This window comes from Scyliorhinus canicula, unplaced genomic scaffold (assembly GCF_902713615.1).
Source record: "Scyliorhinus canicula unplaced genomic scaffold, sScyCan1.1, whole genome shotgun sequence".
NCBI classification, from domain to species: Eukaryota; Metazoa; Chordata; class Chondrichthyes; order Carcharhiniformes; family Scyliorhinidae; genus Scyliorhinus; species Scyliorhinus canicula.
The window spans coordinates 156773-300951 of NW_024055668.1; the positions used below are offsets into that span (position 1 = coordinate 156773).

Below are 144179 nucleotides of genomic sequence, written 5' to 3' on the forward strand. Positions count from 1 at the left end.
GTTCGAGGTGAGCTACTGGCATGGGTTGAGGATTGGCTGTCTGACAGAAGGCAGAGAGTTGGGATAAAAGGTTCTTTTTCGTAATTGCAGCCGGTGACCAGCGGTGTCCCACAGGGTTCAGTGTTGGGGCCGCAGCTTTTCACCATATATATTAATGATCTGGATGAAGGGACTGGGGGCATTCTAGCGAAGTTTGCCGATGATACAAAGTTAGGTGATCAGGCAGGTAGTGCTGAGGAAGTGGGGAGGCTGCAGAAGGATCTAGACAGTTTGGGAGAGTGGTGCAGGAAATGGCTGATGCAATTCAACGTGAGAAAATGTGAGGTCTTGCACTTTGGAAAAAAGAATCCAAGCATAGACTACTTTCTAAACGGTGAGAAAATTCATAATGCCAAAGTACAAAGGGATCTGGGAGTCCTAGTCGAGGATTCCCTAAAGGTAAACATGCAGGTTGAATCTATGATTAAGAAAGCGAATGCAATGTTGTCATTTATCTCAAGAGGGTTGGAATATAAAAGCAGCGATGTGCTACTGAGCCATTATAAGGCTCTGGTTAGGCCCCATTTGGAGTACTGTGTCCAGTTTTGGGCCCCACATCTCAGGAAGGACATACTGGCACTGGAGCGTGTCCAGCGGAGATTCACACGGATGATCCCTGGAATGGCGGGTCTAACATATGATGAACGGCTGAGGATCCTGGGATTGTATTCATTGGAGTTTAGAAGGTTAAGGGGAGATCTAATAGAAACTTACAAGATCATACATGGCTTAGAAAGGGTGGACGCAAATAAACTGTTTCCGTTAGGCGAGGAGACGAGGACCCGTGGGCACAGCCTTAGAATTAGAGGGGGTAAATTCAGAACAGAAATGCGGAGACATTTCTTCAGCCAGAGAGTGGTGGGCCTGTGGAATTCATTGCCGCAGAGTGCAGTGGAGGCCGGGGCGCTAAATGGGTTCAAGGCAGAGATAGATAAATTCTTGATGTCACGAGGAATTAAGGGCTACGGGGAGAATGCTGGTAGGTGGAGTTGAAATGCCCATCAGCCATGATTGAATGGCGGAGTGACTCGATGGGCCGAATGGCATTACTTCCACTCCTATGTCTTATGGTCTTATGGTCTTAAGACAATGTGTTGGCCCTCAGGACAATCTCAACAAAACTTGGATACTCCGACCCGCCAGCCTGTTTTCCGGCGGTGTGCGTCCCCCGGCAGCGGGGTTCTCCATCCCGCCAGCCTGTTTTCCGGCAGTGCGCCCCCGGCAGCGGGATTCTCCATCCCGCCAGCCTCTTTTCCGGCGGTGCGCCTCCCGGCAGCGGGATTCTCCATCCCGTCAGCCTGTTTTCCGGTGATGTGGACCCCCGGCAGAGGGATTCTCTGTCCCGCCAGCCTGTTTTCCGGCGGTGTGCGTCCCTCGGCAGCGGGATTCTCCATCCCGTCAGCCTGTTTTCCGGTGATGTGGCCCCCCCGGCAGAGGGATTCTCTGTCCCGCCAGCCTGTTTTCCGGCGGTGTGCGTCCCTCGGCAGCGGGATTCTCCGTCCCGTCAGCCTGTTTTCCGGTGATGTGGCCCCCCCGGCAGTGGGATTCTCCGTCCCGCCAGCCTGTTTTCCAGCGGTGTGCGTCCCTCGGCAGCGGGATTCTCCGTCCCGCCAGCCTGTTTTCCAGCGGTGTGCACCTACCCCGGCAGCGGGATTCTGTTTTCCGGCGGTTCCGGCAGCGGGATTCTCCGTCCCGCCAGCCTGTTTTCTGGCTGCGTGCTCCCCCCGGCAGCGAGATTCTCCCTCCCGCCAGCCTGTTTTCCAGCCCGCCCGCAGTGGGATTCTCCGTCCCGCCAGCCTGTTTTCCGGCGGTGTGTGCCCCCCGGCAGCGGGATTCTCCGTCCCGCCAGCCTGTTTCCCGGCGGTGTGTGCCCCCAGGCAGCGGGATTCTCCATCCCGCCAGCCGGTTTCCCGGCGGTGCACCCCCGGCAGCGGGATTCTCCGTCCCGCCAGCCTGTATTCTGGCGGTGCACCCTCGGCAGCGGGATTCTCAGTCCCGCCAGCCTGTTTCCCGGCGGTGTGTGCCCCCAGGCAGCGGGATTCTCCATCCTGCCAGCCTGTTTCCCGGCGGTGCACCCCCGGCAGCGGGATTCTCCGTCCCGCCAGCCTGTATTCTGGCGGTGCACACCCGGCAGCGGGATTCTCCGTCCCGCCAGCCTGTATTCTGGCGGTGCACCCCCGGCAGCGGGATTCTCCGTCCCGCCAGCCTGTTTCCCGGCGGTGCACCCCCGGCAGCGGGATTCTCCGTCCCGCCAGCCTGTTTCCCGGCGGTGCACCCCCGGCAGCGGGATTCTCCGTCCCGCCAGCCTGTATTCTGGCGGTGCACCCCCGGCAGCGGGATTCTCCGTCCCGCCAGCCTGTTTCCTGGCGGTGCACCCCCGGCAGCGAGATTATCCATCCCGCCAGCCTGTTATCCGGTGGTGTGCCCCCCCCCCCCCCCGGCAGTGGGATTCTCCGTCCCGCCAGCCTGTTTTCCGACGGTGTACGCCCCCCCGGCAGTGGGATTCTCCATTTGCACAGTTGTTCAATGGGTGCCCCGCGGCGCCATTGTGACCACCCCCAGACCGTCGGGAAACCCGCGGGTGTGAGTGCGCTGCCGGTGAAGCGGAGGATCCACCGATGGAGAATCCAGCACAGGAACTTTGAAAAGGGACATGTTGCAGTGACTGATATTGTCTCCAAATCCCGGAGCACACTCAGCCCCCTCCCCACCTCTGGGGTTGGGTCTCTCTGGGGTTGGGTGATATCTGGAGTTTGGGGATATCTGGGGTTGGGTGATATCTGGGGATGGGTCTCTCTGGGGTTGGGTCTCTCTGGGGTTGGGTGACCTCTGTGGTTGGGTCTCTCTGGGGTTGGGTCTCTCTGGGGTTCGGTCTCTCTGGGTTTGGGTGATCTCTGGGGTTGGGTGATATCTGGGGTTGGGTGATCTCTGGGGATTGGTGATCACTGGGCTTGCGTGATCTCTGGGGTTGGGTGATCTCTGGGGTTGGCTGATATCTGGGGTTGGGTCTCTCTGGGGTTGGGTGATCTCTGGGGTTGGGTGATGTCTGGGGGTGGGTGGTATCTAGGGATGTGTGATATCTGGTGTTGGGTCACTCTGGGGTTGGGTGATATCTGGGGTTAGGCCTCTCTGGGGCAGGGGGATATCTGGCGTTGGTTAAGATCTGTGGGTGGATGATCTCTTGGGTTGGGTCTCTCTGAGGCAGGGTGATATCCGGCATTGGGTGATATCTGGGGTTGGGAGATCTCTGGGGTTGGGTGATATCTGGGGTTGGGAGATCTCTGGGGGTGGGTCTCTCTGGGGTTGGGTGATTTCTGTGGTTGTGTCTCTCTGGGGTTGTGTCTCTCTGGGGTAGAGTGATATCTGGGGCTGGGTGATATCTTGGGTTGGGTGATATCTGTGGTTGGGAGATCTCTGGGGTTGTGTCTCTCTGGGGTTGGGTGATATCTGGTGTTGGGTCTCTCTGGGGTTGGATCTCTCTGGGGTTGAGTGTCTGGTGTTGGGTGATATCTGGGGTTAGGAGATCTCTGGGGTTGTGTCTCTCTGGGGTTGGGTGATATCTGGTGTTGGGTCTCTCTGGGGTTGGGTCTCTCTGGGGTTGAGTGTCTGGTGTTGGGTGATATCTGGGGTTGGGAGATCTCGGGGGGGCATGGGTGATATCTGGGGTTTGGTATCTCTGGGGTTGAGTGTCTGGTGTTGGGTGATATCTGGGGTTGGGAGATCTCGGGGGGGCATGGGTGATATCTGGGGTTTGGTCTCTCTGGGGTGGGTGATATCTGGTGTTGGGTCTCTCTGGGGTTGGGTCTCTCTGGGGTTGAGTGTCTGGTGTTGGGTGATATCTGGGGTTGGGAGATCTCGGGGGGGGCATGGGTGATATCTGGGGTTTGGTCTCTCTGGGGTGGGTGATATCTGGGGTTGGGTCTCTCTGTGTCTGGGTGATATCTGGTGTTGGGTCTCTCTGGGTCTGGGTGATATCTGGGGTTGGGTGATATCTGGGGTTGGGTCTCTCTGGGTCTGGGTGATATCTGGGGTTTGGTCTCTCTGGGTCTGGGTGATATCTGGGGTTGGGTGATATCTGGGGTTGGGTGATGTCTGGGGTTGGGTCTCTCTGGGTCTGGGTGATGTCTGTGGTTGGGTCTCTCTGGGTCTGGGTGATATCTGGTGTTGGGTCTCTCTGGGGTCGGATGAATCTGGGGCTGGGTGATATCCGGGGTTGGGTGATCTGGGGGGGGGGGTGGGAGATATCTGGGGTTGGGTCTCGCTGGGGCTGGATGATATCTGGGGTTGGGTCTCGCTGGGGCTGGGTAATATCTGCGGTTGGGTGATATCTGGAGTTTGGTCTCTCTGGGGCTGGGTGACCTCTGGGGTTGGGTCTCGCTGGGGCTGGGTGATATCTGGGGTTGGGTCTCTCTGGGGTTGGACGATGTCTGGGGTTGGGTCTCGCTTGGCTGGGTGTAATCTGTGGTTGGGTCTCTCTGGGTTTGGGAGATGTCTGGGGTTGGGTTCGCTGGGGATGGGTGATATCTGAGGTTGGGTCTTTCTGGGGTCGGGTGATATCTGGGGCTGGGTGATATCCGGGGTTTGGTGATCTCGGGTGGGGGGGGGGGTGGGTGATATCTGGGGTTGGGTCTCGCTGGGGCTGGGTAATATCTGGGGTTGGGTGATATCTGGAGTTGGGTCTGTGGGGTTGGGAGATCTCTGGCGCTGGGTGATCTCTGGGGTTGGGTAATATCGGGGTTTGGGTGATATCGGGGTGGAGGTGATATCGGGGTGAGGTGATATCGGGGAGGGGGTGATATCGGGGAGGAGGTGATAGAACGATACAGCGCAGTACTGGCTCTTCGGTGTTGCACCGACATGGAAAAAACTAAAGGCCATCTAACCTACACTATGCCCTTATCATCCATATGCTTATCCAATAAACTTTTAAATGCCCTCAATGTTGGCGAGTTCACTACTGTTGCAGATAGGGCATTCCACGGCCTCACCACTCTTTGTGTAGAAAACCCACCTCTGACCTCTGTCCTATATCTATTACCCCTCAATTTAAGGCTAGTCTCCTCGTGCTAGCCACCTCCATCCGCGGGAGAAGACTCTCGCTGTCCACCCTATCTAATACTCTGATCATTTTGTACGCCTCTATTAAGTCACCTCTTAACCTTTTTATCTCTAACGAAAACAACCTCAAGTCCATCAGCCTTTCCTCATAAGATTTTCCCTAAATACCAGGCAACATCCTGGTAAATCTCCTCTGCACCCGTTCCAAAGCTTCCACGTCCTTCCTATAATGAGGCGACCAGAACCGTACGCAATACTCCAAATGCGGCCGAACTAGAGTTTTGTAGAACTGCAACATGACCTCATGGCTCCGGAAGTCAATCCCTCTACCAAAAAAGGCCAACACACCATAGGCCTACTTCACAACCCTATCAATCTGGGTGGCAACTTTCAGGGACCTATATACATGGACACCGAGATCCCTCTGCTCATCCACACTACCAAGAATTTTACCATTAGCCAAATATTCCGCATTCCTGTTATTCTTTCCAAAGTGAATCACCTCACACTTATCCACAGTAAACTCCACTTGCCACCTCTCAGCCCAGCTCTGCAGCTTATCTATGACCCTCTGTAACCTGCAACATCCTTCCGCACTGTCTGCAACTCCACCGACTTTAGTGTCGTCTGCAAATTTACTCACCCACTCTTCTGCGCCCTCCTCTAGGTCATTTATAAAAATGACAAACAGCAACGGCCCCAGAACAGATCCTTGTGGTACGCCACTCGTAACTGAACTTCATTCTGAACATTTCCCATCAACCACCACTCTCTGTCTTCTTTCAACTAGCCAATTTCTGATCCACATCTCTAAATCACCCTCAATCCCCAGCCTCCGTATTTTCTGCAATAGCTGACCTTGGGGAACCTTATCAAACGCTTTACTGAAATCCATATGCACCACATCATCTGCTCTACCCTCGTCTACCTGTTCAGTCACCTTCTCAAAGAACTGGATAATGTTTGTGAGCCATGACCTACCCTTCGCAAAACCATGCTGACTATCCCGAAATCATATTATTCCTATCTAGATGATTATAAATCGTATCTTTTATAATCTTCTCCAAGACTTTACCCACCACAGACGTTAGGCTCACCGGCCAATAGTTACCGGGGTTATCTCTACTCCCCTTCTTGAACAAAGGGACCACATTTGCTACACTCCAGTCCTCTGGAACAATTCCTGTAGCCAATGATGACCTAAAAATCAAAGCCAAAGGCTCAGCAATCTCTTCCCTGGCTTCCCAGAGAATCCTAGGATAAATCATATCAGGCCCCGGGGACTTATCTATTTTCACCTTGTCCGGAATTGCCAACACTTCTTCCCTACGCACCTCAATGCCATCTATTCTTATAGCCTGGGTCTCAGCATTCTCCTCCACAATATTATCTTTTTCCTGAGTGAAAACTGACGAAAAGTATTCATTTAGTATCTCGCTTATCTCCTCAGCCACCACACACAACTTCCAACCCTGTCCTTGACTGGCCCTACTCTTACTCTAGTCATTCTTTTATTCCTGACATACCTATAGAAAGCTTTTGGGTTTTCCTTGATCCTACCTGCCAAAGACATTTCATGTCCCCTCCTTGCTCGTCTTAGCTCTCTCTTTATATCCTTCCTCGCTTCCCTGCAACTATCAAGCGCCCCAACTGAAACTTCACGCTTCATCTTCACATAGGCCTCCTTTTTCCTCTTAACAAGAGATTCCACTTCTTTGGTAAACCACGGTTCCCTCGCTCTACCCTTTCCTCCCTGTCTGACTGGTTCGTACTGATCAAGAACACGCAATAGCTGTTCCTTGAACAAGCTCCACATATCCAGTGTGCCCAACCCTTGCAGCCTACTTCTCCAACCTACAGATCCTAAGTCATGTCTAATGGCATCATAATTTCCCTTCCCCCAGCTATAACGCTTGCCCTGCGGGCTATACTTATCCCTTTCCATCACTAATGTAAAGGTCACCGAATTGTGGTCACTGTCTCCAAAGTGTTCACCTACCTCCATATCTAACACCTGGCCTGGTTCATTATCCAAAACCAAATCCAATGTGGCCTCTCCTCTTGTTGGCCTGTCAACATATTGTGTCAGAAAACCCTCCTGCACTCATTGTACAAGGAACGACCCATCCAATGTACTCGTACGATATATTTTCCAGTCAATATTAGGAAAGTTAAAGTCTCCCATAACAACTACCCTGTTACATTCGCTCTTTTCCAGAATCATCTTCGCCATCCTTTCCTCTACATCTCTAGAACTATTAGGTGGCCTATAGAAAACACCCAGAAGTGTGGCCTCTCCTTTCCTGTTTCTAACCTCAGCCCATACTACCTCGGAAGAAGAGTCCCCATCTTGCATCCTTTCTGCCACCGTAATACTGTGCTTGACTATCAGCGCCACACCTCCCCCTCTTTTGCCCCCTTCTCTGACCTTACTAAAACACCTAATCCCCGGAACCTGCAACAACCATTCCTGTCCCTTCTCTATCCATGTCTCTGAAATGGCCACAACATCGAAGTCCCAGGTACCAACCCATGCTGCCAGTTCCCCTACCTTATTTCGTATACTCCTGGCATTGAAATAGACACACTTCAAACCACCGACCTGAACACTGGCGCCCTCCTGCGAAGTCAAATCTGGGCTCCTGACCTCTCTGCTCTCAATCTCCCGTACCCCAAAACCACAATACAGGTTCCCATGCCCCTGCTGAATTTGTTTAACCCCCCCCCCCCAAGAGTACTAACAAATCTCCCCCCAGGATATTAATGCCCCTTAGGTTCAGATGTAGACCATCCTGTCTATAGAGGTCCCACCTTCCCAAGAAGGAGCCCCAGTTATCCAGAAATTTGAATCCCTCCCGCCTGCACCATCCCTGTAGCCACATGTTTAATTGCTCTCTCTCCCTATTCCTCATCTCACTATCACGTGTCACGGGCAACAACCCAGAGATAACAACTCTGTTTGTTCTCACTCTGAGCTTCCATTCTAGCTCCCTAAAGGCCTGCCTGACATCCTTGTCCCCTTTCCTATCTATGTCGTTAGTGCCAATGTGGACTACGACTTGGGGCTGCACCCCTTCCCCCATAAGGACCCGAAAAACACGAACCGAGACATCACTTACCCTTGCACCTGGGAGGCAACATACCAAACGTGAGTCTCTCTCGTTCCCACAAAATCTCCTATCTGTGCCCCTGACTATTGAGTCCCTAATTACTAATGCTCTGCTCCTCTCCCCCCTTCCCTTCTGAGCAACAGGGACAGACTCCGTGCTAGAGTCCCGTACCTCATGGCTTACCCCTGGTATGTCGTCCCCCCCACAAGTATCCAAAACTGTATACTTGTTACTCAGGGGAACGACCGCAGGGGGTCCCTGCACTGCTGCTTCTTCCCAGTCCCTCTTACAGTTACCCATCTATCTCCAGTCTTTGGTGGAACTACTTCCCTGAAGCTCCTATCTATGACCACCTCTGCCTCCCGAATGATCCGAAGTTCATCCAACTCCAGCTCCAGTACCATAACTCGGTCATGTAGGAGCTGGAGCTGACTGCACTTCCCGCAGGTAAAATCAGCAGGGACACTAACGGCATCTCTCACCTCAAACATCCTGCAGGAGGAACATTGCACTGCCTTCCCTGCCATCCCACTTAATTTCAACCAAGTTCTGGTAAACAAATATAAAATAAATAAAAAATAATAATATAATATAGCACTTACCTGCCCACACCAATGGGTCTTATTATTGGGTTAGAGTGCGGTATTGTGTGAAGCAAATAATGGCATGATGGGAAAACTAGTCAAGTCTTCTTGGTACAATTGAATTTAACCTAAGACACAGATACAAAATACACAGATACAGCCGAGGTCAACATGACCTGAGAACTGGGTGACTCTGAAATTCTAAGATAAGGCTTGTTCGTCATGAACCTAGAAACAGTCTCAATAAATACCAAGCTGAAAAGCTGTCTCTTCCTGTTCGTAAACAAATCCCTTTCTTGAAACAAAGACAAGATAATGATATGAAACTCCATTCCCCTAAAGGTCAGCAAGGTGACGCAATTGTAACGATTATTACTTATGTTTTACTTTCGATTAAATTCCTGACCAAGTTGTATTCATGTTATCTTGATCCTATAATGTATAAAAATCGCCTTATTCTTCTTTAACATCGCAGACTTGGGACGGACTCAGCAGTTTGTACTGACTGCCTTCCGACTTCAAAAGTGTCAGCCATTACTGCTAGCAGTCAGTTCTAATTCGTAAATAAAGTTAAGTTTTGCTTACCTAATGAATACGGTTTCAATTTCTCTATCACAGTCAAGAAGAGGGGAAAATATTGAATACGACAAGAGGAGGAGGGCGGGTGGGAGACACTATACGTGTAGTGTCTCGGGTTCCCTCTCCACCAGAATTTATTGGCCCGGAGAAAATCCTTCTCAGAAGTCCGCGGGTCATACTTCCGGTTCCCGCCTTATATTATCTTTGCTCCCTCTGGCACCCCGCCGCTCTCCCGCTCTCAATGTTTCCCCTCGCGCTCTTTCACTGACTCACCGCCGCTCTCCTCGCGCTCTTTTCTCCTGTGTCCCTCTGAGCTCCCGCTGCTTTATGGGCTGATATCGGGGGTGGGGATGATATCGGGGGTTGGGATGATATCGGGGTGGGGGGTCATATCGGGGAGGGGGTGATATCGGGGAGGGGGTGATATCCGGGGTGGGGGTGATATCGGGGAGGGGGCGATATCGGGGTGGGGGTGATATCGGGGGGGGGGGGTGATATCGGGGAGAGGTTGCGGGCTGTGATGCGGTTTCTATGGTGACACTACCACCCCGAAGTCCCCCAATGGGGCCAATGGGCAGCAGAAGCCGTCACGGCGCCTGCGCAACATCCATCCCAGCATCCCCTGCGTGTCAGCGGCGGCCATCTTGTGTTGCCAGGGGAGACCCGGCCGCCATCTTGTGTTGCCAGGGGAGACCCGGAGGCCATCTTGTGTCGCCAGGGGAAAACCGGCGGCCATCTTGTGTCGCCAGGGGAGACTCGGCCGCCATCTTGATTTGCCAGTGTATACCCGGCCGCCATCTTGTGTCGCCAGGGGAGACCCGGCTGCCATCTTGTGTTGACAGGGGAGACCAGGCGGCCATGGGGGAGTGACACCCAGCTGATCGGCCATGGGGGGGGGGGGGGGGTGATACCCAGCTGATCGGCCATGGGGGGAGTCACACCCAGCTGATAGGTCATGGGGGAGTCACACCCATCTGATCGGTCATGGGGGGAGTCACACCCAGCTGATCGGCCATGGGGGGAGTCACATCCAGCTGATCGGCCATGGGGGGAGTCACACCCTGCTGATCGGCCATGGGGGGGAGTCACACCCAGCTGATCGGCCATAGGGGGTGTCACACCCAGTTGATCGGCAATGGGGGGAGTCTCACACAGCTGCTCGGCCATGGGGGGAGTCACACCCACCCACCGACAGTTCCTGCTGGTAATGCAGAATGGAAAATCAGGGTGAGTCTGGCTGGGGATGGTCAGTGTGACCGGCAGTGAGAGGAGAGAGATGCCGTGTGGGTGGGGGGCTTATCTCTCAGCATGGAATGAATGGAACTAAAGGGAAATGTCAGCACCTTCTTCAACTGCTGCCTGAACTGAGTCTGTGTGACGGCGTAAATGGCGGTGTTTGTGCAGCAGCTCAGGAGCTGCAGCATGAAGCCCAATTCCAGAACATAATAATCTAACCATACAGAGGAATACTCCAGATAGAACATCCTGTACCATATAGAATAAAACATGAACGTTGACCATAAGAGGATGAAATTGGCGGAGTTAATAAACAGTAAAATGATGGATTTCCTCCGACTCTCCATCTCTGGGTCTCTGGGACTCTCCCCACTGCTGTGAGCCCGGAGTCTCCTGCGGGCCCTGCTGCTCACCACAATGTGTCTGACGGTGAGAACATTGAGCAGCAGAATCAGGGCAAATGGAACAGCCGGGGTTAGAATGTGGTGGAGGAACTCGATTGTTCCCCAGACCGGAGAGTACAGAACAGCCTCTGTGACATCACAAAACCAGGGGGCGTTCCCCAGCCAATACTGACCGGTCATCATAAACCCCCAGGAAATGTCCTTCAGACAGCGCAGCACAGTCACTGTTCCCAGAACCACAGCCGCCCTTTTCTCGCTGCAATGTTTACTTTTCAGCTTCGGGCGACAAATGGCCACAAATCGATCAAAGGTGAAAGTGACGGTGAACCAGACAGAACAGTCAGTGCCTACATAAAGCAGGACGGCGTGGATATTACACACGGGGATGGACCGCAGGAAATAAAACTGTCCCTTAAAAACAATGGGAATGTGTCTAAATATCAGATCGAGAATAACGACCAGTAGATCCCCCACTGCCATGGCCACCAGGTAACAAGTCACACATTTGGACAGCCCACAGTTTCTTCTCTTCAGGATCACAATTGTGATGAGGTTCACTGTGAGGAAGGGAAATAAACAATGAAATTATACATCAGCCTGGGAAAGACTTTACAAGTATGGTCCACGTGGTGTTGATGAATGCAAATAAATATATACTTAAACAGACACTCACATATACAGAGACAGTAATACATTCACACTCACACAGACACTAACACACTCACTCACACACAGACACTAACACACACACAGACACGAACACACACACAGACACGAAACACACAGACACTAACACACAAACACTAACACACACACAGACACTAACACACAACCAGGCACTAACACAGACACTAACACACACACACAGGCACTAACACACACACAGACACTAACACTCAGACACTAATACACAGACACTAACACACACAGACACACACACACAGACACTAACACAGAGACACGAACACTCACACACACACTAACACACACAGACACTAACACACACAGACACTAACACACACACAGTCATTAACACACAGACACTAACACACACACAAACACTAACACACACAGACACTAACACACGCACATACACTAACACACAGACACTAACACACACATACACTAACACACACACAGACACTAACACACAGACACTAAGACACATACACTAACACACAGACACTAACACACAAACAGATACTAACACACACACACACTAACACACAGACTCTAACACCCACACACTAATACACACACAGACACTAACACACACACTAACAAACAAACAGACACTAACACACGCACACACACTAGCACACAGACTCTAACACACAGACATTAACACACACACAGACACTAACACACACACACACACTAACACACCCACTAACACACACACACAGACACTAACACACACACAGACACTAAAACACAGACACTAACACAAACACAGACACTTTCACACACAAACACTAACACACAGACACTAACACACCCACATACACTAACACAGACCCAGACACTTACACAGACACTAACACACACACACAGACACTTACACAAACACAGACACTTACACACACAAACACTAACACACAGACACTAACAAACACAGACACTAACACACACCCAGACACTAACACAGACACGAACACACACAAACACACACACACACACTAACACACTCACAGACACTAACATACACATAGCCACTAACTCACAGACACTAACACCCACACACACAAACACACAAAGAGACACTAACACACACACAGACACTAACATACACACAGACACTAAAACACAGACACTAACACTCACACACACACTAACACACAAACAGACAATAACACACACACAGACACTAACACACAGGCACTAACACAGACACTGACACACACATACACTAACACACACAGACACTAACACACAGCCATTAAGTCACAGACACTAACACAGATATTAACACACACAGACAGTAACACACACACACACTAACACACACACAGACACTAACACGCACACAGACACTAAAACACAGACATTAACACAAACACAGACGCTTTCACACACAAACACTAACACACAGACACAAACACACCCACATACACTAACACACGCCCAGACACTTACACAGACACTAACACAGACACTAACACACACACAGACACTGACACACACACACACACAGACACTAACACACGCACAGACACTAACACACAGAAACTAACACACACATACACTAACACACACATAGACACTAACACACAAACAGACACTAACACACACACACACAAACACACAGACTCTAACACACAGACACTAACGCACAAACAGACACTAACACATACACACTAACACACACACACTCACTAACACACACACAGACACTAACACACACACAGACACTAAAACACAGACAGTAAAACACACACACAGACACTTACAGACACAAACACTAACACACAGACACTTACACACATACAGACACTAACACACACCCAGACACTAACACAGACACTAACACACACACAGACACTAACACACACACAGACACTAACATACACACAGACACTAACACACACACAGACATTAACACACAGACACTAACACTCACACAAACACTAACTCACACAAACACACTAACACACACAGACACTTACACACACACACTAACACACACACAGACACTAACACACAGACACTAACACACACATACACTAACACACACAGACACTAACAACAGACACAGACACTAACACACAGACACTAACACACACATACACTAACACACACAGACACTAACAACAGACAGTAACACCAACACAAACACACACACAGACACTAACACACACACATACACTAACACACGCACAGACATTAACACACAGACACTAACACACATACAGATACTAACACTCACACATACTCTAACACACACACAGACACTATCACACAGACACTAACACACAGACACTAACACACAAACAGTAACACACACAGACACTGACACACACACAGATACTAACACACAGACACTAACACACACACACTAACACAGTCTCTAACACACAGACACTAACACACACAGACACTACCACACACACACACTAACACACACAGACACTAACACACAGACACTAACACACACAGACACTAACACAAACACATAGACACTAACACACGCACAGACACTAACAAACAGACACTAACACACAGACACTAACACACACACAGACACTAACACACACACACTAACACACACACAGACACTAACACACACACAGACACTAAAACACAGACACTAACACACACACAGACACTAACGCACACAAACACTAACACACATACACTAACACACACAGACACTAACACAGACACTAACACACACAGACACTAACACACACACAGACACTTACGCACACAAACACTAACACATATACACTAACACACACACAGACACTATTACACACACAGACACTAATACACAAACAGACACTAACACACACACACACACTAACACACAGACTCTAACACACACACTAATACACACACAGACACTAAAACACACACACTAACACACAAACAGACACTAACCCACGCACACATACACTAGCACACAGACTCTAACACACAGACATTAACACACACACAGACACTAAAACACAGACACTAACACAAACACACACACAGACACTAACACACACACAGACACTAACACAAGCACAGACATTAACACACAGACACTAACACACATACAGATACTAACACTCACACATACTCTAACACACACACACAGACACTACCACACAGACACTAACACACATACACTAACACACAAACAGTAACACACACACAGACACTGACACACACACAGATACTAACACATAGACACTAACACACACACACTAACACAGTCTCTAACACACAGACACTAACACACACAGGCACCAACACACACACAGTAACACACACTCAGACACTAACACACAGACACTAACACACACAGACACTAACACAAACACACAGACACTATCACACGCACAGACACTAACAAACAGACACTAACACACAGACACTAACACACACACAGACACTAACACACACAGACACTAACACACACACACTAACACACACACAGACACTACAACACAGACACTAACACACACACAGACACTTACGCGCACAAACACTAACACACATACACTAACACACACACAGACACTAACACAGACACTAGCACACACAGACACTAACACACACACAGACACTAACACACGCACATACACTAACACACAGACACTAACACACACATACACTAACACACACACACAGACACTAAAACACAGACACTAACACACACACAGACACTTACGCACACAAATACTAACACACATACGCTAACACACACACAGACACTAACACAGACACTAACACACACAGGCACTATCACACACACAGACACTAATACACAAAGAGACACTAACACACACACACACTAACACACAGACTCTAACACACACACGCAGTAATACACACACAGACACTAACACACACACACTAACCCACAAACAGACACTAACACACCCACACACACACTAGCACACAGACTCTAACACACAGACATTAACACACACACAGACACTAACACACACACAGACACTAAAACACAGACACAGACACTTTCACACACAAACACTAACACACAGACACTAACACACCCACATACACTAACACACACCCAGACACTTACACAGACACTAACACACACACAGACACTAACACAAACACAGACACTTACACACACAAACACTAACACACAGACACTAACAAACACAGACACAAACACGCACCCAGATACTAACACAGACACGAACACACACACACACACACACACACAAACACACACACACACACTAACACACACAGACACTAACATACACATAGCCACTAACTCACAGACACTAACACCCACACACACTAACACACAAACAGACACTAACACACAAACAGACACTTACATACACACACACACTAAAACACAGACACTAACACTCACACACACACTAACACGCAAACAGACACTAACACGCACACAGGCACTAACATACACACAGACACTAACACACAGACACTAACACAGACACTGACACACACATACACTAACACACACAGACACTAACACACAGCCACTAAGACACAGACACTAACACAGACACTGACACACACACACTAACACACACACAGACACTAACACACACACACTAACACACACACTAACACACACACAGACACTAACACGCACACAGACACTAAAACACAGACACTAACACAAACACAGACACTTTCACACACAATCACTAACACACAGACACTAATACACAAACAGACACTAACACACACACAAACACACATACTCTAACACACAGACACTAACACACACACAGACACTAACACACACTAACACACACACACACACACTAACACACACACATACACTAACACACACACACATACACTAAAACACAGACAGTAAAACAAACACACAGACACTTACAGACACAAACACTAACACGCAGGCAGTAACACACTTACAGACACTAACACACCCAGACTCTAACACAGACACTAACACACACACATACACTAACACACACACAGACACTAACACACACACAGACATTAACACACAGACACTAACACTCACACAAACACTAACACACACGCATACTAACACACACAAACACACTAACACACACACAGACCCTGACGCACACACAGACACTAACACACAGAAACTAACACACAGACACTAACACACACAGACACTAACAGAAACACACAGACACTGACACAGGCACTAACACACAGACACTAACACACAGACACTAACACACAGACACTAACACACACACAGACACAAACACACAAACATACTCTAACACACACACACCAACACACAGACTCTAACACACAGACACTAACACACACAGACACTAACACACACAGACACTAACACACACACACACACTAACGCACACACACTAACGCACACACAGACACTAACACACACACAGACACTAAAACACAGACACTAACACACACACTGACACTTACACACACAAACACTAACACACATACACTAACACAAACACAGACACTAACACACACACAGACACTAACACAGACACTAACACACACAGACACTAACACACACAGACACTAACACGCACACAGACACTAACACACAGATACTAACACACACATACACTAACACACACACAGACACTAACAACAGACACTAACACACACAGTAACACCAACACTAACACACACACAGACACTAACACACACACAGACACTAACACACGCACAGACACTAACACACAGACACTAACACACACACAGATACTAACACTCACACATACTCTAACACACACACAGACTCTAACACACAGACACTAACACACATACACTAACACACAGACAGTAACACACACACAGACACTGACACACACAAATACTAACACACAGACACTAACACACACACTAACACAGACTTTAACACACAGACACTAACACGCATAGACACTAACACACACACTAACACAATGACAGACACTTTTTCACGCACAGACACTAATACACAGACACTAACACACTCACAGACACTAACACTCACACATACACTAACACACACAGACACTAACACACATACACTAACACACAGACACTAACACACATACACTAACACACACACAGACACTGACACACACACAGACACTAACACACATACACTAACAAACACACACACTGACACACAGACTCTAACACACAGACACTAACACACACACACACACTAACACACAGACTCTAACACAAAGACACTGACACACACAGACACGAACACACACACGCATACAGAAACAGTATCACACTCAAACATACACTAACACACACAGACAGTAATTCACTCACACACAAAGACACTAATACACACTCACAAACACATTAATGAAAATGAAATGAAAATTGCTTATTGTCACGAGTAGGCTTCAATGAAGTTACTGTGAAAATCCTTTAGTCGCTACATTCCGGCGCCTGTTCGGGGAGGCTTGTACGGGACACACTCACACAAATAGACACTATCTCACACATACTGACACAGATACACTCACAGAAACAGAGACACTTATACACATACTCAAAGACACACATACACAAATACAAAAACTTACTGACACACACAGGCACTAATACACACTCACACACACACACACACAGACACTAATATGCACACTCACAGACACCCACAGGCACTGATACATACACTCACACAAAGCGACACAAATATACACACAGATACATTTATTCATGCACTCACACACGGACACTAGAGCACAGCTCACGGACATACAGAGACACGAACGAATACATACACTCACACACACACTAATAGAGACACTGACAGACACAGACACTAATACACTCACACACGCAGACACAGACACTAATGCGCACATTCTCTCACACACAGACACTCACAGAGACACTAATACACACACTAAATGACACACAGACTGTAATACACACACTCACAGACACACCTAGATACACATATGCCCACAATCACAGACACACAGAAACAGTAATTCACACTCTCACAGACACACACAGACACAAATATACACACCCACAGACCCATGAAGACTGTAATTCAACAGTCACACACAGGCACGAATGCGCACACTCACAGACACACATAGACTCTAATACGCACACTCACACAAACAGACAAGAATCCACATACTCACAGACACACAAACAGACTAATGCACACACAGACACACAGAGACACTGTCATGTGAGAGAACCTTTAAGAAAGGGGTGTTTATAAATGGGTGTGTATATAAATATCTGTAGTGAAGAAACTTACAGAAATGTGTGTTAATTATTGCAGTGATGTCAGAGCTGGGCTGTCTGTCAGCGTTTTACTTTCGTTTTAGGCTGTTTGCTGCAGGGTGTGTTTTAGATGTGTTTTCAGTGTTTGAGCGGCCAGACAGAGCACTTGTACTGTTGATCTCCCTGCCATGAAAAAACTATCTCTTAATGATTTGGTGAATTCAGAATTATAAATGTTCTCAGTAGTGAATGTAAACAGAATGTGCCTCTGTTAAAAAGTGTTTCTAAAGTCTTCTGGGTGTTAAAAGGACAGCTTCCGGATTACTCAGTGTTGTATTCTTTGGGAGTTGAATTTGAATTAATTGTTGCTAAGTTGTTCACAGTATGTTTTAAAAAGGTTAACTAGAGTTCATGGAATAAACATTGTTTTGCTTTGAACAATTCTTTTCCATTTCTGCTGTGCCACACCTGTAGAGTGGGCCGTGTTCTTCCCAGTCCACAATCTATTAAACGTTGTGGGTCAGGGGAACTCCATGAGACACTTTGGGGTTCTCTAAACACTGGCCCATCACAACACTAATAGACACACTCACAGGCACACAGAGACACTAATGCACACACTCACAGACACACACAGACACTAATGCACACACTCACAGGCACATAGAGACACTAATACAAACACTCACAGACACACAGAGAGACTAATAAACACACTCACAGACACACAGAGACAGTAATACACACACTCACAGATACACAGAGACACTAATACACACAGTTGCAGACACACAGATACACTAACAGACACTCACAGAGACACTAATACACCATCACAGACACACAGAGATACTAATACACACTCATAGACATGCACAGACACTAATGCACATACACAAACACAGAGACAGCAGTACACACTCAACGACACAGATACACTAATACACACACCCACAGACACACAGAGGCACTAATACACACACCCACAGAAACACAGAAACACGAACACACACTCACAGACACACTAATACACACACTCACAGAAACAGAGACACTAATACACACACTCACAGACACACAGAGACACTAATACACACACCAACAGGCACAGAGAGACACTAATACACACACTCACAGACACACAGATACACTAACACACACTCACAGACACACTAATACGCACACTCACAGACACAAAACACTAATACACACACTCACAGACACACACAGACAGTAATGCACACACTCACACACACAGATAGTAATGCACACACTCACAGACACACACAGACAGTAATGCACACGTTCACGGGCACACACAGACACTAATGCACACACTCACAGACACACACATGCGGTAACGCACACACTCACAGACTCACACATACAGCAATACACACACTTACACACACAGAGAGACACTAATACATACTCCCACAGACACAGAGAGACACTAACATACACTCACAGACACACAGAGACTGTAATACACACACTCACAGACACACAGATACAGTAATACACACACTCACACACATGCAGAGACACTAACACAAACACAAAGACACAGAGACAAAGGTACACACACTCACAGACACACACATGCACTAACACACACTCACAGAGAGACAGAGACATTAACACACACTCACAGACACACAGATACACTAATACACACAATCACAGACACACACAGGCACTAACACATACTCACAGACACACAGAGACACTAAAACACACACTCACAGACACACAGAGACACAAATACACACACTCACAGACACACAGATACACCAATACACGCACTCACAGACACACACAGGCACCAACACACACTCACAGACACACACAGACACTAACACACACTCACAGACACACATGCACTAACACACACTTACAGACACACAGAGACACTAATACACACTCATAGACACACACAGACACTAACTTACACATTCACAGACACATAGAGACACAAATACAGACACTCACAGACACACAGAAACACCAATACACGCACTCACAGACACACACAGACACTAACACACACTCACAGACACACATGCACTAACACACACACTCACAGTCACACAGAGACACTAATACACACACTCAGAGACACACTCAAACACTAATACACACACTGACAGACACACAGAGACACTAATACACACTCAGACTCGCTGAGATACTAATACACACACATACACTAACACACACATACAGAAAGAGTAACACACTCAAACATACACGAACACACACAGACAGTAACTCACTCACACACAAAGGCACTAATACACACTCACAAAGACACTAATACACCCACTCACACAAATAGACACTAACTCACACTCACTGACACAGACACCCTAATGCAAACACTCACAGAAACATGGACACTAATACACAAACTCACAGACACACACAGGCACTAACACACACTCACAGACAGACAGAGGCACTAACACACACTCACAGACACAAATGCACTAACACACACACTCACAGACAAACAGAGACACTAATACACACACGCACAGAAACACACCGACACTTAGTCACACTCACAGACACACGTGTACTAACACACACACTCACAGACACACACAGACACTAATACACACACTGAGAGACACACAGATACACTACCATACACACTCACAGACACACAGAGACACAAATATACACACGCACAGACACACAGATACAACAATACAAGCACTCACAGACACACTCAGACACTAACACACACTCACGGACACACATGCACTAACACACACACTCACAGCACACAGAGACACTAATGCACACACTCACAGACACACAGAGACACTAATACACACTCAGACTCGCAGAGACACTAAGACACACACAGACACTAACACACACTCACAGACACACATGCACTAACACACACTCACAGACACACAGAGACTCAAATACACACACTCACTGACACACAGATACACAGAGACTCAAATACACACACTCACAGACACACAGATACACCAATACACGCACTCACAGACACACACAGACACCAACACACACTCACAGACACACACAGACACTAACACACACTCACAGACACACATGCACTAACACACACTTACAGACACACATAGACACTAATACACACTCATAGACACACACAGACACTAACTTACACATTCACAGACACACAGAGACACAAATACACACACTCACAGACACACAGATACACCAATACACGCACTCACAGACACACACAGACACTAACACACACTCACAGACACACATGCACTAACACACACACTCACAGTCACACAGAGACACTAATACACACACTCAGAGACACACTCAAACACTAATACACACACTCACAGACACACAGAGACACTAATACACACTACACAGACACACAGAGACACTAATACACACACTCACAGACACACAGAGACACTAATACACACACTCACACAGACACACAGAGACACTAGTACACACACTCACAGACACACAGAGACACTAATACACACACTCACAGACACAACAGAGACACTAATACACACACTCACAGACACACAGAACACTAATACACACACTCACAGACACACAGAGACACTAATACACACACTCACAGACACACAGAGACACTAATACACACACTCACAGACACACAGAGACACTAATACACACCTCACAGACACACAGAGACACTAATACACACACTCACAGACACACAGAGACACTAATACACACACTCACAGACACACAGAGACACTAATACACACACTCCAGACACACAGAACACTAATACACACACTCACAGACACACAGAGACACTAATACACACACTCACAGACACACAGAGACACTAATACACACACTCAGAGACACACAGATACACTACCATACACACTCACAGACACACAGAGACACAAATATACACACGCACAGACACACAGATACAACAATACACGCACTCACAGACACACTCAGACACTAACACACACTCACGGACACACATGCACTAACACACACACTCACAGCACACAGAGACACTAATACACACACTCACAGACACACAGAGACACTAATACACACTCAGACTCGCAGAGACACTAAGACACACACAGACACTAACACACACTCACAGACACACATGCACTAACACACACTCACAGACACACAGAGACTCAAATACACACACTCACTGACACACAGATACACAGAGACTCAAATACACACACTCACAGACACACAGATACACCAATACACGCACTCACAGACACACACAGACACCAACACACACTCACAGACACACACAGACACTAACACACACTCACAGACACACATGCACTAACACACACTTACAGACACACATAGACACTAATACACACTCATAGACACACACAGACACTAACTTACACATTCACAGACACATAGAGACACAAATACAGACACTCACAGACACACAGAAACACCAATACACGCACTCACAGACACACACAGACACTAACACACACTCACAGACACACATGCACTAACACACACACTCACAGACACACAGAGACACTAATACACACACTCAGAGACACACTCAAACACTAATACACACACTGACAGACACACAGAGACACTAATACACACTCAGACTCGCTGAGACACTAATACACACACATACACTAACACACACATACAGAAAGAGTAACACACTCAAACATACACGAACACACACAGACAATAACTCACTCACACACAAAGGCACTAATACACACTCACAAAGACACTAATACACCCACTCACACAAATAGACACTAACTCACACTCACTGACACAGACACCCTAATGCAAACACTCACAGAAACATGGACACTAATACACAAACTCACAGACACACACAGGCACTAACACACACTCACAGACAGACAGAGGCACTAACACACACTCACAGACACAAATGCACTGACACACACACTCACAGACAAACAGAGACACTAATACACACACGCACAGAAACACACCGACACTTAGTCACATTCACAGACACACGTGTACTAACACACACACTCACAGACACACAGAGACACTAATACACACACTGAGAGACACACAGATACACTAACACACACACTCACAGACACACAGAGACACAAATATACACACGCACAGACACACAGATACAACAATACAAGCACTCACAGACACACTCAGACACTAACACACTCACGGACACACATGCACTAACACACACACTCACAGCACACAGAGACACTAATGCACACACTCACAGACACACAGAGACACTAATACACACTCAGACTCGCAGAGACACTAAGACACACACAGACACTAACACACACTCACAGACACACATGCACTAACACACACTCACAGACACACAGAGACACTAATGCACACACTCATAGACACACACAGACACTAACACACACACTCACAGACACATAGAAAAACAAATACAGACACCCACAGACACACAGAAACACCAATACACGCACTCACAGACACACACAGACACTAACACACACTCACAGACACACATGCACTAACACACACACTCACAGTCACACAGAGACACTAATACACACACTCAGAGACACAATCAAACACTAATACACACACTGACAGTCACACAGAGACACTAATACACACTCAGACTCGCTGAGACACTAATACACACACATACACTAACACACACATACAGAAAGAGTAACACACTCAAACATACACGAACACACACAGACAGTAACTCACTCACACACAAAGGCACTAATACACACTCACAAAGACTCTAATACACCCACTCACACAAATAGACACTACCTCACACTCACTGACACAGACACCCTAATGCAAACACTCACAGAAACATGGACACTAATACACAAACTCACAGACAAACACAGGCACTAACACACACTCACAGACAGACAGAGACACTAACACACACTCACAGACACAAATGCACTAACACACACACTCACAGACAAACAGAGACACTAATACACACACGCACAGAAACACACCGACACTTAGTCACACTCACAGACACACGTGTACTAACACACACACTCACAGACACACAGAGACACTAATACACACACTGAGAGACACACAGATACACTAACACACACACTCACAGACGCACAGAGACACAAATATACACACGCACAGACACACAGATACAACAATACACGCACTCACAGACACACTCAGACACTAACACACACTCACGGACACACATGCACTAACACACACACACAGCACACAGAGACACTAATGCACACAGTCACAGACACACAGAGACACTAATACACACTCAGACTCGCAGAGACACTAAGACACACACAGACGCTCACACACACACATACAGAAACTGTAACACACTCAAACATACACTAACACACACATACAGTAATACACTAATACACCCACTCACAGAAATAGACACTAACTCACACTCACTGACACAGAAACACTAATGCAAACACTCACAGAAACAGGGACACTAAAACACACACTCAGACACACATACACAAATACAATCACTCACTGACACACACAGGCACTAATACACACACTCACACACACTCATACACACAGACACTAATATATACACTCAGAGACACCTACAGGGACTAATACACACACTCACACACAGCGACACGAATATACACACTCACAGACACACATAGACACTAAAACACAAATCAGACACAGATACAGTTGTCCCCTTGTTCAAGAAGGGGACTAGAGACAACCCTGGTAATAATAGACCTGTGAGCCTTACTTCGGTTGTGGGTAAAATGTTGGAAAAATTTATAAGAGATAGGTTTATATTCATCTTGAAAATAACAAGTTGATTAGCGATAGTCAACACGGTTTTGTGAAGGGTAGGTCATGCCTCACAAACCTTATTGAGTTTTTTGAGAAGGTGACCAAACAGGTGGATGAGGGTAAAGCGGTTGATGTGGTGTATATGGACTTCAGTAATGCGTTTGATAAGGTTCCCCACGGTAGGCTATTGCAGAAAATAAGGAATTATGGGATTGAAGGTGATTTAGCGGTTTCGATCAGTAATTGGCTAGCTGAAACAAGACAGAGGGTGGTGGTTGATGGCAAATGTTCATCCTGGAGTTCAGTTACTAGTGGTGTACCGCAAGGATCTATTTTGGGAACACTGCTCTTTGTCATTTTATAAATGACCTGGAAGAGGGTGTAGAAGGATGGGTTAGTAAATTTGCAGATGACACGAAGGTCGGTGGAGTTGTGGACAGTGCTGAAGTATGTTATAGGATACAGAGGGACATAGATAAGCTGCAGAGCTGGGCTGAGAGGTGGCAGATGGAGTTTAATGCGGAAAAGTGTGAGGTGGTAAACTTTGGAAGGAGTAACAGGAATGCAGAGTACTGAGCTAATGGCAAGATTCTTGGTAGTGTAGATGAACAGAGAGATCTTGGCATCCAGGTACATAAATCCCTGAAAGTTGCCACCCAGATTGATAGGGCTGTTAAGAAGGCATATGGTGGCTAGCCTTTATCAGTAGGGGGATTGAGTTTCGGAGCCACGAGGTCATGCTGCAGCTGTACAAAACTCTGGTGCGGCCGCACCTGGAGTACTGCGTGCAGTTCTGGTCACCGCATTATAGGAAGGATGTGGAAGCTTTGGAAAGGGTTCAGAGGAGATTTACTAGGATGTTGCCTGGTATGGAGGGAAGGGCTTACGAGGAAAAGCTCAGGGACTTGAGGTTGTTTTCGTTCGAGAAGAGAAGGGGCTGGTTTAGCTCACTAAGGGGCTGGTTTAGCTCACTGGGCTACATCGCTGGCTTTTAAAGCAGACCAAGCAGGCCAGCAGCACGGTTCGATTCCCGTACAAGCCTCCCCGGGCAGGCGCCGGAATGTGGCGACTAGGGGCTTTTCACAGTAACTTCATTGAAGGCTACTTGTGACAATAAGCGATTTTCATTTTTTTCATTTCAAAAAGGCTGAGAGGTGACTTAATAGAGACATATGAGATAGTCAGAGGGTTAGATAGGGTGGACTGTGAGAGTCTCTTTCCTCGGATGGTGATGACCAACACGAGGGGACACAGCTTTAAATTGAGGGGTGGTAGATATAGGACACATGTCCGATGCAGTTTCTTTACTCAGAGTGTAGTAGGGGTGTGGAACGCCCTGCCTGCAACAGTAGTAGAGTCGCCAACTTTAAGGGCATTTGAGTGGTCACTGGATTGACATATGGATAAAAATGGAATAGTGTAGGTCAGATAGGCTTCAGATGGTTTCACAGGTCGGCGCAACATCGAGGGCCGAAGGGCCCGCACTGCGCTGTGATGTTCTATGTTCCATGTTCTATACACTAATATACACACAGATACATTCATTCACGCACTCACACACAGAGACACGAGTGCACAGCTCACAGACAGACAGAGACACGAATACATACACTCACACACAGACTAATAGAGGCACTGACAGACACAGACACTAATACACTCACACACATAGACACAGACACTAATGCACACATTCTCACACACAGACAATCACAGAGACACTAATATACACACTGAGTCACACGCAGACTATAATACACACACTCACATCACACATAGATACAGGAATGCACACTCACACACACACAGACACTATTCCACACTCTGACTCACACACAGACTCTAATACACACACTCACAGACACACATAGATACACGAATGCACACGCTCACACACACAGACATTAAGTCACACTCTCACAGACACACACAGACACAAATATACACACCCACAGACACATTTAGTCTGTAATTCAACACTCACACACAACACAAATGCACACACTCATATCACACACACACTCTAATGCGCACACTCACAAAAACATAGCGACGCTAATGCACACACTCACACACACAGACACGAATGCACATACTCACAGACACGCAGACAGACTAATGCACACACTCACAGACAAACGGAGACTAAAAATACGCACACTCACAGACGCACAGAGACACTAATACTCACATTCACACGCACACAGAGACACTAATACACACACTTTCAGACACACAGACAGACTAATGCGCACACTCACAGACACACGGAGACTCTAATGCACACACAGACACACAGAGACACTGCCATGTGATAGAACCTTTAAGAAATGAGTGTTTATAAATGGGTGTGTATATAAATATCTGTAGTGAAGAACCTTACAGAAATGAATGTTTATTACTGCAGTGATGTCAGAGCTGGGCTGTCTGTCAGCTTTTTACTTTCGTTTTAGGCTGTTTGCTGCAGGGTGTGTTTTAGATTTGTTTTCAGTGTTGGAGCTGCCAGACAGAGCAGGTGTACTGTTGATATCGCTGCCATTAAAAAACCATCTCTGGATGATTTGGTGAATTCAGAATTATAAATGTTCTCAGTAGTGAATGTAAACAGAATGTGCCTCTGTTAAAAGGTGTTTCTAAAGTCTTCTGGGTGTAAAAAGGACAGCTTCCGGATTACTCAGTGTTGTATTCTTTGGGAGTTGAATTTGAGTTAATGGTTGCTAAGTTGTTCACAGTATGTTTTAAAAGGGTTAACTTGAGTTCATGGAATAAACATTGTTTTGCTTTGAACAATTCTTTTCCATTTCTGCTGTACAACACCTGTAGAGTGGGCCATGTGCTCCCCAGTCCACAATCTATTAAACGTTCTGGGTCAGGGGATCTCCATGAGACACTTTGGGGTTCACTAAACATAGGTCCATCACAACACTAATAGACACACTCACAGGCACACAGAGACACAAATGCACACACTCACAGACACACAGAGACACTAATTCACACACTCACAGGCACATAGAGACACTAATACACACACTCACAGACACACAGAGACACTAATACACACACTCACAGACACACAGAGAGACTAACACACACACACTCACAGACACACAGATACATTAACAGACACTCACAGAGACACAGAGACACTAATACACCATCACAGACACGCAGAGACACTAACACACACTCATAGACTCGCAGAGACACTAATAAACACACTCACACAAACGCAGAGACAGTAGTACACATTCAACGACACAGATACACAAATTCACACACCCACAGACATAAAGAGACACTAATACACACCCCCACAGAAACAAAGATACATTAATACACATACCCACAGAAACACATAGACACTAAACACACACTCACAGACACAGAGACACTAATACACACACTCACAAACACACAGAGAGACTAATACATACACTCACAGACACACAGAGACACTAATCCAAAACCTCACAGACACACAGAGACACTAATACACACACTCGCTGACACACAGATACACTAACAGACACTCACAGAGACTCAGAGACACTAATACACCATCACAGACGTACAGATACACTAATACACACTCATAGACACACAGAGACACTAACACACACACTCACAGACACACAGAGACACTAATACACACACTGAGAGACACACAGATACACTAACACACACACTCACAGACGCACAGAGACACAAATATACACACGCACAGACACACAGATACAACAATACACGCACTCACAGACACACTCAGACACTAACACACATTCACGGACACACATGCACTAACACACACACACAGCACACAGAGACACTAATGCACACAGTCACAGACACACAGAGACACTAATACACACTCAGACTCGCAGAGACACTAAGACACACACAGACACTCACACACACACACATACAGAAACTGTAACACACTCAAACATACACTAACATACACATACAGTAATACACTAATACACCCACTCACAGAAATAGACACTAACTCACACTCACTGACACAGAAACACTAATGCAAACACTCACAGAAACAGGGACACTAAAACACACACTCAGACACACATACACAAATACAATCACTCACTGACACACACAGTCACTAATACACACACTCACACACACTCATACACACAGACACTAATATATACACTCAGAGACACCTACAGGGACTAATACACACACTCACACACAGCGACACGAATATACACACTCACAGACACACATAGACACTAAAACACACAATCAGACACAGATACAGTTGTCCCCTTGTTCAAGAAGGGGACTAGAGACAACCCTGGTAATAATAGACCTGTGAGCCTTACTTCGGTTGTGGGTAAAATGTTGGAAAAGTTTATAAGAGATAGGTTTATATTCATCTTGAAAATAACAAGTTGATTAGCGATACTCAACACGGTTTTGTGTAGGGTAGGTAATGCCTCACAAACCTTATTGATGACGATGGATGAGGGTAAAGCGGTTGATGTGGTGTATATGGATTTCAGTAATGCGTTTGATAAGGTTCCCCAACGGTAGGCTATTGCGGAAAATAAGGAAGTATGGGATTGAAGGTGATTTAGCGGATTGGATCAGTAATTGGCTAGCCGAAAGAAGACAGAGGGTGGTGGTTGATGGCAAATGTTCATCCTGGAGTTCAATTAGTAGTGGTGTTCTGCAAGGATCTGTATTGGGGACACTGCTGTTTGTCATTTTATAAATGACCTGGAAGAGGGTGTAGAAGGATGGGTTAGTAAATTTGCAGATGACACGAAGGTCGGTGGAGTTGTGGATAGTGCTGAAGGATGTTATAGGATACAGAGGGTCATAGATACGCTGCAGAGCTGGGCTGAGAGGTAGAAGATGGAGTTTAATGCGGAAAAGTGTGAGGTGGTTCACTTTGGAAGGAGTAACAGGAATGCAGAGTACTGGGCTAATGGCAAGATTCTTGGTAGTGCAGATGAACAGAGAGATCTCGGCATCCAGGTACATAAATCCCTGAAAGTTGCCACCCAGATTAATAGGGCTGTTAAGAAGGCATATGGTGGCTAGCCTTTATCAGTAGGGGGATTGAGTTTCGGAGCCACGAGGTCATGCTGCAGCTGTACAAAACTCTGGTGCGGCCGCACCTGGAGTACAGCGTGCAGTTCTGGTCACCGCATTATAGGAAGGATGTGGAAGCTTTGGAAAGGGTTCAGAGGAGATTTACTAGGATGTTGCCTGGTATGGAGGGAAGGGCTTACGAGGAAAAGCTCAGGGACTTGAGGTTGTTTTCGTTCGAGAAGAGAAGGGGCTGGTTTAGCTCACTAAGGGGCTGGTTTAGCTCACTGGGCTACATCGCTGGCTTTTAAAGCAGACCAAGCAGGCCAGCAGCACGGTTCGATTCCCGTACAAGCCTCCCCGGGCAGGCGCCGGAATGTGGCGACTAGGGGCTTTTCACAGTAACTTCATTGAAGGCTACTTGTGACAATAAGCGATTTTCATTTTTTTCATTTCAGAAGGCTGAGAGGTGACTTAATAGAGACATATGAGATAGTCAGAGGGTTAGATAGGGTGGACTGTGAGAGTCTCTTTCCTCGGATGGTGATGACCAACACGAGGGGACACAGCTTTAAATTGAGGGGTGGTAGATATAGGACACATGTCAGATGCAGTTTCTTTACTCAGAGTGTAGTAGGGGTGTGGAACGCCCTGCCTAAAACAGTAGTAGAGTCGCCAACTTTAAGGGCATTTGAGTGGTCACTGGATTGACATATGGATAAAAATGGAATAGTGTAGGTCAGATAGGCTTCAGATGGTTTCACAGGTCGGCGCAACATCGAGGGCCGAAGGGCCCGCACTGCGCTGTGATGTTCTATGTTCCATGTTCTATACACTAATATACACACAGATACATTCATTCACGCACTCACACACAGAGACACGAGTGCACAGCTCACAGACAGACAGAGACACGAATACATACACTCACACACAGACTAATAGAGGCACTGACAGACATAGACACTAATACACTCACACACACAGACACAGACACTAATGCACACATTCTCACACACAGACACTCACAGAGACACTGCTACACACACTGAGTCACACGCAGACTATAATACACACACTCACATCACACATAGATACAGGAATGCACACTCACACACACACAGACACTATTCCACACTCTGACTCACACACAGACTCTAATACACACACTCACAGACACACATAGATACACGAATGCACACGCTCACACACACAGACATTAAGTCACACTCTCACATACACACACAGACACAAATATACACACCCACAGACACATTTAGTCTGTAATTCAACACTCACACACAACACAAATGCACACACTCATATCACACACACACTCTAATGCGCACACTCACAAAAACATAGCGGCGCTAATGCACACACTCACACAGACACGAATGCACATACTCACAGACACGCAGACAGACTAATGCACACACTCACAGACAAACGGAGACTAAAAATACGCACACTCACAGACGCACAGAGACACTAATACTCACATTCACACGCACACAGAGACACTAATACACACACTTTCAGACACACAGACAGACTAATGCGCACACTCACAGACACACGGAGACTCTAATGCACACACAGACACACAGAGACACTGCCATGTGATAGAACCTTTAAGAAATGAGTGTTTATAAATGGCTGTGTATATAAATATCTGTAGTGAAGAACCTTACAGAAATGAATGTTTATTACTGCACTGATGTCAGATCTGGGCTGTCTGTCAGCGTTTTACTTTCGTTTTAGGCTGTTTGCTGCAGGGTGTGTTTTAGATTTGTTTTCAGTGTTGGAGCTGCCAGACAGAGCAGGTGTACTGTTGATATCGCTGCCATTAAAAAACCATCTCTGGATGATTTGGTGAATTCAGAATTATAAATGTTCTCAGTAGTGAATGTAAACAGAATGTGCCTCTGTTAAAAGGTGTTTCTAAAGTCTTCTGGGTGTAAAAAGGACAGCTTCCGGATTACTCAGTGTTGTATTCTTTGGGAGTTGAATTTGAATTAATGGTTGCTAAGTTGTTCACAGTATGTTTTAAAAGGGTTAACTTGAGTTCATGGAATAAACATTGTTTGCTTTGAACAATTCTTTTCCATTTCTGCTGTACAACACCTGTAGAGTGGGCCATGTGCTCCCCAGTCCACAATCTATTAAACGTTCTGGGTCAGGGGATCTCCATGAGACACTTTGGGGTTCACTAAACATAGGTCCATCACAACACTAATAGACACACTCACAGGCACACAGAGACACAAATGCACACACTCACAGACACACAGAGACACTAATTCACACACTCACAGGCACATAGAGACACTAATACACACACTCACAGACACACAGAGACACTAATACACACACTCACAGACACACAGAGAGACTAACACACACACACTCACAGACACACAGATACATTAACACACACTCACAGACACACAGATACACTAATACACAATCACAGACACGCAGAGACACTAACACACACTCATAGACTCGCAAGAGACACTAATAACAAACCTCACACAACACAGAGACAGTAGTACACATTCAACGACACAGATACACAAATTCACACACCCACAGACATAAAGAGACACTAATACACACCCCCCACAGAAAACAAAGATACACTACTACCCACACCCACAGAAACACATAGACACTAAACACCACTCACAGGACACAGAGACATAATACACACACTCACAAACACCAGAGAGACTAATACATACACTCACAGACACACAGAGACACTAATCCAAAACCTCACAGACACACAGAGACACTAATACACACACTCGCTGACACACAGATACACTAACAGACACTCACAGAGACTCAGAGACACTAATACACCATCACAGACGTACAGCTACACTAATACACACTCATAGACACACAGAGACACTAATACACACACTGACCGACACACAGAGACACACATACACACAGTCACAGACACACAGAGACACTAATACGCACTCACAGACACACAGAGACACTAATACACACTCACAGACACAACAAGACACTAATACACACACTCACAGACACACAGGGACACTAATACACACACTCACAGACACACAGAGACACTAATACACACACTCACAGACACACAGAGACACTAATACACACACTCACAGACACACAGAGACACTAATACACACACTCACAGACACACAGAGACACTAATACACACACTCACAGACACACAGAGACACTAATACACACACTCACAGACACACAGAGACACTAATACACACACTCACAGACACACAAGACATAATACACACACTCACAGACACACAGAGACACTAATACACACACTCACAGACACACAGACACTAATACACACACTCACAGACACAAGAGACACTAATACACACACTCACAGACACACAGAGACACTAATACACACACTCACAGACACACAGAGACACTAATACACACACTCACAGACACACAGAGACACTAATACACACACTCACAGACACACAGATACACAAATACAATCACTCACTGACACACACAGTCACTAATACACACACTCACACACACTCATACACACAGACACTAATATATACACTCAGAGACACCTACAGGCACTAATACACACACTCACACACAGCGACACGAATATACACACTCACAGACACACATAGACACTAAAACACACAATCAGACACAGATACAGTTGTCCCCTTGTTCAAGAAGGGGACTAGAGACAACCCTGGTAATAATAGACCTGTGAGCCTTACTTCGGTTGTGGGTAAAATGTTGGAAAAAGTTTATAAGAGATAGGTTTATATTCATCTTGAAAATAACAAGTTGATTAGCGATACTCAACACGGTTTTGTGTAGGGTAGGTAATGCCTCACAAACCTTATTGATGACGATGGATGAGGGTAAAGCGGTTGATGTGGTGTATATGGATTTCAGTAATGCGTTTGATAAGGTTCCCCAACGGTAGGCTATTGCGGAAAATAAGGAAGTATGGGATTGAAGGTGATTTAGCGGATTGGATCAGTAATTGGCTAGCCGAAAGAAGACAGAGGGTGGTGGTTGATGGCAAATGTTCATCCTGGAGTTCAATTAGTAGTGGTGTTCTGCAAGGATCTGTATTGGGGACACTGCTGTTTGTCATTTTATAAATGACCTGGAAGAGGGTGTAGAAGGATGGGTTAGTAAATTTGCAGATGACACGAAGGTCGGTGGAGTTGTGGATAGTGCTGAAGGATGTTATAGGATACAGAGGGTCATAGATACGCTGCAGAGCTGGGCTGAGAGGTAGAAGATGGAGTTTAATGCGGAAAAGTGTGAGGTGGTTCACTTTGGAAGGAGTAACAGGAATGCAGAGTACTGGGCTAATGGCAAGATTCTTGGTAGTGCAGATGAACAGAGAGATCTCGGCATCCAGGTACATAAATCCCTGAAAGTTGCCACCCAGATTAATAGGGCTGTTAAGAAGGCATATGGTGGCTAGCCTTTATCAGTAGGGGGATTGAGTTTCGGAGCCACGAGGTCATGCTGCAGCTGTACAAAACTCTGGTGCGGCCGCACCTGGAGTACTGCGTGCAGTTCTGGTCACCGCATTATAGGAAGGATGTGGAAGCTTTGGAAAGGGTTCAGAGGAGATTTACTAGGATGTTGCCTGGTATGGAGGGAAGGGCTTACGAGGAAAAGCTCAGGGACTTGAGGTTGTTTTCGTTCGAGAAGAGAAGGGGCTGGTTTAGCTCACTAAGGGGCTGGTTTAGCTCACTGGGCTACATCGCTGGCTTTTAAAGCAGACCAAGCAGGCCAGCAGCACGGTTCGATTCCCGTACAAGCCTCCCCGGGCAGGCGCCGGAATGTGGCGACTAGGGGCTTTTCACAGTAACTTCATTGAAGGCTACTTGTGACAATAAGCGATTTTCATTTTTTTCATTTCAGAAGGCTGAGAGGTGACTTAATAGAGACATATGAGATAGTCAGAGGGTTAGATAGGGTGGACTGTGAGAGTCTCTTTCCTCGGATGGTGATGACCAACACGAGGGGACACAGCTTTAAATTGAGGGGTGGTAGATATAGGACACATGTCAGATGCAGTTTCTTTACTCAGAGTGTAGTAGGGGTGTGGAACGCCCTGCCTGCAACAGTAGTAGAGTCGCCAACTTTAAGGGCATTTGAGTGGTAACTGGATAGACAAATGGATGAAAATGGAATAGTGTAGGTCAGATAGGCTTCAGATGGTTTCACAGGTCGGCGCAACATCGAGGGCCGAAGGGCCCGTAATGCTCTGTAGTGTTCTATGTTCTATGTTCTATACACTAATATACACACAGATACATTCATTTACGCACTCACACACAGAGACACGCATGCACAGCTCACAGACAGACAGAGACACGAATACATACTCTCACACACACACTAATAGAGACACTGATAGACACAGACACTAATACACTCACACACATAGACACAGACACTAATGCACACATTCTCACACACAGACAATCACAGAGACACTAATATACACACTGAGTCACACACAGACTATAATACACACACTCACAGACACACATAGATACAGGAATGCACACTCACACACACACAGACACTAATACACACTCTGACTCACACACAGACTCTAATACACACACTCACAGACACACATAGATACACGAATGCACACGCTCACACACACAGACATTAAGTCACACTCTCACAGACACACACAGACACAAATATACACACCCACAGACACATTTAGTCTGTAATTCAACACTCACACACAACACAAATGCACACACTCATATCACACACACACTCTAATGCGCACACTCACAAAAACATAGCGACGCTAATGCACACACTCACACACACAGACACGAATGCACATACTCACAGACACGCAGACAGACTAATGCACACACTCACAGACAAACGGAGACTAAAAATACGCACACTCACAGACGCACAGAGACACTAATACTCACATTCACACGCACACAGAGACACTAATACACACACTTTCAGACACACAGACAGACTAATGCGCACACTCACAGACACACGGAGACTCTAATGCACACACAGACACACAGAGACACTGCCATGTGAGAGAACCTTTAAGAAATGAGTGTTTATAAATGTGTGTGTATATAAATATCTGTAGTGAAGTACCTTACAGAAATGAATGTTTATTACTGCAGTGATGTCAGAGCTGGGCTGTCTGTCAGCTTTTTACTTTCGTTTTAGGCTGTTTGCTGCAGGGTGTGTTTTAGATTTGTTTTCAGTGTTGGAGCTGCCAGACAGAGCACGTGTACTGTTGATATCGCTGCCATTAAAAAACCATCTCTGGATGATTTGGTGAATTCAGAATTATAAATGTTCTCAGTAGTGAATGTAAACAGAATGTGCCTCTGTTAAAAGGTGTTTCTAAAGTCTTCTGGGTGTAAAAAGGACAGCTTCCGGATTACTCAGTGTTGTATTCTTTGGGAGTTGAATTTGAGTTAATGGTTGCTAAGTTGTTCACAGTATGTTTTAAAAGGGTTAACTTGAGTTCATGGAATAAACATTGTTTTGCTTTGAACAATTCTTTTCCATTTCTGCTGTACAACACCTGTAGAGTGGGCCATGTGCTCCCAGTCCACAATCTATTAAACGTTCTGGGTCAGGGGATCTCCATGAGACACTTTGGGGTTCACTAAACATAGGTCCATCACAACACTAATAGACACACTCACAGGCACACAGAGACACAAATGCACACACTCACAGACACACAGAGACACTAATTCACACACTCACAGGCACATAGAGACACTAATACACACACTCACAGACACACAGAGACACTAATACACACACTCACAGACACACAGAGAGACTAACACACACACACTCACAGACACACAGATACATTAACAGACACTCACAGAGACACAGAGACACTAATACACCATCACAGACACGCAGAGACACTAACACACACTCATAGACTCGCAGAGACACTAATACACACACTCACAGACACACAGAGACACTAATACACACACTCACAGACACACAGAGACACTAATACACACACTCACAGACACACAGAGACACTAATACACACACTCACAGACACACAGAGACACTAATACACACACTCACAGACACACAGAGACACTAATACACACACTCACAGACACACAGAGACACTAATACACACACTCACAGACACACAGAGACACTAATACACACTCACAGACACACAGAGACACTAATACACACACTCACAGACACACAGAGACACTAATACACACACTCACAGACACACAGAGACACTAATACACACACTCACAGACACACAGAGACACTAATACACACACTCACAGACACACAGAGACACTAATACACACACTCACAGACACACAGAGACACTAATACACACACTCACAGACACACAGAGACACTAATACACACACTCACAGACACACAGAGACACTAATACACACACTCACAGACACACAGAGACACTAATACACACGCACAGACACACAGATACAACAATACACGCACTCACAGACACACTCAGACACTAACACACATTCACGGACACACATGCACTAACACACACACACAGCACACAGAGACACTAATGCACACAGTCACAGACACACAGAGACACTAATACACACTCAGACTCGCAGAGACACTAAGACACACACAGACACTCACACACACACACATACAGAAACTGTAACACACTCAAACATACACTAACACACACATACAGTAATACACTAATACACCCACTCACAGAAATAGACACTAACTCACACTCACTGACACAGAAACACTAATGCAAACACTCACAGAAACAGGGACACTAAAACACACACTCAGACACACATACACAAATACAATCACTCACTGACACACACAGTCACTAATACACACACTCACACACACTCATACACACAGACACTAATATATACACTCAGAGACACCTACAGGGACTAATACACACACTCACACACAGCGACACGAATATACACACTCACAGACACACATAGACACTAAAACACACAATCAGACACAGATACAGTTGTCCCCTTGTTCAAGAAGGGGACTAGAGACACCCTGGTAATAATAGACCTGTGAGCCTTACTTCGGTTGTGGGTAAAATGTTGGAAAAGTTTATAAGAGATAGGTTTATATTCATCTTGAAAATAACAAGTTGATTAGCGATACTCAACACGGTTTTGTGTAGGGTAGGTAATGCCTCACAAACCTTATTGATGACGATGGATGAGGGTAAAGCGGTTGATGTGGTGTATATGGATTTCAGTAATGCGTTTGATAAGGTTCCCCAACGGTAGGCTATTGCGGAAAATAAGGAAGTATGGGATTGAAGGTGATTTAGCGGATTGGATCAGTAATTGGCTAGCCGAAAGAAGACAGAGGGTGGTGGTTGATGGCAAATGTTCATCCTGGAGTTCAATTAGTAGTGGTGTTCTGCAAGGATCTGTATTGGGGACACTGCTGTTTGTCATTTTATAAATGACCTGGAAGAGGGTGTAGAAGGATGGGTTAGTAAATTTGCAGATGACACGAAGGTCGGTGGAGTTGTGGATAGTGCTGAAGGATGTTATAGGATACAGAGGGTCATAGATACGCTGCAGAGCTGGGCTGAGAGGTAGAAGATGGAGTTTAATGCGGAAAAGTGTGAGGTGGTTCACTTTGGAAGGAGTAACAGGAATGCAGAGTACTGGGCTAATGGCAAGATTCTTGGTAGTGCAGATGAACAGAGAGATCTCGGCATCCAGGTACATAAATCCCTGAAAGTTGCCACCCAGATTAATAGGGCTGTTAAGAAGGCATATGGTGGCTAGCCTTTATCAGTAGGGGGATTGAGTTTCGGAGCCACGAGGTCATGCTGCAGCTGTACAAAACTCTGGTGCGGCCGCACCTGGAGTACAGCGTGCAGTTCTGGTCACCGCATTATAGGAAGGATGTGGAAGCTTTGGAAAGGGTTCAGAGGAGATTTACTAGGATGTTGCCTGGTATGGAGGGAAGGGCTTACGAGGAAAAGCTCAGGGACTTGAGGTTGTTTTCGTTCGAGAAGAGAAGGGGCTGGTTTAGCTCACTAAGGGGCTGGTTTAGCTCACTGGGCTACATCGCTGGCTTTTAAAGCAGACCAAGCAGGCCAGCAGCACGGTTCGATTCCCGTACAAGCCTCCCCGGGCAGGCGCCGGAATGTGGCGACTAGGGGCTTTTCACAGTAACTTCATTGAAGGCTACTTGTGACAATAAGCGATTTTCATTTTTTTCATTTCAGAAGGCTGAGAGGTGACTTAATAGAGACATATGAGATAGTCAGAGGGTTAGATAGGGTGGACTGTGAGAGTCTCTTTCCTCGGATGGTGATGACCAACACGAGGGGACACAGCTTTAAATTGAGGGGTGGTAGATATAGGACACATGTCAGATGCAGTTTCTTTACTCAGAGTGTAGTAGGGGTGTGGAACGCCCTGCCTAAAACAGTAGTAGAGTCGCCAACTTTAAGGGCATTTGAGTGGTCACTGGATTGACATATGGATAAAAATGGAATAGTGTAGGTCAGATAGGCTTCAGATGGTTTCACAGGTCGGCGCAACATCGAGGGCCGAAGGGCCCGCACTGCGCTGTGATGTTCTATGTTCCATGTTCTATACACTAATATACACACAGATACATTCATTCACGCACTCACACACAGAGACACGAGTGCACAGCTCACAGACAGACAGAGACACGAATACATACACTCACACACAGACTAATAGAGGCACTGACAGACATAGACACTAATACACTCACACACACAGACACAGACACTAATGCACACATTCTCACACACAGACACTCACAGAGACACTGCTACACACACTGAATCACACGCAGACTATAATACACACACTCACATCACACATAGATACAGGAATGCACACTCACACACACACAGACACTATTCCACACTCTGACTCACACACAGACTCTAATACACACACTCACAGACACACATAGATACACGAATGCACACGCTCACACACACAGACATTAAGTCACACTCTCACATACACACACAGACACAAATATACACACCCACAGACACATTTAGTCTGTAATTCAACACTCACACACAACACAAATGCACACACTCATATCACACACACACTCTAATGCGCACACTCACAAAAACATAGCGGCGCTAATGCACACACTCACACAGACACGAATGCACATACTCACAGACACGCAGACAGACTAATGCACACACTCACAGACAAACGGAGACTAAAAATACGCACACTCACAGACGCACAGAGACACTAATACTCACATTCACACGCACACAGAGACACTAATACACACACTTTCAGACACACAGACAGACTAATGCGCACACTCACAGACACACGGAGACTCTAATGCTCACACAGACACACAGAGACACTTTCATGTGAGAGAACCTTTAAGAAATGAGTGTTTATAAATGGATGTGTATATAAATATCTGTAGTGAAGTGCCTTACAGAAATGAATGTTTATTACTGCAGTGATGTCAGAGCTGGGCTGTCTGTCAGCTTTTTACTTTCGTTTTAGGCTGTTTGCTGCAGGGTGTGTTTTAGATTTGTTTTCAGTGTTGGAGCTGCCAGACAGAGCAGGTGTACTGTTGATATCGCTGCCATTAAAAAACCATCTCTGGATGATTTGGTGAATTCAGAATTATAAATGTTCTCAGTAGTGAATGTAAACAGAATGTGCCTCTGTTAAAAGGTGTTTCTAAAGTCTTCTGGGTGTAAAAAGGACAGCTTCCGGATTACTCAGTGTTGTATTCTTTGGGAGTTGAATTTGAATTAATGGTTGCTAAGTTGTTCACAGTATGTTTTAAAAGGGTTAACTTGAGTTCATGGAATAAACATTGTTTTGCTTTGAACAATTCTTTTCCATTTCTGCTGTACAACACCTGTAGAGTGGGCCATGTGCTCCCCAGTCCACAATCTATTAAACGTTCTGGGTCAGGGGATCTCCATGAGACACTTTGGGGTTCACTAAACATAGGTCCATCACAACACTAATAGACACACTCACAGGCACACAGAGACACAAATGCACACACTCACAGACACACAGAGACACTAATTCACACACTCACAGGCACATAGAGACACTAATACACACACTCACAGACACACAGAGACACTAATACACACACTCACAGACACACAGAGAGACTAACACACACACACTCACAGACACACAGATACATTAACAGACACTCACAGAGACACAGATACACTAATACACCATCACAGACACGCAGAGACACTAACACACACTCATAGACTCGCAGAGACACTAATAAACAAACTCACACAACACAGAGACAGTAGTACACATTCAACGACACAGATACACAAATTCACACACCCACAGACATAAAGAGACACTAATACACACCCCCACAGAAACAAAGATACACTAATACACACACCCACAGACACACAGAGACACTAATACACACACTCACAGACACACAGAGACACTAATACACACACTCACAGACACACAGAGACACTAATACACACTCAACAGACACACAGAGACACTAATACACACACTCACAGACACACAGAGACACTAATACACACACTCACAGACACACACAGACACTAATACACACACTCACAGACACACAGAGACACTAATACACACACTCACAGACACACAGAGACACTAATACACACACTCACAGACACACAGAGACACTAATACACACACTCACAGACACACAGAGACACTAATACACACACTCACAGACACACAGAGACACTAATACACACACTCACAGACACACAGAGACACTAATACACACACTCACAGACACACAGAGACACTAATACACACACTCACAGACACACAGAGACACTAATACACACACTCACAGACACACAGAGACACTAATACACACACTCACAGACACACAGAGACACTAATACACACTCACAGACACACAGAGACACTAATACACACACTCACAGACACACAGAGACACTAATACACACACACAGACACACAGATACACTAATACACACACTCACAGACACACAGAGACACTAATACACACACTCACAGACACACAGAGACACTAATCCACACTCACAGACACACAGAGACACTAATACACACTCACAGACACACGAGACACTAATACACACACTCACAGACACACAGAGACAACTAATACACACACTCACAGACACACAGAGACACTAATACACACACTCACAGACACACAGACACTAATACACACACTCACAGACACACATAGACACTAATACACACACTCACAGACACACAGAGACACACTAATACACACACTCACAGACACACAGAGACACTAATACACACACTCACAGACACACACAGACACTAATACACACACCACAGACACACAGAGACACTATACACACTCACAGACACACACAGACACTAATACACACACTCACAGACACACAGAGACACTAAAACACACAATCAGACACAGATACAGTTGTCCCCTTGTTCAAGAAGGGGACTAGAGACAACCCTGGTAATAATAGACCTGTGAGCCTTACTTCGGTTGTGGGTAAAATGTTGGAAAAGTTTATAAGAGATAGGTTTATATTCATCTTGAAAATAACAAGTTGATTAGCGATACTCAACACGGTTTTGTGTAGGGTAGGTAATGCCTCACAAACCTTATTGATGACGATGGATGAGGGTAAAGCGGTTGATGTGGTGTATATGGATTTCAGTAATGCGTTTGATAAGGTTCCCCAACGGTAGGCTATTGCGGAAAATAAGGAAGTATGGGATTGAAGGTGATTTAGCGGATTGGATCAGTAATTGGCTAGCCGAAAGAAGACAGAGGGTGGTGGTTGATGGCAAATGTTCATCCTGGAGTTCAATTAGTAGTGGTGTTCTGCAAGGATCTGTATTGGGGACACTGCTGTTTGTCATTTTATAAATGACCTGGAAGAGGGTGTAGAAGGATGGGTTAGTAAATTTGCAGATGACACGAAGGTCGGTGGAGTTGTGGATAGTGCTGAAGGATGTTATAGGATACAGAGGGTCATAGATACGCTGCAGAGCTGGGCTGAGAGGTAGAAGATGGAGTTTAATGCGGAAAAGTGTGAGGTGGTTCACTTTGGAAGGAGTAACAGGAATGCAGAGTACTGGGCTAATGGCAAGATTCTTGGTAGTGCAGATGAACAGAGAGATCTCGGCATCCAGGTACATAAATCCCTGAAAGTTGCCACCCAGATTAATAGGGCTGTTAAGAAGGCATATGGTGGCTAGCCTTTATCAGTAGGGGGATTGAGTTTCGGAGCCACGAGGTCATGCTGCAGCTGTACAAAACTCTGGTGCGGCCGCACCTGGAGTACTGCGTGCAGTTCTGGTCACCGCATTATAGGAAGGATGTGGAAGCTTTGGAAAGGGTTCAGAGGAGATTTACTAGGATGTTGCCTGGTATGGAGGGAAGGGCTTACGAGGAAAAGCTCAGGGACTTGAGGTTGTTTTCGTTCGAGAAGAGAAGGGGCTGGTTTAGCTCACTAAGGGGCTGGTTTAGCTCACTGGGCTACATCGCTGGCTTTTAAAGCAGACCAAGCAGGCCAGCAGCACGGTTCGATTCCCGTACAAGCCTCCCCGGGCAGGCGCCGGAATGTGGCGACTAGGGGCTTTTCACAGTAACTTCATTGAAGGCTACTTGTGACAATAAGCGATTTTCATTTTTTTCATTTCAGAAGGCTGAGAGGTGACTTAATAGAGACATATGAGATAGTCAGAGGGTTAGATAGGGTGGACTGTGAGAGTCTCTTTCCTCGGATGGTGATGACCAACACGAGGGGACACAGCTTTAAATTGAGGGGTGGTAGATATAGGACACATGTCAGATGCAGTTTCTTTACTCAGAGTGTAGTAGGGGTGTGGAACGCCCTGCCTGCAACAGTAGTAGAGTCGCCAACTTTAAGGGCATTTGAGTGGTCACTGGATTGACATATGGATAAAAATGGAATAGTGTAGGTCAGATAGGCTTCAGATGGTTTCACAGGTCGGCGCAACATCGAGGGCCGAAGGGCCCGCACTGCGCTGTGATGTTCTATGTTCCATGTTCTATACACTAATATACACACAGATACATTCATTCACGCACTCACACACAGAGACACGAGTGCACAGCTCACAGACAGACAGAGACACGAATACATACACTCACACACAGACTAATAGAGGCACTGACAGACATAGACACTAATACACTCACACACACAGACACAGACACTAATGCACACATTCTCACACACAGACACTCACAGAGACACTGCTACACACACTGAGTCACACGCAGACTATAATACACACACTCACATCACACATAGATACAGGAATGCACACTCACACACACACAGACACTATTCCACACTCTGACTCACACACAGACTCTAATACACACACTCACAGACACACATAGATACACGAATGCACACGCTCACACACACAGACATTAAGTCACACTCTCACAGACACACACAGACACAAATATACACACCCACAGACACATTTAGTCTGTAATTCAACACTCACACACAACACAAATGCACACACTCATATCACACACACACTCTAATGCGCACACTCACAAAAACATAGCGACGCTAATGCACACACTCACACACACAGACACGAATGCACATACTCACAGACACGCAGACAGACTAATGCACACACTCACAGACAAACGGAGACTAAAAATACGCACACTCACAGACGCACAGAGACACTAATACTCACATTCACACGCACACAGAGACACTAATACACACACTTTCAGACACACAGACAGACTAATGCGCACACTCACAGACACACGGAGACTCTAATGCACACACAGACACACAGAGACACTGCCATGTGATAGAACCTTTAAGAAATGAGTGTTTATAAATGGCTGTGTATATAAATATCTGTAGTGAAGAACCTTACAGAAATGAATGTTTATTACTGCACTGATGTCAGATCTGGGCTGTCTGTCAGCGTTTTACTTTCGTTTTAGGCTGTTTGCTGCAGGGTGTGTTTTAGATTTGTTTTCAGTGTTGGAGCTGCCAGACAGAGCAGGTGTACTGTTGATATCTCTGCCATGAAAAAACCATCTCTTGATGATTTGGTGAATTCAGAATTATAAATGTTCTCAGTAGTGAATGTAAACAGAATGTGCCTCTGTTAAAAGGTGTTTCTAAAGTCTTCTGGGTGTAAAAAGGACAGCTTCCGGATTACTCAGTGTTGTATTCTTTGGGAGTTGAATTTGAATTAATGGTTGCTAAGTTGTTCACAGTATGTTTTAAAAGGGTTAACTTGAGTTCATGGAATAAACATTGTTTTGCTTTGAACAATTCTTTTCCATTTCTGCTGTACAACACCTGTAGAGTGGGCCATGTGCTCCCCAGTCCACAATCTATTAAACGTTCTGGGTCAGGGGATCTCCATGAGACACTTTGGGGTTCACTAAACATAGGTCCATCACAACACTAATAGACACACTCACAGGCACACAGAGACACAAATGCACACACTCACAGACACACAGAGACACTAATTCACACACTCACAGGCACATAGAGACACTAATACACACACTCACAGACACACAGAGACACTAATACACACACTCACAGACACACAGAGAGACTAACACACACACACTCACAGACACACAGATACATTAACAGACACTCACAGAGACACAGAGACACTAATACACCATCACAGACACGCAGAGACACTAATAAACACACTCACACAACACAGAGACAGTAGTACACATTCAACGACACAGATACACAAATTCACACACCCACAGACATAAAGAGACACTAATACACACCCCCACAGAAACAAAGATACACTAATACACACACCCACAGAAACACATAGATACTAACACACACTCACAGACACAGAGACACTAATACACACACTCACAAACACACAGAGAGACTAATACATACACTCACAGACACACAGAGACACTAATCCAAAACCTCACAGACACACAGAGACACTAATACACACACTCGCTGACACACAGATACACTAACTGACACTCACAGAGACTCAGAGACACTAATACACCATCACAGACGTACAGATACACTAATACACACTCATAGACACACAGAGACACTAATACACACACTGACAGACACACAGAGACACAAATACACACAGTCACAGACACACAGAGACACTAATACGCATTCACAGTCACACAGAGACACTAATACACACAATCACAGACACACACAGACACTAATACACAGTCAGACTCGCTGAGACACTAATACACACACAGACACTAACACACACACATACAGAAACAGTAACACACTCAAACATACACTGACACACACAGACAGTAACACACTCACACATAAAGACACTAATACACACTCACAAAGACACTAGTACACCCACTCACACAAATAGGCACTAACCCACACTCACTGACACAGAAACACTAATGCAAACACTCACAGAGACAGGGACACTAAAACGCACACTCAGACACACAGACACAAATACAAACACTCACACACACATTCATACACAGACACTAATATATACATACAGGCACTAATACACACACTCACACAGCGACACGAATATACACACTCACAGACACACATGGACACTAAAGCACACAATCAGACACAGATACAGTTGTCCCCTTGTTCATGAAGGGGAGTAGAGACATCCCTGGTAATTTTAGACTTGTGAGCCTTACTTCGGTTGTGGGTAAAATGTTGGAAAAGATTATAAGAGATAGGTTTAGAATCATCTTGAAAAGAACAAGTTGATTAGCGATAGGCAACACGGTTTTGTGAAGGGTAGGTCATGCCTCACAAACTTTATTGAGATTTTTGAGAAGAAGACCAAACAGGTGGATGAGGGTAAAGCGGTTGATGTGGTGTGTATGGATTTCAGTAATGCGTTTGATAAGGTTCCCCACGGTAGGCTATTGCAGAAAATAAGGAAGTATGGAATTGAAGGTGATTTAGCGGTTTGGATCAGTAATTGGCTAGCTGAAAGAAAACAGAGGTGGTTGATGGAAAATGTTCGTCCTGAAGTTCAGTTACTAGTGGTGTACTGCAAGGATCTGTTTTGGGGACACTGCTGTTTGTCATTTTTATAAATGACCTGGAAGAGGGTGTAGAAGGATGGGTTAGTAAATTTGCAGATGACACGAAGGTCGGTGGTGCTGTGTATAGAGTTGAAGGATGTTATAGGTTACTGAGGGACATAGATAAGCTGCTGAGCTGGGGTGATATGTGGCAGATGGAGTTTAATGCGGAAAAGTGTAAGTTGGTTCACTTTGGAAGGAGTAACAGGAATGCAGAGTACTGGGCTAACGGCACGATTCTTGGTAGTGCAGATGAACAGAGAGATCTCGGCATCCAGGTACATAAATCCCTGAAAGTTGCCACCCAGGTTAATAGGGCTGTTAAGAAGGCATATGGTGTGCTAGCCTTTACAGTAGTGGGATTGTGTTTCGGAGCCACGAAGTCATGCTGCAGCTGTACAAAACTCTGGTACGTCTGCAACTGGAGTACTGCGTGCAGTTCTGGTCACCACGTTATAAGAAGGATGTGGAAGCTTTGGAAAGGGTTCAGAGGAGATTTACTAGAATGTTACCTGGTATGGAGGGAACATCTTACGAGGAAAGGCTCAGGTACTTGAGGTTGTTTTCTTTAGAGAGGAGAAGGCTGAGAGGTGACTTAATAGAGACAGATAAGATAGTCAGAGGGTTAGATAGACTGGACAGTGAGAGTCTCTTTCCTCGGATCGTGATGACCAACCCGAGGGGACATAGCTTTAAATTGAGGGGTGGTAGATATTGGACAAATATCAGAGGCAGTTTCTTTACTCAGAGAGTAGTAGGGGTGTGGAACGCCCTGCCTGCAACTGTAGTAGAGTCGCCAACTTTAAGAACATTTAAGTGGTCACTGGATAGACATATAGATGAAAATAGAATAGTGTAGGTCAGGTAGGCTTCAGATGGTTTCACAGGTCGGCGCAACATCGAGGGCCGAACGGCACAAACTGCGCTGTAATGTTCTATGTTCTATGTTCTATACACTAATATACACACAGATACATTTATTCACGCACTCACACACAGATACACGAGTGCACAGCTCACAGACAGACAGAGACACGAATACATACACTCACACACACTAATAGAGACACTGACAGGCACAGACACTAATGAACACATTCTCACACACAGACACTCACAGACACTAACACACACACTGAGTCACACACATACTATAATACACACACTCAGAGACACACATAGATACAGGAATGCACACACTCACACATACACGGAGACACTAATACACACTCTGAGTCACACACAGACTCTTATACACACAGCCACAGACACACATAGATACACGAATGCACACACTCACACACACAGAGACTCTAATTCACAGTCTCACAGACACACACAGACACAAATATACACATCCACAGACACATTTAGTCTGTAATTCAACACTTACAGGCAACACAAATGCACACACTCATAGACACACACAGACTCTAATGCGCACACTCACAGACACACGGGGACTCTAATACACACACTCACAGAAACATAGAGACACTAATACACACACTCACACACACAGACACGAATGCACATACTCACAGGCACGCAGACAGACTAATGCACACACTCACAGACACACAGAGACACTAACACACATACTCACAGACACACTGAGACTCTAATGCACACACTGACAGACACACGGAGACTCTAATGCACACACTCACAGACACACGGAGACTCTAATATACACACTCACACACACAGATACGAATAAACATACTCACAGACACGCAGACAGACTAATGCACACACTCACAGACACACAGAGACACTAATACATACACACTCGCAGACACACAGACACTAACACACACTCACAGACACAAAGAGACACTAATACACACACTCACAGACACACAGAGACACTAAAACAAAGTCACAGACACAGATACACACTAATACACACACTCACAGACACACAGAGACACTAATTCAAACACTCACAGCCACAGATACACTAATACACACACAGTCACACACTGAGGCAGTAGTACACACACTCCCAGACACACACAGACACTAATATACACACACTCTCACACACAGGGTTACTAATACACACACTCACAGACACACAGAGGCACTAATACACACACTCACAGCCACAGAGACACTAATACACACACTCACAGATACACAGATACATTAATACACACTCACAGCCACAAAGACACTAATACACACACAGTAACACACCGAAACAGTAATACACACACTCACAGACACATACAGACAATAATACACACACACACACACACACGCAAACCCTAGTACACACCCACATACACACACACGAAAAATGAAATTAAAATCGCGTATTGTCACAGGTAGGCTTCAAATGAAAAGTACCTAGTCGCCACATTCGTGGATGCTGTTACGGGAATTGAACCGTGCTGCTGGCCTGCCTTGGTCTGCTTTCAAAGCCAGCGATTTAGCCCTATGCTAAACAAGCCCCTAATACACAGTTACACACAGAGGCTATAATATGCACACTCACAGACACGCGGAGACTCCAAAGCACTCACTCACACACACACAGACTCTAATACACACAGTCACAGACATAGAAACACTAAGAAACGCACCCGCACTCGCAGATAGACAGTAATCCACACAAAGAGACACTTGTGCACACACTACCACACAGATATAGTAAAACACACACTCACAGACAAACAGATACACTAACATACGCACTCACAGACACAGCGACACTAATGCACACACTCACACACATAGACACTAATACACACACTCACAGACAGAGACACGAATACACACTCACACTCACACACAGAGACACTGATACACTCACTCACGGACACACACAGGCACTAATACACACACTCACAGAGATACAGTTACTAATACACACTCACACACAAAGGCACTAATGCACACACTCTCATACACACAGTCACCAATACACACTCACAGACAGACATATAAACTAGTACACACACGCACAGACAGTAACACACACACTGACAGACACACACACACAGACAGTAACACACACACTGACAGACATAAGAACATAAGAACTAGGAGCAGGAGTAGGCCATCTGGCCCCTCGAGCCTGCTCCGCCATTCAATTAGATCATGGCTGATCTTTTGTGGACTCAGCTCCACTTTCCGGCCCGAACACCATAACCCTTAATCCCTTTATTCTTCAAAAAACTATCTATCTTTACCTTAAAAACATGTAATGAAGGAGCCTCAACTGCTTCACTGGGCAAGGAATTCCATAGATTCACAACCCTTTGGGTGAAGAAGTTCCTCCTAAACTCAGTCCTAAATCTACTTCCCCTTATTTTGAGGCTATGCCCCCTAGTTCTGCTGTCACCCGCCAGTGGAAACAACCTGCCCGCATCTATCCTATCTATTCCCTTCATAATTTTAAATGTTTCTATAAGATCCCCCCTCATCCTTCTAAATTCCAACGAGTACAGTCCCAGTCTACTCAACCTCTCCTCATAATCCAACCCCTTCAGCTCTGGGATTAACCTAGTGAATCTCCTCTGCACACCCTCCAGCGCCAGTACGTCCTTTCTCAAGTAAGGAGACCAAAACTGAACACAATACTCCAGGTGTGGCCGCACTAACACCTTATACAATTGCAACATAACCTCCCTAGGCTTAAACTCCATCCCTCTAGCAATGAAGGACAAAATTCCATTTGCCTTCTTAATCACCTGTTGCACTTGTAAACCAACCTTCTGTGACTCATGCACTAGCACACCCAAGTCTCTCTGAACAGCGGCATGCTTTAATATTTTATCGTTTAAATAATAATCCCGTTTGCTGTTATTCCTACCAAAATGGATAACCTCACATTTGTCAACATTGTATTCCATCTGCCAGACCCGAGCCCATTCACTTAACCTATCCAAATCCCTCTGCAGACTTCCAGTATCCTCTGCACTTTTCGCTTTACCACTCATCTTAGTGTCATCTGCAAACTTGGACACATTGCCCTTGGTCCCCAACTCCAAATCATCAATGTAAATTGTGAACAATTGTGGGCCCAACACGGATCCCTGAGGGACACCACTAGCTACTGATTGCCAACCAGAGAAACACCCATTTATCCCAACTCTTTGCTTTCTATTAATTAACCAATCCTCTATCCATGCTACTACTTTACCCTTAATGCCATGCATCTTTATCTTATGCAGCAACCTTTTGTGTGGCACCTTGTCAAAGGCTTTCTGGAAATCCAGATATACCACATCCATCGGCTCCCCGTTATCTACTGCACTGGTAATGTCCTCAAAAAATTCCACTAAATTAGTTAGGCACGACCTGCCTTTAACGAACCCATGCTGCGTCTGCCCAATGGGACAATTTCTATCCAGATGCCTCGCAATTTCTTCCTTGATGATAGATTCCAGCATCTTCCCTATTACCGAAGTTAAACTCACTGGCCTATAATTTCCTGCTTTCTGCCTACCTCCTTTTTTAAACAGTGGCGTCACGTTTGCTAATTTCCAATCCACCGGGACCACCCCAGAGTCTAGTGAATTTCGGTAAATTATCACTAGTGCATCTGCAATTTCCCTAGCCATCTCTTTTAGCACTCTGGGATGCATTCCATCAGGGCCAGGAGACTTGTCTACCTTTAGCCCCATTAGCTTGCCCATCACTCCCTCCTTAGTGATAACAATCCTCTCAAGGTCCTCACCTGTCATAGCCTCATTTCTATCAGTCGCTGGCATGTTATTTGTGTCATCCACTGTGAAGACCGACCCAAAAAACCTGTTCAGTTCCTCAGCCATTTCCTCATTTCCCATTATTAAAACTCCCTTCTCATCCTCTAAAGGACCAATATTTACCTTAGCCACTCTTTTTTGTCTTATATATTTGTAAAAACTTTTACTGTCTGTTTTTATATTCTGAGCAAGTTTACTCTCATACTCTATCTTACTCTTCTTTATAGCTTTTTTAGTAGCTTTCTGTTGCCCCCTAAAGATTTCCCAGTCCTCTAATCTCCCAGCAATCTTTGCCACTTTATATGCTTTTTCCTTCAATTTGATACTCTCCCTTATTTCCTTAGATATCCACGGTCGATTTTCCCTCTTTCTTCCGCCCTTCCTTTTTGTTGGTATAAACCTTTGCTGAGCACTGTGAAAAATCGCTTGGAAGGTTCTCCACTGTTCCTCAACTGTTCCACCATAAAGTCTTAGCTCCCAGTCTACCTTAGCTAGTTCTTCTCTCATCCCCTTGTAATCTCCTTTGTTTAAACACAAAACACTAGTATTTGATTTTACTTTCTCACCCTCCATCTGTATTTTAAATTCCACCATATTGTGATCGCTCCTTCCGAGAGGATCCCTAACTATGAGATCATGAATCAATCCTGTTTCATTACACAGGACAAGATCTAGGACCGCTTGTTCCCTCGTAGGTTCCATTACATACTGTTCTAGGAAACTATCGCGGATACATTCTATAAACTCCTCCTCACGGTTGCCTTGACCGACCTGGTTAAACCAATCGACATGTAGATTAAAATCCCCAATGATAACTGCTGTACCATTTCTACATGCATCAGTTATTTCTTTGTTTATTGCCTGCCCCACCATCTCGTTACTATTTGGTGGCCGATAGACTACTCCTATCAGTGACTTTTTCGCCTTACTATTCCTGATTTCCACCCAAATGGATTCAACCTTATCCTCCATAGCACCGATGTCATCCATTACTATTGCCCGGATGTCATCCTTAAATAACAGAGCAACACCACCTCCCTTACCATCCACTCTGTCCTTCCGAATAGTTTGATACCCTCCGATATTTAACTCCCAGTCGTGACCATCCTTTAACCATGTTTCAGTAATGGCCACTAAATCATAGTCATTTACGATGATTTGTGCCACCAACTCATTTACTTTATTCCGAATACTACGAGCATTCAGGTAAAGTACACTTATGTTGGTTTTTTTACCTCTGTTTTGAATCTTAACATCTCCAGTTTTATTCCTTTTGTTATTTCTGGGCCTATTCACTGTGCTCCCCTCAGTCACTGTACCTTGTACTGTCGCCCTTTTAGATTTTTGACTATGTCTTCTCTGCCTTGCACTTTTCCCCTTACTTCCTTTTGTTTCTGTCCCTGTTTTACTACCTTCCAACTTCCAGCATTGGTTCCCATCCCCCTGCCACATTAGTTTAAACCCTCCCCAACAGCTCTAGAAAACACCCCCCCTAGGACATTGGTTCCAGTCCTGCCCAAGTGCAGACCGTCCGGTTTGTACTGGTCCCACCTCCCCCAGAACCGATCCCAATGCCCCAGGAATTTGAATCCCTCCCTCTTGCACCATCTCTCGAGCCACGCATTCATCCTATCTATCCTGACATTCCTACTCTGACTAGCTCGTGGCACTGGTAGCAATCCTGAGATTACTACCTTTGAGGTCCTACTTTTTAGTTTAACTCCTAACTCCCTGAATTCCGCTTGTAGGACCTCATCCCGTTTTTTACCTATATCGTTGGTGCCTATGTGCACCACGACAGCTGGCTGTTCACCCTCCCCCCCCCAGAATGTCCTGCAGCCGCTCCGAGACATCCTTGACCCTTGCACCAGGGAGGCAACATACCATCCTGGAGTCTCGATTGCGTCCACAGAACCGCCTGTCTATTCCCCTTACGATCGAGTCCCCTATCACTATAGCCCTGCCATTTTTCTTCCTGCCCTGCTGTGCAGCATAGCCAGCCACGGTGCCATGAACCTGGCTGCTGCTGCCTTCCCCTGGTGAGCCATCTTCCTCAACAGTATCCAAAGCGGTATATCTGTTTTGCAGGGAGATGACCGCAGGGGACACCTGCACTGCCTTCCTACTCTTGCTCTTTCTTTTGGTCACCCATTTTCTATCTCCCTCAGTAATCTTCACCTGCGGTGTGACCAACTCGCTAAACGTGCTATCCACGACCTCCTCAGCATCGCGGATGCTCCAAAGTGAGTCCATTCCCAGCTCCAGAGCCGTCAAGCGGTCTAACAAGAGCTGCAACTGAACACACTTCTTGCACGTGAAGGAGCCAGGGACAGTGGACGTGTCCCTGAGCTCCCACATCGCACACGAGGAGCATGACACGGGTCTGGGATCTCCTGCCATGTCTTAAACCCTTGGTAAACTTACACAACTACAATTTCAAAATAAAAATAAATAAATTAGACAATGAAAAGAAAAAGAGAGACTACTTACCAGTCACTTACCAGGGTTAAAAAGCACCTCCTCACACTCTGCACCGAATTACCTCACTGCACCAAATTACCAAGTTTAAATCTTTAAATCTCTCACTCTGTATGAGTCTCACTCCGGATGTGTCTCCTGGAAAAGTGCTCGCTTACTGTGTGCGCTCTCTGTCTGTCTTTTATACAGACCTCAGCTAACCGATGACTCAAAAAAAACCTTACCTTCAAAGAGAATAATACAATGTGCCAGACACACACATTGACAGTAATACACACACTCACAGTCACACACAGTCTCCAATACACACTCACAGACATACATATACACTAATACACACACTCACACACAGATACAGTAATACACACTCATAGACACACAGAGACAGTAATACACACACTCATAGACACAGACACGAAAGTGCATACTAACAGACACACAGAGACTCTAATACACACCCACACAGATACACAGAGACACTAACACAAATACTCATAGACACACAGTGACTCTAATGCACACATTCACACACACATACACGAATGCACATACTCACAGACACGCAGACAGACTCATGCACACACTCACAGACACACGGAGACTCTAATGCACACACTCACAGACACACAGAGACACTGTTATGTGAGAGAAGCTTTAAGAAATGAGTGTTTATAAATGGGTGTGTATATAAATATCTGTAGTGAAGTGCCTTACAGAAATGAATGTTTATTACTACAGTGATGACAGAGCTGGACTGTCTGTCAGCGTTTTTCTTTCGTTTTAGGCTGTTTGTTGCAGGGTGTGTTTTAGATTTGTTTTCAGTGTTGGAGCTGAAGCCAGACAGAGCAGGAGTACTGTTATTCTCCCTGCCATGAAAAAACTATCTCTTGATTATTTGGTGAATTCAGAAGTATAAATGTTCTCAGTAGTGAATGTAAACCTAATGTGTTTCTGTTAACAGGTGTTTCTAAAGTCTTCTGGGTGTTAAAAGGACAGCTTCCGGATACACAGACACAAAGAGACACTAACACACACTCACAGACACAAAGAGACACTAACACAAACTCACAGACACACAGAGACATTAATACACACAGACTCACAGACACACAGAGACACTAATACACACAGTCACAAAGAGACACTAATACACACACAGGCACACAGATACACTAATACACACTGAAAGACACACAGAGACATTAATATACACACTCACAGACACACATAGACACTAATACACACAGTCACAAAGAGACACTAATACACACACAGACACACAGAGACACTAATACACGCTCACAGACACAGAGACACTAACACACGCACTCACAGACACACTGAGACCCTAATACACACACTCACAGACACACAGAGACACTAATACTCACACTCAAAGAAATACAGAGACAAAAGCACACACTCACAGACAAAAAGAGTCACTAACACGCACTCACAGACACAGAGACACTACCACAAACTCGCAGACACAGAGACACTAATACACACACTCACTGACACACATAAACATTAATACACACACTTACAGCCACAGAGAAACTAATACACACACAGTCACACACTGAGACAGTAGTACACACACACAGACACACACAGACACTAATACACAGACTCGCTCACACACATGTTCATTAATACACACATTCATAGACACACATACCCTAATACACACTCACAGACACATACAGACAATAACACAGACACACACGCAAACACTAATACACAATCACAGACACATACACACACACGAAAAATGAATTGCAAATCGCTTATTGTCACAGGTTGGCTTCAAATGAAAAGTCCCTAGTCGCCACATTCCGGCGCCTGTTCGTGGATGTTGTTACGGGAATTGACACATGCTGCTGGCCTGCCTTGGTCTGATTTCTAATCCAGCGATTTATCCCAGTGCTAAACAAGATCCTAATACACAGTTACACACAGAGGCTATAATATGCACACTCACAAACACACGAAGACTCTAAAGCACTCACACACATACAGACTCTAATACACACAGTCAAGGGCAGCACGGTGGCTTAGTGGGTTAGCACTGCGGCCTCACGGCGCTGAGGTCCCAGGTTCGAATCCCGGCCCTGGGTCACTGTCCGTGTGGAGTTTGCACATTCTCCCCGTGTTTGCGTGGGTTTCGCCCCCACAACCCAAAGATGTGCAAGCTAGGTGGATTGGCCACTCAAAATTGCCCCTTAATTGGAAAAATGATTGGGTACACTAAATTTAAAAAAAAAAAAATACACACAGTCACAGAAATAGACACACAAAGAAACACACCCGCACACACAGGTAGACAGTAATACACACACAGAGACACTTGTGCACACACTCTCACACAAATACAGTAAAACACACACTCACAGACAGACATATACACTAATACACACACTCACACAAAAAGACTGTAATACACACACTCACAGACACACATACACAGTAATACAAACACACACAGACAGTGACACACACACTCACAGCCACACACAGACAGTAATACACACTCACAGGCACACACAGAGACAGTAATACAACACTCATCGACACACACAGACAGTAATAGACACGCTCAGACACAGACACGAATGCACATACTCACAGACACGATGGGGATGCGGTACATTGTGTACTGTCAGTGGTGAGTGGTGTGCTGGGTGCTGATGGTGACGTGGTAAATTTTGGAATATCAGTGTTGAGTGATGTGCTGGGTGCCTGATGGGGCTGTGGTACATTGTGTACTGTCAGTGGAGTATAGTGTGGTGGGTGCCTGATGGGGGTCTGGCACATTGTGTGTTAACCGTACTCGATGCTGTGGTGTGAAGAGGCAAAAGTTCTGCTCCTTTTTCACAAACAGTTTTATTTTATCCAATTGACTCTGCACAGAACTACACACATCACCCGATCCAGAGGCCACCTGAAGCCCTTTTAAATATCAGTGGCAATCATTGAACACTTAACATAAATGAGACAACTAATTGCAATGTCTCTAAACCCATTACTTAACATTGTATCCTGTCAGTGGTTTACGGTGTGCTGTGTGCCTGATGGGGGCGTGGGACATTGTATCCTGTCAGTGGTGTACAGTGTGCTGGATTCCTGCTAAGGGCGTGGTAAATTGTGTACTGTCAGTGGTGTGTGCTGTGTTGGGTGCCTGATGGGGCTGTGGTATATTGTGTACTTTAGAGTTGTGTGGTATGCTGTGTTTCTGATGGGGGTGTGGTACATTGTGTACTGTCAGAGGTGTGTGGTGTGCTGGTGCCTGATGGGGCCATGGTACATTGTGTACTGTCAGTTGTATGTGGTGTGCTGTGTGCCTGAATCGGATGTGGTATATTGTGTACTTTAGAGTTGTGTGGTGTGCTGTGTTTCTGATGGGGGTGTGATACATTGTGTACTGTCAGTGGTGTGTGATGTGCTGGGTGCCTGATGTGGCCATGCCACATTGTGTTCCTTCAGTGGTATGTGCTGTGCTGTGTGCCTGATGAGTGTCAGGTATATTGTTTTCACACAGAGGTGCGTGATGTGCTGGGTACCTGATGAGTGTGTGTGGTACAATGTGAACTCTCAGTGGGGTGTGGTGTGGTGTGTGCCTGATGGGGGTCAGGTACATTGTGTACCGTCAGAGGTGTGTGGTGTGCTGGGTGTCTGTTGGGGGTGAGGTACATTGAATACTGTCAGTGGTGTGTTGTGTGCTGGGTGCCTGACGTGGCTGTGGTACATATTGTACTGTCAGTGGTGTGTGGTGTACTGGTGCCTGATGGGGCTGAGGGACATGGTGTACTGTCAGTGGTGTGTGGTGTACTGGGGGCCAGACAGGGGACAGGCACATTATGTACGGTCAATGGCGTGTGGTGTCCTGGGTGTCTGATGGGGGTGTGGTGGTAAATTGTGTACTATCAGTGGTGCGTTGTGTACTGGGTGCTGATGGGGCTGTGGTAAATTTTGGAATATCAGTCTTGAGTGATGTGCTCGGTGCCTGATGGGGTTGTGGTACATTGTGTACTGTCAGTGTTGTGTGGTGTGCTGGGTGTCTGATGGGGCTGTGGTAGATTGTGTACAGTCAGTGGTGTGTGGTGTGCTCGGTGCCTGAAGGGGGTGTGGTACATTGTGTACTGTCAGTGTTGTGTGGTGTGCTGGGTACTTGATGGGGGTGTGGTACTTTATTTACTGTCAGTGGTCTGTCGTGTGCTGCGTGCCTGATGAGTTTGTGGTACATTCTGTACATTGCGTGATGTGTGTTGTGCTGGCTGTCTGATGGGGCTGTGGGACATTGTGTACTGTCAGTGGTGTGTGGTGTGCTGGGTGCCTGATGCGGGTGTTGTGCATTGTGTACTGTCAGTGGTGTGTGGTATGCTGGGTGTCTGATGGGGCGGTGGTACTTTCTGTACTCTCAGTTGTGTGTGGGGTGCTGGGTGCCTGATGGGCTCTGGTACATTGTGTCCTTTCAGTGGTGTGTGGTGTGCTGGGTGCCTGGTGGGGCACTGGTACATTGTCTACACTCAGTGGTGTGTGCTGTGCTGGGTGCCTGGTGGGGCTCTGGTACATTGTGTACTCTCAGTGGTGTGTGGTGTGCTGGGTGTCTGTTGCGTCTGTGGTACATTGTGTACTGTCAGTGGTTTGTGGTGAGCTGTGTGCCTGATGGGTGTCAGGTACATTGTTAACAGTCAGAGGTGTGTGGTGTCCTGGGTACCTGATGAGTGTGTGGTACATTGTGAACTCTCAGTGGTGTGTGGTGTGCTAGGTGCCTTATGGGGGTGAGGGAAATTGTGTACTGTCAGTGCTGTGTGGTGCACTGGGAGTCTGATGGGTTTGTGGTATATCGTGTACTGTCAGTGGTCTGTGGTGTGCTGGGTGTGTGATGGGTTTGTGGTATATTGTGTAGTGTCAGTGGTGTGTGGTGTGCTTGGAGCTTGATGGGACTGTGGTACATTGTGTACACTGTCTGGTGTGTGGTGTGCTGGGTGTCTGATGGGGCCATTGTATATCGTGTCCTGCCTGTGGTGTGTGGTGTGCTGTGTGCCTGATGGGCTGTGGTACATTGTGTACTGTCAGTGGTGTGTGGTGTGCTGAGTGCCTGATGGGTGTGTGGTTCATTGTGTACTGTCAGTGGTGTGTGGTGTGCTGGGTGCCTGATGGGGCTGTGGAAACTTCTGTACAGTCAGTGGTGTGTGGTGTGCTGTGTGCCTGATGAGTTTGTGGTAAATTCTGTACTTTACGTGGTGTGTGGTGTGCTGGGTGCCTGATGGGGGTGTTGTGCATTGTTTACTGTCAGTGGTGTGTGCTGTGCTGGGTGCCTGATGGGCTCTGGTACATTGTGTACTCTCAGTGGTGTTTGGTGTTCTGGGTTTCTGTTGCGGCTGTGGTACATTGTGTACTGTCAGTGGTGTGTGTTGAGCTGTGTACCTGATGTGTGTCAGGTACATTGTTTACAGTCAGAGGTGTGTGGTGCACTGGGTGTCTGATGGGTTTGTGGTTCATTGTGTACTGTCAGTGGTTTGTGGTGGGCTGGGTGCCTGATGGGGGTGTGGTACATTGTGTACTGTCAGTGGTGTGTGCTGTGCTGGGTGCCTGATGGGCTCTGGTACATTGTGTACTCTCAGTGGTGTTTGGTGTTCTGTGTTTCTGTTGCGGCTGTGGTACATTGTGTAGTGTCAGTGGTGTGTGGTGTGCTTGGCGCTTGATGGGACTGTGGTACATTGTGTACACTGTCTGGTGTGTGGTGTGCTGGGTGTCTGATGGGGCCATTGTTCGTTGTGTACACTCAGTGCTGTGTCGTGTGCTGTGTGCCTGATGGGGCTGTGGTACATTGTGTACTGTCAGTGGTGTGTGGTGTGCTTGTGCCTGATGGGACTGTGGTACATTGTGTACTGTCAGTGGTCTGTGGTGTCCCTTGTGCCTGATGACGCTGTGGTACATTTTGAACTGTCTTGGTGTGCGGTGTGATGTTTTCCTGATGGGGCTGAGGTACATTGTGTACTGTCACTGTTGTGTGTTGTGCTGGGTGCCTGATGGGGCTGTGGTACATTGTGTGCTGTCAGTGGAGTGTGGTGTTCTTGGTGCCTGATGGGTGTGTGGTGCATTTGTGTGCTGTCAGGAGCGGTGTGTGGTGTGCTGGTTGCCTGATCGGGGTGTGGTACATTGTGTGCTTTCAATGGTGTGTGCTGTGCTGGGTTCCTGATGGGGGTGTGGGACAATTTGTACTGTCAGTGGTGTGCGGTGTGCTATTTGTCTGATGGGGGTGTGGTACATTCTGTACAGTCAGTGGTGTGTGGTATGCTGGGTGCATGATGGGACTGTGGTACATTGTGTACTGTCAGTGGTGTGTGGTATGCTGGGTGCATGATGGGACTGTGGTACATTGTGTACTGTCAGTGGTTTGTGGTGTCCCTTGTGCCTGATCACGCGTGGTACATTTTGAACTGTCTTGGTGTGTCGTGTGCTTTGTGCCTGATGGGGCTGGGGTACATTGTGCACTGTCAGTGGTGCGTGGTGTGCTGGGGGCCTGGTGGGGATCATGTACATTGTGTCCTGTCAGTAGTGTTTGGTGTTCTTGGTGCCTGACGGGGCTGTGGTACATTGTGTACTGTGTCTGGTGTGTGGTGTGCTGGGTGTCTGATGGGGCTGTGGTACATTGTGTCCTGTCAGTGGTGTGTGGTGTGCTGTGTGCCTGATGGGGCTGTGGTACATTGTGTCCTTTCAGTGGTGTGCGGTGTGCTGGGTGCCTGGAGGGGCTCTGGTACAATGTGTACTCTCAGTGGTGTGTGGTGTGCTGGGTGTCTGTTGCGGCTGTGGTACATTGTGTACTGTCAGTGGTGTGCAGTGAGCTGTGTGCCTGATGGGTGTCAGGTACATTGTTTACGGTCAGAGTTGTGTGGTGTGCTGGGTACCTGATGAGTGTGCGAGGTACATTGTGAACTCTCAAGCCACCTCCATCCGCGGGAGAAGGCTCTACTGTCCACCCTGTCTAACCCTCTGATCATTTTGTTTGCCTCTATTAGGTCACCTCTTAACCTTCTTCTCTCTAACGAAAACAACCTCAAGCCCATCAGCCTTTCCTCATAAGATTTTACCTCCATACCGGACAACATCCTGGTAAATCTCCTCTGCACCCGTTCCAAAGCTTCCACGTCCATCCTATAATGAGGCGACCAGAACTGTACTCAATACTCCAAATGCGGCCGTACTAGAGTTTTGTACAACTGAAAAATGACCTCATGGCTCCGGAACTCAATCCCTCTACCAATAAAGGCCATCACACCATAGGTCATCTTCACAACCCTATCAACCTGGGTGGCAACTTTCAGGGATCTATGTACATGGACACCGAGATCCCTCTGCTCATCAACACTACCAAGAATTTTACCATTAGCCAAATATTCCTCATTCCTGTTACTCTTTCAAAAGTGAATCACCTCACACTTCTCCACATTAAACTCCATTTGCCACCTCTCAGCCCATATCTGCAACTTATCTATGTCCCTCTGTAACCTGCAACATCTTTCCGCGCTGTCTACAACTCCCCCGACTTTAGTGTCGTCTGCAAATTTACTCAACCATCCTTCTGCGCCCTCCTCTTGGTCATTTTTAAAAATGACAAACAGCAACGGCCCCAGAACAGATCCTTGTCGTACGTCACTCGTAACTGAACTCCATTTTGAACATTTCCCATCAACCACCACTCTCTGTCTTCTTTCAACTAGCCAATTTCTGATCTACATCTCAAAATCACCCTCAATCCCCAGCCTCCGTATTTTCTGTAAGAAGTCTTACAACACCAGGTTAAAGTCCAACAGGTTTGTTTCAAACACGAGCTTTCGGAGCACGGCTCCTTCTTCAGGTGAATGGAAAGGCTTGTTCCAGAAATGTTTATAGAGACACAGTCAGAGATGCCCCGGAATGCGAGCACCTGCAGGCAATCAAATCATCAAAGATGCAGAGAGAGAGGTAACTCCAGGTTAAAGAGGTGTGAATTGTCCCATGCCAGTTCAGTCGGTAGGCCTCTGCAAGTCCAGGCTTGTTGGTGGGGGCCGAATGTAATGCGACATGAATCCCAGATCCCGGTTGAGTCCGCATTCATGTGTGCGGAACTTAGCTATAAGTTTTTGCTCAGCAATTTTGCGTTGTCGCGTCTCCTGAAGGCCTCCTTGTAGAATGCTGACCCGGAGATCAGAGGCTGAATGTCCTTGACTGCTGAAGTGTTCCCCAACTGGAAGGGAACAGTCCTGCCTATCGACAGGCGATATCGACAAGCGACTTTGATGATTTGATTGCCTGCAGGTGCTCGCATTCCGGGCCATCTCTGACTGTGTCTATATAAACATTTCTGGAACAAGCCTTTCCATTCACCTGAAGAAGGAGCCGTGCTCCGAAAGCTCGTGTTTGAAACAAACCTGTTGGACTTTAACCTGGTGTTGTAAGACTTCTTACTGTGCTCACCCCAGTCCAACGCCGGCATCTCCACATCATCCGTATTTTCTGCAATAGCCGACCGTGGGGAACCTTATCAAACGCTTTACTGAAATCCATATACACCACATCAACTGCTTTACCCTCATCCACCTGTTTGGTCACCTTCTCGAAGAACTCAATCAGGTTTGTGAGGCACGACCTACCCTTCACAAATCCGTGTTGATATCCCTAATGAAATTATTCCTTTCCAGATGATTACACATCCTATCTCTTATAAACTTTTCCAAGACTTTTCCCACAACAGAAGTAAGGCTCACTGGCCTATAGTTCCACTTCTTTTGTTAACCACGGGTCCCTCGCTCTACCCTTTCCTCCCTGTCTGACTGGTACGTACTGATCAAGAACACGCAATAGCTGTTCCTTGAACAAGCTCCACATATCCAGTGTGCCAAACCCTTGCAGCCTACTTCTCCAACCTACACATCCTAAGTCATGTCTAATGGCATCGAAATTCCCCTTCCCCCAGCTATAACTCTTGCCCTGCGGGGTATACTTATCCCTTTCTATCAATAATGTAAAGGTCACCGAATTGTGGGCACTGTCTCCAAAGTGTTCACCTACCTCCAGATCTAACACCTGGCCTGGTTCATTACCCAAAACCAAATCCAAAGTGGCCTCACCTCTTGTTGGCCTGTCAACATATTGTGTCAGAAAACCCTCCTGCACACATTGTACAATAAACGACCCATCCAATGTACTCGAACTATATCTTTTCCAGTAAATATTAGGAAAGTTAAAGTCTCCCATAACAACTACCCTGTTACTTTTGTTCTTTTCCAGAATCATCTTCGCCATCCTTTCCTCTACATCTCTAGAACTATTAGGTGGCCTATAGAAAAATCCCAGCAGTGTGACCTCTCCTTTACTGTTTCTAACCTCAGCCCATACTACCTCGGAAGAAGAGTCCCCATCTTGCATCCTTACTGCCACCGTAATACTGTGCTTGACTAGCAGCGCCACACCTCCCCCTCTTTTGCCCCCTTCTCTGACCTTACTAAAACACCTAAACCCCGGAACCTGCAACAACCATTCCTGTCCCTGCTCTATCCATGTCTCTGAAATGTCCACAACATCGAAGTCCCAGGTACCAACCAATGCTGTCAGTTCCCCTATCTTATTTCGTATACTCCGGGCATTGAAATAGACACACTTCACACCACCGTCCTGAACACTGGCGCCCTCCTGCGAGGTCAAATATGTGCTCCTCTCTACTCTCAATCTCCCATACCCCAAAAGTACAATCCAGGTTCCCATGCCCCTGCTGAATTAGTTTAAACCCCCCCCCCCCAAAGAGCACTAACAAATATCCCCCCCCCAGGACATTGGTGCCCCTCAGGTTCAGATGTCGACCATCCTGTCTATAGAGGTCCCACGTTCCCCAGAAATAGCCCCAGTTATCCATACATCTGAATCCCTCCCGCCTGCACCATCCCTGTAGCCACGTGTTTAATTGCTCTCTCTCCCTATTCCTCGTCTCACTATCACGTGGCACGGGCAACAACCCAGAGATAACAACTCACTTTGTTCTCGCTCTGAGCTTCCATCCTAGCTCCCTAAAGGCCTGCCTGACATCCTTGTCCCCTTTTCTACCTATGTCGTTAGTGCCAATGTGGACTACGAATTGGGGCTGCTCCCCCTCCCCCTTAAGGAACCGGAAAACACGATCCGAAACATCACGTACCCTTGCACCTGGGAGGCAACATACCAAACGTGAGTCTCTCTCGCTCCCACAAAATCTCCGATCTGTGCCCCTGACTATTGAGTCCCCAATTACTCATGTTCTACTCCTTTGCCCCCTTCCCTTCTGAGCAACAGGGACAGACTCCGTGCCAGAGGCCCGTACCCCATGGCTTACCCATGGTAATCCCCCCCCCAAAGTATCCAAAACGGTATACATGTTACTAAGGGGAACGACCACAGGGGATCCCTGTACTGACTGCTTCCCCCCAGCCCCTCTCACCGTCACCCGTCTATCTTTATTCTTTGGCGTAACTGCCTCCCTAAGCTTCTATCTATGAACCCCTCTGCCTCACGAATGATCCGAAGTTCTTCCAGCTCAAGCTCCAGGTCCCTAACATGGTTTTTTTAGGAGCTGGAGTTGGGTGCACTTCCCACAGATGAAATCAGCAGGGAAACTGACGGCGTCCATCACCGCAAACATACTACAGGAGGAGCAATGTACTGCCTTCCCTGACATCACCTCTAGATTAAAAAAAACAAGAAAAATAAAAAGAAAGGAAGATCTTACCTGATATTCCCTCAAACCCTGCTCCTGCTGAAAGGTAAGCAAATTTAAAGGCACTCACTCACTCACCTTCATGACAGGCCGCTGCTCCCGCTTCCCAACGACCGTGGTTTTTGTTTTGGTAAGAGGACGGGGTAGGCTGGGAAACACTGACGAAGTGTTTCCGGTTTATCTGTCACTTGACAACAGCCCCTCCTCAAACCACCTTCAAATTAGGCTGACCGCACTGCACGTATGCAACTTACCCCAGAACAGCTGATCAGTAGCTCTGCTCTGCTGCCCTCTGCTGGATAAAGTTTGTCAGTAGTGTGTGGTGTGCTGGGTGTCTGATCGGGCTGTGATAATTTCTGTACTGTCAGTGGTCGGTCGTATGCTGCGTGCCTGATGGGTGTGTGGTACATTGTGTACTGTCAGTGGTGTGCTTGGTGACTGATGGGGCTGTACAGTCAGTGGTATATGGTGTGCTGTGAGCCTGATGAGTGTGTGGTACATTGTGTACAGTCAGTGGTGTGCGGTGTGCAGGGTGTCTGATGGGGCGGTGGTACCTTTTGTACTGTCAGTGGTGTGTTGGGTGCTGGGTGCCTGATGTGCTCTGGTACATTGTGTCCCTTCAGTGGTGCGGTGTGCTGTGTGTCTGATGGGGCTGTGGTACATTGTGTCCTGTCAGTGGTGTGTGGTGAGCTGTGTGTCTGGTAGGTGTCAGGTACATTGTTTACAGTCTGAGGTGTGTGGTGTGCTGGGTACCTGATGAGTGTGTGATACATTGTGAACTCTCAGTGGTGTGTGGTGAGCTGGATGCCAGATGGGGGACAGGTACATTGTGTACGGCCAATGGTGTGTGGCGTCCTGGGTGACTGATGGGGGTGTGATACATTGTGTTCTGTCAGTGGTATGTGCTGGGCTGAGTTCCCGATGGGGGTGTTGGACATTGTGTACTGTCAGTGGTGTGTGGTATGCTGTGTGCCTGATGGGGGTCAGGTACATTGTGTACTGTCAGTGGTGAGTGGTGTGCTGGGTGCCTGATGGGGCTGTGTTTCATTGTGTACTGTCAGTGGTGAGTGGTGTGCTGGGTGCCTGATGGGGCTGTGTTTCATTGTGTACTGTCAGTGGTGTGTGTTGTGCTGGGTTGCTGATGGTGGTCTGGTACATTGTGTACTGTTTGTGGTGTATGGTGTGCTGGGTGCCTGATGGGGGTGTGGTACATTGTGCACAGTCAGTTGTGTGATGTGCGGCGTGCCTGATGGGGCTGTGGTACATTGTGTACTGTCAGTGGTGTGTGGCGTGCTGGGTGTGTGATAGGGCTGTGGTACACTGTTAGCATAATTGTGGTGTTGTGTCTTGCGTGTCTCATGGGATTTCAGTTCATTGTGTACTGTCAGTGGTGTGCCGGGTGCCTGACGGAGGTGTGGGACATTGTGTCCTGTCAGTGGTGTGTGGTATTCTGGGTGCCTGATGGGGCTGCGGTACATTGTGTACTGTGTATGGTGTGTGCTGTGCTGTATGCCTGATGGGGCTGTGGTACACTGTGTACTGCCAGTGGTGTGTGGTGTCTTGCGTGTCTGATGGGATAGTGGTTCATTGTGTACTGTCAGTGGTGTGTGGTGTGCTGGCTGCCTGATGTGGGTGTGGTACATTGTGTTCTGTCAGTGGTGTGTGGTGTCCTGTGTCTGATCGTGGTGGGGTTCAGTGTGTACATTGTGGTGTGATGTGTCGTGAGTGACTGATGGGGACGTCCAGAATTGTACGCAATACTTCAAATGCGGCTGCACCAGAGTTTTGTACAACTGCAACATGACCTCATGGCTCCGAAACTCAATTCCTCCACCAATAAAAGCTAACACACCGTACGCCTTCTTAACATCCCCCTCAACCTGGGTGGCAACGTTCAGGGTTCTATGGACATGGACACCGAGATCTATCTGCTCGTCCACACTACCAAGATCTTTACCATTAGCCCAGTACTCTGCATTTCTGTTATTCCTTCCAAAATGAATCACCTCACACTTTTCTACATTAAACCCCATTTGCCACCTGTCAGCCCAGGTCTGCAGCCTATCTATGTCCCTCTGTAACTTTAACATCCTTCCGCACTGTCCACTACTCCACCGACTTTATTGGCATCTTCACATGTACTCACCCATCATTCTACCCCCATCTCCAGGTCATTTATAAAAATGACAAACAGCAGCGGCCCCAAAACTGATCCTTGTGGTACACCACTGGACACCAGTCAGAACATTTTCCATCAATCACCACCGTTTGTCATCTATCAGCTAGCCAATTTCTGATCCAAACTGCTAAATCACTCTGAATCCCATACCTCTGTATTTTCTGCAACAGCCTACCGTGGGGAACCTTATCAAACGCTTTACTGAAATCCATATACACCACATCAACTGCTTTACCCTCATCCACCTGTTTGGTCACCTTCTCGAAGAACTCAATCAGGTTTGTGAGGCACGACCTACCCTTCACAAATCCGTGTTGATATCCCTAATGAAATTATTCCTTTCCAGATGATTACACATCCTATCTCTTATAAACTTTTCCAAGACTTTTCCCACAACAGAAGTATGGCTCACTGGCCTATAGTTACCGGGGTTATCTCTACTTCCGTTCTTGAATAATAAGACAACATTTGCTATCCTCCAGTCCTCTGGCACTATTCCTGTAGACAAAGACGACTTAAAGATCAAAGCCAAGGCTCAGCAATCACCTCCCTAGCTTCCCAGTGAATCCTAGGATAAATCCCATCCGGCCCAGGAGGCGTATCTATTTTCATTCTTTCCAGAATTGCTAACACGTACTCCTTATGATCATCAAGCCCTTCCAGTTTAGTTGTATCTCAGTATTCTCCTCGACAACAGTCTCTTTTTCCTGTGTGAATACAGACGTAAAATACGTATTGAACACCTCGCCTATCTCATCGGACTCCACGCACAACTTCCCACTATTGTCCTTGACTGGCCCTACTCTTACCTTAGTCATTATTTTATTCCTGGCATATCTATAGAGAGCTTTAGAGTTATCCTTTATCATACCTGTCAAATACTTCTTATGTCCTCGCCTTGCTCATCTTCTTAGCTCTCTCTTTAGAGCCTTCCGAGCTGACTTGTAACTCTCAAGCGCCCTAACTGAACCATCACGTCTCATCTTAACATAAGCCTCCTTCTTCCTCTTGACGAGTGTTTCAATTGCTGTAGTAAACCACGGTTCCCTCGCTTGACCACTTCCTCCTTGCCTGACAGGCACATACTTATCAAGAACACGCAGTAGCTGTTCCTTGAACATGCTCCTCATTTCCATTGTATCCATCCCGTGCAGTTTTCCTCTCCAGCCGATGCATCCGAAGTCTTGCCTCATCGCATCATAATTGCCCTTCCCCCGGCTATAACTCTTGGCTTGCGGTATATACTGATCCATATCCATCACTAAAGTAAACGTAGTTGAATTGTGGTCACTGCCACCCAAGTGCTCACCTACCTCCAAATTTGACACCTGTCCTGGTTCATTACCCAGTACCAAATCCAAAACGGCCTCGCCTCTCTTTGGCTTATCTACATATTGCGTCAGGGAACCCTCCTGCACACATTGGACAAAAACGGACACATCTAAAGTACTCGAACTATAGTGTTTACACTCAATATTTGGAAAGTTAAAGTCCTCCATAACAACTATCCTGTTATTTTCGCTCCTATCCAGAATCATCTTTGAAATCCTTTCCTCTACATCTCTGGAATTTTTCGGAGGCCTATAGAAAAGCCCTAACAGGGTGACCTCTCCTTTCCTGTTTCTTAACTCAGCCCATACTACCTCAGTATTCGAGTCTTTATCAAATGTCCTCTCAGCCACCGTAATACTGTCCTTGACTAACAATGCCACCCCTCCCCCTCTCTTACCACCTTCCCTGAGCTGATTGAAATATCTAAACCCCGGCACCTGCAACAATCATTCCTCGCCCTGCTCTATCCATGTCTCCGAAATGGACACAACATCGAAGTCCCAGGTACTATCCCATGCGGCAAGCTCACCCACCTTATTCCGGTTGCTCCTAGCATTGAAGTCAACGCACATTAGACCACCTTCCTTCCTGCCGCTACACTCCTGCAACTTTGACACCTTCCTCATGACCTCACTACTCTCAGCTTCTTGTGTACTGAAGCTACAACTCATGTTCCCAATCCCCTGCTGAACTTGTTTAAACCCTCCCGAAGAGCATTTGCAAACCACCCCACAGGATATTAGTACCCCTCTGGTCCAGGTGTAGACCATTCCGATTGCAGATATCCTATCTACCCCAGAATGAGCCCCAATTGTCCAGGAATCTGAAACCCTCCCTGCACCATCCATACAGCCACGTGTCTAACTGCTCTCTCTCCATATTCCTCGACTCGCTAGCACGTGGCAAGGGTCACAACCTAGTGATAATAACTCTGTTTGTCCTGGATATAGGTTTCCACACTAGCTCCCTGAAATCCTGCCTTACATCCCAATCCCTTTTCCTACCTATGTCGTCGGTACCTATGTGGACCATGACTTGGGCCTGCTCCTTCTCCCCCTTAAGCATCCCGAAACCACGATCCGAGACATCATGGACCCTAGCACCTGGGAGGCAACACACCAACCGCGAGTCTCTCTCGTTCCCACAGAATCTCCGATCTAAACCATTAACTATGGAGTCTCCAATGGCTAATGTTATTCTCCTCCCCCTTCCCTTCTGAGCAACAGGGACAGACTGTGCCAGAGACTACAATGACAAAAACCTCTCGCAACACATCCAAAGCACTTCCACAACTAACTTCCCAATAACACAACCTCCAGAAACCCATCCTCATCACGTCCACTAACTTCACAATCAGACAACCTCCCGAAACAGATCCTAATCACCCCCACTAACTCCCAAATAACACAACCTGAAAAACATATCCACAGCACCTCCACAAACTTACCAATAACATAACCTCCATAAATTCATACAAATCAATGCTGATGACTTTACAAAAACAAAATCTCCAGAGACCCATCCTCATCACTCACACTATCTTCCCAATAACCCAACTACCAGAAACACATCCCCATCACCTCTACTAACTTCCCAATAACACAACCTCCAAAAACCCATCCTCATCACATACTCTAACTTCCCAATAACACAACCTCCAGAAACCCATCCTCATCACATACTCTAACTTCCCAATAACACAATCTCCAGAAACGCATTCTCATCACTTCCACTAAATTCCCAACTAAACAACCTTCAGAAACCCATCCTCATCACCTTCACAATCTCCCGAAAAACACAACCTCCAGAAACCCATCCGCATCACCCCCACTAACTCCCCAATAACACAACCTCCAGAAACCCATCCTCATCACCCCCACTAACTTCCCAATAACACAACCTCCAGAAACTCATCCTCATCACCCCCACGAACCTCCCAATCACACAATCTCCAGAAACGCATCCTCATCAACTCCAATAACTTCCCACAACACAACGTCCAAAAACACATCCTCATCACCACCACTTCTTCCCAATCACACAACCGCCAGAAACACATCCTCATACCCCCCACTAACTCCCCAATAACACAAACTTAAGAAACCTATCCACAGCATCTCCAATAACTTCCCAACAACAGCCTCCAGAAACCCATCCACATCACATCCACTAACTCCCCAATAACACAACCTCCAGAAACTTATCCACAGCACCTCCACTAACTTCCCAATAAAACACCCTTCAGAAACCCATCCACATCACCTCCACTAACTTCCCAATAACACAACCTCCAGAAACCCATCCACGTCACCTCCACTTACTTCTCAATAACACAACCTCCAGAAACGTATCCACAGCTCCTCCACTAACTTCCCATAACACAACCTCCAGAAACCCATCCACATCACCTCCACTAACTCCCCAATAGCACAACCTCCAGAAACCCATCCACATCACCTCCACTAACTTCCCAATAACACAACCTCCAGAAACCCATCCTCATCACCTCCACCTACTTCCAAATAACACAACCTCCAGAAACTCATCCTCATCACCTCCACCTACTTCCCAATAATACAACCTCCAGAAACACATATACATCAACTCTACTAATTCCGCAATAACACAACATCCAGAAACACATCTCCATCACCTCTATCAACTTCCCATAACACATACTCGAGGATCTCATCCTCATCACCTCCTCTAAATTCCCAATAACACAGCCTCTCGTAACGCATCCACAACACCTCCACCATCTTCCCAATAACACAACCTCCAGAAACCCATCCACATCACCTCCACTAACTTCCCAATAACACAGTCTCCAGAAACCCATCCACATCACCTCCACTAACCTCCCAAAAACAGAGCCTCCAGAAAGACGTCCACATCTGCTTCATTTAATTCCCACGAGCGCAACCTCCTGAAACTCATCCACAGCACCTCCACTAACTTTCCAATAACACATCCTCCAGACATCTCATCCTCACCACCTCCATTAGTTTCTCAATAGCGCAACCTCCAGACACCCACCCTCATCACCTCCACTAACTTCCCAATAACACAACCTTCAGAAACCAATCCTTATCTCCCCCTCTAACGTCCCAATAACACAACCTCCAGAAACCAATCCACAGCACCTCCACTAACTTCCCAATAATAGAACTGGACATGGAATGAAAATTATCTGATTTCACATTCGTTGCAAATGATAAAAATGACTCTGTGAGACTGCGGATAATTCCAATCTCAGAATGAAAATATTGCTATTGAGATGCTGCCAGACTGGGAACCAATGTGGATCAGTGAGCACAGGGATGGTATGTGACTGGGATTGGGTAAGGGCTAGGATATGGACAGCAGAGTTGGGGGTGATCAGTGCTACATGAAGATTTGTAACAGCAATTGGATGACTAGAATTTAATCTCAATAGTCCAGCCTGGATTTAACTCAGACACAGATGATGGATTATTCTGCGGCAGGGGTGAGGCCATGGCGTGTGGGCAGGATTGGGAATGGAGAACATCCGGATATAAATAATGTCAGTTTCAAAGGGAGTGCGGAGATTGTGAACAGACTACGATTTCAGCCAGGGAGCGGTGTGTGGATACTGGATAGGGACTGAGATTAGTGACTGGGACTGAAGAACATGTATTCAATCTTTCCAAGATGGAAATGACCAGAGCAATAATACACTTCAAGTAGTTTAAACAATAAATAACTGGACAGGGAGGCATACCAGGGACACCGACAACAGCCAGGAGGGGATAATAACCGGCTTGCATTATCATCAGTGCTCCGTAGATCCACAATGGTGAAGGGAAAGGATATCGAGAAATCCAATAAAGACCATAGGATAAACTCCTCTCCATTGCTGTAACGTTGTTGTGGATAGTTCCCAGATTCTGATCCATTGCTGTAACGTTGCTGTGGATAGGTCCCAGATTCTGATCCATTACTGTAACGTTCCTGTGGATAGTTGCCAGATTCTGATCCATTGCTGTAACGTTCCAGTGTATACTTCCCAGATTCTGATCCATTGCTGTAACGTCCCTGTGGATAATTCCCAGATTCTGATCCATTGTTGTAACGTTGCTGTGGATAGTTCCCAGATTCTGATCCATTGCTGTAACGTTCCTGTGGATAGTTCCCAGATTCTGATCCATTTCTGTAATGTTCCTGTGGATAGTTCCCAGATTCTGATCCATTGATGTAACGCTGCTGTGGATAGTTCCCAGATTCTGATCCATTGCTGTAACGTTCCTGTGGATAGTTCACAGATTCTGCTCCCTCCTCTCAGTCTCTCAGGAGCCGCTGATCTCTGTCAGTGTTGGAATTGATGGTCCCCCTGACAGTTTGGGATAACACAATGAAAGGAATAGATTATTAATAGCAGAGAGAAACCCTCCAGTGACACGGTTAGGATCCATGGAGACTGACATTTATCACACTCACTTAACAAACAGGCTCAGTTAACCCATTTCAATCCAATACTTTTTATTTCACAATAAAATAGAAGATTAACCGGGTCTAAATTGGCTATGGGGCAGTGACTGAGGGACGCGGTGTGGAAATAGTACAAACACTGAACCTAATATTCAACCCCCATTGATATCTGAGTGGTTCCAGGGGACTGGGGATTGGCAATGTCCCATCCTGTGTATAAAAGGAGAGAGGGATGAACCCTGGAGTGACAGAGCAGTCAATATAATGTTAGTCACCAGGACATTTCTAGAGTCAGAACGGAGGGCAGGGTAAAGATTGGAAGGGAGGAGATGGTGTCATCCGTGACCAGCAGAACCAGCTACTGCATTCCTGTATCTGTGTGTGTGTGTGTGTCCCTTGGTCCGTCTCTGCACCTTTCTCTGTATCTCTCTCCGTAACTCCCTCTGTATCTGTCTAAATATCTATCTGTCTGTGTGTTTATGTCTCTGTATCTCTCTATCTCTCTCTGTATCTCTCTGTTTCTCTGTGTCTCTCTGTACCTCCCTCTGTATCTCCCTCTGTATATCTGTGTGTATATCTGTCTCTGTGTCTGCCTCTATCTCTGTGTCTCTCTGTACCTCCATCTGTATCTCTCTATCTGTATCTGTGTGTGTGTATCTGTCACTGTGTCTGTCTCTGTATCTCTGTGTCTCTATGTACCTCTCTCTGTACCTCTCGCTGTATCTGTGTGTGTATCTGTCTCTGTGTCTGCCTCTATCTATGTGTCTCTCTGTACCTCCCTCTGTATCTCTCTCTGTATCTGTGTGTGTGTATCTGTCACTGTGTCTGCCTCTATCTATGTGTCTCTCTGTACCTCCCTCTGTATCTCTCTCTGTATATCTGTCTGTGTGTATCTGTCTCTGTGTCTGCCTCTATCTCTGTGTCTCTCTGTACCCCCATCTGTATCTCTCTATCTATATCTGTGTGTGTGTATCTGTCTCTGTATCTCTCTCTGTCTGTGTGTATCTGTCCCTGTATATGTCTCTGTCCCTCTGTGTCTCTCTGTACCTCCCTCTGTATCTCTCTCTGTACCTGTGTGTGTGTATCTGTCTCTGTATCTGTCTCTGTATCTCCGTGTCTCTATGTACCGCCCTCTGTATCTCTCTCTGTATCTGTGTGTGTGTAGCTGTCTCTGTATCTGTCTCTGTAACTCGGTGTCTCTCTGTACCTCCTCTGTATCTCTCTCTGTATATCTGTGTGTGTATCTGTCTCTGTGTCTGCCTCTATCTCTGTATCTCTCTGTACCTCCATCTGTATCTCTCTATCTGTATCTGTGTGTGTGTATCTGTCACTGTGTCTGTCTCTGTATCTCTGTGTCTCTATGTGCCTCTCTCTGTACCTCTCGCAGTATCTGTGTGTGTATCTGTCTCTGTGTCTGCCTCTATCTATGTGTCTCTCTGTACCTCCCTCTGTATCTCTCTCTGTATCTGTGTGTGTGTGTATCTGTCTCTGTGTCTGCCTCTATATATGTGTCTCTCTGTACCCCCCTCTGTATCTCTCTGTATCTCTGTGTGTGTGTATCTGTCTCTGTGTCTGCCTGTATCTCTGTGTCTCTCTGTACCTCCCTCTGAATCTCTCTATCTGTATCTGTGTGTGTGTATCTGCTCTGTACCTCTCTCTGTCTGTGTGTATCTGTCGCTGTGTCTGTCTCTGTCCCTCTGTGTCTCTCTGTATCTCCCTCTGTATCTCTCTCTGTATCTGTGTGTGTGAACCTGTCTCTGTATCTGTCTCTGTATCTCTGTGTCTCTCTGTACCTCCCTCTGTATCTCTCTATGTACCTGTATGTGTGTGTATCTGTCTCTGTATCTGTCTCTGTATCTCTGTGTCTCTATGTACCGCCCTCTGTATCTCTCTCTGTATCTGTGTCTGTGTAGCTGTCTCTGTATCTGTCTCTGTAACTCTGTGTATCTCTGTACCTCCTCTGTATCTCTCTCTGTATCTCTGTGTGTGTATATCTGTCTCTGTGTCTGCCTCTATCTCTGTGTATCACTGTACCTCCCTCTGTATCTCTCTATATCTCTCTGTCTGTTTGTATATGTCTCTGTATCTCTCTCTGTATCTCTGTGTCTCTCTGTACCTCAATCTGTATCTCTCTCTGTATCTCAGTCTCTGAATCTCTGTATCTGTATCTCTCTGTATCTCTGTGTCTCTCTGTACCTCTATCTGTGCCTCTCTCTGTATCTCTGTGTGTGTGTATCTGTCCCTGGGTCTGTCTCTATCTCTGATTCTCTTTGTAATTCTCTCCATATTTCCCTCTGTAGCTCTTTGTGTGTGTATCTGTCCCTGTGTCTGTCTCTGTATCTCTGTGTCTCTGTACCTCACTCTGTATCTCTCTCGGCATCTCACTCTGTATCTGTCTCTGTATCTCTCTGTGTCGCTCTCTGTATCTCAGTGACTCTCTGTATATCTCTCTGTATCTGTCTCTGTATCTGTGTGTGTGTATCTGTCCCTGTGTCTGTCTCTGTATATCTGTGTGTGTATCTGTGTCTGTGTCAGTCTCTGTATCACTCTGTCTCTATGTATCTGTCTCTGTACCTATCTCTGTATCTCTCTCACTGTATCTCTCTGTATCTCTCTCTCTATAACTCTCTCTATAACTCTCTCTGTATCTCTCTCTATCTCTCTCTGTATATCTTTCTGTATCTCTCTCTGCATCTCTCTCTCTATATCTCTCTCTGTATTTATCTCTGTATCTCTCTCTGTATATCTCTGTATCTCTCTCTGTATCTCTCTCTGTATCTCTCTCTCTGTATCTCTCTCCGTACCTCTCTCTGTATCTCTCTCAGTATCTATCTCTGTATCTCTCTCTCTGTATCTCTCTGTATCTCTCTCTCTGTACCTCTCTTTGTAGCTCTCTCTGTATCACTCTGTATCTCTCTCTCTGTATCTCTCTCTCTGTATATCTCTCTGTATCTCTCTCTGTATCTATCTCAGTATCTATCTCTGTATCACTCTGCATCTCCCCGTATCTTTCTCGCTGTACATCTCTCTGTATCTCTCTCTGTATCTCTCTCTGTGTCTCTCTCTGTATCTCTCACTGTGTGAGTATTTCCCTGTATCTGACTCTGTATCTCTCACAGTTTGTGTATCTGTCCCTGTGTCTGTCTCTGTACCTCGCTGTCTCTGTGCCTCTGTCTCTGTATCTGTCTCTGTATCTCCCTTGATACCTCTCTCTGTAGCTGCCTCTGTATCTCTCTCTGTATCTGTCTCTCTGTATCTGTGTCTCTGTATCTCTCTCTTTATCTCTCTCTGTGTCTCTCTCTGTATCTCTCTGTATCTCTCTCTCTGTATCTCTCTCAGCATCTCTCTCTCTACCTCTGTATCTCTCTATCTGTGTGTATCTCTCTCTGCATCTCTCTGTTTGTGTGTATGTCTCTCTGTATCTCTCTGCATCTCTCTCTGCATCTCTGTCTGTGTGTATGTATCTCTATATATCTCTCTCTGTCTCTCTCTGTATGTGTGTATCTCTCTCTGCATCTCTCTCTGTATCGCTGTCTGTATCTCTCTGTCTGTGTGTATGTCTCTCTGTATCTCTCTCTCTGCTTCTCTCTCTGTACCTCTATCTGTATCTCTCTCTGTATCTCTCTCTGTATCTATCTCTGTATCTCTCTCTCTGTATCTCTCTCTCTGTACCTCTCTTTGTATTTCTCTCTGTATCACTCTATGTATCTCTCTCTCTGTATCTCTTTCTCTGTATCTCTCTCTGTATCTCTCTCTGTATCTATCTCAGTATCTATCTCTGTATCTCTCTGCATCTCTCCGTATCTTTCTCGCTGTATCCTTCTCTGTATCTCTCTGTATATCTCTGTATCTCTCACTGTCTGTGAGTATTTCCCTGTGTCTGTCTCTGTGCCTCTCACTGTCTGTGTACCTGTCCCTGTGTCTGTCTCTGCACCTCGCTGTCTCTGGCCTCTGTTTCTGTATCTGTCTCTGTATCTCTCTCTGCATCTCTGTCTGTGTGTACGTCTCTCTATATCTCTGTCTCTGTATCTCTCTGTCTGTGTGTATCTCTCTCTGCATCTCTCTCTGTATCTCTGTATATCTGTCTGTGTGTATGTCTCTCTGTATCTCTCTCTATGCTTCTCTCTCTGTACCTCTAGCTGTATCTCTCTCTGTATCTCTCTCTGTATCTATCTCTGTATCTCTCTCTCTGTATCTCTCTCTATCTCTCTCTCTGTACCTATCTTTGTATCTCTCTCTGTATCACTATGTATCTCTCTCTCTGTATCTCTTTCTCTGTATCTCTCTATGCATCTCTCTCTGTATCTATCTCAGTATCTATCTCTGTATCTCTCTGCATCTCTCCGTATCTTTCTCGCAATATCCTTCTCTGTATCTCTCTCTGTATCTCTCTGTATCTCTCACTGTCTGTGAGTATTTCCCTGTGTCTGTCTCTGTGTCTATCACTGTCTGTGTACCTGTCCCTGTGTCTGTCTCTGCACCTCGCTGTCTCTGGCCTCTGTCTCTGTATCTGTCTCTGTATCTCCCTTGGTACCTCTCTCTGTAGCTGCCTCTGTATCTCTCTCTGTATCTGGCTCTCTGTATCTGTCTCACTGTATCTCTCTCTTTATCTCTCTCTCTGTATCTCTCTCTGTATCTCTCTGTATCTCTCTGTCTGTGTGTATCTCTCTCTGTATCTCTCTCTGTGTCTCTCTCTGTATCTCTCTCTCTGTATCTCTCTCTCTGTATCTCTCTCTGTATCTCTCAGCATCTCTCTCTACTCTCTCTGTATCTCTCTATTTGGGTGTATCTCTCTCTGCATCTCTCTGTTTGTGTGTATGTCTCTCTGTATCACTCTCTCTGTATCTCTCTCTGCATCTCTGTCTGTGTGTATGTCTCTCTATATATCTCTCTCTGTGTCTCTCTGTCTGTGTGTATCTCTCTTTGCATCTCTCTGTATCTCTGTCTGTATATCTCTCTGTGTGTATGTCTCTCTGTATCTCTCTCTCTGCTTCTCTCTTTGTACCTCTATCTGTATCACTCTCTGTATCTCTCTCTTTATGTCACTCTTTATCTCTCTGCACCTCCCTCTGCATCTGTCTCTGTACCTCTCTCTCCGTACCCCTCTCTCTATCTATCTCAGTATCTATCTCTGTATCTCTCTCTCTCCCTCTCTCTCTGTCTCTCTCTGTATCTGTCTCTGTTTCTCACTCTGTTCCTCTCTGTCTCTGTATCACTCTCTCCAGCTGTCTCTGTATCTCTCTCTGTATCTCTGTCAATATATCTCTCTGTATCACTCTCTCTGTATCTCTCTGTACCTCTCTCCATATCTCTCTCTGTATCTCTCTATGTATATCTCTCTGTATCTCACTCTGTATCTCTATCTGTATCTATCTCTCTGTATCTATCTCTGTACATCTCTCTGTATCTCTCTCTGCATCACTCTCTCTGTATATCTCTCTGCATCACTGTCCATATCTCCCGCTGTCTCTCTCAGTATCTCTCTGTATCTCCCGCTGTATCTCTTTCTGCATCTCACACTGTATCTCTGTCAATATCTCTATCTGTATCACTCTCTCTGTATCTCTCTGTATATCTCTCTTTGTATTTCTCTCTGTATCTCCCTCTGTATCTCTCTCTGTATCTCTCTCTGTATCGCTCTCTCTGTATCTCTATCTGTATCTGTCTCTCTGAATCTCTCTCAGTATCTCTCTGTGTGTATCTGTCTCTGTATCTGTCTCTGTATCTCTGTCTGTATCTCTCTCTATAGCTCTCTCGGTATATCCCTTGTATCTCTCTCTGTATCTTTCTATCTGTGTGTATCTCTCTCTGCGTCTCTCTGCCTGTGTGTATCTCTCTGTATCTATCTCGGCATCTATCTCTGTATCTCTCTCTATATGTGTATCTCTCTCTGCATCTCTCTCTATATCTCTCCATATATCTCTCTGTATCTCTCTCTCTGCGTCTCTCTGTACCTCTATCTGTATGTATCTCTGTATCTCTCTGTATCTCTCTCTGTATCTCTCAGTACCAATCTCTCCGTACCCCTCTCTCAATCTCTGTATCTCTCTCTCAATGTCTCTCTATCTCTCTCCCTCTGTCTCTCTCTGTATCTCTCTCTGTTTCTCAGTCTGTTCCTCGCTGTCTCTGTATCTCTCACTGTATCTGTCTCTCTGTATCTGTCTCTCGGTATCTCGCACTGTATCTCTCTCTCTCTGTATCTCTCTCTCTGTATCTCTCTCTGTATCTCTCTCTCTGTATCTCTCTCTCTGTATCTCTCTCTCTGTATCTCTCTCTGTATCTCTCTCTGTATCTCTCTCTGTATATCTCGCCACATGTCTCTCTCTATCTCTCTCCATAACGCTCTCTGTATCTCTCTAAATATCTCTCTCTGTATCTCTCTCTCTGTATCTCTCTCTCTGTATATCTCTGTATCACTCACCATATCTCTCTCTGTATCTCTATCTGTATCTCCCTCTGTATCTCTCTCTGTATCACTCTATCTGTATCTGTCTCTCGGTATCTCGCACTGTATCTCTCTCTCTCTGTATCTCTCTCTCTGTATCTCCCTCTGTATCTCTCTCTGTATCACTCTCACTGTATCTCTCTCTCTGTATCTCGCTCTGTATCTCTCTCTGTATCTCTCTCTGTATCTCTATCTGTGTGTAACTCTCTCTGTATCTCTCTCTGAATATCTCTCTGTATCTCTCTCTGTACCTCTCTCTCTATCTCTCTCTGTATCTCTCCCTGTATCTCTCTCTGTATCACTCTCTCTGTATATCTCCCTGTATCAGTCTCCATATATCTCTCTGTATCACTCTCTCTTTACCTCTCTGTACCTCTCTCCATATCTCTCTCTGTATCGCTCTCTGTATCTCTCTCTGAATCTCTCTGTATCTCTCTGTATTTCTCTCTGTACCTCCCTCTGTATCTCTCTCTGTATCTCTCTCTCTGTTTCTCTCTCTGTATCTGTCTCTCTCTGTATCTCTCTCAGGATCTCTCTGTGTGTATCTGTCTCTGTATGTATCTCTGTATCTCTGTCTCTATCTATGTGGGTATCTCTCTCTGTATCTCTCTGTGTGTATCTGTGTCTGTCTCTCTCTGTATCTCTCACAGTATCTCTCTCGGTATCTCCCTCTGTATCTCTCTCTTTATCTCTCTATCTGTGTGTATCGCTCTCTGCGTCTCTCTGTCAGTGTGTATCTCTCTCTGTATCTATCTCTGTATCTCTCTCCATATCTCTGCCTGTATCTCTCTGCATCTCTCTGTACTTATATCTGTATATATCTCTGGATATCTCTGTATCTATCTCTGTATCTCTATCTCTATGTCTCTCTATCTCTCTCTCTCTGTCTCTCTCTGTATCTCTCTTTTTCTCTTTTTTTTCCTCGCTGTCTCTGTATCTCTGTATCTGTCTCTCTGTATCTGTCTCTCGGTATCTCGCTCTGTATCTATCTCTCTTTATCTCGCTCTGTGTATCTTTCTCTCTCTCTGTATCTCTCTCTCTCTGTATCTCTCTCTGTATCTCTCTCTCTGTATCTCGCTCTCTGTATCTCTCTCTCTGTATCTATCTCTCTGTATCTCTCTCTGTATCTCTCTGTATCTCTCCATATCTCTGTCTGTATCTCTCTAAATACCTCTCTCTTTATCTCTATCTCTGTATCTCTCTCTCTATCTCTCTCTCTGCACCTCTCTGTCTGTATCTCTCTCTCTGTATATCTCTCTGTATCACTCTCCATATCTCTCTCCGTATCTCTCTCTGTATCTCACTCTGTATCTCTATCTGTATCTCTCTCTGTATCTCTCTCTGTATCTCTCTCTGTATCTCTCTCTCTGTATATCTCACTGTAATACTCTCCATATCTCTCTCTGTCTCTCTCAGTATCTCTCTCTGTATCTCTCGCTGTATCTCTCTCTGTATCTCACTATATCTCTCTCTCTACCTATCTCTGTAGCTCACTCGGTACCTCTCTGTCTCTGTGTATCTGTCTCTGTACCTCTCTGTATCTCTGTATCTCTCTATCTGTGTGTAACTCTCTCTGCATCTCTCTGTCTGTGTGTATGTCTCTCTGTATCTCTCTCACTGCATCTCTCTCTGCATCTCTGTTTGTGTGTATTTCTCTCTATATTTCTCTCTCTGTATCTCTCTGTCTGTGTGTATCTCGCTCTGCATCTCTCTCTGTATCTCTATCTGTATATCTCTGTCTGTGTGTATGTCTCTCTGTATCTCTCTCTCTGAATCTCTCTCTGTACCTCTATCTGTATTTATCTCAGTATCTCTCTCTGTATGTCTCTCTTTATCTCTCTGCACCTCTCTCTGCATCTGTCTCGGTAACTCCCTCTCCGTACACCTCTCTCGATCTATCTCTGTATCTATCTCTGTACCTCTCCCTCTCTCTCTCTTTCTGTGTGTCTCTCTCTGTATCTGTCTCTGTTTCTCACTCTGTTCCTCTCTCTCTCTGTATCACTCTCTCCAGCTGTCTCTGTATCTCTGTCTGTATCTGTCTCTCTGTATCTCGCTCTGTATCTCTCTCTGTATCTCTCTGTATCTATCTCTGTATCTCTGTCTGTATCTCTGTCTGTATCTCTCGATGTATCTCTCTCTGCATCTCTCTCTTTATCTCTCGGTATCTCCCTATGTAACTCTCTCTGTATCTCTCTATCTGTGTGTATCTCTTTCTGTATCTCTCTGTCTGTGTATATGTCTCACTGTATCTCTCTCTGCATTTATCTCTCCATCTCTGTCTGTGTGTATGTCTCTCTATATATCTCTCTCTGTATCTCTCTGTCTGTGTGTATCTCTCTGTCTGCATCTCTTTCTGTCCCTCTATCTGTATCTCCCTATGTATCTCTCCCTGGATGTCTGTCTTTATCTCTCTGCACCTCTCCTTGCATCTGTCTCTGTACCTCTCTCTCTGTACCCATCTCTCTATCTATCTCAGTATCTCCCCCTGTCTCTCTCTCTCTCTCTCCCTCTATCACTCTCTCTGTCTCTCTCTGTATCTGTCTCTTTTTCTCACTCAGTTCCTCCCTATCTCTGTATCACTCACTCTAGCTGTCTCTGTTCTCTCTCTGTATCTGTCTCTCTGTATCTCGCTCTGTATCTCTCTCTGTATCTCTCTCTGTATCTCTCTGTATCTCACTCTCTGTATCTCTCTCAGTATCTCTCTATCTTTATCTCTCTCAGTATCTCTCACTGTAACTCTCTCTGTATCTCTCTCTATATCTCTATATGTGTATCTGTCTCTTTATCTATCTCTGTATCTCTGTCTGTATTTCTGTCTGTATCTCTCTCTGTATCTCTCTCGGTATCTCTCTCTTTATCTCTCTCGTTATTCCCTCTGTATATCTCTCTGTATTTCTCTATATGTGTGTATCTCTCTGCATCTCTCTGTCTGTGTGTATGTGTCTCTGTATCTCTTTCTGTATCTCTCTGTATCTCTCTCTGTATCTCTCTCTCTGTATCTCCCTCTGTATCTCTCTCTGTATCTCTCTCTATATGTCTCTCTTTATCTCTCTGCACCTCTCCCTGCATCTGTCTATGTACCTCTCTCTCCGTCCCTCTCTCTCTCTATCTATGTCTCTCTCTCTCTCTCTCTCTCTCTCTCTCTCTCTCTCTCTCTCTCTCTCTCCTCTCCTCTCTCTCTCTCTCTCTCTCGTCTTCCTCTCTCTCTCTTTCTCTCTCTCGTCCTCTCTCTCTGTCTCTCTCTGTATCTGTCTCTGTTTCTCACTCTGCTCCTCTGTGTCTCTGTATCACTCTCTCTAGCTGTCTCTGTATCTCTCTCTGTATCTGTCTCTCTGTATCTCGCTCTGTATCTCTCTCTGTATCTCTCTGTATCTCTCTCTCTGTACATCTCTCTATCTCTCTCTCTGTATCTCTCTCTTTATCTCTCTCCATATCTCTCTGTATCTCTCTCTGTATCTATCTCTGTATCTCTCTCTGTACCTGTATCTCTGTATCTCTCTCTGTATCTATCTCTGTCTCTCTCTCTGTATACCTCTCTGCATCACTCTCCATATCTCTCTGTCTATCTCAGTATCTCTCTCTGTATCTCTGTGTATCTCTCTCTATATCTCGCTCTGTATCTCTCTCTGTATCTGTCTCTCTCAGTATCTCTGTGTGTATCTGTCTCTGTATCTATCTCTGTATCTCTGTCTCTATCTCTGTCTGTATCTCTCTCCGTATCTCTCTCTGTGTCTGTCTCTCTCTCTGTATCTGTCTCTCTCTGTGTCTCTCTCAGTATCTCTCTGTGTGTATCTGTCTCTGTATCTATCTCTGTATCTCTGTCTCTATCTCTGTCTGTATCTCTCTCCGTATCTCTCTCTGTGTCTGTCTCTCTCTGTATCTCTCTCTGTGTCTGTCTCTCTCTGTATCTCTCTCAGTATCTCCCTCTGTATCTCTCTCTGTATCTCTCTGTCTGTGTGTATCTCTCTCTCTGCGTCTCTCTCTCTCTGTATCTATCTCTGCATCTCTCTCTGTATCTCTCGCTGCATCTCTCTGTATGTGTGTATGTCTCTCTGTATCTCTCTCTCTGCATCGCTCTCTGTATCTCTCTGTCTATGTATATCTCTCTCTGCATCTCTCTCTGTGTCTCTCTCCATATCTCTGCCTGTATCTCTCTCTCTCTCTGCATCTCTCTGTACTTCAATCTGTATGTATCTCTGGATCTCTCTGTATCTCTCTCTGTATCTCTCTGTACCTCTCTCTCCGTACCCCTCTCTCTACCTCTGTCTCTCTCTCTCTATGTCTCTCTCTCTCTGTCTCTCTCTGTCTCTCTCTGTATCTCTCTCTGTTTTTCAGTGCCTCCAGGAACCGCTATCTCTCCCTCTTGTGTTTAATCTGCCACCTCGCATGTTTCCTGCCTCGTTTAATATAAAGGCACAAACACGAATGAATCCCCTTCCCGCTCATTACCCACCCACCTACTATACCTGCACACTCCAGTATTGGACCTGTTTATATATAGAAAAACAACCTTCCACTTCCTGTCCACAGAATCCACATGGAAGACTCCCAGTTTTAGTACCTCTACCCACGTTCTTCACAAACGCCAAATCTGTTTTTCTATCTCTTCCATCACTCTTCCTCTTTCAATCTCCCCACCAATCAGGGGTCAGGGAGAAATAAAATGTCTGCCGTGCCACTCATTCCAGGATTGCTGCTGTTTATTCCTTTGATATTTTTGAGTAAATAAGTAATAGTAATTATCGTTATTGTCACAAGTAGGCTTACATTAACAGTGCCGTGAAGTTACTGTGAAAAAACGTTAGTCGCAATATTCCAGCACCTGATCGGTTAGACAGAGGGAGAATTCGGAATGTCCAAATTACCTAACAGCACGTCTTTCGGTAGTTGTGGTATGAAAATGGAGCACCAGGAGAAAACCGAGCAGACAAGTGGAAAGCGTGCAGACTCCGCACAGTCAGTGACCCAAGCCGGGAATCGAACCTTGAATCCTGGCGCTGTGAAGCAACAGTGCTAACTACCGTGCCGCCACTGCCTGAACCATCCACTTCCATCATTGTTGAATTGTCCAAACTGACGCAGGCATATGAATACACAGTGAGATTCCACAAGCAGCAATGTGATCGTGGCTGAAAATCCCCAAGTGCCCTGTGGAATGGGTTTATTAACTCATTTATTCCCAATCATTCACGTTTATGAGTTTATAATTCGAGACCTTTGAACACACTTGCAGTCCGTGAGCTAGTTGTGGTCCCTGCTGCTGGAGAGGAAACGCCACAGGCCAGCATAGTGCATTGCAAGATCCCACAGCAGCAGAAATCTGCTTCCTCCCTCCACCCTAACGTCTCTACATCCACACACCTGCCACAATTTCCCTTCCACTCTGCACCTGACCCACACAGAGAGCCCGACCCCATCACCCTGTGTTTGTTGGATTTCTGGTGTGTCTCTCTAGCTCCTCTTTCCCATTGTCTGAGATGTGAAAATGAGTTAAAGGATAGTGCGAGTGCGGTAGAGGGATAGGGAGTGAGGGAAAGAGAGAGTTATGTCTCCCATCCTGGCTTCCTGCTCCCTCTCGACGTTCGTCACTCACTCACTCACTCTCATTTTCCCTCTGGTATTAAAATTAAACCTCGATCATGCTAATAACCAGACACACACTCACCCTGGGTGAAGACTGTAGAATGGGTCTCAGTACAGACACAGATCCTCTGGAGAATTCGCCTTTGTCGAATGGTTCCTGGTCACATTACAGTCTTCAAAATTGAAATTTGAAGAAGGGAAAAATTAACTAAAACACAGGAAAATGTGTGAACTAATTAACACAGCAAGAGTCCAGTATCCTTACTCAGTTACACAAACTCTCAGCGACATTTAAATGCTAAACTTTCACAGCTTTGAACCAGCGTCTGAAAAAGATTCAGAGGCAGAGATTGTGTTTATCTCCGTCTCTCCATCCCTATGTTATTCACATTTCTGTCTCTCTCCCTCACGCTCACTGTCTCTGTCCCTCAGATATTAAAATTGAACCTCAGGTAAGAGAAATAACAGACAAAACAAACTCCGGGTGTAGCCTGCGTAGCAGGTCTCAGCCATTGACCCCTCTGGAAGAATTACCACTCCCTCGCCCTCCTCACCAAGTTGCCCTCTTTGGATTCCTGCCGACCATCTAGTTTTCAAAATAAAAATCCCTCCGGAGAAAAATAGATAACATTCTTTTAAAAGACAAAAACAGGGAGTTTTGTTTGGAAAAAATACACAAAATAGCACAACAGAAGTCCAGCATGTGCAATCTTGACTCAATGTCTCAACAACATGGTAACTCACAAAATCCCCAGGTGAAAAACAAACAGATTGTGACACTCAGCAACCCACACACACACACAGACACACACAGCCACACGCACACGTTTATACACACACACATACACAGACGCACATATATATAAAAACGTACACAAAGACACACACAGCCAGACATAGCCACACACGCTCACACACACAGCCACACACATACAAACATACACACATAAGAACATAAGAACTAGGAGCAGGAGTAGGCCATCTGGCCCCTCGAGCCTGCTCCGCCATTCAATTAGATCATGGTTGATCTTTTGTGGACTCAGCTCCACTTTCCGGCCCGAACACCATAACCCTTAATCCATTTATTCATCAAAAAACTATCTATCTTTACCTTAAAAACATGCAATGAAGGAGCCTCAACTCTTCACTGGGCAAGGAATTCCATAGATTCACAACCCTTTGGGTGAAGAAGTTCCTTCGAAACTCAGTCCTAAATCTACTTCCCCTTATTTTGAGGCTATGTCCCCTAGTTCTGCTGTCACCCGCCAGTGGAAACAACCTGCCCGCATCTATCCTATCTATTCCGTTCATAATTTTAAATGTTTCTATAAGATCCCCCCTCATGCTTCTAAATTCCAACGAGTACAGTCCCAGTCTACTCAACCTCTCCTCATAATCCAACCCCTTCATCTCTGGGATTAACCTAGTGAATCTCCTCTACACACCCTCCAGCGCCAGTACGTCCTTTCTCAAGTAAGGAGACCAAAACTGAACACAATACTCCAGGTGTGGCCGCACTAACACCTTATACAATTGTAACATAACCTCCCTAGTCTTAAACTCCTTCCCTCTAGCAATGATGGACAAAATTCCATTTGCCTTCTAAATCACCTGTTGCACTTGTAAACCAACCTTCTGTGACTCATGCACTAGCACACCCAAGTCTTTCTGAACAGCGGCATGCTTTAATATTTTATCGTTTAAATAATAATCCCGTTTGCTGTTATTCCTACCAAAATGGATAACCTCATATTTGTCAACATTGTATTCCATCTGCCAGACCCTAGCCCATTCACTTAACCTATCCAAATCCCTCTGCAGACTTCCAGTATCCTCTGCACTTTTCGCTTTACCACTCATCTTAGTGTCATCTGCAAACTTAGAGAAATTGCCCTTGGTCCCCAACTCCAAATCATCTATGTAAATTGTGAACAATTGTGGGCCTAACACGGATCCCTGAGGGACACCACTAGCTACTGATTGCCAACCAGAGAAACAATAATTTATCCCAACTATTTGCTTTCTATTAATTAACCAATCCTCTATCCATGCTACTACTTTACCCTTAATGCCATGCATCTTTATCTTATGCAGCAAACTTTTGTGTGGCACCTTGTCAAAGGCTTTCTGGAAATCCCCGTTATCTACTGCAGTGGTAATGTCCTCAAAAAATTCCACAAAATTAGTTAGGCATGACCTGCCCTTTACGAACCCATGCTGCGTCTGCCCAATGGGACAATTTCTATCCAGATGCCTCGCAATTTCTTACTTGATGATAGATTCCAGCATCTTCCCTACTACCGAAGTTAAGCTTACTGGCCTATAATTTCCTGCTTTCTGCCTACCTCCCTTTTTAAACAGTGGCGTCACGTTTGCTAATTTCCAATCCACCGGGACCACCCCAGAGTCTAGTGAATTTCGGTAAATTATCACTAGTGCATCTGCAATTTCCCTAGCCATCTCTTTTAGCACTCTGGGATGCATTCCATCAGGGCCAGGAGACTTGTCTACCTTTAGCCCCATTATCTTGCCCATCACTCCCTCCTTAGTGATAACAATCCTCTCAAGGTCCTCACCTGTCATAGCCTCATTTCTATCAGTCGCTGGCATGTTATTTGTGTCTTCCACTGTGAAGGCCGACCCAAAAAACCTGTTCAGTTCCTCAGCCATTTCCTCATTTCCCATTATTAAAACTCCCTTCTCATCCTCTAAAGGACCAATATTTACCTCAGCCACTCTTTTTTGTCTTATATATTTGTAAAAGCTTTTACTGTCTGTTTTTATATTCTGAGCAAGTTTACTCTCATACTCTATCTTACTCTTCTTTATAGATTTTTTAGTAGCTTTCTGTTGCCCCCTAAAGATTTCCCAGTCCTCTAATCTCCCAGCAATATTTGCCACTTTATATGCTTGTTCCTTCAATTTGATACTCTCCCTTATTTCCTTAGATATCCACGGTCGATATTCCCTCCTTCTTCCGTCCTTCCTTTTTGTTGGTATAAACCTTTGCTGAGCACAGTGAAAAATCGCTTGGAAGGTTATCCACTGTTCCTCAACTGTTCCACCATAAAGTCTTAGCTCCCAGTCTACCTTAGCTAGTTCTTCTCTCATCCCCTTGTAATCTCCTTTGTTTAAACACAAAACACTAGTATTTGATTTTACTTTCTCACCCTCCATCTGTATTTTACTTTCCACCATATTGTGATCGCTTCTTCCGAGAGGATCCCTAACTATGAGATCATGAATCAATCCTGTCTCATTACACAGGACAAGATCTAGGACCGCTTGTTCCCTCGTAGTTTCAATTACATACTGTTATAGAACATAGAACATAGAACACTACAGCGCAGTACGGGCCCTTCGGCCCTCGATGTTGCGCCGACCTGTGAAACCATCTGAAGCCTATCTGACCTACACTATTCCATTTTCATCCATATGTCTATCCAGTGACCACTTAAATGCCCTTAAAGTTGGCGAGTCTACTACTGTTGCAGGCAGGGCGTTCCACACCCCTACTACTCTCTGAGTAAAGAAACTGCCTCTGACATCTGTCCTATATCTCTCACCCCTCAATTTAAAGCTATGTCCCCTCGTGTTGGTCATCACCATCCGAGGAAAAAGACTCTCACTGTCCACCCTATCTAACCCTCTGACTATCTTATATGTCTCTATTAAGTCACTTCTCAGCCTTCTCCTCTCTAACGAAAACAACCTCAATTCCCTGAGCCTTTCCTCGTAAGACCTTCCCTCCATACCAGGCAACATCCTAGTAAATCTCCTCTGAACCCTTTCCAAAGCTTCCACATCCTTCCTATAATGTGGTGACCAGAACTGCACGCAGTACTCCAGGTGTGGCCGCACCAGAGTTATGTACAGCTGCAGCATGACCTTGTGGTTCCGAAACTCAATCCCCCTGCTTATAAAGGCTAGCACACCATATGCCTTCTTAACAGCCCTATTAACCTGGGTGGCAACTTTCAGGGATTTATGTACCTGGATGCCGAGATCTCTCTGTTCATCTACACTACCAAGAATCTTGCCATTAGCCCAGTACTCTGCATTCCTGTTACTCCTTCCAAAGTGAACCACCTCACACTTTTCCGCATTAAACTCCATCTGCCACCTCTCAGCCCAGCTCTGCAGCTTATCTATGTCCCTCTGTATCCTATAACATCCTTCAGCACTATCCACAACTCCACCGACCTTCGTGTCATCTGCAAATTTACTAACCCATCCTTCTACACCCTCTTCCAGGTCATTTATAAAAATGACAAACAGCAGTGGCCCCAAAACAGATCCTTGCGGTACACCACTAGTAACTGAACTACAGGATGAACATTTGCCATCAACCACCACCCTCTGTCTTCTTTCAGCTAGCCAATTACTGATCGAAACCGCTAAATCACCTTCAATTCCATACTTCCTTATTTTCTGCAATAGCCTACCGTGGGGAACCTTATCAAACGCCTTACTGAAATCCATATACACCACATCAACAGCTTTACCCTGATCCACCTGTTTGGTCACCTTCTCAAAAAACTCAATAAGGTTTGTGAGACATGACCTACCCTTCACAAAACCGTGTTGAGTATCGCTAATCAACTTGTTCTTTTCAAGATGATTATAAACCCTATCTCTTATAACCTTTTCCAACATTTTACCCACAACCGAAGTAAGGCTCACAGGTCTATAATTACCAGGGTTGTCTCTACTCACCTTCTTGAACAAGGGAACAACATTTGCTATCCTCCAGTCTTCCGGCACTATTCCTGTCGACAAAGACGACATAAAGATCAAGGACAAAGGCTCTGCAATCTCCTCCCTGGCTTCCCAGAGAATCCTAGGATAAATCCCATCTGGCCCAGGGGACTTATCTATTTTGACATTTTCTAAAATTGCTAACACCTCCTCCTTTTGAACCTCAATTCCATCTAGCCTGGTCGACTGAACCTGAGTGTTCTCCTCGACAACATTGTCTTTCTCCAGTGTAAACACTGACGAAAAATATCCATTTAATGCTTCCCCTATCTCCTCTGATTCCACACACAACTAGGAAACTATCGCGGATACATTCTATAAACTCCTCCTCAAGGTTGCCTTGACCGACCTGGTTAAACCAATCGACATGTAGATTAAAATGCCCCATGATAACTGCTGCAACATTTCTACATGCATCAGTTATTTCTTTGTTTATTGCCTGCCCCACCATATCGTTACTATTTGGTGGCCGATAGACTACTCCTATCAGTGACTTTTTCGCCTTACTATTCCTGATTTCCACCCAAATGGATTCAACCTTATCCTCCATAGCACCGATGTCATCCCTTACTATTGCCCGGATGTCATCCTAAAATAACAGAGCAACACCACCTCCCTTACCATCCACTCTGTCCTTCCGAATAGTTTGATACCCTCGGATATTTAACTCCCAGTCGTGGTCATCCTTTAACCATGTTTCAGTAATGGCCACTAAATCATAGTCATTTACGATGATTTGTGCCATCAACTCATTTACTTTATTCCGAATACAACGAGCATTCAGGTAATGTACACTTATGTTGGGTTTTTTTACCTCTGTTTTGAATCTTAACATCTCCAGTTTTATTCCTTTTGTTATTACTGGGCCGATTCACTGAGCTCCCCTCAGTCACTGTACCTTGTACTGTCGCCCTTTTAGATTTTTGACTATGTCTTCTCTGCCTTGCACTTTTCCCCTAACTTCCTTTTGTTTCTATCCCTGTTTTACTACCTTCCAACTTCCTGCATTTGGTCCCATCCCCCTGCCACATTAGTTTAAACCCTCCCCAACAGCTCTAGAAAACACCCCCCTAGGACATCGGTTCCAGTCCTGCCCAGGTGCAGATCGTCCGGTTTGTACTGGTCCCACCTCCCCCAGAACCGGTCCCAATGCCCCAGGAATTTGAATCCCTCCCTCTTGCACCATCTCTCGAGCCACGCATTGATCCTATCTATCCTGACATTCCTACTCTGACTAGCTCGTGGCACTGGTAGCAATCCTGAGATTACTACCTTTGAGGTCCTACTTTTTAATTTAACTCCTAAATCCCTGAATTCCGCTTGTGGGACCTTATCCCGTTTTTTACCTATATCGTTGGTGCCTATGTGCACCACGACAGCTGGCTGTTCACCCTCCCCCCCCCCCCAGAATGCCCTGCAGCCGCTCCGAGACATCCTTGACCCTTGCACCAGGGAGGCAACATACCATCCTGGAGTCTCGATTGCGTCCACAGAACCGCCTGTCTATTCCCCTTACGATCGAGTCCCCTATCACTATAGCCCTGCCATTTTTCTTTCTGCCCTGCTGTACAGCAGAGCCAGCCACGGTGCCATGAACCTGGCTGCTGCTGCCTTCCCCTGGTGAGCCAGCTCCCTCAACAGTATCCAAAGCGGTATATCTGTTTTGCAGGGAGATGACCGCAGGGGACACCTGCACTGCCTTCCTACTCTTGCTCTTTCTTTTGGTCACCCATTTTCTATCTCCCTCAGTAACCTTCACCTGCGGTGTGACCAACTCGCTAAACGTGCTATCCACGACCTCCTCAGCATCGCGGATTCTCCAAAGTGAGTCCATCCGCAGCTCCAGAGCCGTCAAGCGGTCTAACAAGAGCTGCAACTGAACACACTTCTTGCACGTGAAGGAGCCAGGGAGAGTGGACGTGTCCCTGAGCTCCCACATCGCACACGAGGAGCATGACACGGGTCTGGGATCTCCTGCCATGTTTTAAACCCTAGGTTAACTTAAACAACTAGAATTTCAAAATAAAAATAAATAAATTAGACAATAAAAAGAAAAAGAGAGATTACTTACCAGTCACTTACCAGGGTTAAAAAGCACCTCCTCACACTCTGCACCGAATTACCTCACTGCACCAAATTACCAAGATTCAATCCCCACTCTGGATGCGTCTCACTCCGGATGTGCCTCCTGGAAAAGTGTACATGCGCACAAATACACAAGCACATACATACGCACGCACACACAGACGCACACACATACACATACACACATACAAACATACACAGACACACACACACATATACACACACACATGCACACACACGCACACTCACACACGCACACATACATAGAACAGTACAGCACAGAACAGGCCCTTCAGCCCTCAATGTTGTGCCGAGCCATGATCACCCTACTCAAACCCACGTATCCACCCTATACCCGTAACCCAACAACCCAACAACCCCCCCCCCCCCCTTAACCTTACTTTTATTAGGACACTACGGGCAATTTAGCATGGCCAATCCACCTAACATACACATAGATACACACACGCACACGTATACACACACATACAGAAACATACACGCACATTCAACCAGAGCGGCAATGGTTTCAATGTAGTGAGGGATTGTTTTTGTGAACTGAAGTGCATCAGACTCAGATTGATCCTCAGTGAGCTGTGAGCAAACTCCACCCATGGTCTCTGGCATGTGTGGAATGTCTGTCTCCAAGGTGATTCTCAATTGACGTGTAAAAAGGGGCTGTTTAGCTCACAGGGCTAATCGCTGGCTTTGAAAGCAGACCAAGACAAGCCAGCAGCACGGTTCGATTTCTGTAACTGCCTCTCCGAATAGGCGCCGGAATGTGGCGACTAGGGTCTTTTCACAGTAACTTCATTTGAAGCCTACTCGTGACAATAAGCGATTTTCATTTTCATTCATTTCAAATGCCTCGACATAATAATCGACCCAGCATGCTGCTGTCTTCTTTTATCTTTTTTATTTTATAAACATTCATATTTTCCCTGTTGGTAATGATTCTCTAGTTCAAACGCTGACCTTCACAAAAGCACGTAAAATATTTCCAGCAAGCCCCCACAACACAGAGAGTGGGCAGAGAATGGTGCTGTGTTACAAATTTCTGTTCCGGATATATGTTCCGCTGTATATACAATCCCCAACCCCTGGAATAGTTTCCAGTCCGCAACTTACTCCGTATTGTCTGTTATTCTATATACACACTATTCTGACTCCACGATTCGATATCAGTCCGCAACTCTCGCCAGCCTATTTGGTATTCAGATATAAACCAAGCCGGGCCCTTCAATTTAGAACCATCCACAAATCCCCGATTAGGTTCCAGTCTATAACTCACTCTCGGGTATCTGTTATTCAATGTATTAACCATCGCGAATCCGTCGGTTAGATTCCTTTTTGAAGATATATTATTCTAAACAGAGCGAACAACAACCTATTAGAATGTCCGGGGGCTTCCGGTTGCGGCTATGACCAGCTAAGTCGCACGTTTGGCTGCTCCTGCTACAAAGGTGTTTTCGGGCCGATTGGAGGGCCCCAACGGCGCTGTAAGGACAAATCCCGGTGGGGGAAGGCTCCCTGAAGAGAACCAGACCAACTTTATGGTCGGTACCCGGAGTGGGGTGGTAAAGAAAGCAACAGCAGCTCCCAAAAAAAAGCGGGGGAAGAAGACCAAAATGGCGGCCGGTGGCGCACCCGAGGAATGGAGGAAATGGGCGGAGGAGCAGCAGGCCGCTCTCCTGCGCTTCTTTACGGAGCTGAAAATGGAGCTCTTGGAGTCAATGAATGCGACGACCACCAGGCTGATGGGAGCTCAGGCGACCCAAGAGGCGTCGATTCGGGAGCAGCAGCAGGAGATGACTCCGAGGGAGGAGGAGGCCACGGTCCTCGTGGGAAAGGTGGAGGTGCACGAGGCACTCCACCTGAAATGGCAGAGCCGTTTTGAGGAGCTGGATACCCGAATGAGGCGGAAGAATCTGAGGATCTTGGGCCTGGCAGAAGGCCTGGAGGGGTCCGACCTCCCGGGATATGTAGCAGAAATGCTGAGCTCCCTGATGGGGGCAGGGGCCGTCCCTTCGCCCCTGGAGCTGGAAGAGGCATACAGGGTCATGGCTAGGAGGCCAAGAGCAAATGAGCCCCCGAGGGCGGTGCTGGTGCGGTTCCAGCGACTCAGCGACCGTGAGAGAGTGCTGGAGTGGGCCAAGAGGGAAAGGAGCAGCAAGTGGGAGAATTCGACGGTGAGGGTCTACCAGGACTGGAGTGCGGAGGTGGCAAAGTGGCGGGCCCGGTACAACCGGACGAAGGCGGTGCTACATGCAAAACGGATCAGGTTCGGAATGCTGCAGCCAGCGCGCTTGTGGGTCACCTACAGGAACCACCACCACTATTTTGAGTCCCCAGAGGAGGCGTGGGCCTTTGTACAGGAAGAGAAACTGGACTCGAATTAGACCCAGGGGATACTTGGCGGCCATAGCCGCTCGGGTACTTTCAGCTGAATTCTTTGTTTGGATTTTGAACTCTTGCTGTGGTTTTTCTTCTGATGTTTTTTCCCCCCTTTGCCAACTTCCCTTAGTTATTGTTATTGTGGTTATTCATGGTTATTTATGGTTATTTATGCTGTTTGGTAGAGGGCGACTGTTAAGAACATTGTTATTTGTTATCTATCTGTTATTTATAATGTTAAGTTGGGGAGGCGGGACGGGGGGGAGAGCAGATCGGGGATATGGGCTCCTAGGGGGGGTTCTTTACAGGCATGGACGGGGACGGGGGTGGAACTGAGGATGGTGGGGTGGGGTGTGGCAGGGCGAAAGCGCGGGCTTTCCTCTGTTTTCCCGCGTGTGGGGCAGAGGAGGGGGGAGGGGAGGAGTGCGGGGCGTGGCTAGCAATGGCAACCATTCCCGCGCTGGAGCGGGGCCAGGGAGGAGCGGCAAGGGGGGGGAGGCCCCCCCCCCCCCCCGAGCCGGGGGGAGTCGGAGTGTGGCAGGAGCAGCCGGGTCAGCGTGAACCAGCTGACTTACGGGAGTACGATGGAGGGTACATCGCGGCTAGGAGGGGTCCTAGCCTGGGGGGGGGGAGGGGGGTTAGGGAGGGACACCGGGTTGCTGCTGAAAAGACCAGAAACGGGAAGTGGAGGACTGGAGAGGTGGGGGGAGGGGGACATCGCCATGGGGAGCGGGTCAGAAGGGCAGGGAACAGGACATAGCTAATCGGCAGGGGAAGGGGGCGGGTCGTCCCGCGACCCGGCTGATCACTTGGAACGTGAGGGGGCTGAATGGGCCGGTCAAGAGATCAAGGGTATTCTCACACCTGAAGGGACTGAAGGCTGATGCAGCAATGTTACAGGAGACCCATTTGAAGGTAGTGGACCAGGTTCGCCTGAGAAGGGGGTGGGTGGGACAGGTGTTCCACTCTGGATTGGACGCAAAGAACCGGGGGGTGGCGATTCTGGTGGGAAAGAGGGTGTCGTTCGTGGCGGAGGAGGTGGTGGCGGATAAGGAGGGTAGGTATGTGATGGTGAAGGGTAAGCTGCAGGGGGAGAAAGTGGTGATGGTCAACGTATATGCCCCGAACTGGGATGACGCGTGTTTTATGAGGCGCCTATTGGGCCTCATTCCGGGGCAGGAGGCAGGGGGCTTGATCATGGGGGGGGACTTTAACACAGTGCTGGACCCCGGGCTAGACAGATCGAGCTCAAGGACCAATAGGAGGCCGGCAGCGGCAGAAGTGCTGAGGGGGTACATGGAGCAGATGGGAGGAGTAGACCCATGGAGGTTTGGTAGGCCGAGGGCGAGGGAGTATTCCTTTTTCTCCCACGTCCATAGAGTGTACTCCAGAATCGATTTCTTCGTGTTGAGCAGGGGGCTGATCCCGAGGGTACGGGAAGCTGAGTACTCGGCCATTGTGATCTCTGATCATGCACCACATTGGGTGGATGTGAAAATGGGGGAGGCGCGGGACCAGCGCCCGCTGTGGCGGCTGGATGTGGGGCTGTTAGCGGACGACGAGGTGTGTAAAAGGGTCCGGAAGAGCATTGAGAGCTATCTGGACTTGAATGACACGGGTGAGGTGCAGGTGGGGATGGTATGGGAGGCCCTGAAGGCAGTGATCAGGGGAGAGCTGATCTCCATAAGGGCGCACAGAGAAAGAAAGGAGAGGCAGGAGAGGGAGAGGCTGGTGGGGGAGCTCTTGGAAGTGGATAGGAGATATGCGGAGGCACCAGAGGAGGGGCTGCTGGGAGAACGGCGCAGCCTGCAGGTCAAGTTCGACCTGCTGACCACCAGGAAGGCAGAGACGCAGTGGAGAAGGGCACAGGGCGCGGTCTATGAGTATGGGGAAAAGGCGAGCAGGATGCTGGCACACCAGCTTCGCAAACGAGATGCGGCTAGGGAGATTGGGGGAGTGAAGGAGAGGGGCGGGAAGGTAGTGCAGAAGGGGCAAGAAGTGAATGGGGTCTTCAGGGATTTTTACAAGGAGTTGTATCGGTCTGAGCCGCCGACGAGGAGAGGGGGAATGGAGGACTTCCTAAACAAATTGAGGTTCCCAAGGGTCCAGGAGGGGCTGGTAGAAGGGCTGGGGGCGCCAATAGGGCTAGAGGAGCTAGTCAAGGGAATAGGTCAGATGCAAGCGGGGAAGGCGCCGGGGCCAGATGGGTTCCCGGTGGAATTCTACAAGAAAAATGTGGACTTGGTGGGACCGGTATTGGTACGAGCCTTTAATGAGGCGCGAGAGGGGGGGGTTCTGCCCCCGACAATGTCGCAGGCTCTGATCTCCCTGATATTGAAGCGGGATAAAGACCCCGTGCAGTGCGGGTCCTACAGGCCTATCTCGCTTCTGAACGTGGATGCCAAGTTGCTGGCAAAGATCCTGGCAGCTAGAATAGAGGATTGTGTGCCAGGGGTAATCCATGAGGACCAGACAGGGTTCGTGAAGGGGCGGCAGCTCAACACGAACGTGCGGAGATTGCTGAATGTAATTATGATGCCGGCAGTGGAGGGGGAGGCTGAGATAGTGGTAGCGCTGGATGCGGAGAAGGCATTCGATAGGGTGGAGTGGGAGTACTTGTGGGAGACGTTGGAACGGTTTGGGTTTGGGGAAGGGTTTATTAAGTGGGTGAAGTTGCTCTACTCGGCCCCGACGGCGAGTGTAGTGACAAACGGGAGGAGGTCGGAGTATTTCGGGCTCCACCGAGGGACCAGGCAGGGATGTCCCCTATCCCCCCTACTTTTCGCACTGGCGATTGAATCGTTGCCGATGGCACTGAGGGGTTCAGGGGGGTGGAGAGGACTGACTAGGGGAGGGGAGGAACATCGAGTATCGCTGTATGCGGATGATCTACTGCTGTACGTGGCAGACCCAGAAGGGGGAATGCCGGAGATAATGGAACTATTAGCAGAGTTTGGGGACTTTTCGGGGTACAAACTAAATTTGGGCAAAAGCGAGGTTTTTGTGATACACCCGGGGGATCAGGGAGAGGGTATTGGGAGACTCCCCTTCAAGCGAGCAGGAAAGAGCTTTAGGTACTTAGGGGTGCAGGTGGCAAGGAACTTGGGGACCCTCCACAAGTTGAACTTTTCCAGGCTGGTGGAACAGATGGAGGAGGAATTTAAGAGGTGGGACATGGTACCGTTGTCGCTGGCGGGGAGGGTGCAGTCAATCAAAATGATGGTCCTCCCAAGGTTCTTGTTTTTATTTCAGTGCTTGCCCATCTTCCTCCCTAGGGCCTTCTTCAAAAAGGTGACGAGTAGCATCATGAGCTACGTGTGGGCGCATGGCACCCCAAGGGTGAGAAGGGTCTTTTTGGAGCGGAGTAGGGACAGTGGAGGGCTGGCACTACCCAATCTCTCGGGGTATTTCTGTGCGGCAAATGTGTCAATGGTGCGCAAGTGGATGATGGAAGGGGAGGGGGCAGCTTGGAAACGAATGGAGAGGGCGTCCTGTGGCAACACAAGCCTCGGGGCCCTAGTAACGGCACCATGGCCGCTCCCCCCCACGAGGTACACCACGAGCCCGGTGGTGGCGGCCACCCTCAAGATATGGGGGCAGTGGAGGCGACACAGGGGGGAAATGGGAGGTCTGTTGGCGGCACCAATAAGAGGGAACCATAGATTCATCCCGGGGAACATCGACGGGGGATTTCAGAGCTGGTACAGGGTGGGCATACGGCAGCTGAAGGACTTGTTTATAGAGGGGAGGTTTGCGAGCCTGGGAGGGCTGGAGGAGAAGTTTGAGCTCCCCCCGGGAAACATGTTCAGATATTTACAAGTGAAGGCATTTGCTAGGCGGCAGGTGGAGGGGTTCCCCCTGCTCCCCAGTAAGGGGGCGAGTGATAGGGTGCTCTCGGGGGTCTGGGTCGGAGGGGGGAAGATATCAGACATCTACAAGATAATGCAGGAGGCGGAAGAAGCATCAGGGGAGGAGCTGAAAGCCAAGTGGGAAGTGGAGCTGGGAGAGCAGATAGAAGGCGGGACGTGGGCGGATGCACTGGAGAAGGTCAATTCTTCCTCCTCGTGTGCGAGGCTGAGCCTCATTCAATTTAAGGTGCTGCATAGAGCTCACATGACGGGGACAAGGATGAGCCGGTTCTTTGGGGGTGAGGACAGGTGTGTCAGATGTCTGGGAGGCCCAGCGAACCATGTGCATATGTTCTGGGCATGTCCGGTGCTGGAAGGGTTCTGGAAGGGGGTGGCAAGGACGGTGTCGAAGGTGGTGGGGTCCAGGGTCAAACCAGGATGGGGGCTTGCGATCTTTGGGGTCGGGGTAGAACCGGGGGTACAGGAGGCCAGGGAGGCCGGAATACTGGCCTTTGCGTCCCTAGTGGCTCGACGAAGGATATTAATTCAATGGAAGGACGCGAGGCCTCCAAGCGTTGAAACTTGGATTAACGATATGGTTAGCTATATTCAGCTAGAAAGGATCAAATTTGCCCTGAGAGGGTCGGTACAGGGATTCTCCAGGCGGTGGCAACCTTTCCTTGACTTTTTAGATCAGAGATAGGCGTACGGGGTCGTGGCAGCAGCAACCCGGGGGGGGGAGGAGGGGGTGGGGGGAGGGGAGGGGAAGGGGGGGGCAGCAATGGTCGTGGGGGGACATGCACGACTGTAACGTGGGCAAGTCTGCTCGCTGCTCATGTCTGAAACTGTAGGCTGCCTTGTTTGTTAAGTTGTTGCTTGGGGGGGGGGGAGGGCTGGTGCGCGCGAGAGGGCGGGCGAGGGAGGGATATTTGCCTAGAGGGATTGTGTTGTAAATAATTTAAAAATTAGTAGGGGTAAATGTCTGTATGGAAAAACTCTTTCAATAAAAATTATTTAAAAAAAAAAGAATGTCCGTCAAAACACAAACAACAGGTTGTAAAGTTTATTCCCTTTTACTTCCTCCCCCATCCCCCTTCCCGGAAAGAACAATTCCTCAAATACCGTGATGAACGGCCGACACCGCACTTTGATCGGAGGTGCATCCGGCTTCCAATTTAACAGAATCCTCCACCGGACAATCAGAGAGGCGATGACAAATACATTGGCCCCATTCCCCACATCTGTCAACTCCGAAATTCCAAATATTGCCACCATATGGTCTGGCCTTACTTCAGCCTCCATTACCTGAGATACCGTCGCAGACACCGCCGACAAAAAAACTTCCAGCTTTTCACAAGCATTGGACATGTGAACCTGATGCCCTGGTCCCCGCCCACACCTCCCACGCACATCGGACACTCCCTGGAAGAACCCCTGATCCTCCCTGAGCCATATGCAACCGATGCTGCAGAGTGAACTGAATCAAGCTCATCTTTGACAGGAGGAAGTTATGTTCCTCACTCCCGCGTCGCCTCTCACAGTGACGCCATCCTATTCCCCTTTACAGCTCCTCCTCCGACACGCTTTATCTTCGCCCCATGTGCTTTGACCTGCTGCCCAATCACCCGTATATGTCCCCAGATCCACCCTCCCCCAAATCATCAGGGAACAGGAGTTTTTCCAACAGCGTGTATCTGGTAACAGAAGGAACATCCGCCACTCCGTTTGCACGAAATCCAGCACCTAGATGTACTTAAACTGTCTACCCCTCCGTAGCTCAAACCGCGCCAGCAGCTCGACCATCCCCACAATCTTCCCCTCGAGAACATATTGCTAACCCGCTCTATCCCTGCCTCCCTCCACTTCAGTTACATGCCGTCCACCAACCCGTGGTTTGAACCCGTGGTTCCCGAGCGACGGAATCGAACTTTTACACAACGTAAAGTGTTTCATCAACTGGTCCCATATCCTGATGGTCGAATGCACCACCAGACTTCCAGTATACTTCCCCGGGGATACGGCAAATGGGCCTTCACCAAGGCGCTCAATCCGGAACTACTACGGACTCCTCCTCCAACATAATTCACTCCGTCCCCGCCTCCCCTCTACATTCGCAGCCCAGGACTAATACAACATGTTCAGGAGCGCCAGGTCCCCTCCTTCTGCCTTTGCTTCAGTAACAGCTACTTCTTCACCCCAGGCACCTTCGCCACCCATGTAAACTCAGAGACCAGTTTATCTCTCTCTCCAGCACACTGGCACCTCTTCCATGGCCAGAGAAGAATTGAAAATTTGGGTCAGATCCCCGTCATCTCTATCGCCGCTTACCATAGGAGGCTGGGACACAATTCAGTCTGATCTAGAGATTTGTCCACTTTTATGATTATCAACACCTTGCCACTCGCTCTGTCGATATGCTGTAGAACCTCACAGTCTCTCTCGCTGAGTTCAAAACGTACCTCTTTATTATCTGGGTTGAAGACAGATGTGAAATATTCGTTTACTTCCCTACCAATGTCCTCTGGCTCCACCCACAGATTGTCCATTTTGGTCCCTTATGGGCCCTGCACTTTATCCTCGTTATCCTGTTCCCATTAATAAACATTCAGAAAATGTTGGGATTTTCCCTAATTTTGCCAGCCAGAGGTTTGCCATATCCCCTCTTTAAAAACACAGTTCCATTCCGAAGCTCCATCCTGCACATTATGTACTCCACTAACACCTGCATTCATTTGTTCTCCTTGTACTTTCTAAAACCTTCGATTTTCCTTCTCATCGTTTCGTGAAAATCGCTGGTAATCCACTGATCCCATTAGACGCTACCAGCACCGACAAATCACGGGGGGAGACAGAGAGTAATCAACTTGAGAGAATGTTTGCTAGAAGTGAACAGGAATAAGTTACAATCCTCCAGCCTAATATCGAAACTGCAAGATTATTTAAAACATTAACACTCCCAGGAGTATAAATATTTTATTTTCAGTTGCCCGTTCAGTTTGCTATGAAGTGCCTGATGTAATCTGCTTCCAACAGACACAGAGGCAGCACATTTCAGATACCAGCCACTCACGCTGTTAATAAACATTACCGCGTTAGCTTCAGGTGGTATCTAACTTAAATCCATATCCTCTGATTTTCAATCGTTCCACCAATATGCCGACTACATGAAAGCGAATCATCTCAGTTCCGGACATCACTGCCGGTGTTCATTTGGGCAGTGTCCATGGTCCAGACACCTTGAGCTGCTTCCTGGATGAGCTTGCCTCCCACGCAAGATAGGATGGCGAGGCAGCATATGTGGAGAGAGAGAGACAGTTTTGCGCTCGGGCACATATTATTAAAGCTAGGGTCCCGGCCGACGGGTGGGTCGCGGGCGGGCGTAAGAAGGTTCGCGGACCGTGTGTCGCTGCATTCGTGATCGTGGCCCCATGCGGTACGGTATTCCCGATTGTGCAATATATAGCCCAATGGCACTACCGACATTTAGAAATGCCGGCCGCGACGGGCTTTCAGATTATGTACGTTCCCGCATGCGTGGCCTCAGCAATGCGCAGGAACAACGGACATCATGGAGGAACGCCCCCTCCTGACATCGGCACGCTGGCCTCAGAGCAGATGTTTTGTTTCAAATCGCTGGAGCCTTCCAGCCTTGGGCGGTGCCACAGATCAGGTCAAGTCAGCTGACATCACGTGTTCTTGGCGCGAGGCAGATCCGTCCATTGTGCAGCTGCCATCAGTGCTTGTGTGAACTCCATGGCCTCTGGTGAACGACCCATGAAGGAAACGCTGAAAACAAAACAAAGCAGCATAACTATAATTACATGAGGTGTAGGTGTATTAACTGTGCCACTGTAAATGAGAAATGAAAGTAAATGCATTGGCAAATGACAGTTTCAAACACAAAACTTTAAAGATATTTGAAGTCTCAACATGGTGAGTTCGAGGACAAATTTCTTGCTTTTTTTCAATGGATGCAGTGAGATCTTAACTCATCAGCTGAAGTCATTATCAGAAATGTAACATTGAACAACACAGTGGAGTTTGTACATTCTTCTCCTCCTGTGTTGGTTTCCTTCGATTACTCAGATTTCCTCCCACCAACATGCGCGTTCGATGGGTCGTGCTAAATTGTCCCTAGGTGGGGTAACAGGGATAGAGTGGGGGATAGGACTTGGCGAGGATGCTCATTCCGTTGGAGGTGCAGACTGGATGGTCTACACTGGAATTCTGTGATTCTACGAACTGAGACCTTGACGACCCAGCAGGCTCACCTGCCACATTAAAGGTGTGTGAAACTCGCGGCTCGCGAAGGCCGTCCAGCGTGCATCACAAAGTTTGGCCGGAGTGGGTCAGGAAGGCCGTCCAGCGTGCATCACAAAGTTTGGCCGGAGTGGGTCAGGAAGGCCGTCCAGCGTGCATCACAAAGTTTGGCCGGAGTGGGTCAGGAAGGCCGTCCAGCGTGCATCACAAAGTTTGGCCGGAGTGGGTCAGGAAGGCCGTCCAGCGTGCATCACAAAGTTTGGCCGGAGTGGGTCAGGAAGGCCGTCCAGCGGGCATCACAAAGTTTGGCCGGAGTGGGTCAGGAAGGCCGTCCAGCGTGCATCACAAAGTTTGGCCGGAGTGGGTCAGGAAGGCCGTCCAGCGTGCATCACAAAGTTTGGCCGGAGTGGGTCAGGAAGGCCGTCCAGCGTGCATCACAAAGTTTGGCCGGAGTGGGTCAGGAAGGCCGTCCAGCGTACATCACAAAGTTTGGCCGGAGTGGGTCAGGAAGGCCGTCCAGCGTGCATCACAAAGTTTGGCCGGAGTGGGTCACGAAGGATTACAGTTGTTAAAAATGAGTCAAAAAAGTTTGAAACGCACTGAGCTGGGGAGTGACATCCAGTCAAACGCGCACACCCAGCAACACACATACTCATCACATACAACCTGCAGTAAACATAGAACATAGAACAGTACAGCACAGAACAGGCCCTTCAGCCCTCAATGTTGTGCCGAGCCATGATCACCCGACTCAAACCCACGTATCCACCCTATACCCGTAACCCAACAACCCCCCCTCCCCCTTAGCCTTACTTTTATTAGAGCACTACGGGCAATTTAGCATGGCCAATCCACCTAACCCGCACATCTTTGGACTGTGGGAGGAAACCGGAGCACCCGGAGGAAACCCACGCACACAGGGGGAGGACGTGTAGACTCCACACAGACAGTGACCCAGCCGGGAATCGAACTTGGGACCCTGGAGCTGTGAAGCATTTATGCTAACCACCATGCTACCCTGCTGTCCCAAACAGATATAGAAATGCAGGATATTCCTTCTGTACATCTATAATGGAGTTAGACCCCTTTCCATCTGTAACTGGAAGGAGATTAACACACGCACACACACAGACACAGATATATCACATATATATAAGGGAAACATACACATGTAGACAAAAACATACTCACACAGGCATGCGCGTGCACACAGGGACACAGTTCCTCCAGTGATCCCGAAGAGATCATCATCAGTGCTTCCAAAAGCTCGTCAGTGGTCATCGATGTAGTCCATCAGGTTCCGGTGATGGATGCACCTACTGATATTTGTGTTTTTCCAAAACATCTCCTTAGTCATTGGCAGTACTCTTCTCTGACCGTTTTCTCTCTTAAGTTTCTTGTATCCCACTGGTGCCCTCCACTATGAAGACTGATATCATATACCTGTTCAGTTCTTCAGTCATTTCTTTGCTCCCTATTACTACTTCTCCAGCCACATTTTCTAATGCTCCAATATCCAATCTTGCCTCTCCATTTTCTTTTGCACATCAAAATAGTAGCACAATCGTCTTTTATATTACGTGCTTGTTGATACTCATATTTCATCTTCTACCCCATTGACACTAAAAGTGGCACTGCTAGTGGAGGGGGTCGTCAAGAAGGCATTCGGCATGCTTGCCTTCGTCAACCATCAAGGGCCGGGGCATTGAGCATAAAAATGCGCACGTCATGCTGCAGCTGTATAGAACCTTCGTTACGCCACACTTCGAATAGTCTGTTCCATTTTTGTCAACACACCACTAGAAAGATGAGGCGACTTTGGTAAGGGTACAAAAGACGTTTACCAGGATGTTTCCCGGTATTGGGGAGGGGGCATGAGCAATGAGGGGAGGTTGGATAAATCCGATATGTTCAGCCTGGAATGACGAAGATTGTGTTGCGACCTAATGGAAGTCTAAAAAAGTATGAAGGGCATCGACAGAACGGATAGTGAAAAATGTTTTGCCAGGCTCCAAAACTCAATTATTAACTGACACCGGGGAGTGAACATAGAACAAACAGAGCAGATGGAGGCCATTCGGCCCATCGAGTCTGCACCGACCCATTTAAGCCCTCACTTCCACCCTACCCCTGTAACCCAATGACCCCTCCTAATCATTTTGGTCACTATGGGCAATTTATAATGCCCAATCCACCCAACCTGCACGTCTTTTGACCGTATAGACTGGAGAAGTCGCCATCTTTTATCTTTTATCCACCCCCCCCCCCCCCGCAGAATGCTGATTTTGATTTGTTAGATCGTGTCCGTTTTATCATTTTTTTAAATCAAACAATTTTATTGAGGTATTTTTCGTCATTGTAAACAATTACAGATAACAAAAAAGGCAAAAATGTGCAAACATCAACGTAAAATCAATACTTCGATCGAACCATACTGCACACGCCCGCTCCTCTCACATCGACACTACCCGCCTATTTATCCCTCCCACTCTACTCTAATCCCCCGCCCCCCTGCTGACATTCACTCTCCCGTGAAGAAGTCGATGAATGGTTGCCACCTTCGGATGAACCCCAATACAGATCCCCTGAAGGCGAAAGAAAACTTGACATGTCCGAAAGCCATAGTTCGATCTTCGGGGATTTTGAGTCCCTCCATGCCAGCTGTATTGATCGCCGGTCTATCAGGGAAACAAAGGCCAGAACATCGGCCTCTTTCTCGCCCTGGACTCCCAGGTCTTCCGAAACCTTGGAAATTGCCACGCCTGGACCCATTACCACGCTTGTTTTCGTACCCGGGACATGATCTCTGCAAATCCCTCCCAGCACCCCCTATGCTTAGGACATGCCCAAAACATGTGAACTCTAGCGCACTTATCCTCTACTCCAAAGAATTTTCTCATCCGAGCTACCGTCATCTGGGCCCGGTGAACGACCTTAAATTGAATTAGGCCGAGCCTGGCACATGTTGCGGTTGAGTTTACCCTACTCAGGGCTTCTGCCCAGATCCCTTCCTCCAGCTCCCCGTCAAGCTCCTCCTCCCATTTCAGTTTCAGTTCCTCCATCCGGCACTCATCCCCCTTCATGAGCACCTCATAAATATCTGAGACTCTACCCTCTCCTCCTTCTCCTCTAGAGACTATACTGTCTTTGATCCGTATTGGCGAGAGGCCAAGTATCTGAAGTCATTTCCCCTTACCAGACCAAATTTCACATCCATGCCCCTCAAACTCGCAATGCTCCCCTCCCGGAACATATCGCCCACGCTCGTCACCCCCGCCTGCCGCCATGATCGAAACCCTCCATCCATCTTCCCGGGGCAAATCGATGGTTATCACATATTGGTGCCCAGACAGACGCACCCACCTACCCTACATGCCTCCTCCACTGGCCCCATATCCGCAGGGCTGTCCCCACTACCGGGCTGGTGGAGTACATGGCCAGCGACAGCGGTAGGGGTGCCGTGACAAGGGCTGCCAAACTGGTGCCCCTGCATGATGCCGCCTCCACTTGCTCCCAGATAGACCCCATACCCACCATCCACTTCCTTATCATAGCGATGTTGGCCGCCCAGTAATAATTAATCCGACTCGGCAATGCCAGCCCTCCCTCGCTGCGGCTCCTCTCAAGCAGCGCCTTCCTCACCCACGGGGATTTTCCCGCCCAGACAAAGCTCATGTTGGTTTTGCCAGTCCTTTTGAAGAAGGACTCTGGGATAAAGATCGGGAGGCACTGGAAGATTAACAGGAATCGAGGTATGCACCCTACCCGCCAGTGACAGCGGGAATGCATCCCATCTCCGAAACTCCCTCCTGATTTGTTCCACCACCCTGGTCAAATTTAACTTGTGCAACCTGCCCAATCTCGTGCCACCAGGATCTCCAAGTGCCGGAAACTTCCCTCAACCAGCCTAAATGGCAGCTCCTTCAGTCTATTCTCCTGGCCCCTTGCCTGCTCCACAAACATCTCACTCTTGGCCATATTTAATTTGTACACTGAAAACCGGCCCAACATCTTCAGTGCTTCCAGTACATTTTCCATCCCAGCCAGTGGCTCCGGCACATACAGGAGCAGGTCGTCTGCATAGAGAGAGACCCTATGTTCCACCCCGCCTCTGGTCATTCCCATTCATCCCTTTGCAGCTTTTAAAGCATTCGCCACGGCTCTATGGCCAGCGCGAACAACAACGGGGAGAATAGGCATCCCTGCCTGGTCCAGCGATGTAGTTCATCCTAACGCTAGCTTTTGGGGCCTTGTACAGTAGTCTGACCCAATTCACAAGTCCCTCCCCGAACTCAAGCCGTCCGAACACCTCCCATAGATTGCCCACTCCACCCGATCAAAGGCCTTCTCAGCGTCCATTGCCACCACTACCACCTCCTTGCCCGTCGGGGGCATCATGTTCATATTATGCAATCTTCTCATGTAAGCTATTAGCTGCCTGCCTTTCATAAACCCTGTTTGATCGTCCCCAATCACCTCCGGTACGCAGTCCTCAATTCTAATCGCCAGGACCTTTGCCAGGAGCTTAGCATTCACGTTGATCAGGGAGTCTGGCCTGTATGACCCGAAGGATTCCGGGTCCTTTTCCCACTTCAGTATAAGCGAGATGCTGGCTTGCGGCATCGGCGGCGGCAAGGTTCCTCTGTACCTTGCCTCATTAAAAACCCTCGTAAAAACAGGTCCCCCTAATTCCGAGAACTTCTTGTAAACCGCTACTGGGTATCCATCCAGCCCCGGGGCTTTCCCCGACTGCATGGCCTTTAGGCCCCCCAGTACCTCCTCCGCTCTAATCGGGGCTCCCAGCCCGTCCACTAGTCCCATGCCCAATTTTGGGAAGGTTAGTCCGTCCAGGAACCATTTCACCTCCTCCGGCTCCTCCTGGAGTTCTGAAGTATACAGCCAACCATAGAAGTCCCGGAATACATTATTCAGTTCTGCCGGGTCCTCCACTCTGCTCCCCTCCCCATCACTCACTCAACTTATTTCCATGGCCGCGACACTCTTCCGGAGTTGCTGCACCAGCAATCTGATGGCCTTCTCCCCATGCTCATGCACCACTACCCTTGCCTTTCTAAATTGTTCCACGGCCCTACTCGTCGATAGCACCCACAATTCCGCCTGTAATCTCCATCTCTCCCTGAGTAGGATTCTCCCCCAGTGACCCCGCATGCTCCTCGTCTATCCGATACATTTCCCTAATCAATCTGTCCATTTATGCTCTGTCCGCTGCCCTGACCCTGTGAGCCGGAATTGAGATCAGCTCCCCCCCCCCCACCCCCCACATTACTGCCTTCGACGCCTCTCACAGGGTCACTGATGAAACCTCCCCGGTATTGATCACCTGCAAATAGTTTTGCATACAGTTCCGAAGTCTCTCACATATCCCCTCCTCTGACAACAATCCTCCGTCTAACCTCCATTGCGAGCGTTGGTAATTCGCCCCCCGCCCCCGACGTACGGGTCCACCCAGTGCGGGGCATGGTCTGAGAAAGTGATTACCGAATATTGCGTATTCTTTACCTCCCCTACACAGTCCCTGCTCAAGATAAAGAAATCAATCCTAGAGTATACTTTATGAGCATGTGAGTAAAATGAGTAGCCCCTTCCTGTCGGCTGTCTGGCTCTCCATGTGTCCACTGCCCCCATTTTCTCCATGAACCCTTTCAGCTCCCTTTCCATTGCTGGGAGTCTACCCGTTCTTGGAAACGACTGGTCCAGCCCTGTGTCAAGGACCATATTAAATTTCCCCCTCCCTTATCAACCTACATGAGTCCAGGTCGGGGATCTTCCCCAGCACTCCTTTGATAAAGTCCACGTCGTCCCAGTTCGGAGCATATATGTTCACCAGCACCACTCTTCTCCCCTCCAGTCTGCTCCTTACCATAGGAATCTGCCTCCCCTGTCTGCGACTACGCCTCCGCCTCAAATTGAACCCGCTTATTAGTCATAATTGCTACCCCCTGGACTTAGAATCCACGTCCGAGTGGAAGACCTGGCTAATCCAGCAGTTCCTTAGCATAATCTGGTCAGGCACTTTCAGATGTGTCTCCTGCAACATAATTACGTCCGCCTTCAGAGCCCGCAAATGCGCGAAAACACGTGCCCTTCTAACTGGCCCAAATAGTCCCCTGACATTCCATGTGATCAGCCTGGTTGGGGGCACAACCCCCCCCCCACACCCCCCCCCCCCCACACCACACGACGAAAACCTTTCTCGGGCCCGCCCCCGGCCCGTGCGCCACGCCATTCTTGGCTCGCCTCTTGGCTTCCTCCACCCCGACCTCTTTCCCATTACCTATTTCAGATCCCTCCCACGTCAACAGAATAACACCCCCCTCCTCGCCCCCTCGCAACATCCCCCGGTAGCCCCAACCATGCCATCCTTTGGCTGTATTCTCCCCCCCTCCCCCCCACCCACCTGACTCCCTTGACTCGCCAATCTGGTAGCCCGGTGACTCATCACTCCGGCGCCCACTTGTCCAATTCCCATTGTTTCCCCGACCTCATTCCCACTCCCCAGCACCCCATCTCCATCTCCAACCCACTGGAGCAATCTCACTAACACAGGAATGTCAAACAAAATGTAAACCTCAACCAGCCCCGCGATGCTGCTCCAAGTGCAATACAGTTCCCGCCGCGAACACAGAAAATTGTTAACCCACGTCCCTTCCGAGCATTAAAAAAATAATCCTGTAATACCCCAGTACCTCTACATCACCGACCCGAAACAAACCTAACAAACCATAAACAGAAATAAAACAAAAGCACCCAGCCCACGTCTTTAATCATCATTGCTGACCGACCACCCCTTTGTTGCAATACCGGCTCCAGTCTCAGCCAGCCCAACAAAAGCTACCCACCACAGCAGAAAGACCCAGAAAAAGAAAGTAAAAGCAACAAAAACAGGAAAAAGACCATACGGGGGGGGGGGGGGGGATATATCCCCTCCCCCCTCACCCCCCATGCAAAAACTGCCCACAAAATAATTTAAAAACCCCACATGGCAGCTTTAAAACAGTAATCAGTCGACCAACAGTCCAGGCACAATCAGCGTCCCTTCAAACGACAGTTCTCAGACCCTAGCTTACGTCCGTGGGACCTCTTTTCGGGACCAGCCCCTGATCCCTAGTAAAGTCCATAGTTTCTTCGGGCTCGGAGAAGTAGTGGTGTTGACGCTGATGCGTAACCCAAAGACAGGCCGGGAAGAGCAGACCAAACTTCACATGCTTCTTGAACAACACCTCCTTAACGTGTTTAAAGGCTGCTTGTCGCCTGGCCACATCCTGGCTTAGGTCCTGGTGGAAGAACACTGTTATTCCACGAGCTGCTCTTGCTGCTCTCTGCCCACCGCAGCATCTGCTCCTTTCCCACAAACCATTGGAACCTAATCCCAATCGGACGGGTGGGGGGTGGGGGGGGGGGGGGGACACCCCCTGGACGCACCTGTCTCGCATGAACTCGGTGTGCCCCTCCAACTCCTGCAGTCGCGGAAAGGCTTGAGCCCCCATCAGCTGCATCAACAGGTCCGCCACAAATGCTGTGGTATCAGGTCCCTCAGCCCGCTCCGCGAGGCCAATGGTCCTCAGATTTTGTCTGCCGGCTCTATTTCCAACTCCTCTACTCTGTCCCGCAGTTTTCTCTGCCTCTCCTTCAACCCGTCAAATTCTAGCGCCACAATCGCCTGCGCATCCGTCCGCTCCTCCACCGCCTCTCCCAGCTCCTTAACTGTTTGTCCTGGGCATCCAGCCACTGGTTCTTCTCACCCACTGCCTTCTGAAGTGGGTCCAAGTTATCCCGCTTTAACAACTCAAAGCCGCTTTTAATAACCTGCAGCATGTTTTCAAGCGCTTGGTGGATTGCGGGGTCCGAGATCCGGAGATCCGCCTTCTTGGGTCCCAAGTCAGCTTCCCCTGCACCTTGTCATTGTCCCTTCGTCTCCCGTTTCCGCTGCTTCCTGCTCTCCCGAGGTTCCATAGAGCGCTGCCGCTCCTCGGCACGTCCGTGGCCGTCCTTTCACCGCTCCACAGTCCCGCTTTCCCGGGTAAGCTGGTCCTCAAGTGCCGCCGGAGTGAGGACCCTCGAACGTGCGGCTCACTCACTCATTGCCGCAACCGGAAGTCCCGTCCGTTTTATCATTTTTTACACTCGATTAGATCGCCTGTCGTTCTGCTAGATTTTAGAGTATAGACCTTCTGTAATAAATTAGACGGGACGGGAACGATCGATTTCTCCGTGCAGTTCTGGGATTATGGGCTCCCGGGCTAACTACGGGGCTGTTAACCGTGTGTACAAATCGTTCGGCCGATCTGAAATAAGACATATGAGCAGAATGAGGCCACTTGGCCCATCGAGTCTGCTCCGCCATTCAATGTCTAACTTGCTTGTTACCTCCTCAAAGGACTGTAACAGGTTTGTTAGACGACCTACCTTTGACAAAGCTGTGCTGACTCAGTCCTATTTTACCATGCACTTCCATGTGCTTCGCGATCTCATCTTTAATAACAGACTCTAAAATCTTACCAATGGCCGAAGTCAGGCTAACCGGCCTAAAATTTCCCGTCTTCTGCTTCCCTCCGTTCTTAAAACGTGGTGTTACATGAGCAACAGCCCAGTCCTCTGGGACCCTTCCTGCCTCCAGTGATTCCTGAAAGATCATCACTATTGGCTCCACAATTTCCTCAGCTATGTCTTTTAGGACCGTGGGTCAGAAAATCACCATCCGGTACAGGTGACGTATCCACCTTCAGACCTTTCAGTTTCCCCAGAACTTTCTCCTTAGTAATGGTCACCGCACTCAAATCTGCCCCGTGGTTCTCCTGGAGCTCTGGCATCCCACTGGTGGCTTCTACCGTGAAGACTGATGTAAAGTAACTATTTAGTTCGTCTGCCATTTCTTTGTTTCTTATTGTTACTTCTCCAGGCACATTTCCGGGTGGTCCAATGTCTATTCACTCTATCTTACCTTTTATATATTGACAAAAATATATTTCTATCTTCCTTTATATTACTGGATAGCTTGCACTCGTACTTCATCTTCTCCCGCCTTATTGCTTTGTTATTTGTCCTCTGCTCGCTTTTATAGGGTTCCCAATCCTCTTGGGAACCCTATAAAATCCTCACCACTAATCCTCACCACTTTATGCTGTCCTTGACATCCCTCGTCAGCCATGGATGCCTTGTCATCTCCTTAGCATGTTTCCTCCCCCTTTGAATGAATTTCTGTTGTGCCTCCCTCATAACCCACAAAAACTCCTGCCATTGCTGTTCCACTGTCTTCCCTGCTTGGCTCCTTCTCCAATCAACTCTCGCCAGTTTCTCCCTCATGTCTTTGCAGTTACCCTTATTTAATTGTAATACTGTTACATCTGATTGCAGCTTCTCCCTCTCAAACTGCAGGATACATTCTATCATATTGTGGTCATTGCTCCCTAAGGGTTCCTTCACCTGAAGTTCGCTAATCAAGTCTCCCTCAATACACATCACCAAATCCAGAATTGCCTGTTCCATAGTAGGCTCTGTCAAACGCTGCTCCAAAAAACGTCTCATAGACATTCCACAAATTCCATTTCTTGGTATCCACTACCAACCTGATTTTCTCAGTCGACCTGCATATTGAAGTCACCCATTGTTATTGTACTATTGCCTTTTTTACATGCCTTTTTGATCTCCTGATTTATTTTCTGCCCCACATCGTGACTACTGCTAGGAGGCCTGTACACAACTCCCATCAGGGTATTTTTACATTTCATATTCCTGAATACCCACAGAGATTCTATGCCTTCTGATCCTGTATCGCTCCTTGCTGTCGATTGAACTTCATTCCTTACTAACAATGCAAAGCTGCCCCCTCTGTCCATCTTCCTGTCATAGAACATAGAACAGTACAGCACAGAACAGGCCCTTCGTCCCACGATGTTGTGCCGAGCAATGATCACCCTACTCAAACCCACGTATCCACCCTATACCCGTAACCCAACAACTCCCCCCCTTAACCTTACTATTAGGACACTACGGGCAATTTAGCCTGGCCAATCCACCTAACCCGCACATCTTTGGACTGTGGGAGGAAACCGGAGCACCCGGAGGAAACCCACGCACACACGGGGAGGACGTGCAGACTCTGCACAGACAGTGACCCAGACGGGAATCGAACCTGGGACCCTGGAGCAGCACCCTACCGTGCTGTCCTTTCGCTTGGACAGATAGCCTTGGATATTTAGATCCCCTGGAGCCAAGTCTCTGTGATGCCCACAACATCGTAGCGGCCAATTTCAATGTGTGCAACAAGCTCATTTACCTGGTTCTGTATACTGCGCGCATTTAGGTACAACACTCAAAAATGGACCGACTGAGAGCCAGTACCCGGTGAAATATAATCGGACCTCGGTGTACACAGTTGTTTTTTTAAACAAATGTCTTGTTCTTAATAATCCATGTACTGCTTTCTGCTTTACCTTCCTTATCATGTGATGTACCTGCAGTCTGCTTTTCCAGATACCCTCAATATTTGTGCATGGTGTTAGTGGGAGAGACTCAAATAAATCACTCAACGCTGAGGGCGGATGGTCCTCGCACCAAACGGTATATTTGGCCGATGGGGAGATGGCGCCCGTTAAAGTTCCAGACCGTCTCTCCACCGAGCAATGGAAAACATCCATTATTATACACCTTCTAAACAGCTACAGAGCCCATTTCGGCTGGACCTTGTCCAATAATATTGATTATATATCACATAATTAGTTACATATCCAATTCCATTTCACATTACATAAAGTAAGTTGGTACCTTACCAACCCCTGACATCATGAAGAAGTCACTCATACTAACTGTTAAAGTTATCTTTCCAGCCTGCACCTGACCTTAGGATGGCTAGGATGAATAACGCTCCTTGAATTTCTCTGTGCATGCCTCCTTTGCCTCCCCAGAATCTCCCATGTCTAGTTCTCATTCAATGCCTTAATATCAATCATCCTTGTATCCCTGACTATCTCTGCTGGTTGTAATGAAATGAAGTTAGTTGGACCAGTGTGTAACTCAATCCAGCAATGGTTGTTCAGGAATGTGGCTAATTCCACCGAAGGCCGTTATTATTGCTAACTCAGCAAACAGCCATTTCGTGTAACTTCTTTTAATTGTATGTCGTCCTTTCTGATATTAGTAGTTCTTAAGTTACAAAATCACATGCATTGTTTATACACTATCCATTCCTATTAATTGCCTCTTAGGCAGGCATCCAAGAGAGTGTACCTAACTCTTCAGTCTTCTTTCAAAATCTGACGTCAACATAAATATACATCCAGCTCCGTTTTGAGATCTCCTCTGAAATCTGCCTCCACCACTCTCCCATGCAACGCCCTCGAAATCCCAATACCTCTCTGAGTGAAGAGGTTTCTCCTCATCTCAGTCCGAGCTCTCTTGCTGACCATCTTGAATTTGAGACTCCCAATAACTGACATACCAACGAGTGGAAATACAATAATCTTCTTTACCCAGTCAAAGTTGTTCAGAAATTTGAACATCTCGATAAGGTCAATCTTCTCTTGGCGATTCTCCAAGGAGAACCCAATTCCGCAAATATGTCCTTGTACCTAAAAGTCCTCATTCCTTGTATCATTCTAGTAAAACCCCTCTGAACTATCTACAGGGCTGTAACATACTTCCATAAATAAGTTTCCCAGAACTGAACACAATACTCCATATGTGGTCTGGCCAATGATTTATATAGGTGCTGCATTACTTCCTACCTTTTAAATTCTGCCTCTATTTGTAAACACAGGAATGTTATGAACCTTCTTAACAACTGTTTCAATTTGCTAACCTGCCTCTAGATAATTATATACCTGTGCTCCGACGTCCATCTGCTCCTGTACTCAACTGAAAGTTGCACCATTGAGCCTGTATTGTCTCCCCATGTTTCTTACAACACATTTCACTGCATTGCTACCTGCCAGGTGTCTGCCCATTTGGCCAACTTGTCAATATCCTTCTGAAACCGCTCAGCTTCATCCTCCAAATTCACTATTCTCCCTAACTTAGTATCAACTGCATATTTAGACATTTTTCTCTAAACACCGACTTCGAAATCCTGCATACAAATCAGGAAGAGCACGGGTCCCAACTCTAAGACCTGGACAACATCACTACAATAGCAGCATAAATAATTGAAAATGAAGAGCAGGAGATGTTCCTAGTTGTATTCAGACTAAATCTAAGTGATAACGCAAGAGCAGGGTAACAAATGAATTCCTCTGGAAACATAGCAGAATGTGTTTATCCACTGATTGGAGAGAATGTGAAAATTGCGCAGCTGCCATTAAGAAGGCTGATTCTCTGATTGGCTGTTGCAGCTGTCAGTCAGCGCGCGGTATTTCAGTTTGACTGCGCCAGCTGTCAGTCAAAAAGCGGCATATCCGATTGGCTGCGATAACTGTCAATCATCAGGCCGAATCTCTAACTGGCCGTGTCAGCTGTCAGTCTGAGCAGAATATCCGATTGGCTATGGTAGCTGTCAATCAGATGCCGGACTATCTGACTGGCCGCGTCAGCTGTCAGTCTTGATGTGGAGATGCCGGCGTTGGAAAGGGGTGAGCATAGTAAGAGGTCTTACAACACCAGGTCAAAGTCAAACAGGTATGTTCCAATCAGCCGTCAGTCCGAAAGCGAAATCTCTAATTAGCCATGGCAGCTGTCGGTCTGTATGCGGAATCTCTCATTGGCTGCGGCAGCTTTCAGTCAGCAGGCGGAATCTCTGATTGGCTGCAGCAGCTGTCAGTCAGCAGGTGGACTCACTGATTGGCTTTGGCAGCAATCAGTCTGAAAGCAGAGTATCTGATTGGCTGTGGCTACTGTCTGTCTGAATGCGGAATCTCTGATTTATTGTGATGGCTAACCGTCTGAAAGCGGAATCTCTGATTGGCCGCGGCAGCTTTCGGGCTAGAAGCGGAATCTTTAATTGGCTACGTCAGCTGTCAGTCTGAAAGCGGAAACTCTGATTGGCCGCGGGAGCTGACGGTCTGAAAGTGGAGTTTCTAATTGGCTTGGATACACTTAATCTGAAAGCCGAATCTCTGATTGGGGGGGTAGCTTTCAGTCTGAAAGCGGAAACTCTGATTGGCCGCGGCAGCTGACGGTCTGAAAGTGGAGTTTCTTTTTTTATATATAAATTTAGATTACCCAATCATTTTTTCCAATTAAGGGGCAATTTAGCGTGGCCAATCCACCTACTCTGCACATTTCTGGGTTGTGGGGGCGAAACCCACGCAGACACGGGGAGAATGTGCAAACTCCACACGGACAGTGATTCAGAGCCGGGATCGAACCTGGGACCTCAGCGCCGTTAGGTGGTTGTGCTAACCACTAGAAAGTGGAGTTTCTAATTGGCTTGGAGACACTTAATCTGAAAGCGGAATCTCTGATTGGGGGGGGGGGGGGCAGCTTTAAGTCTGAAAACGGAAACTCAAACTGGCCGTGGTAGTTGGCGGTCTGAAAGTGGAAATTCTGATTCACTGTGGCAGCTGTCAGTCTGAAACCGGACGCTCTCATTGGCTGCCTCAGCTATCAGGCTGGAAGCAAAGTCTCTGAGTGGCAGAACGTTCTGTCAGTCAGTGATTCGCGATCCTTGATTAGATCAACCGGCTCCGAGTAGGCGATTTGTGCTCCTGATTGGCTTCATGTGGTTGTCCAGGAGGAGGAGCGACCGCTGATTGGTTTTGGCGACGTCCAGCCTGCAGTTAGAGTACTGATTGGCTGAGGAGCGGCTAGAGGGCAGAAAAGGCCCCTGATTGGCTGAGGGGGTGTCCATCAGCGGCTAGAGCCGCCGATTCGCCGCCGAGCTCTGAGTCACAGGCTGGAGCTCCTAATTGGTTGAGGGTCAGTCAGCCAGTTTTATTTACTGATCAATCTAATAATTGATCTAACCGGATATTTCATTGCGATCTTGATCTGCTCCCTAAACCTGGACTGAGTTACCACATAGATAAATGTGTTTGTACAGCAATTTAGATTTCGCAGCATAAATCCGACTTCTTGCAAATTGTATTGAGGAAGTGAGAGGTAATATAAGCCACTCACATCAATATAGAAAAATTTAATAACAAATATCGTCCAGAGATGGATGAAAGCTCCGGAGATGCTGAAGAGTAAAATCATTGACTTCCTTCTGCTTTCCATCTCCGGGTCTTTGCGATTGTCTCCCTGACTCTGAGCCCTCAGTGTCTTCCGGACTTTACTGGTGAGTAAAACGTGTCTGACTGTCAGAGTGTTGATCAACAGGATTGCAAAGAATGGGATCAAAGGGGTTAAAACCTGAGAAAACCAGTTAAATACAACCCAACTGGGATCAGTCCAAAAGCTGTTCTTTGTCCAACATTCCCACTGGACATTGTCGAATATTTCTCCAGATTTATATGTAAAGTACCAGGGTATATTTTTTGCAAAAAGCAGGAGACCAGTTGTTGACAGAACCACAGACGCAGTTTTCCCTGTGCAATATTTCGTTTTCAGACTCTGGAAGCGAATGGCCACAAATCGATCAAAGGAGAAAGTAAGCGTGAACCAGACAGAACAGTCCCTGGATGCCGCCATCAGTACACCTTTAACACTACACACAGCCGTGAGATCCAGGAAATTCCAGGGGAAATAATAATTATTGATATAGGTCAATATGGGACTTGTGATAATAAACAGCAGGTCCGCCGTTGCCATGGCCACCAGGTAGCAAGTAGTACAGGTAGAGAGTTCACACTTCCCATTACACAGAATCGCAATTCCAAGTAAATTAGCTGTCAGAGAGAGAAGGGAGAAGGGCTTGCAAGTTATTTATTAATCATTCTCCGTGGCTGAACAGGGACATGTTTCCAGTGTCAATGAAATGTACAGTGGGTGGCTGTGGGTGTTTGCAGAGAAATGGGCACAGAGATTTACATTGGAGAGAAGGAAGTAGCAAATATAACCAAAGGGGTGGGAAGGGGAATGGTGTGAATTGCAGCCCAGTCTGTTTGACAGCAGCGGTGGGAAAATGTTCATATTTCATTTACTTTTGGGCGTGGTTACATTTCTCCTTTAGTCTGATTTGCAGAATAACTCAGATTGGCCAGGTTTCAACAACCATCTAGAAACATACCAGAGATTGTTAACCCTCTTTGCTCCCAAATATTGGACCTCACCACGAATTGGGCCGTTTATTGCATTGGGCTCCTAATGGAGTCGGACACCGCACCTGGATTATCTGAATACTTCATGATCAATGCTAAAAATGAAACAAGTCCAAGAGCACTGTTGCATTGTGGATAGCACAAATGCTTCACAGCTCCAGGGACCGAGGTACGATTCCGGGTTGGGTCACTGTCTGTGTGGAGTATGCACATCCTCCCCGTGTGTGCGTGAGTTTCCTCCGGGTGCTCCGGTTTCCTCCCACAGTCCAAAGATGTGCACGTTAGGTGGATTGGCCATGATAAATTGCCCTTAGTAACCAAGTTTGCCCTTAGTGTTGGGTGAGGTTTCTGGGTTATGGGGATAGGGTGGAGGTGTTGACCTTGGGTAAGGTGCTCTTACAAAGAGCCGGTGCAGACTCGATGTGCCGAATGGCCTCTTTCTGCACTGTAAATTCTATGATAATCTCTCCATTTCATAAACATTGAGGAATAGAGTCTTCCCAGTCTGCAAAACGTTCCCAGGTCACAACTTCCTTAGGTTCAGTCATTTCTGAGGCTCCCTCTCCCAGAAATACTCCATTGTCATGTACTGATTCACCCCACATCACACTATTCCCAGGAATATATCCTTTCCCGGTTTGGATACAACCCCTAACAAGCTTTCCTGAGGAATATTCCTTCTCCGTCGTTGACATTCCTCAGGGTTGACTTGTCAGGAATAGGATCTCTCCACTTTCGGACCCAGTGCATTTGATTACAAACATAGGATATTAAAAATACAAGGACGTTAAGATGGATGAGAATGTTCCCAGTCTAAAGTTGTTCGTCTTAAAGTTGAATCCTGAAGGCTCTAACGAACAGTATTGGAAGATGAGGTATTGCTCGTCCAGCATGCGTTGTTCTTCACTCAATCCTTGCAGCCGGTGAAGGACACACGTGTGGGCATGTGAGCAAGGTGCTGAGTTAATATGGCAGCAACAGGAAGGTTGGGGTCATGCTTGTGGGCTGACTGAAAGTGTACCGCAAAACGGTTACCCAGACCGTGGTTAGTCTCCCCAAGGTGGAGGTGACTGTATTATGAGCAGAGAATAGAGTAGACCAAATTGAAGTCAGCACAAGTGAAACTCTGCATCACCAGATATGAGATTGCTGCCGGGAATCATGAGACGAGAGGAGGTAATTACGGAAATGTTACATCGTCTGTGATTGCAAAGGAAAGGTGTCGTGGGAATGCGATGGGTTGTTGGATGCGATGAAGGATAGACGAAGTAGTGAAGGAGGGAACAGTACCTGCGGATTGCAAAAACGTGTGGGTGGTTGAACAGATGTGAAGATGCGTTTCGCAGTGGCATCATGCTGGCGTTGGTGCGGGATAAGTATTTGAATGAAAAGAATGACGGTTTAGAAAGTGAGAATGGGGGGCGCTATCGTGTTTCGGGAGGGAATGGGGTGTATGATGGCAGCGGTGTGGGAATTGAACTGAACACGTTAAAGAGCCCTGCTGGTCATAGGAAGGTGGCGGTGGCAACCCAGTAAAGGGAAAGGCAGATATGCCAGTAGGGCCTTTTTAGAAAGTGGCACAATCAGAACAGAGGCGACAGAAGAGGACAAACCGGAGAATAGGATTCAGTCGTTCCAGGAAGCACGGTGTGAGGATTTGTCTGTAAGGTAGCTGTGGATTCGATGGTATTGGAATGAATCGAGGTATTCTGTCTATTGCTGGAAATTGAGTCAGACAGGTCAAGGAACAGGTGTCGGAGATGGAGATGGTGAGAGAGGGGTGTAAATTGGAAGTTAAATCGATCCATGTTCCCATGTCCTGACAGAAGCATGAAGCGTCACCAATACAGTCTTCGTTGTAACATAAGTTCAGTTGTGGGAATTACTTGTTGCAACAGGAACAAGGAATGTTCCACATAACCCACAAAAAGACAGTCATGAAAGTGCCCAAGTGGCTACCCATGGCCATACCTTTACTTACAAGTATTGCGACAAGTTAGAGGAGAAATTACTGAGCAACAGAAGAAGATCAGAAAGGGATTGGATGGTGATGGTGGTCAGAAATTGTCCTGGATCCCGATCAAGGATGAAGCTGAGATCCCTCAGACTTCCCGCTGTGGAACGGAGGTTTAGAGGTATTGGAAGTCCAAAGTAAACATTAGACGGTCCAGGGAATTGGACGTCGTTTCTATGACATACGGAATCAGAGGAATCAGGACTGTCGATGGGAACGGAGAAAACAGTGGTGGAGGTAATGTAGTCAAGATAAGAATACATAAGGTTGGAGAGACTGAAATAATCAGTCTACTGGGACAGTACTCTTTGTGAATTTGGGGAAGTAGGTAGAAGGATGCAGGATGTGTGGTGTTGAGGGACTATGATATCCAAGCGCGTGAACATGATATCTCCAGATTCAATGAGGTTAGTGAAAGTCCTGGAACCTATATCATGTTGATTGGTGGTGGGGTCCAGGTCCAGTGGGAGGTAGCAGGATCAGTCTGGGAATTGGTGCTCAGCACCTGTGAGTGAGTGATCTGCACGCCAGGCAATGCAGGCACCACCCTTCAGTGCAGCTTAGATCACCAGGTCAGCATTCGATATTAGAGAGAGGAATGGAACAGGTTCAGTCGGACGCAGAATAAAGTTGGTGAGAGGGACAGATGAATTGAGACAGTTGATGCCGCACTGACATTTCTCAAAGAAAAGATCAAAAGCATACAGGAGGCCAGAGGCTAGCGTTCAGAGAGAGGGAAATTATTGGAGGCGGATGGATTTCAACCACAACTATTCATAAACTGATAGTGAGCTTCAGCAGAATCACTATTATATATAGATTAATAATCATCAGAATATTACCAAGAATTCAAAGGAAGCGGCCGGTGTCTCATATACGTTAAGATAGAACAGAACATTTTTTAAAAATCAAACACAATCTCCCAGTTAAAACATCAACAGGCGGGAGAATGGAAGTGACGTTAGGAGAAAAATATATACGAACACAGACGTTAATAATTAGCCAGCACATATTTCAGTTAATATCATTCCTGATATAATTGACTGAATTATTACAAAAACCCGGAGAAATTTTAATACGATGATAGATGTCAAACAATTTGATTTTCTGAATGGCTTCAGTAAGATCCGGCATAACAGGCTCATTGGTAATGTCAGAGCCAGTGGAATTAGGGGACACAACATCAGAATTGTCAGCAAGATGGAAACCCACACAGCAAACAGAGAAATGAGTTAAATAGATTTACTGTGATGGGTGAATGTTTGGAAGTGGTTTTGTACAAGCATTAGCTCTGGGATCCCTCTCCTTCACCTTTTAGAACATAGAACAGTACAGCACAGAACAGGCCCTTCGGCCCTCGATGTTGTACCGAGCCATGATCACCCTACTCAAACCCACGTATCCACCCTATACCCGTAACCCAACAACCCCCCCCCCCCCCGCCCTTAACCTCACTTAAGGTTAAGGTTTACATCAACAGAATGGATTCGGGAAGTAGAATGATAATTACGGAATTTACAGACAAATTCAAATTGAGAGTGACAGTGAATACAGAGGAAGAATATAACTAAATATAATGACGCATTAATCATCAATAATCAACTTGCATAGTGGATACTTCAATGGGAAATTAATTCTCCGGCAGCTCAATGGCCACTGCTATATTGTGATCAGAACAATAAGTGTCACATTCACTCCTGGAAAAAAGAGTCTGAATGGACAGGAGAGGATTCTGAGTTCAGGCGAACAGTTTCACCAATTGTTTGAAACAGCAAAACAGTTTAATAACACCCATAACAATTGAACAAATATTGGGGTTAATTTTAGGATTAGTAGAAATAAGAAAAATGACACCAAATGCATTAGAATAATGGAATCTTTTAGGTTTATAATATCAGGGTGTTGTTGATATCTGCTACGGTTGGCGGGGTTCAATAGAAATCAGAGATATCGAGACATTTCACTCAACACAATAATTTAAAAAAAACATCTTTAAAACACAGCCAAACTCTTCTTTTTTTCAATATATTCCAAAGATAGAACACAGAGAGTTCTGTATCAGGGAGGGACCAAATCATCCAAATACATTATATCAAAATGGAACCAATTTATTTCCGTCGAGTTCCTGACCCACACATGATACAATTCTGCATGGACAGATAGTCCAAGTAATAGATGGGCAATTGTGTTCGACATTCCACTCTATTGACAGGCCAACATTCAATACAAGTCCACACTGACAGATACTTCCAGTAATACTTGTTCCCTGCTGTCAGATATTCCACTCTGGTTCGAGATCCACACTCAGTCTGATTTCATTCTGACTTCTCCTAAACTTTCGTTCAGAGATATTGCTTTCACCGAGATCCAATCTAAAATTATACAAGATTCCACTCAATATAATAACTTCACTGAACAGAGATCCTGTGACTTACCATCAGAGCAGTTGTAAAAGTAAAAAATGCGAAAATATGTCATTTGAAACATGGAAGTATGGCAATACCTGACCTAAAGGTACATGAGAGAATCTTGGGTAAAATCTAATGAAGGGTTAACAGCAGTTTCAAAAGATGTATTGGAAATGCAGGTGCCCTTTATCAAACAGGCGTTAAGAAAACGGCTTGTGACTATTCAAGCTCTAAAACTGTCTTTTAACTCACAGCCGAATGTACTTTAATTTACATGGAAAAAAAGCAATATTTCGCACCTTCTTTGCAGTTAATTATTTTAGTAAGCAGCTTGGAAAGAATTGCTAGGATTTTCAGTTGAAGTGGGTGACAAATGTTTAGGTGTGAAATTCTGCGGAAACCAGGTGAATATGGAAAGCTGGAGGCAACGTATCCAACGGAACACACGTTAGAGTCAAATCGGAGTCAGAGTTCTGAGCTGGGGGTACTATTTGATAATAAAGCAACTTTAGAAATGACAGAAACCAGATGTTACACTCCTTTGGATTAAAACACTTTTGAACATCACAAAGGTAACAATGTAATCAGAGATCGATGAGCTGAAGTCATTATCAATATGAATACATAGTCGTGTTAGAAACCATTCAGATTAAAGCGACGTTGTACAATCAAGAGTAAATAAAGATCCTTAACAATAATGTCATAAAAATTTAATAAATGCTAGAAGGGGAATAGGAACCCCCCAAAAAATGGGCAGCTAGTAGAGTCCTCTCTCATAGCTCGGTCATGGGAAGAATAGAGCATAACAACCGAGCAGAACAGCGAATCCATCTGAGGAATACCAAAATCTAAATAAGAGAGATTTAGCCCTCATGCCTTGGTACATGGGATGGATAGAGCGTAGCAACCGAGCGGAGTAGAAAATCAATCTGAGGAAGACCAAAAGCTAAAGAAGAGAGAGTTAGCCCTCATGCCTCGGTACATGGGGACGGATTTAGCGTAGCAACCGAGCCGAATAGCGAATCAATCTGAGGAATACCAAAATCTAAATACAATTAATTGCCAAGGTGGACCTGAAGGTCTCTTCAACCAACCACGAGAATCCAGAAGCAAGATCTTTTTACTTTTCTGTAAAGACAGTGATTGCATCTTTGAAAAGGAAAAATATAATACTGAAATAAATTAAAAGTTTTAACCTAAAACAGTGCTTATTACAAAGTCTACGTTACGTATTTAGCAAAGCAGGACCCAGAATCGATGTAACTAAGTAGTAAGTAGATACAATTCTTCGATGAAGGTATGGGTTGTACCGGAGGATAACTTGAAAATATAGTTTGACTTGAATAGCAAACACCTCAGCCTGCATAGGAGTTAGGGAGTGAGACTCACTATTCACCATTTAGAATATCCGCCCTTTTTGATATAGGGGGAATTCTAAGAATAGTGGTGAGTTTTCAACTTCCAAACAATAGACATGTTTAAATGCATTTCACCAAAGTAAATTACATCGTTGATCAGGCGTCTGAATATCAGTGAGCACGAGATCCGTTTTAAATATTTTCAGTCACAGTTGAAGTTCAGAGAGTCTCTCACAAACAGATTTACACAATTTCATTGGTGATAGTAACTTACCAGGAACACCAATAATAGCAATGATTGGGTAGAATATTTTTTCAGCAATATCAATTGGATTCGGCATGTTCAGTGTAAAGTGATATATCACTTCGTGCTGCTGGCAGCCTCTCTGTCAAAAGCTGTAGCTATATGTTCCCCACGCCTTGAATTTATACATTGTGTAATTACCTCAGGGAGTTTGAGGTTGCAACATCTATTAAATTATATTTCAAACTGAATGAACAAACAGATTACGACATTCAGTTCAGTGGAAGAAAATATTATTTGTTTTATTGAGTGACCTCTTTGCAAACACTACTGTTTTAATAACATTGTTCAACTAACAACAACAGGGGCAGCACGGTGGCCAAATGGTTAGCATTGATGCCGACGGCTCTGAGGACGTGAGTTCGTATCCCGGCCTTCGGTCACTGTCCGTGTGGAGTTTGCACATTCTCCGCGTGTCTGTGTGGGTCTCACACCCACAAATCCAAACATGTGCAGGCTATGTGAATTGGCCACGCTAAATTGCCCATTAATTGGACAAAATAATTGGGTTCTCTAAATTTATTTACAAAAACTAACAACAACAGAAAGGATGTTGTACACTCAAGCACAATCAGTCCCACCTCTAGATCTCAGCTGATTTCAGTGATATATGTAACTCCAGTGTGACGATTCCGTGGTTCAGTTCGAATTGTTAATGTGTTTCTCTGGATTGTTCCACTGCACTCTGGGGTGTAGCTGCCTCTGTAACTGTGTCCATTCAGGGATTCTGTTCCAATTGTAAGTGTGTTTCTCTGGGTGGTTCCACTGAACTCTGGGGTGTAGCTAACTCTGTAATTGTGACCTTTCAGTGATTCAGTTCCAATTGTCCGTGTGTTTTTCTTGGTGGTCCCACTGCACTCTGGGGTGTCGCTGCCTTTATAACTGTCACTGCTCAGTGAAATTAGTTCCAATTGTCGATGTGTTTCTGTGTGTGGTTCCACTGCACTCTGGGGTGTTGCTGCTGTTTTACCTCTCACCATTGTTCTGTGACTTAAGTGGATTCCTGGTGAACTTATATATGAACTTATTTGAAATCCAAACTAAATTATGCTTGTCTTAAATCTGATAGAACTCCACAAACAAATTAATCATTTGGAACCTCAGAAGACTCGGACCCTGCAGCATATATAAACACATCACCTCATCAAGCAGCAAAAACATATTCAGCTGTGAAAACTAATACACTATCTGTAAATAATACAGGGCCTCCGTCTGATACAAACAACAAAACATGCAGAGAGATGGTTTGATATTTAGAGGAAGCGAGGGAGAGAGAGAGGATCCCTGACATGTCGTTCGAGAAGATATTGTCAGAGAGAAAGAGCGAGAGAGAATTAGAGTAAGAGTGAAACAGGATGAAAGAAAACGAGGTTGAGAGAGAAAGAGGGCGAGAGAAAAAGAGGGTGAGATAAGTAAATGGTTCAGTGAGAGCAGGGGATTGCTTGCCTGAGATAAAGGGAAAGGGAGACAGTGAAGACAGAGGGGCGAATGGATGAGGCAGACAGGTGGCGTGAGAAGGAGAGCTTTTAAATTGTGACGTAATTTGAGAGAGAAGTTACGAATATCCCGAGAGTGTGTCAGAGAGAGAAACATATACAGAGATAAATAGATAGATAGAGATAGATAGGGATGGATTTGTAGATGGATAAATAGATATATAGATAGATAGAGAGAGAGTGAGAGACGCAGTGAGTAAGGAAGGGGTAGAATGTGCGTGAGAGTGCGAGAGAGGGAGAGAGTGTGAGAGAGGAGATAATTTGAGAGAGGAAGTGAATGAATAGAGGGAAGAGGTGTCACGAGTGTGAGAAAGGGAGGGTATGAGTGAGGGCCAGAGAGATAGCGGTTGTGAGGGAGTGTGAGAGGGGGGTGGTGTGCGAGTGGGAGAAGGTGATATAGTGAGAGAGTATGAAAATTATGTAAAATGAGAAAGGGAGAGGGAACCCGTGTGAGAGAGGGTGAGATCGTGAGGGATGGAGAGAGTGTGTGTGAAAGAGAGAACGTGGGTGAGGGAGAGTGCGTAAGTGTAAAGAGGAAGGGAGTGTGAGAGGGAGGCAATGTGTGTGCGAGAGCAGGAGACAGTATGATAAAGGAAGAGCGTGAGTGATGGAGAGCATGTGAGAGGGAGAGAGTGTTAAAGAAGGATAGAGTGGCAAGGAGTGTGAGGGAGCAGGGTAAAAGAGATAGACTTTGAGAGATGGAGGCAGTTGATTGAGGGAGAGATTGGGATAGACGGAGGCAGTGTGCGAGAGGTAGGGTCTGACAGGGAAGAAGTTTAAGAGATGGGAGAGGAATACTGTGAGAGAGGGAGAACCTGTGAAAGTGGGAGCCTGTGTAATCGAGGGAGAACGTGCGGAAGAGGAAGAGAGTGTGAGAGGTGGAGAGAGAGACTGAGAAAGGCTGAGAATGTGATAGAGAGAGTGTGAGAGAGTGGGAACATTTCAGTTTCAAAGATATTGAGAAAAAATTTGTGAGAGAATGTGAGAAAAGTGTAAGACCAAGAGTGTGAGAGTCAGGGTCTGAGGACACGTGTAAAACCATGTAAGAGCGTAATGTGTGAGTGTGTGTTTCAAACACGGTGTGAGTGCCTGTGTAAGAGCATGTGTGAGACCTTGTATGTATGAGATCATACGTGAAAGCACGTGTGAGAGAGTCTGTGTGGTGATTGGGTATGAGAGCCGGAGTATGAACATGTGTGTGAAAGTTGGTGCGTTCGAACATGTGTGAGAGCCACAGTGTAAGATTACGTGTGAGAATGGGTGCAGCGAGCATGTGAGAGTCTGTGTGAGAGAGCGCGTGTGAGAGCTGGTGTGTGTTTGAGAGCGTTTGAGTAAGCCAGCTTGTGAGAATAGAACATTACAGCGCAGTACGGGCCCTTCGGCCCTCGATGTTGCGCCAACCCGTGAAACCATCTGAAGCCTATCTGACCTACACTATTCAATTTTCATCCATATGTCTATCTAGTGACCACTTAAATACCCTAAAGTTGGCGAGTCTACTACTGTTACAGGCAGGGCGTTCCACACCCTTACTACTCTCTGAGTAAAGAAACTGCCTCTGACATCTGTCCTATATCTATCACCCCTCAATTTATTGCTATGTCCACTCGTGTTGGTCATCACCATCCGAGGAAAAAGACTCTCACTGTCCACCCTATCTAACCCTCTGACTATCTTATATGTCTCTTTTAAGTCACCTCTCAGCCTTCTCCTCTCTAACGAAAACAACCTCAATTCCCTGAGCCTTTCCTCGTAAGACCTTCCCTCCATACCAGGCAACATCCTAGTAAATCTCCTCTGAACCCTTTCCAAAGCTTCCACATTCTATAATGTGGTGACCAGAACTGCACGCAGTACTCCAGGTGCGGCCGAACCAGAGTTATGTACAGCTGCAGCATGACCTTTTGGCTCCGAAACTCAATCCCCCTGCTTATAAAGGCTAGCACACCATATGCCTTCTTAACAGCCCTATTAACCTGGGTGGCAACTTTCAGGGATTTATGTACCTGGATGCCGAGATCTCTCTGTTCATCTATGTGAGGGTGTGTGTGTGTTGCTGTGTGTGTGTGTGTGTGAGAGGGGGTGAGTGTGTGTGAGGCTGTGTGTGTGTGTGTGTGAGTGGGTGTGTGTGAGGGTGTGTGAGGAGTGCGTGGGTGTGTATGTGAGAGTGTGTGTGCGTGAGGGTGTGTGTGAGGGTGTGTGTGAGGGTGTGTGTGAGGGTGTGTGTGTGAGGGTGTTTGTGAGGGTGTGTGAGAGGTTGTGTGTGTGAGTGGGTATATGTGAGTGTGTGTGTGTGTGTGAGGGTGTCTGTGAGGGTGTGTGTGTGAATGTGTGTGTGGGTGTGTCTGTGAGGGTGTGTGTGAGGGGATGTGTGTGAGGGTTTGTGTGAGGGTGTGTGTCTGAGGGTGTGTGTGGGTGTGTGAGTGTGTTGAGGGTGTGTGTGAGGGTGTGTGTGGGTGTGTATGTGTGGATGTGTGTGTTTAGTGAGGGTGTGTGTGAGGGAGTGTGTGTGAGGTGGTGTGTGTGTGAGGGAGTGTGTGGGAGGGTGTGTGTGGGTGTGTGTGGGGGTGTGTGTGTGAGAGGTTGTGTGTGGGGGTGTGTGTGGGGTGTGTGTGAGAGGTTGTGTGTGGGGGGTGTGAGGGTTTGTGTGAGGGTGTGTGTGTGAGGGTGTGTGTGTGGGGGTGTGTGAGGGTTTGTGTGAGGGTGTGTGTGTGAGGGGGTGTGTGTCTGTTGTTATGTTGTACATTTGTGTATGTGGTGAATGCATGTTTCCGTTTGCTGGCATTGCGTGATTGTGACTGTGAGTGTGTGTATTAGTGTCTCTGTGTGTCTGTGAGTGTGTGTATTAGTGTCTCTGTGTGTCTGTGAGTGTGTGTATTAGTGTCTCTTTGTGTCTGTGAATGTGTGTATTAGTCTCTCTGTGTTTCTGTGTGTGTGTGCATTAGTGTATCTGTGTGTCTGTGAGTGTGTGTATTAGTGTCTCTGTGTTTCTGTGTGTGTGTGTATTAGTGTCTCTGTGTGTCTGTGAGTGTGTTTATTCGTGTATCTGTGTGTCTGTGAGTGTGTGTATTAGTGTCTCTGTGTGTCTGTGAGTGTGTGTATTAGTGTCTCTGTGTGTCTGTGAGTGTGTGTATTAGTGTCTCTGTGTGTCTGTGAGTGTGTGTATTAGTGTCTCTGTGTGTCTGTGAATGTGTGTATCACTGTCTCTGTGTCTGTGAGTATGTGTATTAGTGTCTCTGTGTGTCTGTGAGTGTGTGTATTAGTGCCTCTGTGTGCCTGTGTGTGTGTGTATTAGTGTCTCTGTGTGTATGTGAGTGTGTGTATTAGTGCCTCTGTGTGTCTGTGAGTGTGTGTATTAGTGTGTCTGTGAGTGTGTGTATTAGTGTCTCTGTGTGTCTGTGAGTGTGTGTATTAGTGTCTCTGTGTGTCTGTGAGTGTGTGTATTAGTGTCTCTGTGTGTCTGTGAGTGTGTGTATTAGTCTCTCTGTGTGTCTGTCAGTGTGTGTATTAGTGTCTCTGTGTGTCTGTGAGTGTGTGTATTAGTGTCTCTGTGTGTCTGTCAGTGTGTGTATTAGTGTCTCTGTGTGTCTGTCAGTGTGTGTATTAGTGTCCCTGTGTGTGTCTGTGAGTGTGGGTATTAGTGTCTCTGTGTGTCTGTGTGTGTGTGTGTATTAGTGTCCCTGTGTGTGTCTGTGAGTGTGTGTGTAAGTGTCTCTGTGTGTCTGTGAGTGTGTGTATTAGTGTCTCTGTGTGTCTGGGAGTGTGTGTAGTAGTGTCTCTGTGTGTCTGTGAGTGTGTATATTAGTGTCTCTGTGTGTCTGTGTGTGTGTGTTAGTGTCTCTGTGTGTCTGTGAGTGTGTGTATTAGTGTCTCTGTGTATCTGTGAGCGTGTGTATTAGTGTCTCTGTGTGTCTGTGAGAGTGTGTATTAGTGTCTCTGTGTGTCTGTGAGTGTGTGTATTAGTGTCTCTGTGTGACTGTGAGTGTGTGTATTATTGTCTATGTGTGTCTGTGTGTGTGGGTATTAGTGTCTCTGTGTGTCTGTGAGTTTGTGTATTAGTGTCTCTGTGTGTCTGTGAGTGTGTGTTAGTGTCTCTGTGTGTTAGTGTATTACAGTCTGTGTGTTAGTATATGACCGAGTGTGTTACTGTCTCTGTATGTGTGTGTTAGTGTCTGTGTGTGTGTTCGTGCCTGTGTGTGTGTGTTAGTGTCTCTGTGTGTCTGTGAGTGTCTGTATTAGTGTCTGTGAGTTTGTATTCGTGTCTGTGAGTGTGTACTAGTGCCTGTGTGAGTGTGTGTATTAGTGGCTCTGTGTGTCTGTGACTGTCTGTGTTATTGTCTGTGTGTGTGTTAGTGTCTGCGTGTGTGTGTATTAGTGTTAGTGTGTGTGTTAGTGTCTGTGATTGTGTATTAGTGTCTGTGAGTGTGTATTAGTGTCTGTGTGTGTATTAGTGTCTGTGTGTTTGTGTGTGTATTAGTGGATATGTGTGTCAGTGAGTGTGTGTATTAGAGTCTTTGTGTGTTAGTGTATGACCGAGTGCGTTAGTGTGTCTGTATGTGTGTGTTAGTGTCTGTGTGTGTGTATTAGTGTTTGTGTGTGTGTGTATTGATGTCTGTGAGTGTGTATTAGTGCCTGTGTGATTGTGTGTGTTAGAGTATGTGTGAGTATGTCTGTTAGTGTCGTGTGAGTGTATTACTATCTTGTCAGTGTGAGTGTGTGTATTAGTGTCCGTGTGTGTGAGTGTGTGTATTAGTGTCTCTGTGTGTCAGTGAGTGTGTGTTAGTGTCTGTGTGTGTCTGTGAGTGTGTGTTTTAGTGTGTTGTGTGTTTGAGTGTGTGTATTAGGGTCTGCGTGTGTATGTGTGTATTTGTGTTTGTGTGTTAGTGTGTGTATTAGTGTCTCTGTGTGTCAGTGAGTGTGTGTATTTGTGTCTGTGTCTGTGAGTGTGTGTATTTGTGTCTGTGTGTCTGTGAGTGTGTGTATTAGTGTCTGTGTGTGTCAGTGAGTGTGTGTTAGTGTCTCTGTTTCTGTGAGTGTTTGTATTAATTTATCTGTGTCAGTGAGTGTGTGCATTAGTGTATATTTGTGTAAGTGTGTGTATCACTGTATTTGTGTGTTAGTGTATTACTGTCTATGTGTGTTAGTGTACAACCGAGTGTGTTACTGTCTCTGTATGTGTGTGTTAGTGTCTGTGAGTGTGTGTTAGTGTCTGTGTGTGAGTGTGTGTATTAGTGTCTGCGTGTGTGTGTTAGTGCCTGCGTGTGTGTTAGTGTCTGTGTGTGTCTCTGAGTGTGTTTTTTAGTGTTTCTGTGCGTCTGTAAGTGTCTGTGTTAGTGTCTGTGTGTGTGTGTTAGTGCCTGAGTGTTTGTATTCGTATATCCTAGTGTATGTGAGTGTGTGTGTCAGTGCCTGTGGGTGTGTGTTAGTGTCTGTTTGTGTGTATTAGTGTATTTGTGTGTGTGTTAGTGTCTGTGTATGTGTGTTTGTATTACTGTCTCCGTAAGTGTGCAAGTGTGCAAGTGTGTTAGTGTCTGTGTAAGTGTGTATTGGTGTCTGTGTGTGTGAGTGTGTGTGTGGGTATTACTGTCTCTGGATGTGTGTGTTAGTGTCTGTGTGTGAGTGTAATGTTGTCTGTGTGTGTCTGTGAGTGTGTGTATTAGTGTCTGTGATTGTGTGTTAGTGTCTCTTTGTGTCAGTGAGTGTGTGTATTTGTGTCTGTATGCCTGTGAGTGTGTGTATTAGTGTCTCTATGTGTCTGTGAGTGTGTATTTGAGTCTGTGTGTCAGTGAGTGTGTGTATTTGTCTCTGTGTTTCCGTGAGTGTGTGTATTAGTGAATATGTGTGTCAGTGAGTGTGCGTTACTGTCTCTGTTTCTGTGAGTGTTTGTATTAGTTTATCTGTGTCAGTGAGTGTGTGTATTAGTGCCTATTTGTGTAAGTGTGTGTATTAGTGTCTGTGATTGTGTGTTAGTGTCTCTGTGTGTCAGTGCGTGTGTGTATTTGTGTATGTGTGTCTGTGAGTGTGTGTATTAGTGTCTCTTTGTGTCTGTGAGTGTGTGTATTTGAATATGTATGTCAGTGAGTGTGTGTATTTGTCTCTGTGTGTCCGTGAGTGTGTGTATTAGTGTATATTTGTGTAAGTGTGTGTATTAGTGTCTTTGAGTGTTAGTGTATTACTGTCTATGTGTGTTAGTGTATGACCGAGTGTGTTACTGTCTATGTGTGTGTGTATTAGTGTATGTGAGTGTGTGCCTTAGTCCATGTGCGTGTGTGTTAGTGTCTGTGTAACTGTGAGTGTGTGTATTAGTGTCTCTCTGTGTCTGTGAGTGTCTGTGTTAGTGTCTGTGTGTGTGTGTCTTAGTGTCTGCGTCTGTGTGTATTAGTGTTTGTGTGTGTGTGAGTGTGTATTCGTGTCTGTGAGTGTGTATTAGTGTCTGCGAGTGTGTATTAGTGCCTGTGTGTGTGTTAGTGTCTGTGTGTGAGTGTGTGTATTAGTGTCTGTGAGTGTGTGTTAGTGTCTGTGTGTGTGTGTGTTAGTGCCTGTGTGTGTCTGTGAGTTTGTATTAGTATCTCTTAGTGTCAGTGAGTGTGTGTATTAGTGTTTCTGTGTGTCTGTGAGTGTGTGTATTAGTGTCTGTGTGTGTGTGTTAGTGCCTGTGTGTGTCTGTGAGTTTGAATTAGTATCTCTTAGTGTCTGTGAGTGTGTGTGCCTGTGCCTTTGTGTGTGTGTATTAGTGTATTTGTGTGTGAGTGTATTAGTGTCTGTGTGTGTATTAGTGTCTGTGTGTGTGCGTGTCAGTGCCTGTGTGTGTGTATTAGTGGCTGTGTGTGTGTGTCAGTGCCTGTGTGTGTTAGTGTGTGTGTGTATTAGTGTCTGTGTGTGTGTGTTAGTGTCTGTGTGTGAGTGTGTGTATTAGTGTCTGTGAGTGTGCGTGTTAGTGTCTGTGGGTGTGTGTGTGTTAGTGCCTGTGTGTGTCTGTGAGTTTGTATTAGTATCTCTTAGTGTCAGTGAGTGTGTGTATTAGTGTTTCTGTGTGTCTGTGAGTGTCTGTGTCAGTGTCTGTGTGTGTGTGTGTTAGTGCCTGTGTGTGTCTGTGAGTTTGAATTAGTATATCTTAGTGTCTGTGAGTGTGTGTGTCTGTGCATTTGTGTGTGTATTTGTGTGTGAGTGTATTAGTGTCTGTGTGTGTATTAGTGTATGTGTGTGTGCGTGTCAGTGCCTGTGTGTGTGTATTAGTGGCTGTGTGTGTGTGTCAGTGGCTGTGTCCGTTAGTGTGTGTATTAGTGTATGTGTGTGTGTTAGTGTCTGTGTGAGTGTGTGTATTAGTGTCTGTGAGTGTGTGTGTTAGTGTCTGTGTGTGTGTATTAGTGTCTGTGTGTGTGTGTCAGTGCCTGTGTGTGTGTGTCAGTGCCTGTGTGTGTTAGTGTCTGTGTGTGTATTAGTGTCTGTGTGTGTTAGTGTATGTGTGAGTGTGTGTATTAGTGTCTTTGTATGTGTGTTAGTGTCTATGTGTGTGTGAGTGTATTACTGTCTCCGTTTGTGTGCAAGTGTGTTAGTGTCTATGTGAGTGTGTGTTTGTGTCCGTGTGAGTGTGTGAGTCAGTTCCTGTGTGTGTGTGTTAGAGTATGTGTGAGTATGTCTGTTAGTGTCTGTGTGAGTATATTACTGTCTCTGTATGTGTGAGTGTGTGTTAGTGTCTGTGTGTGAGCGTCTGTGTGAGTGTGTGTTAGTGTATGTGTGTGTGTGTGTGACTGTATGTGTGTGAGTGAGTGTAATAGTCTATATTTATTTGACTTTGTCAGCTCCACGTGGACCATACTTGTAACGTCTTTCCCAGGCTGATGTATAATTTCATTGTTTATTTCCCTTCCTCACAGTGAACCTCATCACAATTGTGATCCTGAAGAGAAGAAACTGTGGGCTGTCCAAATGTGTGACTTGTTACCTGGTGGCCATGGCAGTGGGGGATCTACTGGTCGTTATTCTCGACCTGATATTCAGACACATTCCCATTGTTTTTGAGGAACAGTTTTATTTCCTGCGGTCCATCCCCGTGTGTAATATCCACGCCGTCCTGCTTTATGCAGCCACTGACTGTTCTGTCTGGTTCACCGTCACTTTCACCTTTGATCGATTTGTGGCCATTTGTTGCCCGAAGCTGAAAAGTAAACATTGCAGCGAGAAAAGGGCGGCTGTGGTTCTGGGAACAGTGACTGTGCTGAGCTGTCTGAAGAACATTTTCTGGGGGTTTATGCTGACCGGTCGGTATTGGCTGGTGAACATCCCCTGGTTTTGTGATGTCACAGTGGCTGCTCTGTTCTCTCCGGCCTGGGCCACAATCGAGTTCCTCCACCACATTCTAACCCCGGCTGTTCCATTTGCCCTGATTCTGCTGCTCAATGTTCTCACCGTCAGACACATTGTGGTGAGCAGCAGGGCCCGCAGGAGACTCCGGGCTCACAGCAGTGGGGAGAGTCCCACAGACCCAGAGATGGAGAGTCGGAGGAAATCCATCATTTTACTGTTTATTATCTCCGCCAATTTCATCCTCTTATGGTCAACGTTAATGGTTTATTCTATATGGTGGCGGATGTTGGATCTGGGGTATGAGTCTGTATGGTTAGATTATTATGTTATGGAATTGGGCTTCATGCTGCAGCTCCTGAGCTGCTGCACAAACACTGCCATTTACGCCATCACACAGACTCAGTTCAGGCAGCAGTCAGAGAGTCGGTATACTTGGCAGGAGAGTGATGATGGGCCTGTGTCGGCACTGTCAGAGGGTCAGTCAGTATACAGGGCAAGAGAGTGATGATGGGCCTGTGTCGGCATTGTCAGCGGGTCACTATACAGGGCAGGAGAGTGATGATGGGCCTATGTTGGCACTGTCAGTGGGTCAGTCAGTATATAGGGCAGGGGACTGATGATGGGCCTCTGTCGGCACTGTCAGTGGGTCAGTCAGTATACAGGGCAGCGGAGTGATGATGGGCCTGTGTCGGCACTGTCAGAGGGTCAGTATACATGGCAGGAGTGATGATGGACCTGTGTCGGCACTGTCAGGGGGTCCGTCAGTATACAGGTCAGGAGAGTGATGATGGGCCTGTGTCTGCACTGTCAGTGGGTCAGTATTCTGGGCAGGGGAGTGATGATGGGCCTGTGTCGGCACTGTCAGTGGGTCAGTATACAGGGCAGGAGAGTGATGATGGGCCTGTGTCGGCACTGTCAGTGGGTCAGTCAGTATACAGGGCAGGAGAGTGATGATGTGCCTGTGCCGGCACTGTCAGCGGTTCAGTCAGTATACAGGGCAGGAGAGTGATGATGGGCCTGTGTCGGCACTGTCAGAGGGTCAGTATACAGGGCAGGAGAGTGATGATGGGCCTGTGCCGGTACTGTCAGCGGGTCAGTATACGGGGCAGGAGAGTGTGTTATTCAGTTTTTTGAGAAGGTGACCAAACAGGTGGATGAGGGTAAAGCGGTTGATGTGGTATATATGGATTTCAGTAAGGCATTTGATAAGGTTCCCCACGGTAGCCTATTGCAGAAAATACGGAAGTATAGGATTGAAGGTGATTTGGTGGTTTGGATCAGTAATTGGCTAGCTGAAAGTAGAAAGACGGTGGTGGTTGATGGCAAATGTTCATCCTGGAGTTCAGTTACTAGTGGTGTACCGCAAGTATCTGTTTTGGGGTCACTGCTGTTTGTCATTTTCATAAATGACCTGGATATGGATGTAGAAGGATGGGTTAGTAAATTTGCAGATGACACGAAGGTCGGTGGAGTAGTTGATAGTGTTGAAGGATGTTATAGGTTACAGAGGGACATAGATCAGCTGCAGATCTGGGCTGAGAGGTGGCAGATAGAGTTTAATGCGGAAAAATGTGAGGTGGTTCACTTTGGAAGGAGTAACAGGAATGCAGAGTACTGGGCTAATGGGAAGATTCTTGGCAGTGTATACCACATAAACCGCTTTACCCACACACCCTCACACACACCAACACACACACACCCTCACATACAAACCCACACACACCCTCACACACACCCTCACACACACCCTCACACACACCCTCACATACACACCCTCACACACACCCTCACATACACACCCTCACACACCCTCACACACACCCTCACAAACAGACACACACATCCTCACACACACACCCTCACACAGACCCTCACACACACACACACCCCTCAGACGCACCCTCACACACACACAGACAAACCTCACATACATACCCACACACACCCTCACACACACACAAACTCACATACACACCAACACACACCCTCACATATACACCCTCAAAGACACCCTCACACACACACCCTCACACACATACACCCTCTTACACACACTGCCTCAGACAATCCCACACACACACCCTCACACACACCCTCACACACACCCTCACACATACACACATTCACACCCACACACACCCTCACACACACCCTCACACACACCCTCACACACACCCTCACACACACACACTCCCACACACACACTCTCACACACACCCCTCACACAGACCCTCACAGACACCCTCTCACACACGCACCTCACACACACCAACACACACACACACCCTCCATACAGACCCACACACACCCTCAAATACACACCCTCACCCACCCTCACACACACACCTTCACACACACCCTCATACACAAACACACCCACACTCATCCTCACATACACATCCTCACAAACATACACACATACTCACATACACACCCACACACACCTTCACACACACACTCATACAGACACCTTCACACACACACAAACAAACACACACCCTCACACACACTCACCCTCTCACACACTCACCCTCTCACACACCATCACACACACCTTCACACACACCCTCACGCAGACATACACACACCCTCACATACACACCCACACACTCCTTCACACACCCTCACACACAGCCTTACACACACACACACACACAATCACACACACACCCTCACACACACACACACACACTCACATACACACCCTCACATACACACACACCCTCACATACAAACCCACACACACCCTCACAGATACCCTCACACACTCACACCCTCACACACATACACCCTCCTACACACACACCCTCTCACAAACACCCTCATACACACTCTCACACACACCCTCACACACACTCACCCTCACACACACACCAACACACACACACTCTCACATACACACCCACACACACCCTCACATATACACCCTCACACACACCCTCACACAAACACATCCTCACACACACACCCTCTCACACACCACCCTCACACAGACCATCACACACACACCTTCAAACAAACCCTCAGACACACTCTAACACACCCTCACATACACACACTCACTCTCTCACACACACACCCTCCATACACACCCACACACACCCTCACATACACACTCTCACACACACACATCCTCACACACACACACACACATACTCACATACACACCCACACACACCCTCACACACACGCCCTCACACACACCCTCACACACACACATCCTCACACACAGCAACACACACCCTCAAAGAAAAAAACACATATTCATTCACACACACACACGCACCCACACACACACTATCACACACAGCAACACACCCTCACATAGAAACCCACACACACCCTCTCACACACCCTCTAACACACACCCTCACACACACACAAATACACACCACCTCAAACACACCCTCAAACACAGCCTCACACGCACACCCTCACACACACCCTCACACACACAAACACACCCTCACACGCACACCCTCACACACACCCTCACACACACCCTCACACACACACACCCTCACTCACACACTCTCTCTCACACACACCCTCACACACACACACCCTCATACACACTCACCCTCACACACACACTCCCTCTCACACACACCCCGCAACACACACCCTCACACACACACACACATGCACCCTCACATGCACACCCACACACACCCTCACACACATACACACACCCTCACATACACACCAATATACACCCTCACACACGTGCCCTCACACACAATCTCACACACACAATCTCACACGCACACACGCACCCTCACACACACACACTCACACACACACAAACTCACATACACACCCACACACACCCTCACAAATACACCCTCAAAGACACCCTCACACACACACCCTCACACACATACACCCTCTTACACACACAGCCTCAGACACACCCACACACACACACCCTCACACACACCCTCACACATACACACATTCACACCCACACACACCCTCACACACACCCTCACACACACCCTCACATATACACACTCCCACACACACACACCCTCTCACACACACCCCTCACACAGACCCTCACACACACCCTCACACACACACACTCTCACACACACAACCTCTCACACACACCCCTCACACAGACCCTCACAGACACCCTCTCACACACACCCTCAGACGCACCTCACACACACCAACACACACACACACCCTCCATACAGACCCACACACACCCTCAAATACACACCCTCACACACCCTCACACACACACCCTCATACACAAACACACCCACACTCAGCCTCACAAACACATCCTCACAAACACACACACATACTCACATACACACCCACACACACCCTCACACACACGCCCTCACACACACCCTCACACACACACACATCCTCACACACAGCAACACACACCCTCAAATACAAACACATACTCATTCACACACACACACACACACACACTCTCACACACAGCAACACACCCTCACATAGAAACCCACACACACCCTCACATACACACCCACACACACCCTCACACACACCCTCTCACACACCCTCTAACACACACCCTCACACACACACAAATACACACCCCCTCAAACACACCCTCAAACACAGCCTCACACGCACACCCTCACACACACCCTCACACACACCCTCACACACACACACACACCCTCACACACACACTCTCTCACACACACACTCTCACACACACACACCCTCACATACACACTCACCCTCACACACACACTCCCTCTCACACACACCCCGCAACACACACCCTCACACACACACACACACACACCCTCACATACACACCAATATACACCCTCACACACACACCCTCACACACACCCTCTAACACACACCCTCACACACACACAAATACACACCCCCTCAAACACACCCTCAAACACAGCCTCACACGCACACCCTCACACACACCCTCACACACACACACACCCTCACACACACACTCTCTCACACACACCCTCTCACACACACACACCCTCACATACACACTCACCCTCACACACACACAGACAAACCCTCACATACATACCCACACACACCCTCACACACACACACACTCACATACACACCCACACACACCCTCACATATACACCCTCACAGACACCCTCACACACACACCCTCACACACATACACCCTCTTACACACACAGCCTCAGACAATCCCACACACACACCCTAACACACACCCTCACACACACCCTCACACATACACACATTTACACCCACACACACCCTCACACACACCCTCACACACACCCTCACACACACCCTCACACACACACACTCCCACACACACACCCTCTCACACACACCCCTCACACAGACCCTCACACACACCCTCTCACACACACATCTCACACACACCCTCAAATACACACCCTCACCCACCCTCACACACACACCTTCACACACACCCTCATACACAAACACACCCACACTCATCCTCACATACACATCCTCACAAACACACACACATACTCACATACACACCCACACACACCTTCACACACACACTCACACAGACACCTTCACACACACACAAACAACACACACCCTCACACACACTCACCCTCTCACACACTCACCCTCTCACACACCCTCACACACACCCTCACACACACCCTCACGCAGACATACACACACCCTCACATACACACCCACACACTCCTTCACACACCCTCACACACAGCCTTACACACACACACAAACACAATCACACACACACCCTCTCACACACACACTCAGACGCACCTCACACACACCAACACACACACACACCCTCCATACAGACCCACACACACCCTCAAATACACACCCTCACACACCCTCACACACACACCCTCATACACAAACACACCCACACTCAGCCTCACAAACACATCCTCACAAACACACACACATACTCACATACACACCCACACACACCCTCACACACACGCCCTCACACACACCCTCACACACACACACATCCTCACACACAGCAACACACACCCTCAAATACAAACACATACTCATTCACACACACACACACACACACACTCTCACACACAGCAACACACCCTCACATAGAAACCCACACACACCCTCACATACACACCCACACACACCCTCACACACACCCTCTCACACACCCTCTAACACACACCCTCACACACACACAAATACACACCCCCTCAAACACACCCTCAAACACAGCCTCACACGCACACCCTCACACACACCCTCACACACACCCTCACACACACACACACACCCTCACACACACACTCTCTCACACACACACTCTCACACACACACACCCTCACATACACACTCACCCTCACACACACACTCCCTCTCACACACACCCCGCAACACACACCCTCACACACACACACACACACACCCTCACATACACACCAATATACACCCTCACACACACACCCTCACACACACCCTCTAACACACACCCTCACACACACACAAATACACACCCCCTCAAACACACCCTCAAACACAGCCTCACACGCACACCCTCACACACACCCTCACACACACACACACCCTCACACACACACTCTCTCACACACACACTCTCACACACACACACCCTCACATACACACTCACCCTCACACACACACAGACAAACCCTCACATACATACCCACACACACCCTCACACACACACAAACTCACATACACACCCACACACACCCTCACATATACACCCTCAAAGACACCCTCACACACACACCCTCACACACATACACCCTCTTACACACACAGCCTCAGACACACCCACACACACACCCTAACACACACCCTCACACACACCCTCACACATACACACATTCACACCCACACACACCCTCACACACACCCTCACACACACCCTCACACACACCCTCACACACACACACTCCCACACACACACCCTCTCACACACACCCCTCACACAGACCCTCACACACACCCTCTCACACACACATCTCACACACACCCTCACATACACACCCTCACCCACCCTCACACACACACCTTCACACACACCCTCATACACAAACACACCCACACTCATCCTCACATACACATCCTCACAAACACACACACATACTCACATACACACCCACACACACCTTCACACACACACTCACACAGACACCTTCACACACACACAAACAAACACACACCCTCACACACACTCACCCTCTCACACACTCACCCTCTCACACACCCTCACACACACCCTCACACACACCCTCACGCAGACATACACACACCCTCACATACACACCCACACACTCCTTCACACACCCTCACACACAGCCTTACACACACACACACACACAATCACACACACACCCTCACACACACACACACACACTCACATACACACCCTCACATACACACACACCCTCACATACAAACCCACACACACCCTCACAGATACCCTCACACACTCACACCCTCACACACATACACCCTCCTACACACACACCCTCTCACAAACACCCTCTCACACACTCTCACACACACCCTCACACACACTCACCCTCACACACACACCAACACACACACACTCTCACATACACACCCACACACACCCTCACATATACAACCTCACACACACCATCACACAAACACATCCTCACACACACACCCTCTCACACATCACCCTCACACAGACCATCACACACACACCTTCAAACAAACCCTCAGACACACTCTAACACACCCTCACATACACACACTCACTCTCACACACACACACCCTCCATACACACCCACACACACCCTCACATACACACTCTCACACACACACATCCTCACACACACACACACACACACACACACATACTCACATACACACCCACACACACCCTCACACACACGCCCTCACACACACCCTCACACACACACATCCTCACACACAGCAACACACACCCTCAAATACAAACACATACTCATTCACACACACACACACACACACACACACACACTATCACACACAGCAACACACCCTCACATACACACCCACACACACCCTCTCACACACCCTCTAACACACACCCTCACACACACACACAAATACACACCCCCTCAAACACACCCTCAAACACAGCCTCACACGCACACCCTCACACACACCCTCACACACACAAACACACCCTCATACGCACACCCTCACACACACCCTCACACACACCCTCACACACACACACCATCACTCACACATTCTCTCACACACACACCCTCACACACACACACCCTCATACACACTCACCCTCACACACACACTCCCTCTCACACACACCCCGCAACACACACCCTCACACACACACACACATGCACCCTCACATACACACCCACATACACCCTCACACACATACACACACACACCCTCACATACACACCAATATACACCCTCACACACGTGCCCTCACACACAATCTCACACACACAATCTCACACGCACACACGCACCCTCACACACGCACCCTCACACACACACACTCACACACACACAAACTCACATACACACCCACACACACCCTCACATATACACCCTCAAAGACACCCTCACACACACACCCTCACACACATACACCCTCTTACACACACAGCCTCAGACACACCCACACACACACACCCTCACACACACCCTCACACATACACACATTCACACCCACACACACCCTCACACACACCCTCACACACACCCTCACACATACACACTCCCACACACACACACCCTCTCACACACACCCCTCACACAGACCCTCACACACACCCTCACACACACACTCTCACACACACAACCTCTCACACACACCCCTCACACAGACCCTCACAGACACCCTCTCAAACACACACAGACGCACCTCACACACACCAACAGACACACACCCTCCATACAGACCCACACACACCCTCAAATACACACCCTCACACACCCTCACACACACCTTCACACACACCCTCATACACAAACACACCCACACTCAGCCTCACAAACACATCCTCACAAACACACACACATACTCACATACACACCCACACACACCCTCACACACACGCCCTCACACACACCCTCACACACACACATCCTCACACACAGCAACACACACCCTCAAATACAAACACATACTCATTCACACACACACACACACACACACTCTCACACACAGCAACACACCCTCACATAGAAACCCACACACACCCTCACATACACACCCATACACACCCTCACACACACCCTCTCACACACCCTCTAACACACACCCTCACACACACACAAATACACACCCCCTCAAACACACCCTCAAACACAGCCTCACACGCACACCCTCACACACACCCTCACACACACCCTCACACACACACACACTCTCACACACACACACCCTCACATACACACTCACCCTCACACACACTCCCTCTTACACACACCCCGCAACACACACCCTCACACACACACACACACACACCCTCACATACACACCAATATACACCCTCACACACGCACCCTCACACACACCCTCTAACACACACCCTCACACACACACAAATACACACCCCCTCAAACACACCCTCAAACACAGCCTCACACGCACACCCTCACACACACCCTCGCACACACACCCACCCTCACACACACACTCTCTCACACACACACTCCCTCTTACACACACCCCGCAACACACACCCTCACACACACACACACACACACCCTCACATACACACCAATATACACCCTCACACACGCACCCTCACACACACACTCACACACACATTCACACACA

The 144179-nt window shown here is 46.9% G+C and overlaps 1 protein-coding gene across 1 annotated transcript; it reads right to left on the minus strand.

Annotated features, from left to right (window-relative positions):
* Positions 1 to 11118: 11118 nt before the first annotated feature.
* On the minus strand, positions 11119 to 73383 carry LOC119960631 (probable G-protein coupled receptor 139; the record flags this gene model as incomplete). The annotated part of the gene is made up of 2 exons (XM_038788260.1): positions 73251 to 73383; positions 11119 to 11567 (listed from the first exon to the last, which is right to left on the minus strand). Coding segments are annotated over exons 1-2 (582 nt in total), but the record flags the coding sequence as incomplete, so codon positions are not given.
* Between the last annotated feature and the right edge of the window lie 70796 nt (positions 73384 to 144179).